Consider the following 144,179-nt stretch of genomic DNA (forward strand, 5'->3'; position numbering starts at 1 on the left):
TGGGCACCACGATAACGCAGGGATCAGAAGAGATCAGTGCTATGTGCAATTTGGGAACGCAACGTCACCAAGTGCATTGAGGGACACCTAATGTGGCTATTTCCAATCCCCTTTTCCAATGCTGACATGATCTAGTCGACACGTAATTTTCTCTCCAAATCTTTTCACATATGATCGCACGAAGTCGAACATTGATGTAGCAAATTGCCTTCTGTGTTAGTCTACACCAGTGCTCGAAAAAAACCTAGGTTTAGTGTAATCCCACCTACAAATTTTGAAATTTACCTCTAAATTTTATTTTTGAAGGTGAGAAAACCTACAAAATTTTGAAAACATTTATGTAATTTGGTGTAAAACTTTCAACTTTTGTCAATTTATCTATGTTGTTTCACATATGTGTTTGCCAAGTTTTTGGAAAAAGGTTTTTTTCGAGCACTGGTCTACACCTGCATGTCTTGCATGGTTTGCACCTCGCCCGTCTTGCATATCGAGTTCAACCTCGAGTCCAAGTCCGCAAATCGACAAGGTTGTGTGTGAGAGGGTTTGTTTTTTGAAATACCGTGCTGGAAAGGGCAAGGCTATACGTGTGTGGACAACAAACTAATGCAGAGCAAGGCAATGTATTGTTTTAGAAAGCCACTATGGTTCACATGCTGAAGGTTAGGGTGATGGTGCCATGAAGTCCATACACAAAGTATTGCGCAGAGAGAGAGAGAGAGAGAGAGAGAGAGCATTATTCATTTGCTTAACTTTTTTTTAATAAAGAAATCATCCTACCCGCATGACCCTATCCCTCCCTGGTCTTCTGTTGCAACCAGTCCGCGCCAGTGCGGAATCGTTGCAGTAGAAGACCAGGGAGGGGTAGGGTCATGCAAGTAGGCTGATTTTTTTAAATGAAACATATTACTTTGGTCTTCACGGCGGCAAAAATTTGTGCCTCAATTGTGCCCGTAGTGTGAGACCTTTAATACATACAACAAAAACCTCTACCTATCCTCCCCTAGTCCCTCCTCGTCGAGATCATTACCCTTGCAGGATGCGTGGACATGGAGGCTGGCACACCCTACGCTTGCCAATAGATGTCGTCGTGCATGAGCTCGCAAGGCAACCTCCCTTGAGAGTCGAGCGGCTTGAGCCCCTTCCCCTTACTTGGGCATGTGCCCTTGTGGACCTCAGGCTTCAACCCTTCACCTCGATAGTCGAACGTAGCATGTGTGCCCAATAAACCCCAAATAGTTAAAACTCCAACCAGCAACCGGCTTGGCAGAGACTTAACTTGCACTTCAACTCCCTACCCCTCCTTGGTTTGGTGCTAGAACCATTCCGCACCGGCGCGGACTGGTTACAACACCAAACCAGGGATTAAAAAAACAACTTTGTCGTCATCATCAAATTGGGGCTTGCTGCACGCGTGTGACAGAGAGAGCGTTGCTCTCGTTCTGCAGGTGGCCCTCATTGGCATATTCTCCACCTTGTGGCGGCACCTTGCGCGTGCAAACAGAGAGAGAGAGAGAGAGAGAGAGAGAGAGAGAGAGAGAGAGAGAGAGAGAGAGAGAGAGAGAGAGAGAGAGAGAGAGAGAGAGAGAGAGAGAGAGAGAGAAGTGGGACAGTCTGGGAGTTGAACACTGCCACCATGGTAGCGTTTACAGTGCCATCTCACTGAAGCGCCCGAGGCATGACTAGAGGCCCTTGATTGCATGATGTCCCTGACCATCTCTCCATGGCTAGCAATGATTGCAGGGTGTCCCTGAGCATCTCTTGGCATGATTTCACGGTGTCCCCGAGCATCTCTCCATGGCTAGCAATGAGCAAGAAAGGCTTTTGAGAGATGCCACTACTGTGAGCTTCAACCCTCCCATTCCCATCCTCCGTGTATCATTGCCTGCAAGCCAAGAGGACGACCCTTCCAAAGGACCATTTGAGCTTGCTTTTCAGGATGAACATTCTTGGCTCACTGCTTGGAACGAATGCGAGGTCAAAATAGCAGAACGATGCGTGGAATAAGGAGGAAAAGGAAGCATGTGAGGAATGGGAGATTCAGAATTTCCTGGCATTAGCCCATCAGTAAATGTGCCAGCTATGCAGAGGAAACATGCGAGGGAGGATTTTCAGATACAAGGATATTGAATTCTGAACCTCGATTGGAGTCACCAAAGTACAAAATTTTAAAGGGCTCCTTAAAAGAAGAGGTGTTAGAAAAAGTCCAATCAAGAAAAAACCATGTGATGAGCAAAGGTGACCTTCATAAGAATGTAAGATGGAAAATACATTCTCTTAAGGTTAATTTGAAATCTTGATTCATGAGAGGAGAGAGAGAGAGAGAGAGAGAGAGAGAGAGAGAGATGAACTTGTTGTATACTCTCACATTGCCCCTCCCCCTTACTGCCTTGTCCCAACCTCGCTTTACCCTGACCGTGCCTTGCGTTGCACATTTCAACATCCGTCCTCTCGTGTGATGCCATGCCTCGTGTCATTTCAACACCCTCCTTGCTCGGCATTGTGACGCCCCTCTTGTCACCCCATGCTCTGTCCCGTCACCCCCTTGATCTGTCCCACCTTGCCTGTGTCCTCCTTTGCATTACGATGCCCTCTTGGTTTGTCATGCCTCAATACTACCCTGCCCTCTTGGTCTGTCATGCCTCAATACTACCTTGCCTCCATCCTTTGCCTGCAACACGCCTTCACTGGCACATCTGATAGAGTTGGATTATTGTCGGAAATCACCCGTATTTTTTGTGAGATAGGCTTGTCTGTAACGCATACATGAGTGAGTACTCAAGACGACATATCATTCAGGAGGGTCGATGAATATGAGGATTATACAAGCAATAAGAAATGAGATTGACAAATAGATCTTGCCCGTCAAGGAGGTGCCCTAGTTGAGTGAAGGGTGCCCTAGTTGAGTGAGGGCTCCTACTCATCGGGCACTGATCTAAAGTTAGGATTTTTTCTTGCAGCCCTTCTTAGAGTGCAGTGGGATTGGCTCTCTTCGAACTGCAGCTTGGTAAACTAGAGTGTTATACTCTTTGTCATGGGAAGAGATGATGGAGTTCTTCTACTTGACTTTAGTGCTTACCTTTGTCGATGGCTCAACTATGTAGAGTAGGAGTTTTCTACATACACTCTAGCCGTCACCTTCCTATCCTATCACAAATAATAGCACAATGAATGTTGTGCAAGAACGTGTCAGGATGCAATAAACGATGGCATTAAGAGAGAGAGAGAGAGAGAGAGAGAGAGAGAGAGAGAGAGAGGTAGGCAACAAGCCGTCAATCCACAACGTATGCGCAAGAGGGAAGATGGGGGGCTCAACGAGAGAGAGAGAGAGAGAGAGAGAGAGAGAGAGAGAGAGAGAGATGGACCGTCCTAGTTTCAACAAAAGCATCCCAATTAAAGCAATGCACCTGTCAAGCACGTCATGTGTTACAACCAGGGGTCCACACCCTAAACATGGACATAGGGGAGAATATCTTGTATAAAACTAGTGCTTTGTTGTGGGTTTTTCTCGGTTTTGCCATTCGCTCGGTAAAGTTCGCTCGGTGTATAGTAAGACTCTTTTTATGCACATTTTTTATAAGTGCTTTCACTTATCTTGATATCTTATCTTCCTTATCTTGATAATTTATCTTTCTTTGAAATAGCTTATCTTACTTATCAAAACTTTCTCAATAAGCTACTTAGTCAGCTCAACCTTATCCTTATCTTCTCTTTCTTTTTCCTTTTCTTTTTCTTTCTTATCATTTTCTTTTCCTTTTTCCTTGTCTTATCTTTTCCCTTTTCCTTATCTTCTTCTTTATGCTACCTTTCTTAAATGAAAAGCTAATTTTTTCATGCATTGGTTATGTTCCTATTCCCACGGCCTAAGCCAGAAGTGTCTCTTGAGTATACTTTGGTGCTTAAATTGAACCAAATTTTTCTCGAACATTTTTTTCTATTATTTTCTTTTTCTTTTTCATCTTTTTAAGTTCGTGGCTTAGATATGTTGGCCTTGCGTAAGGGCTAGGAGAAGGCCCTTACAGTGCCACTCCTATTTTTTGCCTTGTTTGCATCTTTGGTACATCAGATTCTTTAGTCTTATTTCCCTTTGATGTTGCCTTTACAATCTTTAGAATTTGATGCGATGGAGTCTTGATCCTCTCTAGTAGGTGCATGAGAGCTAGATCCTCTTGTAATTTTCTTTGATAGTGTGGCTTCAAAAGCTTTTCGGGAATTAGCATGGTGTTTGGTCCTTTGAATTAGCTCCAACTTTGATAAGGTTGGTGGTAGCTGATCAATCATGCCTAGAGCTTGATAGGCAATCCTAGTGAGCATGGGTCTAGCATTCATGTATGCTAAGTATCTATCTCCACACTTTAGGTTTCCCTCTACTAGCTTCTCAACCAATAGATAGCATGGGAAGTTGCAATTGATGGTTCTATTTTTTGATAGCCTCAATTCCATGACCACTACAATGTGATTAAGCGATTTTGTGTAACTAGCAGCTTTGACACTTGAAAGCGTTGAGAGATTAGTATGAGATCCAAGATCTCTGAAGGTGAAGTCTTACCCATTTTTCTCGACAAAGGCTCCATCATTGTCCATAGGGGAAGTCCTCCTGAGAAAATTTTGATTCCTTGCAGGTATTGCGAGAGCTTCCATGATGATATTCATTGTTATTTTGACTTTGAATGAAGCTCCATCTTTGTTGGTTAGAGTAGTTTTCTGTTGTACCATATGGTGCTCATGAGCTTGTGCGCTCTTTGGTAGTTTGTACCCCATGGTGGTAGCTTGAAGTACTTGTCTAATTGCACTCTCCAGATAGCTTCCAAGACTTTTGAATGTCAGTGTAGAGTCCATAGTTCCAGTGGAATATGGTTGCCCTAACCATATTGAAGTCTTTGCCTTTGGATTTCCCAACAAAGATGTGTGCGATCTCAGGAGATCAAATTTGCAATTTCATATGGTCTTTCTTCCCACTCCGTTTGAGGTCTTTTCTTTTTTCATTGAGGCATCTTGTAAGGTACATTTTTTAGTAATTCGATATCACAAAACTTGTCACAAACCAAGTGATTGATATCCACTTTTTCACTTTGATGACCATAACTTGACCATAAAACAAAATGGAACATAACTTGAGCAAGTTCAATCCCAATTTGACCAAACTTCACCAGTTGACTTAGACTAGCCCTAGGGATAAGTGTACACTTTGGTGGGTGAAAACTTGATTGGGGGTGATGAATCGTGATCCATCATTTTTTACCAAATCAATCATTGAAAGTTGGGTTTGGATCATGGCCACTTGGCTATGATCTTTTTGAATTTGGATCATTGGTTTAGACTTTGGGTCAAATTTTGTAAACTTCACGGCTTCAAATTTAGGAATTTTGGTTTCCAAATGTGAAAAGATGATTGGATTGGTTTGCACAAAGGTGAGATGATGGATCCCAATCCATCACTAGTTAGAGTTTGGATTGAGGTTCATACACATGATTCTAGCATCTGTTTTGATCACAATGGTGAATTTCAATGCAAACTTAGATCAAAATTACACAAATTAGTTCTAGTTTTTGCTTTATGACCATATCTTTGTGTTTTTTATCCTATCTCCTATTTTCTAGCACTTTTTGCAAGTAAATATGGTAATCTCTAATTCTCGATCTTTTTGGCACATAGTCTACTTGGGTAGATGACTTTGTGATGGAGCTTGTAGCTAGTCCAATTTTGCTACAATTTGACTCCATTTGCTACTAGTGATTTAAGATCTCTGACATGAAAGACACGTTTTACCTTGTTAAGAATTGAATTCACAAAAGTTGAGTATTGATCCCACAAAACTTCCCCTGTTCAATTATAGTCAAAGAAGATTTTTCTTTTGCATGAAACTTGCAAAAAAGGTGAAGCAAAAACATAAGTAGCTAACATGGATTGTTGCATGTATCTTATTCATTTTTTTGCTATGGTTGAGTGACACGTTTTAGAGAATTATTTGTTGTTGTTTTGCACAGATGGCATTCATGAGTGTAATTCCACAAGATTTCGTGTTTAAAAAAAACCAACTCTTAAGCTACTTATTAGTTCAACATTAGTGTTTTGATGATCTTTCAAGTTTTGGTTAATTCCTTCTTTGCTTGTTTTGGGAGTGACTCCCATGTTTTTCCATGTGTGATGGATCACAATCCATCATCTCTAATATTTTGCTTACGATTTTCTACCATATATTTACCATCCTATGTTGGGCACTTTGACGCTAAACTTCCACAAGTTGTGGAGTTAGGCCATTTGCTCATCTAGATTTTTGTCGGTTACTATCCAAATCTTTGGTTCTTACCTTGATCATAAAATTTTCCAGCAAAACCCCTATGGACTTGCATTGAGGTTCTCTTGGAGCATCTATTGATATTTTTTCCATCTAGCATTGTGTAGAGGTGTGGATCGTGATCCATGTACTAACAGATTTTCAAGTGTTGATCATGCAGCTTGCCAAGCGACTTTGATATGAGCATCTTTTGTCAATTGTTTTTGGATAGCCTCTATAGGCCTCCATGAAATTTATGCAAACGGGTAATTTTGCGATCTAAGATGGATTGTGTGTGCACTCTACTACCTTTGGATGTCAAATTTGACCATATACAAAGCTACTATAGTGTATGAGAATCTTACCTATGAAATTTGGTGGAGAATGGAGCCCCTACTTGTCCGTATGGAGTAGAAATGAATTCAAATCACTCATGGCCAAAACTCTCTCTCTCTCTCTCTCTCTCTCTCTCTCTCTCTCTCTCTCTAAGAGTGTAAGTGATAAATGAGCTAGTTTTTGCTTATTGACTTCACTCTCTTATTGACTTCATTTCCTAGTTCATATTACCTGCTATTGAAGTGACTTCTGAATTTTGATTTTCAAGGATTGTGTACTGTAATTCTGACATTTCATGCCAAATTAGACCAGCATGCCCGAAATTTGATTTCTTACAAAATTTTGCATATTTAACATGCTTGAAGCTCTGCTTTGAAGATTTGGCATTTACTTTAAAAAAGTTTCAACCTTCCATGTGATTTTTATTAAGTTTTGAATGGTTCTTATTATTATTAGCAAAAAATTAGAAAATTAAGGTCAAAATTATTCCCTAAGACACTAAACAATCAAATTCCCTTTTGATCCTTCATTGACTAAGATCTAGCTTGATTGGCTTATTATTTAGAAAAATCAAAAGAAAAATTGCAAAAAACTCATTAAAAAACATGACTTTTATAATATATATTTTGATCACTCATGTAAATTTTTGAAGGATTTGGATATATACTTTCCCTTAGTATCACCAATATGTAATTTGTTGCAGCCAATGGTACTTCTTTTGGTAGACCTGTGTGAACAAATTATAAAATATTCTTTGACCAGTTTGGTGTTGCTTGGGATGTACGCATCCAAGATACTCCTTAAATGATTGGTTGAAAGATGTCATGGTTAGCCATGATGAAAAATTGATGTGGAGAAATATGACCCTCAATATTAGTGTTGGCATCCACACATCCTATGATTCTGCTATTGGCTAGTTTTAGCTTCAATTGCTGATAATTAAGATGTTTAATAGTCATTCAACAATAATTGGAATAGATCATGACATTTGATATGGTTCTAGTATCTACCAATGTACTTTTAAAGGATTTGTCAGGTACTTGTATATTGATTTTCACATCCATTCCTCCTAGTAGCCAGTCATTTGTTACTTGAACTACATTAATTGGTGCTGCAATGACAAGGTCTTATGTTGACACCTCTTGTTGTGGTGGTTAGAAATGAGATTTGCAGTTAAGGATGAGGAACTTTTCCTCGTGTTGAGCTTCACAATGTTTTTTCTTGATATTCGGTTTTATGTTCTTTTGTAGCATATGCTTTTTAAGCATCTTGGATGTAAGTAGAAAGCGGTACTTCTCAAGCCTATAACCACTAATGTAATTAGGAATCTCTTCTCCCTCTAAGGTACCAAGTTTAATGGCACCACTTGGTGATATAAATTGAATAAAAAGGCTCCATTGCCTTGCATTTTCAATTTTTAGCATGTTTTTTAAAGGTATATGCTAGGACATAATCACCTATTGAAAACCCTCTTTTTTTCACATGTTGATCATGGAATTTTTTTAATGCAAAGTTTCTAAGTATATATTCCTACAATAGCTCAAAGTTGTGTTTCATCAAGCTATTCACATTGATTAAGTATTTCTCTGATAGTTCATGTCTCATCCATTCTAATTTAGTGGCTATACGTAGAGTAGGACGTAAGGATTCTAAGGGCAATATAGTTTAAGGCCAAAAACCCTTGATGATCTACAAAAAATGTGAATTGATTAGCCAATAAATAGTGTCAAAGCTTTTTTACTACATAGATTATACCCAATCCTTCTCTTTTAGTAGTGGTGCCATTCTTTTTAGCACTATTCAATTATCAACTAGTGTAACAGATAGAAAAATCCATATTATCATCACCTAGTTAAGCTAGTATGCATCCAATATCATAAGTTGACCCATCGGTGTGGACATGAAAAATATTAGTCGGGATCAAGACCTTTCAAGATTGGAGCAAAGATCAAGAATTTTTCAAGCTATTGAAAAGCTTTTTCATGTTGTTTTGTCCAATCACAATTATTAATCAATTGACAAATAGGTTTTATAAATACTGCATACATGTATATGAATTGTCAATAATATCCCCAATGGCCCATAAACGCTTTTACCTCTTTCACTATCATGGGTATAGGTAATTTTGCAATCACCTTGAATTTCTCCAAATGCATTGAAATGCCATTCTTAGACACTATACGACCAAGAGTCTTTCCTTGTCTTACCATGAAGACACACTGTTTCAAGGTTTAGGAAAAGTCTATAAGTTTTATATGGTCTTCTATCAACAAAGAATGAATGTATAGGTCATCCACATAAAAATCTAAGAATATATGAAGATATTTTTAATTGCGTGGCTCATGAGTCTTTGAAAGGTAGCTAGTGTATTAGTCAAGCCAAATAGCATAACTCTATGTGCATATATACCCCATTCAATGGAAAATTCTATTTTATGTTGATTCTTAGGTTTGATTGCCAACAACTCATTGTATCGACAGAAGCCAACTAAGAAGTTGTAAAATGATTTCCCAACTAGTCTTATCAAAATATGTCCGTTGTCAGAGGGTTGCGACATTCATTTTCTTGAGGTTGATACACACTCTCAATTTTTAGAACCACAAGTGGCAAGAACCAACTCATGTGTTGTATTTCATAGATAAACTCTACTTCCTTCAATTTGTCTATGTTCTCCTTGATTATTCTAGCAAACATCTCATTATCAGTCTAGGTGTGTTGCTTACTTCATCTAGCATCACTCTTAACGAAATTCTATGCTGACAAGTGTGAGGATCCACTCCCTTAAGATCTTTGTATGACCAAGAAAAAACATCTTTGTAATCCTTGAGTGTTGCTATCAAATTTTTTTCCTTTTCATGGATCAAATCGTTACTAATATAAGAGGGTCTTGGTTTTTCTCTAGGTTTTTCTAGGTCAATCTTTTTTGCTTTCTTGGGTCCATCATAAGATGTTCTCAATCCTTTAAGCTCTCTCATTGGTTGTTATATCACAATTCTTTGATCTTGAATCGTGTATTCTTGTAATGCGATGAAACTCTAATCTAATCAAAATTAAAGTCTTCCTCACTTTCCATCTTTGTCGTCCAAACCTCTTTCAAAGTTTTTTCCAATTCTTTTTGTTTCTTTTTTATTTTGACTTTTGTCATCTTTGGTTCACTGTCTTTTGTTTTTTCTCTTTGGGTTTGGTTTCTACTGGGTTTTGTTTCCTTTACCTCATCGTCGAGAAAATATCTTGACAATTTTTTCTTTCACAAAATTGTAGCTTCCACAAGCATCAAATAGTGTGTCTTACTTTTACTTTTGTTACCCAATTTTTTAATGTGTTTGGCTTTGTATCTTGCGTATCGCTTCACTTTTTGATTATATGAAAATCATAAACTTAACCTCTTTTCCCATATGTTTTGTTTTCTTCTTTTGAAGCACTAGAATTCTCCTCATTTGCATCCTCATGTAATGGCATGTCTTGATTGGAGTCATAAAAGACTTTCTCTAGTTTAGAGATGTCGCTTATGGAGATCTCATCCATCATTCATATACATCGAATATCCTCTTACGAAGACCTTGCCCATTATTCAAAAACATGGCATCTCATCTGTTTTTCTCTCTATTTCTTTGCTATAGTGTGTCCCACATATCACTCCGATAATTCAAAAGGGAATAATTTCATAACCCTCTTCATTGCAAAACTTGGGGGTGACTTCATTCACAACACATCCATGACGGCCAGTATTTGAGTCCATTCTAAAAGTTCAAAGAGATCCCTCTGAAAAGGTTCAAGTATGTAAGCATCATCCTTCAATCATCTTTCTAGCTTATAGTCTTCTTTGAGGCGACTGCAACAATTTGAAGCTCCACACATCCAAATATGAGCTTTGAATTACATCCATGCAAGAAATTTTGAATCAAACTCTTCAACATGTGTTTGGTTAACATCTTTATAGCTATGATCTTTCCTACTAACTCTCATAGTTGTTTCCTTCACATACGTAAATATGGTCATAACCTCAATCTTGAACCATTTAAAGTTGTTTCATGAATGGATGGCCAAAATAACATCAAAATTGATGTTTTTCCCAGAATCTACTATCACAAGCGTATGTTCATACTCAATTGAAGAGGATGTGACCAATACCTATTCCAACACTCCCATAGCTTTTCCATGGAACCATCTGCTAGCTACAATTTCATGCATGCCTTGTCAAGTCAAGGACAACCAAGGTTTTGAAACCTTTGCATACCATAGTCAAGGTTGTGTTTCCTTCCTTGCCCTGACAATAATCACCCATGTTATTAATAGTAGATACCGACTCTTTGTTTCTCCTAGTGTTTTCTTTTTTGTCTCTGACTCCATGCCTCTAAATGGAAATTTGATACCAAATTTTCTCAAACTTTTGCCCACTTCAATCTCGGGGGGGGGGGGGGGGGGGGGGGGGGGGGGGGGGGGGGGGGGTCACCTATTGTGTATGTTTCAAGGGCATTGAAAAAACAACCTTTGTTTACATGCCCTAAGGTAATAAAACAACCTATTTTTTATAGAAACTTACGGGCTTTTTCCAAAAAGCGACTCCCTCCCTAAGACTTCAATCCACATGTGGCTTGATTTTTAGTAACTCTACTGAAGTTATCGTACATTGAATTGGAGTAGACAATAATTCTTGTCAACTTTTTTCATCTATAAATTTGTAGCACCATCATCCACTATGAAGGTACAACTCTCACTTTTGATTTAGCTTTGTTCTCTCCCATATGTGAAGGTAGAATCTTCAATGTGTGCGGTTTTCTTTCTATGGGAACCATGGATCAAAACTCACCAATAAAAGGATTAGAACTCTAGATTTTGGTGCTCATGCTCTAGGTCTCTCTCTATAGTAAGAGTAGATTTGCACATTGTTCTTTGTAAGGGTTTTGGGCTTTAGTCTATGATTGTGTGTAACACCTCTTGTTTATTGGGATGTGTAGGTGGCATAAAACCATGTGATAGTACGTGGAAAATGCACCTTAGGAGTGTGGGTACCCATGAGGGTTGTTGCTAAAGGGTATGGACTCATCTAGAAATAGTCGGGATGGAAAAGTCACCCATGAGTTTGCAACTTGGTTGGGCTGATTTTGGGGACTCTATGTGATGTCATACATTTTGTCGGATAAGATGCCTACACTAGCTCTATATAATGAGCCTTTTGTACACAACCCATCTGCTTTCTAGCCCTGGACCTTGAATTTAAGATGCAAGTGTATATGATTGCATTTGAAGAGACATCCTCACTTTGCATTCACCGAAAAAAACCCAAAGCTTCTTGGCCCTACCCAAGCTGGCGCATATCTCGCAATCAGTGCATTCCAATGTATGTGATTGCATTTGGAGAGATGCCCTATCTCTGCATCTGCTCAAAATAGCCTAGGGCTTCTTGACCCTGATCGTATTGGACATATCCTAAAATCAATGCATTCCGGAAGCTCTTCGCGGATCACAACGCACTTGACATACATACTGACTAATGAGCTTTATGACATGCACCACATTTGGCATAGTTGTCGACCAAGGCAATGCCAAGCATGAAGTTTTCTTTCAACAACCCATGATTAACAATATTATCATGAATTCTTTTGCCCATATTAGCATCTTTTGTAATTCCACATGCCTTCAAGGTGCAAGTGTACGTGATTGCATTTGGAGATATGCCCTCTCTCTCCATCTCTTGAAAATAGCCCATCTGCTTTGTGACCTCAGTTGACCCTTGCCTTCAAGATGCAAGCATATGTTATTGCTTCAGGAGGGACACCCTCGCTTCACATCCACCAAAATTAGCCTAGAGCTTCTTGGCCTGCCCAAGCTGGGAATATCCCTCAATCAATGCATTCCAAGAGATGACAACCCAGATGGGATGCTCCTGAAGTGCACCACATTTGGCATGCATGTTGACCAAGGCGCAAGCATGACGTTTTCCTTCAACAAACTCTAAATAAAAATATCATTGTGAATTCTTTTTTCCATATCATCATCTTGTGTAATGACACATGCCTTCAAGGTGCAAGTGTACGAGATTCCATTTGGAGAGATGCCCGCTTTTTGCATCTATCCAAAACACCCTAGACTTCCTGATCCTGACCCCGTTGGACATATCTTGCAATCAATGCACTCCATGAGGCAACATTGCAAAAGGGAAGCTTGTCAAGGACCACACCGCACTTGACATACATACTAACTAACATGATTTATGAAGTGCACCACCTTTGGCATACATGTCGTTAAAGGTAGTGCCAAGCACGATGTTTTCTTTAACCAATCATTGGCTAGCAATATTATCATGAATTCTTTTGCGCATATGAGCATCTTGTGTAATGCTATGTGCCTTTGAGGTGCAAATGTACATGATTGCATTTGGAGAGATGCCCTCTCTCTCCATCTGCTTCCTAACCTCAACTAACCCTTGCCTTCAAGATGCAAGCGTGTGTGATTGCATATGGAGAAACACCCTCGCTTTGCATCCATCAAAAACAACCTAGAGATTCTTAGTCTTGCCCAAGTTCGGTGTTGGGATGCATCCCCTCCTCTATCCAAGACCAAAAAATATTCTCAGCCAATTAGATGGACATGAGATTGTGAGATGGGAGCAGAAGTTTGAAGTGGATGTGGAGGTTGAGATGAGGGCGTTGACTTGGAATTCCAATAATGACGATGAGGATAATGGCAGTAATTTGTAGGAGGAAGGCCAAGGTGCATCCAAAATAGAGTACTCCTTAGTGGTTCTATTAGATGCCTTAGTTAAAATCAGATTGCAGTAGGGTGAACTGGCTGACCTTGTGGCTACAAGCGCTGAGGAGGGGCTGCAATATTTTTATGCGACTACCTGGGTTTACCCTACCTCAAAATTTTTCCTGCCAACCTTGACCATCAATCCCCTCACTGCCCCTCATTTAATGGCCAGTGCTACTTGGTGTTGTGGTATGTCAACCAAAGGACTTCCAAGCATAGGGTGTTTTTTCATCAACATTCAACAATTGCATTAGACAATTGGTCGCCAACATCAACATCTTGCATATTGCTACCACATGCCCTTAAAATGCAAGCATGAGCATGGGGAATGTTTACCTCTCTCTCTCTCTCTCTCTCTCTCTCTCTCTCTCTCTCTCTCTCTCTCTCTCTCTCTCTCTCTCTCTCTCTCTCTCTCTACACAAAGGAGAAAATGAGCTCTTACAACTAAGACCTTTCATTGTGTGGCATTGTGTACCTGCAAGTTCTCATTCATGACTAACACAAAATTCAAATAGCCTCACAATCACACGTGGATAAATGGGAAATTGAGACACCAACTTCTCCTGAGTCCTCAGCTCTCCCAAGTTTGCAGCCACTATGGTACTTTATAAGCATGATAATGCTGTGAAGATAGAGACTCTAGGTGCACTTCCAAAGTAGTTCATTCCAATATTCATTGCCATCATCTCTACTTATGTTGTCTCATAAAGTAGTGTAGGTCTTGAAATATAATTATACTCTATATGCCTACAACTCAAATTGCTAGCCACTTCATGCGGTTGGCCTATAAAGAGTGAAGTTGATGAATACAAAGAGTGAAGTTGATGAATATAGGCTTGTGTGTGAAAGTAGTTTTTCCTTAAAGCATATGCTCAATGGAATGAAGGTTTTCATTCACCACAAAAAATGTAGCAGCCTTGAGTACAACAACCAAATAGTGAAGCTTTGACTTGACACTATGCGTATTATAACATGAGCAAGCTAGTGTGGCTACAGAATGCGCCCACTGTGCAAAAAAACATGCACGGCAATTTTTCTCTGATGTCCATGTGTGCATGAAGGCAACACACATGCAAGGTGAGATCAGTGGATGCAGTGATTGGATACTCCTAGTAGGCAACATCAAAGGAGTAGGTACATGCCTTTTGAGATTGCAGATCATGTGCTTGGATTACATGACACAGATTGAAACCTACCATGCTGCGAATGGATAGAATTCCCTACGTAGAATTTGTGGTAGCTTTAGTAGCTAATGAGGGCAGCTAATGATGGGAATTAGGTGAAAATGTCTAGAAACCCTCTTTACATGATTGCATTTGGAGAGATCCCTCTTTCTGCATCTGCTCAAAACAGCCTAAAGCTTCCTGACCCTGACCCCGTTGGACATATCTTGTAATCAATGCACTCCATGAGGCAACATTGCGAAAGGGAAGCTCGTTGAGGACCGCACTGCACCTGATTTAATACTGACTAACATGATTTATGAAGTGCATCACCTTTGGCATACATGTCATCCAAGGTAGTGCCAAGCACGATGTTTCCTTTCAACTACCCATGACTAACAATATTATTGTGAACTATTGTGCATATCAACATCTTGTGTAATGCCACATGCCTTCAAGGTGCAAGTCTACGTGATTTGTTTTGGAGACATGGCCTCTATCTCCATCTGCTGAAAACATCCCATCTGCTTCCTGACCTCAACTAACCCTTGCCTTCAAGATGCAAGCGTATATGATTGCATATGGAGAAACACCCTCACTAAACAACCCATAGCTTCTTAGTCCTGCTCAAGTTGGGTGCCGGGATACAACCCCTCCTATGTTCAAGCCCAAAAAATATTATCAGCCAATTAGATGGACATGAGATAGTGAGAAGGCCATCACCCCTTCTGATCTAAGTGTTGTTCCATAATTTTTTTGAAGTGTGAAGTAGCCAAAACAGGACGTATCTTAAAGAACCACTTCAAGGGGGTGAAAAATTTTACCCTTTTGAAGCAGGTATTTTGCATAACTATTCAACAAAAATTTTGTACATGCAACATGAGCACGTCTCATAGCCAGCCAACTGCTTATTAAGTTAATCATAGACATGTCGGACTAGTATCCAAGTTTTTTTTAAAAAAACTCATCAAAATACCACTAATAAGTAAACCATCTAGTATCTCAAACAGATGCTGACAAGTTCAAGGGAATCTTTAGCTAAAAAGTGCACCCACAAATTAAGAAATCCGGAAGCACATCCAATCTAGCTTTGTTTATACCAATTTGACTAAGGTTAGAGATTTGTTGTTAAAAACTTAGCACTACCCATGGTCTTCCAAATCCAACTCTAAAGTAGATTGTAGCCCTAGAACTACAACATATTAGTTAAAAAGGTTTTTCAGTTATCAGGCCATCACGCCAAGTAATATTTCCCATTGGAGTACGTGTTAAAAAGCCAGAACCTAAATAATCTAAATGTCAAAACATTGAAAAGAAGGCATTGTAAAAATGGCAGAATGTCTAGTTTTATGTCAAGACCAGACATATCAAAGCAAAAAGCTATATTCATCCACGTGCCAGTAGAGAATTTAGGGAAAACGAAGGTGGTATCCCCTGGAATTTAAGATAATATTCATCAAGCTTAAACCATTAAGAACCATATTGCATAAAGAACGAAGATGATCACTGCCATATAGAGCATTAATATTTTTCTTGAATGGGCATATGAGAAGGAGCATATCGCTCAATTAGTCTCAAGGTGCATAAGACCCGCATCAGGCCGTACCATTTAGTCCAAAATAACAATAGAAATACATTAGAAAAAATATGGACTTTGCATGGGCCTTGTAAGAAATCCTAATTTTTAGGGATTAAGGCTAATGTTATGTAAGGTTAAGGGGACAAAGGCATTAAAGAAGCTAGTTTTGAATAGGCTTTTCTAGCCTTTTTTTAAGGCACATGTAGGATGCAGACCTAGCAGGTCACTTTCTCTCTCTAGCTTTTTGAAAGTGAAGGAAGTAAAGAGGTGTGGCCATATCAGCCAAAACGGGGATCACTAAGGACCAAAATTGACTTTTTTTCAATAAAATTCATTTTGACTTATTTTTTACTTAAAACTCCTCCCCAACATATATAAATATCAAAAAGTTAATTTTTCGACCTCTTTTTAAACCTATAAGCACTCAAAATTAATTTTTTGACCTCTTTTTAAACCTACAAGCACTCTAAGTTCACTTTTTCAAAATTTTTCTTCCCACCCAAAAAAAAACCTTTTGTTCTCTCCTCCTCCTCCCTCCTCCCTGCCTCTCCTCTCCCTCCCTACCCCCTTCTCTTCTCCTCCTTCCTTCTCTCTCCCTCTCCCCCCCTACCCCCTTCTCTCCTCCCATGTCCCTCCCTCTCCCTCCCCCCCTCTCTCTTTTCATCCTTTGATTCCTCACGCAACAGCTACCATGGTGCTCACGGATATCAAAAATCATGTGCCTCCACCACCATATACTCCACACACCAAAAGCATACATATTTGCTTGCCTACGATTTTGCACCAAAGGCCACATGTGAGGGTGAGCAGAGGTCATCACGAGAATGTTGTGCCACCAATGAGACAAATGTTGACATTTGGGTGGATGGCCATTTAGACAAATCAAGGAAAGATTGCTCAAGGACTTCCAAGACAACTATGCAATGGTACATCCAAAATGGCAAGACATTTGGTTTGATCGACACCCTAGGTATCTCATCATGTACACAAATGCATTGTCAATTATCAAGCAAGATCTTGTGTAGTGTCCAGTACTAGGAGTCCAAAGTTGGAAACAACACTTTATCATCCAGCAAAAGCGGTCAACCTGGCTGAATTAGCCCAAGTTTCCACCACCACTAGCTAGTACACCCAGTGAATACTATATGGTGGAAAACCTTTCCTCGACTATCCATCTATTTCATGGGATACCAACTTTGGACTGCATCATGTTGGTTAAGATCTCCAAAATGCTTCTTACTTGCTTACAAACCTTCCACTGCACGGAGCAAACAGATGCAGCATGGATGTCCTTCCTCAAAGGTAACAAACGATTATGCTATGATCTATGAGGCCAACCTTTGGAGGAAGTGCTCCACAACGTTTATGCCCGGGTGATATTCTTGCCATCCTACAATATGCAAAATTTTGAGAGACATTCTATATGGGCGGTTTTACTTACAAATCCAAGATTTTTGGCCCCGTTAACACAAATCTCCGAGCGAGGTTTGTAAGCTACTCAACAGTCGCGCAGAAGAACAAAATCACCATGCAATTCATGTCCACTAAAGGTAAAGAGCTTCGCCTAAAGTATCAACAATGCCTAGAATAATATGCAAAGTGGATTGGATCTAGAAAGACCGGCCACTACTTAGCACCCTAAGTAGTTGTGTCACAGATGCCACAGTCAAGGAGGGGAGGAATATTAGCTGCTCAGCTAACAAAAGGACATCATTCTTATTTTTATTCTCATTAACTATATCACAACTTCATATAATAATGAGAAATCTTCTAAAATTCTGAAGCCGTTGTATTATCATTACACACTACTAGAGTGCTCAGATTTTGGTCACATCCGAACTTGCTTCCCTTGCATTTTTAGCCATGACTTAGATCTATACACTTTCCTCTCCCAGACACAGTGTGGGCTCTCCATTGTGAATCTCATCACCACAATTTTGGACCATCAAGAGTCACTCATTAGCCACACACATACTACACCACATGTAACTTTGGTTCCAAAGGTCATGACCTCCAAGGACAATAATCAAATCTATCTATCTATCTCAGAGAGAGAGAGAGAGAGAGAGAGAGGGGGGGGGGGGGGGGGGGGGGGGGGGGGAGAGAGATAGACTTACTTTGATAGAAATTTTTTTTATAGTCTTCCAATCTCTTTCTCTCCCCCCCCCCCCCCCCCCCCCCCCCCCCCCCCCCCCCCCCCCCCCCCCCCCCCCCCTCTCTCTCTCTCTCTCTCTCTCTCTCTCTCTCTCTCTCTCTCTCTCTCTCTTTGTGCGTTTGTGCGTGTGTGTGTGTGAGAGAGAGAGAGAGAGAGAGATATATTTTATTATCGTCCTCAGAAATCAAATATGACCTATGGGACCAAAGTTACATGTGATGTAGCATGTGTATGGCTGATGAGTGACTCTCGATGCTCCAAAATTGTGGTGATGAGAGTCGCAATGGAGAGCCCACACTATGGCCGGGAGAGGAAAGTGTGTAGGTCTATGTCATGGCTAAAAATGTGAGAGAAGCAAGATCGGATGTGACCAAAAGCTGAGCATTCTAGTAGTTTGTGGTACTCGGACTCTCGAACTTACACTGAGCATAATGTGCACAGTCGATTAGACTCTTCTTCATTGCCCCAACGCCCTATCTCTCATTGAAGGGAATGGGAGCTAAGCCAAATGGCTGCAATAGTGCATATCGCCGACAAGGATAGGCTCAAGCATGTAAGTGTGACTATGGTTTCCTCTTTCAGCAAAGAACATGGTTTTGTAGTTGGGGGCAATATGGGTGGTGTAATGCGAGAAACGTGACCCACCAGATTGCTCCCCAACCGTAATAAATTGGCGTTGTAGAAAAGCTTCACTTGGGAGTCAATTGAAGCATCATGTAGCAAATGTAATGCATCCCATCTCCCAAACCACTTCTTTATGTCTTGCATCCATCTCATGCTCAAGATCTTGCTTTTATGCGTCTTTTGAACTTTTTTGTTTGCTTCCCATGCAATTGTAGGAAGTCGATGTGAGGGGTTTTGACGCATCTTTATCATGTCCTCCACAACCCTTTCCATGCCCATAACCTCAATTGGAAGAGATCCCGACTCAAGAAGTAGGAACATATATAGTGTTTGTGTCTTAACTTGGAGAAAGTTTGTAAGAAAACGCTTTTGGACATTCTCAAACTCTTTCCAAGTAGACTTTGAGATGCTCTCGCCCCACACTTCAACTCCATAAAGAAGAACCAGTGTCACCAATGCATTTCTTCAAAACCCAACACTTGATGTTTCCCCATTACACATGTTCTCAAATGCATAGTATGCTCTCTTTCCCGCTTCCAAAAGATGCATAGAACATTCATGCCACTTGTGATTGGATGGAACCTCAAGGCCAAGGTACTTAAAGCTCTCAACAACCTCAAGTGTCTCATTGTTGTACACAATGCATGGCTTTTCCTTATGGTTGGTTTTCACAAGCATAGCCTTTGTTTTGGATTCATTCACAATCAGCCCAGTGTGCAAGCAAAAGTGAGAGCGAGAGAGAGAGGGGGGGGGGGGGGGGGGGGGGGGGGGTGGGGGGGGTGAGCTTTTGAAACTTTGTCTATAAAAAAGGGGAGAAGGAGGTTGGATTATTCATTGGGAGTGAGAGGTAAGGATGGAAGAGAGAGAGAGAGAGAGAGAGAGAGAGGGAGGGAGGGAGGGAGGGAGGGAGTGAAAATCACTAATTTTTATGTTTCTTTAGAGCTATTTTTGAAAAGGATTGAAATGGCCCTTGCAAAAAAATATGATGTTGGAGCTTTTGTAGAGTTCATTTACAATGGCAAAGCAGTTGGACAGGGACAAATTGAGAAGGCGTTGAACTTGGCCCATCTTCATGAAAGGAAATTGCCATTTGGTTTTTATTTTGTTGTTGTCATTGAAGTATACAATGGAAAAGATGCTCCTTTTCCACATGTCTCGCCGATGGACATGGAAATCAACACTTAAAAAAAGGGGGAGAAAACCCTCATGGCATGACCAAAAGACAATTTTGTAAGAGTTTTCGATCTCTCTTAGAAATATTTTAATTTCAATTGGCACAAAATTGTTTAAGAATATTCGATCAAATGATTTGCAATGAATTACAAAGACGGCAAGGAGAGAAGAAAAACACTTAGATGTATCAACATCTAGTGTTTCAGTTCCTTAGAACATGTGTGTTAGTAATGTGTTGTCTCCATCCATTGCACTTAAGTTTGCACTCAAAAAAGCTGGAAAAGGAAAGGCAGAAGTGCATGAGGGTACCTCCTCTAAAGTTGTCGTAGACATGGAAGATCCTAAAGAGAAAATCAATGATAGAGAGATGGAAGCATACATATTGGCTAGTAGTTTTGGCTGGAACTACTGATGGTGGTGACTTTCCAATAAATAAGGATGTTATGCTACATTAGGATAGGTTTCTAAACATCTAAAACATGAAAAGGTTTTTATTTTTTAGATTTTATTGAAGCAATATTTGTAGTAGATTATGATTTGTGATATTATTCAAAACATTTAGAAGGAGGGCGAAACTCCATTGTCATGGATTCCACAATGACGACTAACAAAGCTAGAGCCAAGCGAGGCAAGTGAATTGGGACCCAAAACGATTGAAACCCTTTGTCGACACTTTCTTACTCGAAGGGTATTATGAGCCAAAGGGATGTTTTCTTTGTTCATTGGATGCACCGAGATACCCATTTATAGACGTCGACGACATCATACAAAAATGGTATCCTTTGTGGCAAGAATTGAATGACGAGTTCGAAGCAGAGATTAAGGATACTTATTGGGATGACTTGTCCGAGAGAATGCTATACATGTAGAATGGAAACCACGTATTGGCCTCATGGATGGAGGTCTTGAAAGTAAGTAGGCCTTTTTATATTGTAAGTTATTGTGAGTAGAAAGATAGGCAGATGCATTCCTCTTATAGTTAGTGTATTTTTTTTTTTTCAGATGTCGCTTACGAGAGAGGCATTAATCTACACCTCAGACTTCGTCGTCTAGTGACTGCGGACTCCTTGAACAAGACAAATATGCTAAGCATAGTGATTTGTATAACAAGTATGTTACTCTTTGATAAGAAAGTAATATATAGCTTTGCTTTTGATTTCCACATTATTGCAGATTGAATGACACGGGTTTTGTGGCCACATCTTACACAAACATGTTGTGGATGGTGTGCGCAATGGGACAAGCTTCTAAAGAAGCTGTCATGCGTTGTCTATAGTTGGGTGCAAGAAAATATAGACAAAAGAGTTAGAAAAAAAAGGTGGTACAATGTTCCCGTGGTTGTAATGTCACAGCTACTATATCAGATAAGTGATATCATTCTTTGTTTGTAAATGACCTCAAAAAATATATGAAATATCCAGTGGTGATTAAAAGAAACATTGGTGTTTATTGTCTGTAGGACAAGTATGTTCTATCCCTAAAGAATATTATGGTTGAAAAGGAGTCAATGCTCCCTCATAGTTCCAGGCTCAATACAAAAAAGCGTACTTTGAAACGGATGGTCCCTCTCAAACAATGACAAAATATTCTTTGGCCATTGTGAGCCCTAGGCGACAATTGGTGGAGCATATACTATCATGGAACTGAGGTCTGTGAATGGAAAAATATGGATGTATATCGATTTGAAGGACTAGCTCGGCTCGCGCACGCAACGGCCGATTACGCACTAGTGGTTGTGTGTCAAACTGATGATCATGCCATAGTTTGAGACATCTTAGGTGCTGCTAATTGCAAGAGGACCACACAAACGTAGTGGTCTGCAAGAGACCAATTTGCAAGAAGCATAATAAAATTGTGCTCATCTCTATAATGAAGAAAGGACAACCATCGCTAGCAAAATCCATTGGTTTACCACTAGAAGACACCTAATTCGATCCACTATATGAGGGTGGTTGGACAAAACAAGAAGATGGCATACCATTGTGAGGTACAATGTGACATTTAGATGTGTAATTTCACAATTTTATCCCCGCATATTTGATTTTGTAAGAGCTATGGAACACACGGGCATGGCCTTGTTTTTCAATTTCCTACTCATGACGTTGTGGTGCAATATGAAGGACACTCTCGGACACTAGCATTATTAGGGAGCAAAATGGGTCAAATGGTTACAATTTTTGAAGACAATGAAGAGTATTCCAACAAACTTCATCCCATCTTGGATCAGCAAGCCATTCTTCTTAGAGAGATGCAAGAGCGTGAGAAGAAGCAAGCAATTGAGCTGGATCATGCGGTATGTGAATGATTTCTGGTGAGCCTCAAGCCGAGTATTGCAGAGTTAGAACCGCCAACCCATGGCGTAGAGTAGGAATGTCTACTTGAGCCCACCCATATAGAATCTATAAACTTTATGAAAGTCGATGTGGGTGGGCGCATCCTTGTTGTAATTGAATGGAAATATATTCTTGCAAGATTCTCAATGCTTAAAATTATTGAAATTTGTCCCCAAAGAGTTGGTCTAACGGTAAGGCTTTGGCCTCTCAACCTAAAGGTTGTGGGTTCAATCCCTTGTTGGGTCACCTCAAGAGGAACACCTTATGCTCACTTGGTGTTCACGTTGCTAGGGCTCTTGCCCTTGGACACTCGAGTGCATCCTCCTCCTAGGGTGAGTCACCCGAGGAGGAGGTTCCTCTAGTTGCTACAAATTCTCTTCGTCGTTCCCAGCACGTGGTACATCAATTAGGTGTCCATGGTGATGCATACGCGTGGATCTTGCCCGACCATGTTTCATGGCTAATATTTGGAAGGGATAAGCACCTCCCCCTGTGGGCCCACTGGTGTGTCAAAAAGATGAATTGTTTGCAAAGTGTGTGTGTGTGTGTGTGTGTGTGTGTGTGTGTGTGTGTGTGTGTGTGTGTGTGTGAGAGAGAGAGAGAGAGAGAGAGAGATGTAAAGCCTTAATTTCATGAGAATGTGTGCGATAGGGATAGAGAGAGAGAGAGAGAGAGAGAGAGAGAGAGAGAGTTCCACTAGAGTAATAAGTTGTTATGAGCTGGTAAAGACTTCTAGAGATAGATATGTTCATGCACATACTTAGAGTTAGAAGATAGGAGAAAGAGAGTAGGAAAAAGAGAGAAGTGTAAGGAGAGATAGAGAAAAATAGTTAGAGGGAAGGAGACAAGACTATGGAGCGAGCTATTCAAGAGAGTGTTTTTTGCTCGGGGCGAGCTTTTTGAATCGAGTTTTTTTCACTAGGATTGGTAAATCTAGCAATACCCAAAAAAAACTCTCTAAAGTTAGCTCCAAACCTCAACTCTATATGTCCCTAGCACTTATGCTGTAAAGACATGGGAGGCTGCTAAATGATCCCAACAATGTAATCAACAACACTAGCTATAGAAAGAGAATATGAAGTGCTTTGCTTCTTAAGGTTTAGCTAACACAAGGTTTCCCTAAGTGACCTTCCAATATTCATTATCAAAAGATACATGTGATAACCAAGAGAGTTGATCACCCAAGCTGATCAAGCTCTAAGCAAGAGCTAGCACGTGATGAACACACTGCAAGAAAATAGTAGTAGCATTTGGTGTAACATGAAAAGAGGTACCACTGTCCATTAGGAAAAATATGAACCCTCTAGGGGCCCTTTGGGATTAAGGTTAATTAGAGGCCAACCAATGAGAAGAGGGTGGTGGACACACTCTATGCCCTCAAAAATGTAGGAAGACAAAGTAGTCTTACACTTTTTAAATGGGCTCTTACCTAGTGAGAAGGTGGGGTGGGGGGGGGGAGGGGGGGGTGGGTGGGCCATATGGAACCTCCAACTTCCCTCGTTTTTGATCCGGTTTTGAAAAAATCCCAAAAATTTGAAATTTTTCAAAAATTTCAAAACTCAAATTTCATCTTCTGAAAACCCCCCTAAAACTATTTTTTGATCAAAAAAGCATTTTTTGATCTCAAAAAGTCAAAACGTGCATCTAAAAACCCTAAAATTCAAAATTTTTAAAAATCTTTTAAAAAATCTTTTTTTGCTATCCAAAGCCCCCCCAAAATTAGTTATTAGGCAAAAAGGGATTTTCTCTCTCTAGAACCCCTTTTCCAACCCCTCCTTGGTTGCAACCATCACACTCATCCTCTACTCCAACACTCTCTCTCTTTACACCATCTCCATTGCTGCAGCAAGGAAGCTCCTCTCTCCTCCCCTACCACCTTCCATTGCCACACCAAGCAAGGCTTATCCACCTTCTCCTCCCAGTGCCACACCAAGCAAGGGTTGTCCACCTTCTCCTCCCATTGCCACAAGGGTTGACCATTTCCTCATATCACTTTATCACACCTACATTGTAGCAACAAGCAAGGTTCTTCTCCTCCTCCTAGTTTGCTTTGCTCAACCATGGCCAACTCTACTTCGCAAAGGCGACCAAAGGATGAGGTCACAGCACTTGCATGCCACAACACTAGAGGTGTAGATGATGAGTGGCCCACAAGAGTTCACCAAAGGTGCTTGGGTATACATGCAACCATCTGCTGTTGGCCCTCATCGTGTGCAGAATCGTGCAAACTTGGATCTTCATTGGAAAGGAAAGCTCCTTGGCTTCAAGAACCGCAAAGACAAGGAGACCATAGCCATTGTGCAACATGTTTTCTCAATGTCAACCATGCACTTGCAACAACCACCTCGATTTCCAACACATTGTAAGTACATGTTTTGAGAATACAAAGCTAGGTGTGAAATCACAGTGTAATGTTATTATGGATTCATACTTAACATTTGTCATGCATTTATAGTCATATTTCCATCCACATTGGTGGAGGAGCAGCCACTACATAGTCTCTCCGACACATTGAATGCTATACATGCGAATATTGGAGCAATAATGTTCCCGCATCTTTGCCCAACCAAACTGGTTCAAAGAAGGATTTTCTTCTATTCTCACTCCTATATTGTCCCTACTTCTACACAAACATTTGGAACGCTTGAACCCATCAAAGTAACTGCCTTATTAAGTATGGAGTGGCCGGTCCCAGATTTGTGGTCGTTAGCATCTTTCAAGCAAAAGATGATAATGGATGTCCAAAACTCTTTGAAATACTATAAAGCTTCTAGGTCTGTGGGCTTGAGCTGGTGTTTGCCTATTCATTGTTTTGTGCACATTTTTAAAGAGTTTGGATTTGTGGAGACTACCACAATGCTTGTATGTAAAGATGCGCATTACGAGGAATTAGGAAGGCTTTTAGAAGAGGACTGGGGTTTTGTGGAGGGCATGCACAACGGGGACCGGTACCGTTGTAAGGTTGGAGCTTCAGGTATTGGAATGCGCTATTTGAAATCCTGCACCTCCTTGTACATATGATTTCACTATGAACGTTGGATGTGCAAGCTTGGAGTGTGGACTCTCTTACAGAGTGTAGACGGCGCTATTGCAAGCTTTGACATTGCAGTGAAGATGCCCAATGATGCTTTGGAGGCAGTCCAAGTGAACAAGCATTGGACTCTCAGTAATGTTCGAGAATATTTGGTTATTATGGGTTTTGAGGCCCTTCAACAAGCACAATTTCGTTTACAAGGTCACAAGGTGAGAATCCTTCCACCACATTTTCAATACATCATGGTTTGTCGATCATTAGATGCTTATTGTAATGAATGTCTGCAGATTGGAAAGAGAATGGAAGACAAATTGAAGGTCGAGGAGGACTGGGGGATAGATGGAACTATGCTATCGATCTTATAACTTTGTAACTCTTGCAATTTTCATATTGATCCCCGCTGTAATCAACATGATTTGCTTCGGCAAATCATGCCTTTGAATATAATTTTTTGCATTGGGATGAGAAATCATTTTTTGGTGAAAGTGCCTTTTTTTTTAATGTCTTAAAAAAAGGGTACATTATAAAAGGGGGGCCACCTAACTCATTCACTATTTTCACTTTTGCAACTCCTGAGCTCCTCCACTCTCTATCCACACCCCAGGCTAAACATGGATGCTGCCACAGCCTCTGCATCTGTACCCACATCCACCCCTTTGTCACGCTTCATCCTCTTCCTCGAGGACACCAAATACAAAGGGAAGTTGGACCTCCACACCTTTTTTACTCGTCTCCCTGACCTTGACGCCACAGTTGCCCTTCACATGGATACATTTGAGGAGATTTCTGCGTTCATGGAGGAGCACATCATAAAATATTCTGTATCTATCCCCCCACATGCAGGCATCTGGGTGCCTTGCGATCTTTTGCGCTATATACATAAAGGTGATCGCCCATTCGCCAAGCGGTTGCAACGATTCCAAGAAATTGCAACCAATGCAGGCCATTACTTGGACGAGCAAGCCCCTGGGGTGTCAACACTCAAGAAGCGCAAGTTGGGGGTGGAGTACCTTTCTCGGCTCGCAACATTTATATTCTTGGTGAGCGAGGAACCTGATTTGGAGGAGCTCCGCTTACCACACCTTCAAGTTGGGTCCTTTATCAAGGACACCAAGGAGCAGCAGGTTATCCCCATGAACCCTGCAGCGAAAGGAAAAGCACACCAGCTCGAGTACCCTAGGGGTCTTGAGGAAGTGGTTGAGAAATCCATAGTTGCGGCTGGCCCTAGTGACACTCCAGTGCCACTACCACTGACGGATGTGGCTATCCCAGAGGTAGAAATTAGCCGCTTCTCCTCAATGTTAGTGGATGGGGAGGAGTTTGTGTTCCTACATGATTTGGAAAAAGCATTTGGCCTGCGTACGGATGAATGCTTGAGCGTGCTATGCAACAGCAGCAAATGTCCCTTAGACAATACGCCAGATGCCCTAGAAAGCAAGCTCTTGCCAGATGGGGACTCTGTTGTTGACACTATTGCAGTTGTATGTGCGGAGGTCCTGGCAGCAGAGCAGTTGCACGTGGCTGATGAAGATTTCCAGGCCACGCAAGCCAAGGTTGAGGCTGCTAGGATGCCTATGCCATTATGCAACCTCCCATCTGATGATCCAAAGCTTGTATCTGTGGTTCATGGGACCATTGACTTGGATGCAAAGGGCAACAGGGAGGAGGATGACAAGAAGCAGGAGGTAAACTGTATCCTAATTTTCACGTTACTATTTTATCCTTCGTTGTCTTTTTTCTCAACCTTCATCGGTTTATGACAGGATATTGTGGAGGTTGATGATTTTGTTGCAAGGACTGGTGGCAAGCGGACGGGCTTTGGACCTCAAGCTTCCCTTGCGCATTACCTCGGACAACTCCCCCCTGGCGATGTGGCCATTATCCATAATGAATTTACTCCCCAAGCCCATTTTATGACTTGGTCGTTAAAAGCTTTGAGCAAGTTTTTGTGTTTGAGTACCATTGCTCAAACTGCGCATCAAGTGTTCCTAGTGCGTAGATCCCTTGTATGCACAGCGTTTGGCACTGGCTTTCGTGGTAAAGTGCTTGCCCAGATAGGGATACATGCTTCCATTGGCTCAACTGACCCAAATGCCATAGCTCAGTCCCTCTTGTTTAGGGAGTTGCCTTACGCGCAAAATAAGCGCCAAGAAATGGTCAAAAAAATTCTGAACTCCACAGATACATGATGTAAAATCACCGTGCTAGAAGGAATAAAAAATATTTGAAATTGTCTCTCTATATTGCAAATTCTTTTCAATCTGATTTGTCAATCTTGAAAATTGTTTCAATTGGTGATATGAATTGTTTTTTGACTTTGTTATTTCAAGGTATGTAATTGCAGTCAATTTGAGTATACTTGTGATTTTTAAGTACCCTAGGGGGTTAGATTAGCCTATAAGGGGCACCTGGCCACAAGGGCGCGCAAATGGCCCATCCATCAGTTTTGGATGGGCCATTTGCGCGCCCTTGTGGCCAGGCATTTTTTTGCCCCTTATAGGCCAATCTACCCCCTAGCGTACTTAAAAACCACAAATTTATTCCAATGGATTGGTTTTGCATCATTCATTTAATTGCAACCTTTTTATGGCAATTCTAGTATATGTTCACACTCAAGGATACTAGAAAAGCTCAAATCAATTATGAAATGAAGTTTCCAGCAAACTATCACTTGCTTTAGCTCTACCTACTACACCCTTGCACCAAAAAGTCAAATTACATTGGACACTTGGTTTCACAATATGTTATTTGTTTTGATATCCTATAAGGAATTCAAAGCTTGAAATGACCAAAAAAAGGTGTCCATAAGGATCCATATAAAATATTGATGCAAAACCAATAGGTTTTAGTAAATTTGGTTATTTTAAGTACCCTTGGGAGTAGATAAGCCTACAAGGGGCAGAAAAAGGCCTGGCCACAAGGGCGTGCAAATGGCCCATCCATCAGTTTTGGATGGGCCATTTTCGCGCCCTTGTGGCCAGGCCTTTTTCTGCTCCTTGTAGGCTTATCTACCCCTAAGGGTACTTAAAATGCACAAATTTACTGAAATTGACTACAATTACATACAGAACTTGAAATTACAAAGATAATAGACAGAGTAGACACAACTGTTGATCATATTGTCATTGGAAAGTCAAATCATTACAAAGATAAGGGTGTGCAATACAAAAAGAGGGGTAACTTCGGCTAATGCTCGAAGTCTCGTCGCAATCGTCGTGCAAGCTGCATATCTTTTGGCTGTATTGTCACTCGCTTTGCATGAATGGCACATAGGTTGGTATCTTCCAACACTGAAATGATGTGGGCCTCTGCAGCTTCTTGAATAGCCTCTAGCGCTATTGCTTGCATTCTATACTGATTTCCATAGCTTTGAAGCACTTCCTTCACAGTGCGAGCAAAGGGGACGCGTCGAATCAAGAGCTACGTCGTCTTCTGGTAGTGACGGATTTCTGCAAATGCCCTTGCTATTTTTCGGCGCCGCTGCGGTTGTCTTGGGGGCACTTGCACATTTGCTGGCGGGCGGCGTGAAGGCTTCTTGAAAAACTTAGACTTGCGTCTGTTTACATGCTTAGGGGCTGGTTCTGCAGCCTGTTCTGATTCTTCCTCTTCCCTTGGTTGTCGATCTTGTCGTGTGGGGAGAGCTCCCTTGCCTTGAGGCAATGTCTTCCCCCCAACGGCCACCCAGTGTGTGCGCGGTATTTTTTTCTCGCAGCCATGGTGGCTCACTCTCTGATTCGGTGTCTGTATTGACCACCCGAGTCCTGGATGGTCCTGCTTGTGATTGGGGGCGCGACGGCTGCTCCCTATCGGACTCTGATGTTTGCTGGCCCTCTGCTTCTCTCCAGCGCTGGGCACGTTGCTTCATTCTCTTTCTAGGTGTTATATCTTGAGGAGGTGGAGATTCAACAGTCCTTGATGACTCTCGTGCCCTACCACCATGCCCACTACTAGAAGAGTTTCTGAAACGGCCAGGTGTTCGTGGCCGTTTTCTTGTGCCTTTAAGCCATGACGGCTTCTCACATCCTTGGAGGGTGTTTTTGTTGACAGGCGGATGCTCTTTCGCGGTTTGTTTGGTGCGCGCCATTTCGTTGGTAAGAGCTCACCTGTTCTTAAGAAATGAGTGATTTATGAGAGCATGCAATATTTATAAAGGCCCATTTAAAAAGGGCCCTGCTCACACTAATTTTTTTAAAAGAAGTATTATTTTTTAAATAAACATGTCGCTAAGAGTTGGACCCTGCGTTCGCGCAGTATCCACTTTGATCCTTGTCGCACTCTGCATCGCCGCCATGCAGCATGCTTGGTGGGACCTTGCGACATTTGCCACTTGTTGCTATGCTCTTGACGACTCCATTTACGCACTTCAATAGCAATCTTGGATTGTCGCGCACGCTCCATTGTGAGCTTACGAGCAAATGTTGTGCGAAAAAACCAGTTGAACATCTCCTCCAAATAATTGGATTGCACCATTCCACCACCATGTCGAGTATTTTTGAAGTACACTCCCCTTGCTCGATAATGGGACTTCTCCATGCCTTGAGTGCTAAAAATTTCAAGCGATCCATACTTGTGCATTAAAAATGCACCATGCGCAAACAAGATATGTTGTTCACATGAGCAAACGATCCACATTAGTAAATAAAAACAATCCCTTGTAATGAATACACCATGAATGACTTACCATGTAATGTGTGATGTTATTTTCACCCCAAGAAAGGGTGAAGACCTTGGTAAAATCCGCCAAAGCTTCTTGAAATGATTGCCGTTGTTCTTCTGTTGTGCTGTTAAGGCTCATAAGCTTGACCATTTTATCAAAATGGGCCCAAACTTGCTTGCGCTTGTTTGCAAGCTCGCCATTTGAATCATTGTCAGTAGTAGCTTTGCATAACTCCTTCCAAAGCTCCCAAAGGTTACCTGCCTGCTGGTTGGAGCTGCTTTGAGCATCATATCGACTTGGCTTTCCTTGGGAAACTTTCTTCAAAAAGTGTCTAGCTTTTTGTCCACTCATTGACACTTGTTGAGCAATTTCATGGGCCTCCCCTGTGTTCTTTGCAACAACTATAGACACATTTCCACCGTGACAGCCAATGGAATTCAAGAGTACCTCCACTCTTTCGATCGCTTACTGGGACTTTTCCAACGGTTTCATTGTGAAAGCATAGTCAATGTGGAGCTTCAATAGCCTATCAAAAATACGCATGAATGCGTGTAATGTACAAAAATGTACATTCGATAGAGGAAATCGAAAGATTGGATTCTAAGTGTGGTCCTTTTGATCACGGTCTGGGGCATTGAGCATGGGACATCTCAGAATAGACGCTTCCCATTCTCTACCTTCATCTCCGACATCATGACAATCTAACCCTTGTTCTCCATGCCCTTGCCATGGAAGCATGTAACTGGCCTTTACAGTGCTCTTATGTGATTTTTGTCCATTAGGTTTGTATCCTCGAGTGCAAAATGGACAAGGCATGAGAGAAGAAGCCCCTTGTTTGCAGCCAAGGAAACACTTTATGGTCTTCAAATCCCCACCTAAGTGCCACTCCACATCATAACTACCAAAGCCCTTAATCTCCAACTTCTGACCTGCAATTTGGGAGTGTATTACTTCTGTGATCCATGGAGTTCTCTCAAAAATCCACGAAAGTACTCCATTGGTCTCTTTGGGCACCTCAATAGCACCCAACCACCAAATGTCTTTCTTTGATTGCACGTTAAAAGATAGGGTGGGATATGGCTCGACTGAATCCCTTTGCTTGGTTTGCAGAAGGGCCTCGTTCATTAGAGTGACACTTAGCCTCTCTAACTTTCGGCCTTTCACTATTTGACACTCATCGAGTTTCAGCACAAAAGCGACTTTTGTGCCAAGCACTACAAAATAAATAGTGCTATGACCTTAAACTTCAGCTTCTATGAAAAGAATAATACCAAAGAAAAAAGTAAAGTGTGTCACCTTCTTCAGGTAACTCGTAAAATCTAAACATGGCTTCTTGAAGCCTTCTAAGATCCACGAAAATATTATTCCACATTGTGTAAGGAAAGCCCTTATTCGAAGGTCTTATGGATTGTTTCTTACCTTTTCCCCTTGTCTTTGTTGCGCACGAAGCATAAAGGGAAGTTGGCATTGTGTCCTCAATGTGTAGGTATGTCCCAATGCGGGAGAACACATCTTCGTTTGTGACCTTCTTTGCGAGCTTGACCTTGTGAGGAACGGGAAATAAGTTTTCCACAATGCCATGTTCTTTGAGGGCATCCTGTAGGAGTTGAAAAATAGCCTGATAGGCTTTGGTGCTGATTCCAGCTTCATCACAAGCTTGTTGAACGTCATCATCATTAACCACATTTCTTAATTTACGCATAAGGTCCTTGGTGACTGCATCCTTAATGTGCTTACCTCCAGGTGATTGTAAGATAGAAATAACGTCCTCGGTATTAAGACAACTAGTGAGAAGGTTGATTCGATTATCTTGGCTTGTTCCACCGCATGCCTCTTGGATGAAGTTTCTAGAAACAAATAAACATAAATGTTAAAAAATAGTGTGAAGTAAGAATGCAGTATGCAAGTAAAGACCAAATCACCTTATGGCTGTAACTCGTCGTTTGCGTGTTCCTCCGGAATGTACAAGAGTTTCAATGGATGAATACGGACGTTTGCGTTCCCTTGCACCAAGGGATGTTTCTTTCAAGTATGTGATGGTGTTGGTAAGCTTCTGGATGTGGGACTCCTTTTCTTGCATTTGTTGTTCAAGACTTTTAACTATCCTCTCCGAAGAGGCAACACTCTTGTAATGCCGTCGTCTTGAGGTGAAGAGCTTGACATTCGTGCATCCACATATGCAAAGAAGCACCTGCACCCATACACAGCCGCCTGCAATAGCTTAACAAGCTTGCTTCTCCCCTCCCAAGAAATTGAAAAAATGTGAAAAGGCTATTAAACGGTGGATGGAAGCGGCTTATAGGATCGTAAGGGTACAAATGGCCATCCACCCAAATGTCAACATTGGTCTCACAAGCGGTGCGACGTTCCTGTGATGACCTTTGATCACCTTCACTAGTGGTCTTCGGTGCAAATGCCGTGGGTAAGCGAATATGTATGCTTTTGGTGTGCGGAGTACGTGGTGGTGGAAGCAAACCATTTGTGATGTCCGTGAGTACCATGGAAGCTGTTGCGTGAGGAAGCAAATGATGAAAAGATAGAGGGGGAAGGGTAGAGAGGCCGAGCAGGTCGAGAGGAGAGAAGGAGGGAGGGAAGGAGGGGAGGGAGAGATTGGGGAGGAGGAGGAAGGTAGGGGCAGAGAGGGAGAGGAGAGGGAGAGGGAGAGAGGAGGGAGGAGGGAGGAGGGAGGAGGATGAGAGAACAAAATGTTTATTACTTTTTGGGAGAAAAGATTTTTGAAAAAATGAACTTTTTATGCTTGTGGATTAAAAAATGGGTCAAAAAATGATTTTTGGATATGTATATATGTTGGGAGGGAGTTTTAAGTAAAAAAACAAATAAAAATGAAAATTTTTAAAAAAAATCAAATTTTGACTCTTTTTGACCAACGGAATTGCTGATGTGGACACACCCCTATGCTTCCTTCACTTTAAAAAAAGCTAGAGAGAGAAAACAACCCTTTAGGTCCACATCCTACATTTGTCTTAAAAAAAATGCTAGAAAAGCCTACTCAAAACTACCTTCTTCAATGCCCTTGCCCCCTAAACCCCACACAACATTAGCCTTAATCCCTAAAAATTAGGATTCCTTACAAGGCCCATGCAAAGTTCATATTTCTCCTAATGCAATGATCCAATCCATAGTCATACTAGTCTCATAAGAGAGAAGAAAAACATCATCAAAAGAAGTAGGCAACACACCCCAATATCTATAACAAGAGCATCATTTGTAAATTTCTCTCACCATCCATTGCATTTATCTCTTCTTTCTTCACATTTGACTTTGCTTTGTCTTTTGCATCATCCTTTTCTTTCTTTTTAACATCCCTATGTTCATGTTTCCACTTGCAGCAATCCTTCTAAAAGTGGCTCCTTTGGCCGCAATAAAAATCATGCCATGTCTCTTTGACTAATACTTGCATGGGACTTGCTTTTAGATTTACTCCTATTGTTGGTCTTTGTCTATTCTAATGCCTACCTCTAACAATCATAGCACTAGAAGACTTACTACTTCCTACATTTTTTTTCTAGTTAACCTCCTCTGTAGGCAGACTAGATTCAACATTACACTACTAGTCAATTCACATGCAAGAATGGAGTTACTTATGATTTTCCTAAATGTGTCCCATGACTCAGGCAAGGTGACAAGCAACAAACATAGCTTTCACACTATCAACCAAAACAATGTGTTTAGCTACAAGGAGGTTGAAAATAGTGTTGAACTCATTCAAGTGAAGGTTCATAAAGGTAGCTTTCTCCATCCTCAAATCAATAAGGGTCTTAATCCAAGAAACCTGTGGGATAGCCAAATGTTTTCCAGAATTATCAAAAATTCGTTTCCATATATAATAGCTTCACCTTTTGCATCCTTCACATTATAGTAAATAAATTTTTACAAGGATGTTAGGGTAAGCCAAATTTGTGGGCCCATATGGGAAATCCCTCTAGCCACCTAGGAAAGGACAAATTGAAAACAAGGATGTTAGGGTAAACCAAAGTGGCACCGTATGAAAAAGCCCTTAGGAAAGGACAGATGATGACATAATCCAATAGCAAGAGGATGGAACCTCCCTGGTCAATGATTGTAAAGCACTAAGCCTATTTGAGAGGCTATTCTCTAATCAATGTCTATACTCTCTCTCTCTCTCTCTCTCTCTCTCTCTCTCTCTCTGTGTGTGTGTGTGTGCTCTTGCCCTGTGCTCTTGCCCTTGACGTAACCCTAACACTAATCTCCATGTCTCTAACCATAACCCTAACACCATGGTTAATCTAAGGCTCCATCCTCCATAGCCTAATGCAAAACCATTGGTAATTAGAGAACAAATATCAGAGCTTTGGCATGATTAGTGTTCTCTAATCTACTTCTTAATCGACCTATGATTGTGGGATATGTTCATGGTGTTAGCCCATTGAGCCACTACCCTCATCAAACATTTGATTAAGCAAGTGATTAGGTGCATTTACTTTCTAATAAGCTCTTTAATTGAGCACCATTAATGAGAATTAATCGCATTTGCATTTTAGTGTTGGTTTTTGGTGTGTTTAGCTTCTTTAATTACTTCTTTGCCAGACATCCCTCGCTTGCACCAATCATGTGTGTAATAAGTCTCCCCGAGCTCTCTCCAATAAGTTATTAAGCTCTCACATCCGACATATATTGCTCATCCAATTTATTTTCCCGAAATAGATGTATGTACTTATTTGTGTGTGCGCCTCTACTAATTAAGTATAATAACACTATGTTCGGGTTGCATTACACAATAAACACATGAGGGCTTGTGGTTAAAACACTAAAAATAGAGTACTCGCATTGGGGAGGTTGAAGGCTCAAGCTTAAGATTTTAAATTGGGTGACTTGGGCGGACCTAAAGCGAGCACCAAAATTCACCTGCAAACCTCTGTTTGGTCCGTAAGGGTCTATTTACACGGTGTTGTCTGCGCACGAGCAACCTTTTCGAGCCCAACAGGACGCAAGAAGCTTTATCAAATCGACTTGAGAAAAAAAAAATGGGCTCCACAAGCTGCCTTTCTTGCAACCTGCTGCTCCAAACGATTTTACCAACCCCAAATTCCCCAAAGGGCCAACTCCTACGTCTTAAGTGTTCCTGAGGCGGCCAAAACCCCTTACCAAGGGGCTTTTCCGATAGCCATTGTCAGCAAAGCTCATAGGCCTTGTCCACCAACATCTAAGGCCACAAAAGAAGCATTTTTTTAACAAAAAGCAAAGAAGTTCCAAACCCTTCAAAAACTTTGAGGCTTCAACTGATGTAAAGAGGTATTTCACACAAGGCAAAAGGAGATTTCACAAAATCTTTTTGCAAAAGGACCAATTTTTAGATATATGTGATATATGTGTATGAAGGCACAACGCGCGCGCGCACACACACACACACACACACACACACACACACACACACACACACACAAAAATTATATGCACCACTATTGCAATGCATGTCTATACATTTATCGATTAGGATACAATCATGCCAATATGTATAAGAGGACTACCATTTTAATTGGTATTACCTTCCTCAAGAGGCAAATGGAAGCAAACTCACATAAGAGCACACTCCATGATATGTATAGATACTTTCACCTAAGGGCAAGCACACACATGAGCACACAACATATCGAAACAAAGACACCAATGAAGATCAAGACATAATAAAGATACGTGACAAAGATCAACATGACAACATGACGACAATATATGAAGCCAACAAAATGAAGATGAAGAAGACGACGACAACAACAATGAATGAAGACGACGACAAAATGAAGACAATTTTGAAAAAGACACACATAACAACCTCTTCACACATGACTGAATAAATGAATAATTTTGTACTACCTAGGACTACTAGTGAACCTCCTAAGTCTGACTTATGAAACATAGCAATGAATCTGATAGAGAACCACTATGATGTATCATGGAACATTGAACCATGGTGATGAGTCAAATTGAATTTCCATGATGGATCAAGTAAATGAATCATGTTAGCTTAGGAGTATGCCATGACATGAATACACAAACCAAAACACATGAAAAAACCTCAAGTTTGGCTTTAGGGTGCGTTTGCTAGGGTAAGCCCAACTCGCGGCTCCATATGGGTAGCCACCTAGGAAAGGATAGATGACGACATGGTCCAATAGCAAGAGGATGCAACCTCTCGCCAATGATGTAAAGCAATAAGCCTATTTAAGAAGCTATTCTCTAATCAATTAATTGCACTTTGAGCTATTATCATTGTGTCTATACTCTCTCTCTCTCTCTATGCTCTTGACCTTGGCATAACTCTAACCCTAACCTCCATCTTTCTAACCCTAACCCTAATACCATGGTTAAGGTAAGGCTCTATCCTCCATAGCCTATTGCCAGACCATTTGATTAGCAAACACGCTTCCCAACAAAGGAGAGTCTGATGGTAGACATCCACATCTCCCCTAACTCTTTCCGATCATCATTCTCCATGCCTTCGAGCATTACACCCTTGACTTTGATAGGCCACATCTGCTTCTTCTACATTGAGACAGCCCAAATTTGGTCTTTTTGATTCAAAGTTAGTACCACTCAACTTGTTTATGTCAAAACTCTATCCTCTTTGGTGCCCATGACAACAAGAATGCAATTAAGAGGCTATAGCCAACTAAAACACCGACAAAAGCTCATGCTCAATCAATGAGCACATACACAACACATAGTGAACAACTCACAATCTGGTCAATGAATGTAGGAAACTACGTTAAGTACTAATGCATTAACCCGTGACAATTGTAAATGTCTAGACAAACTGTCACTATTGTGTCACTATTGCATCACAATGGGCTAATGTAGAGGCAATACAAATTCCAAACTCCATGTCTGCCATAACCACATTAGAAAAAATATCATGCTGACCAAGCATACATAAAGTGTGTCAGCATGAGGACCCAAGACCTACATACAACGACACAATAGCTCAACAATAACCGCTCTCTAGTATCCATGCATATATTTCCTATTTCATTACAAAAACGAAGAGAAAAGCTAGTCTACATATGCAAAACAATACCAAAAGGCCCCTAAAAGATCATACAACGTAAAAAGAACCTGTGATCAATCTACCAATACTATACTAAATTACATGTCATAAACGCGAAACCTGTAGCCAGAATGGTGTTCACCAAAAGTGAATGCAAAATATTAGTTGCCGCACTCAAACTCAACCAATATATGGCTACCCCACAGTCACGTACACATGCTCTTGCTACCTGAGGAACCTTGTATGTCACTTAACAATCCTATATAAAATTGTGTCCTACAAGTACCTATACCTACACTTGTACATATACGTGGAATTGGAGAGAAACAATGTGGACATCTGTTAGGAATGCTCCCAAAATGACAATTGTGTTGTGGCAGCAACTGAGACCAAAATCAACAACGAAAGTGTGCAAAGACTGATAAGAACACACCAATACAGAATCACAACCCGAGCTCTGATACCAGTTTAAAGGAGGAAATGGAAGCAATGGCAAGCATGTAGGTACACACAGAGAGCACGAGAAGAGAGAAGACGCAAAGTACAGGTGAAGCGGCACTCACTCAAGTAATGTACTAGTGTGTGAGTACAGTCATTCATATGGATAAAAGAATGGCTATACACATGGGTGGCCGGACATACTGGACTTTAACCCAACACATAATAAGAATAAGAAAGTAACCTAAACCTTATCAATAAATACCAGAAGCATCAGAGTGTCATGACTTCGCCCAAAAGCATCGCCAATAGATAAGATGTGTCAGATGTAACAGTACCTAAATGAACCAAAAACTTAGGACTAAGGCCCAATCAGCAAAAAGCAAATCAAAGCTCATAGTTAGTTATCTATTAGAGCTTACAAGTGTCTAGAAGCAACCATAAACCATACCCTTATCTCGGCTCAACAAAAGCACTGCACTTCCAAATCGTGGAAACTTAAGAGAAAGGAAGAGAATGCACACCTATTTAATCGTGAGAGAAATTCTCAACGAGGGCAGTAAAGCATTAAAGGACATGCACATCTAACCTTCAAGAAGAGAGACCATCGACGGGTGATGCAAGTAGCCCACCATAGGAGGGGAATGAGCATTAATCCTACGATGTACCCGTAGTGCAGAAGAACAAGGAGGTTGCAGTCCATCACAAGGAGGGAGGGACGCTTTAACACATGTAGCAGAGTCAGGAGGTTGCAGTCCATCACAAGGAGGGAGGGACGCTTTAACACATGTAGCAGAGTCAGAATGAAAGCCCGATTCTCGCCAGGAGGGAAGCAAAATGGAGCCTCCCATAAATTTAGTAAAAGTTTCATTAAAGAGATTATCCCATTGGGCATGCAACCCTTAGGTATTAAAGTACAAAGCACCCTAGACGTGGGTTTAGAGAGAAGACCAGCTCTAAGGGGAGAGGGCACATCAAGTAAACAGAGTGGCGACACCCAACATCCTCAGCAAATCCATTGCAACCAAAGTCATTCTATTCACAAAGGAGTGCCTCATGCTAGGTCATATTAGAAATAGAAGTACCTTAAAGCAGGCAAAGGCAAAGGAAGCAAACCTTTTTAATTGAAGGTGCAGTCAGAATTTAAGGGTAGTAGAGCCTTAGCAAGCGGGCCTTTCTAGTAGTAGAGCCCTAGGATGAGGACACTTTAGGAATCCCACCATGCAAGGTCATCCTGCAAAGGGCGATAAAAAAAAGTAAAGGCTAAATTTGATAGAAATCCCACGTTTGTAAGGTTTCCTCACGACAGAAAGCACAGACAAGCCTTCTTCTCACGCATTATGGGCAACCATGTGCAAGCAAGCCTTAAGTTACGCCAGGTGAAGTGTTTGGCTTTAGCAGAGCCCTAGGATGAGGGCACTTTAGGAATCCCACCATGCAAGGCTATCCTGCAAGGGGCAATAAAAAAGTGTAGGCTAAATTTGATAGAAATCCCACATCTGTAAGGGTTCCTCACGCGAGAAAGCACAAATAAACCTTCTTCTCAAGCATTATGGGCAACCATGTGCAGGTACGCCTTAAGTCATGTCGGTAAAGTGTTTTGCTTTAGCCAACAAGTGAGTCATAGTTTAACAAAGGTAAACCAATATGAGGGGTGTGTGCATGCGTGCGTGTGTGTGTGTGTGTGTGTGTGTGTGGTTGTTTTATTTTAGATAATAAGACATAATTGAACTTTTACATTCAAAAGACAACTTGCTTCAGAAAAACGAAAAGATAAGTACAAAAACAACTCAGTATTAGAATTATTTTTGTACAATGTTTGTAAGAATGAGGTCCCATTTCAGTATACAAATAGTAGATGAACTTCCTGAATAATAAGTGAGTGTGCAATCCAGTGTAGGTCAGCTTGCCAAAGTCAAAAAACCTTCCAAGATAAGATAGAGTCCTTACCTGCATCCATCTAAACAAGACAACAAATATGTTAGCCTTGGATGTGTTTTACAGGTATCAATGGACTATACCAGTTGTTATCCATGTCCATCTTACAAACTTTTTCTCTTCCACAAGCTAAGTTCATGATAAAAAAACAGTTACTAATTTAGAAGAATTATACATCATTCTGATTAGAAGGCCATGACCCCTTCTTATCCAAGTGTCAGAATCCCTCCACTTTTATCATAGTTACTTTTCCTAGATTAATGTAAGCACTATATGTGAAGTTTTTATACAATAGGTTTTCTTTAGCAAAGAATTCTTTTAATAGTTCCAGTCCAGCCATCGGCTGGTTCAATGTTAGTTTTTAGTAGGGTAAAATTTAGGCAAACCATGTTATCCGAACTAATCAATTAGTAAGTCATCCACTTTGATACATTAAGTTATGGCCAACCCAGGTGGCAAGATTCTTTTGCTAAATTGAGTTAAGAGCATGTGTCTACAAAAGTTTATGCTAAACAGTAACCAATTCTTGGAAAGAAAAAGGAGACCCTTGTTTTTCTTTTATCATGATGGTTCTAGCTATTTAACCAGTTACCCAAAATAAGTAGGGTAAAAAAGAACCATCTAACACCGGTATGCAGTAAGGTGAAGTTCTTCCTTTTTTTTATTAATTACAAAACAAGATGCCAATGCAAATATTGAAAAAGCAATATATCAAACAGAGTGAGGGAACTGTTACAAAAGTCGTATCAGAATGCATTCCTTGCAGCTTTCCTTACCATAGTGATGCCAGTCCATATTGTAAACTAATACAACCCCTTTCTGTTCGAAAAAAACCAGTCCTAAACAGCAGCCATCAGTAACCATAATAAGCCGTTAACGGGAACACCAATTGCTAGTGGGAAGGCTAAAAAACTTAAAGTATAGCCTTTTACCCAGATAATGAAGGTTCGTTCAGAAACAGCAGTAACGCACAACCTGGCATAATGAATATGAACACACAATCGGTGTGCAGAGGGTGGAATACACACCCCCCTCTTTTCCAAGTTCACCATCAAAACCCAACTATGGTTCAATCAGTCAAAAAGCAACATCCCATGTAATCAAGGCACCATTTAGCCGGCCAGTCCTGCAAACATATTAGTGTGCAAAAAAGCATGTATGTACCCGTTACTAGGGCAAAAGGCCATCGCCAAACAAGTGGTCCAGCCACCGAAATAGTAGTTAATAGGACGGTTTGTACCATGATAACGAACCAAAGTTTTTAACAGTAACAATAGATAGTCAGGTGAATCAAAAAGAACCACTAATATGTCATCTTTAACAGAAAACCGCAACACAGATCAGAACCAAAGATTTTGGGATTAAATTCCTACGAAAAAAACATTGTATCCTACTATACCGAGAAAAAAATTCCCCATAGTGTACCATGCTCGTAGCCTAAACATATTGCAAAAAAAGCAGGTGTAGAAAAATGTCGATCTATGTTACTTGAGTCGAGAGCTCCATGCTTTGATGCAGTAGCAATATAGTCACGCAATTTCCTTTTTTTTTAAAACAGAGCACAACCAAAGCTAAGTGAGGGGTAGAGATGCACCCTCACCTTTTAAATAGAGGAAGGAGGGCGATTGCCATATCGTGCGCATATTTCATGAGTGGAACGGATCCCAACAGAGATGGCGAGGCCACCTACAAGATGTAATGAAGAGGCCACCTACATGTATTCACGGTCAGGTAAGCCCGAGGAAAAGATACGATGCAACACTCAAGTCCTTTACAAGGGCCATGCCATATGGTGGAGGTATTAGGCAGGAAAAATCTAGTAGAATCCCAAGAGAGTAAACTCGAGTTTGTTTAATAGGTCGGTGTTTAAAGTGTGTGTGTGTGTGTGTGTGTGTGTGTGTGTGTGATAATCATCCTGGGCAAAAAACAACCCAACCCCACTGGGTCCATTAAGATGGGTCACGTCCCATGGTGTGGACTTTTTTGCGGTGAGGTAAAAAAATAAGCTAGAAGTACCACTGTGTGTGTGTGTGTGTGTGTGTGTGTGTGTGTGTGTGTGTGTGTGTGTGTGTGCGGTCCCAGGGACCAAACACAATGAGTCGCTAGTAGGCCCATTGTGAATGGGCCTACTACCTTATAATATAAATGAGATTATCTTTTTTAAAATGTAACCCAGGCAAATCATGTTGAGTGAGAGTTTGAAAGATTCAGCAGACTATTTGTTTCCTATCAAAGCCATTGTGGCAATATTTTGTAATTAGCAGTTTTATATCTGCTCAGACCAGGTTAGAGGAAGAGGAGTAGATGATTAAACATAGTAGGCTGATACAAGTACTGATAGCCGCTTTGTGAGACCTGTTACTTTTCCTCTTGATGAATTCCAAAGGTGGTAGTTTCAGAAGATTTCTTTTCCACATATATCTAAGGTCTATCCTCCAACAAAAGGAATATGAAGAGAGATAGACAGGTTAAGGAACTATACAGAGGGAAAAAAGCCCCCATTGGGTGATATGAAATTGTGTAAAGAAGTAGGGTCAATCTTTAGGCAGTGAAGGTAAATCGGGCCAATTTCATTGATTAATGATTTACTTATTGTTGATGCTTAGCAAGTCATCCATGTATCTGTAAGTATGTGTAAACAGTGAGTTTATCCTTTCTATACTCCATGATTTGAAGAAACCATTTGTATTCGAAGAAAGTTAGGTAAATATTACACATGAGTGAAGAGCAAGAGAATCCCATGAGGATGCTTATGCATTGATTAAAGTAGAGACCGCGAGAAACTATAGTACAGTTATTAAGCAGCCATGAGATGTAGAGACAAAGCTTCTCTTCGTTGAAGTGTAAGGAGTGTACGGAGTGAGTCTTTTTAATCCCCCTAGGTTTTTTGGAAAGAGAAATGTAAAAAAGTTTCTTCTTTCTAGCATTGGAGAAAGTCATTTTAATCACCTTGGCAAGAACAGTCTTAAGGCCAAGATCCCCATCAAGGGAAATGTTTTCATAGCATTGAGTAATATCTACAATGAAAATGTGGAAGATTTGTTGCGGTAGGTTAAGTGAGACTTCCGTAGAGTTTTTTGTTAGCCAAAAGGGGTTGTACTGTATTTGAAGGAAGTCCTGGACGATTTTCTGTTTGTGACACAAATAAGCTCAAACTCAGCTAGCAAGGCAAAGCCTGATATCCTTAGTGATATCAGTAAAGATACCATTGGAAGCATCAGGTATCCATCTGAACTTATGCTTATGAATTTTATAAGTGGGAACCAATACTGGTAGCTTAGTGTTCTGTATAAAGTAGCATAGATTCCCTAAGTGTTTTGAGATGTTATTGGTAATAACTGTTTGTAGTGAAGAGTTAATTCTACAGAATTCCTTTCCAAATACCCGATCGCGGGTAGCATTCCAAGCAAGGTTTTTGCAAATAAGAGTGGGACAGTTATAGCTCTTGTCAACCCCGACTATAAACCATTTATTAAAGATAGTTTGAAAATCAAGAGCCAGCTGTGATGTAAGCCAGGATTCATCAGAGGATAACCATTTTCTAGGAATTTGTGATATTTTTTAAAGGAAGCATTCCTTCACAACTTTAGTTAAGTCCAGTAGAACTGTCATCTCCAGGTGGAGAGCACTGACAAAGTCAATGAGGCAACTTAGTACACTTGATAGAGCAAAGTAAGGGTTTTTGGGAAAGTTAGGTATATGATTGAGCCCATCGGCCAAGATTCTACGTACTTTAATATTTTCAATAATGCTAAGATCACAAGTACAAACATGTCTACCATATGCCTCAAAGTTCCAGCAAAAAGTGGTAAATTGATAACATGTACATTCAAGAACAGATTCTCGTCGAAGAAAATCATTACTATAAACCAAATTTATTACGGGTTGTTGATACTTCCATCCAATGAGTATATTATCGAGTAATTTGTAATTGCCAAAAAGAAGATCCAAGCACTCACAAAAAAGGTTTTTATGTTGTATCCAATCGAGAAGTACATTGTGAAAGAGACAGTGTATGTAGATATAACATTTGTTCGGATCCACTTTGTTGAGAGTTCTTCTACCACAAGGGCTTGTAGTAACCTGCAATATCACCAAGGATTACAATTCAAGGAAATTCCTGATGGAGGAGTTCATGCCTCTTCCCTTAGTATAGCTACGAGCTTTTCCCCGGTTAGAGGACGAGCCAGGAGTTAAAAAGAAAGTAAAGGAGTTGGGGGTAGTAAGAGAGTTGGGTCTTTTCAAAGCAGGGGAATCATCCTCATCAATACATAGTTTAAGTAAACCAGTGATGATCTCGACGCCTTTGTAGTTAGCATTAGTAAGGTAGATCCCAGGTTCGTCAGATTTAATTCCTTCAAGATATCCAACATTAATCCACGGAAGATATTAAAAGACAATCTATGCAATTACTATTTGCTTAGCTTGGCCACCCAACCGAGAACAAAAAAGAGAGAGGTGAAAATCCACTGGTTTTTTTGGAAGAATAGGTCAAGATGGTTGAGAATAAACCAAATGGTATGATCGAACCACATGATGCTGGATTCACAAGAGGCTTTAAGCTCAAGAAATCTGCAAGCACATTTTACATAAGACCGAAAAACATTCCATATGAATTCAGTGTAGAAATCCGGGTTACTTTTAGCAAATTCCATGTTTCCTTTAGTACAGATGTAGAGGCCAATATTAGAAGGGTATTTAGGAGGGTCAATGAGATTGAGGTTGAAGGATGCTTGATGAACTCCTCTTTGTCAAGAAATTGTCCACCATTTAAGATCTTGAGTCAGCACTCTTCCACAATAGAGGCAGGGAGGTTGACAAGGTACACCCATGTTTCACTCAGAATGGGTGCTAAGAACGCCATGTTGGGCAAGACCCAAAGCTGATGGTCAACCCCAAGGGATTCAATTTCAATCTGTCTAACATGTAAGACAGAAAAAACTTCAAGATTTTAACACCATCTCCAAGAGGTTAGAGTCATTGAGGGAACAAAGATTACTCCGAAATTCTTTTACTGCTTCAAGAGCCGCACTATCTCTACAAAAGATACCACCAGTTTGCGAGATAGTCGAAGTAACCGATGTACAGACAAAAGAAGGATTGAGACCGCACAGCTTACTTAGAAAGTTATACAGATCATCACCTGAGGAAGAGAATAGGGCAAGCTCTTGTTGGTATTGTGAAGAAAGTATGGAAAGTTGGGCTATGTATTGGATAATCAAATTTACCCCTTCCTTGGAGTCCTTGTCCAGGGTAGCCAAAATTTTAACCCAATCATTAAAAAATAGCATATATAAGATAAACAATTTATTATCAGAGGTAAGAGCCGAGCCATATATTAATTGAGAAGCATCCAAGCTTCTAATACAACTGAGTACAAGAGACGTGGCCACTGAAAGGGGCTCGGAGGTCAATTCCAATCCTTGTGAGAGAACAAGAGTCTGTAATATTTCAAAAAAGTGTAGTGAGGTTATTTTTTCTTACCATAGTAAGTAATACAATCTTTGGCTTTCCTAATAAGAAAGCATTTAGTTCTAACTGCCAAAGTATTCTTTGGTTTATGATCTTTAAGGTACAATTTAATCTGTTCGAGAATCTTTGCAAGATTCTCAGGGTTGTGTTTAGTACTCATACGGGCTGTCTTTCTAAAGGGTAAACGGTCCTGAAAAAGAAGCACTTTAAACATGAATAAAAACAGTAACTGTAGTTTGGACTGCAAACCTTAAACCGACAAAGTCAAAGACTATAATAGCCGTGAGCAAGAGACCAGAAATAGAGTCTATGAAGGATCACCTAACACCAATCAACCAGTTGAGGGACTATAAACTGTGGGTCCATCCTAAAGTTACATTTCGGAATTAATTTCCAAAGCCCACATCCCGATTTTTCTAGAAAGAAAAACCTTATGTATAGGATGTGTGTGTAGCTATTTTGTCTTAAATAATAAGACATAATTGAACTTTTACATTCAAAAGACAACTGGCTTTAAAAAAACGAAAAGACAAGTACAAAAACAACTCAATATTAAATTTATTTTTGTACAATGTTTGTAAGAATGAAATCCCTTTCCAGTATACAGATAGTAGATGAACTTCTTGAATAATAAATGAGTGTGCAATCCAATGTAGGTCAGCTTGCCAAAGTCAAAAAACCTTCCAAGATAAGATCATGCATCCATCCAAACAAAACAACAGATATGTTAGCCTTGGATGTGTTTTACAAGTATCAATTTATCAGTTATTATCCATGTCCATCTCACAAACTTTTTCTCTTCCGCAAGCTAAGTTCATGGTAAAAAATAGTTACTAATTTAAAAGAATTATACATCATTCTGATTAGAAGGCCATCACCCCTTCTAATCCAAGTGTGAGAATCCCTCCACTTTTATCATAGTTACTTTTCCTAGATTAATGAAAGCACTATATGTGAAGTTTTTATACAATAGGTTTTCTTTAGCAAAGAATTCTTTTAATAGTTCCAATCCAGCCATCGAGCCGATGACTGGTTCAAAGTTAGTTTTTGGTAGGGTAAAATTTGAGCAAACCATGTTATCCAATATCCAAACTAATGAATTAGTGAGTCATCCACTTTGATACATTAAATTATGGCCAAACCAGGTGGCAAGATTCTTTTGCTAAATTGAGTTAAGAGCATGCGTCTACAAAAGTTTATGTGCTAAACAGTAACCAATCCTTTAAAAGAAAAAAGGAGATCCTTGTTTTTCTTTTATCATGATGGTTTAGCCATTCAACCAGTTACCCAAAAGAAGTAGGGTAAAAAAGAACCATCTAACACCTGTATGCAATAGGGTGAAGTTCTTCCTTTTTCTTATTGATTAGAAAACAAGATGTAAATATCAAAAAAGTAATATATCAGCCAGAGTTAAGGAACCGTTACAAAAGTCGTATCAGAATGCATTCCTGGCAGCTTTCCTTACCATAGCGATGCCAGTCCATATTGTAAAATAATACAACCCCTTTCTATTCGAAAAAAACCAGTCCTAAACAACAGCCAACAATAACCATAATAACAAGTCCTCAACGGGAACACCAACTGCTAGTGGACAAGCTAAAAAACTTAAGGTATAGCCTTTTACCCAGATAATGAAGGTTCATTCAGAAACAGCAGTAATGCACAACCTCGCATAATGAATATGAATACACAATCGGTGTGCAGAGGGTGGAATATCACACTCCCCTCTTTTCCAAGTTCACCATCAAAACCCAACTATGGTTCAATCAGTCAAAAAGCAACATCCCATGTAATCAAGGCACTATTTAGCCGGCTAGTCCTACAAACATGTTAGTGCGCAAAAAAGCATGTCTGTACCCGTTACTAGGACAAAAGGCCATCGCCAAACAAGTGGTCCAACCACCGAAATAGTAGTTAATAGGACGGTTTGTACCATGATAGCGAACCAAAGTTTTTAACAGTAACAGTAGACAGTCAGCTGAATCAAAAAGAACCACTAATATGTCATCTTCAACAGAAAAACGCAACACATCAGAACCAAAGATTTTGGGATTAAATTCCTGTGGAAAAAACAATCCATTGTATCCTACTATACCGAGAAAAAATTCCCCACAGTGTACCATGCCCGTAGCATAAACATATTGCAAAAAAAGCACGTGTAGAAAAATGCCGACCTGTGTTACTTGAGTCGATAGCTCCATGCTTTGATGGAGTAGCTATAAAGTCACGCGGTTTCCTTTTTTTTTTTAAACAGAGCACAACCAAAGCTAAGTGAGAGGCAGAGATGCGCCCTCACCTTTTAAATAGAGGAAGGAGGGCGGTTGCCATATCGTGCGCAAATTTCACGAGTGGCACGATCCAAGCAGAGATGGCGAGGCCGCCTACAAGATGTAATGAAGAGGCCACCTAAATGTATTCACAGTCAGGTAAGCCCGAGGAAAAGATATGATGCAGCACTCAAGTCCTTTACAAGGGCCTTGCCATATGGTGGAGGTATTAGGCGGTAAAAATCCAATAGAATCCCAAGAGAGTAAACTCGGGTTTGTTTAATAGGTCGGTGTTGAAAGTGTGTGGGTGTGATAATCATCCTGGGCAAAAAACAACCCAACTCCGCCAAGTCTCTTAAGATGGGTCACGTCCCATGGTGTGGACTTTTTTGCGGTGAGGTAAAAAAATAAGCTAGAAGTACCATAGAGTGAGTGTGTGTGTGTGTGTGTGTGTGTGTGTGTGTGTGAGAGAGAGAGGGGAGGGGGGGGGGGGGGGGGGGGGGGGGGGGGGGCGGGGATGAGTACATATATATAATACATACACATGTGTATAATGCATGCACATCACCAGCGTATATATGTATCCACATATAGAGGCAACCTTCTGTAAACAAACACGAACAAGACATCCATATTCAAGCAAAGTCAGACTAGCCAAAGAAGAGTGGCGAGGGCAACATTGAAAATTCCTCTACGTAATTTAGCGTGTTCAACTGGAATCATGTCATACACCACTATCGTTCAATATACAGTTACCCGCCTTTGATACAATATCATATCAATGCCACTATCAGGTATATGAGCTTGAGGTCTTCAAAGCTTTCTGAAATCATAGCAAGGGGATGATCCTCCACTGAACATGACTATCAACCTTATTCTATTTTTCAGTTCAAGCATGATAAACTATTGGATGTCACCACTCTGAAGATACTCCTCCCTGAAGTCAACTCGTGATATACGAAAGGGCCAATCCACCAAGCGTTACATATGAAGTGCTCCAGGAATGCAGAGTAAATAAGGGTTTTTCAAACCTCAATTTAAAGCACTTACTTGCAGCTGATATCATCTGTAAGCACATAGAAGAAAGAGGATGCTCACTTTAATCATTTCACCATGCCTAACGGATTGGAAGCTAGTTTTGAGCACGTGATTGAGCAGCTCGGAGGACGCTTGAAATCTAAAAACACAATCAAAGCTAGTCAATCAAGGTCACCTGATAAAGAAACAAAGACCAAGAAACATGGAGCAAGAGAAGCTTGACTACACCTTGACCCCAGATGCTGTGATGCAGTTTCGATCTATAAAACCGAGTACAATTTTCGCAAGCTCATCAGGAACATCTTCCTGCAAATGTACAGCATCAGAAAAGGACATCGGACAAAGCTTTTTTCATTCACTAATTGTGTGCACGAATTGCTTGATTATGAACACATTTAGGGGCAATTGATGGATGTTTTGAACTACAGGCAAATCCAACATATCATGCACCTGAATAGCATGCCCCGTATTTCTTAGAACAACCATCTGGAACTTGCCCTGCATTTGTCCAATGGTCAATGACCTAAAAGGCCCGCAATCCTTACCAGTTAAGACAAAAACCTCCTCCAAAACTTTCATTCAAGGTGAAACAGATCTTACCGATCAAGCCTCTCAGTTCCAGCTAGCACTAAAATCTTTGGCACCGGGGATGATAAGAACAGGTCAGACAAACCTTTATACCTGCATAAATTGCCAATTTTCAAGTCTTTCTTGCTTGAAACTACAATTCAAGTCAAGCAAAGCGGTGCAAATCTTAAATTCGTCAAGGTTTGAGCCTTTTCACAGCCCAACATCCACCCTTACAAAAAAACATTACTCGTCCATTAAACATGTGATTTAGCAAGACAACTCCAAGAAATTGACATACCATCCTTGCCAATGTGCTTCGGTGTCTTCCAACGGTGTCAGCCATGTATAGCTGCAATCACATAGAATTGAAAAAACGATTTAGAAGCTGATATTTAAAGAGACGAGCTTAATGCCAAATCCATATTCAATCTACGAATTCACTATTCAAATTGTGCTGTACAGTCAGCTTCAAATGTTAACGTTGCCTGGCCTTACCATTGCTTCTCCTCGTTGTACTTCAGAGTTGAGCCAACAGATAAACGAGCAGAATCTACATTTCTCAGAGCGCCTCCCCTCACACTCCATTCAATCTGGAAAAATCCCTCTCCAAAGTCAAGTTTAACTTCTGAAGATAAGGCCATCATAATTCGTGCCAATCATAAACATACCAGAATAGATGTAGCAAGAGCATATTCACCAAAAGCCTCTCAAAAAAACATTGGGAATTTCAATAGTGACCATCATTGTGGGAGCTATTTAATAATCTAGCACCCATCCATGAATGCAGTGCATGCACAAAAAGCTCCGTATTAAACTTAGCAAGTTCACCGTTCAAAATCGTGAGATGCTCCCTGAACTTGAAGTGCATAAGATTAAACACACACAAGCAAGAGAATGATCACAGATTAGAGACCACACACCGCCTTCTCCACTGACGGAAAGTGAAGAGGACGACTTGAAAGGTAGCTCTGCATAAAAGCCAAGGATGCCACTGCTGTGCCCTGACATGTAAATAAGAAGCTATTAAGACATCCTAAGAGAGAAAAAGATGTCACTGTCGTGAGCAAGCCATTAATCACCTCAACCACATCTAGCACAACAAGTGCAGCCAAAGTGTGAAGTCTCTTCTTTGCTGCACAGTGCACTGCTACAGCACCTCCCATGCTGTCAAATGTGACATCAAACCAGTTTAATATCAGAAACTGACCATTCTATTGTAGTCTTACCCATCGTAGCTGTTGCATTATCAAGTAAGTGGCAACAGACCTATGACCAACAAAAATAAGGGCAGGAGCTGAGTTTCCATAGAGCTCATCAATGACATCAAAGACATCGCTGCACAGGGTCTACTTCCCAAAACAACCAGGTAAATCATTCTAACAACTCTACAACAAAGTTAAACTGCACGATGAATCCAATGACTTCCTTACTTGCCTCGATAGAAAGATCAGTGTCATTGTTTGTCTCTGACCTACCATGACCTCGTAAATCCATAGCTACAACTCTTACTTTATGCTTCATCAGCCCAGCTGCCAAGGCAAAGGAAAGCCTGCAAGAGAGAATACAACATTACAAATAATATACAACATCTTCATCTAAGCTGAACTGTCCCAAACTTTACGTTTTTGTCCTTCAAAAGATTTTCCACCCGAAAAGGGATAATTTACTTGTCTTACATTACTAGAACATACAGAAAGGTGGTTCAAACAGAAAAAGTTCTCCTTTTACTTCTTCCCAAACACAATTTTTTATTGAAAATACTTGTAATCTTGATGTAACTTGATGCCAAAGGTGTCCATGCTGATCTCTGTCCTCTTACTTTAATGGTCGTCTATGCACACACGCCATAGTCACAGGGGACGCCCATTTTTGGGCTTCCCATCCCCACTTGCCGTCCCGCCCTTTTTTTTACACTTAAAATCCATGTGAGCCCCGTCCCCACTCCTTGGGACGCATCCCTTGTGACTATGACAAACAGCCCCAGCCCCCCCCCCCCCCCCCCCCCGGGGGCCGGGGCCTCCCTCCCATGGGGCAGGAAAAAACAAACACGAAAGAACACTTATCTATTGCAAAAACTTGTACATCTTGATTTAATGGATCTAGTACAAAAGGATGTCACAGATTCCATGCCGATCTCTGCCGTCCTAGTTTGTTGGTCATCTATGTGTATGCTCCCCCCTTTCCCCTAGGCAGGAAAACCCAAACACAAAAAGAAAGAACACCTCTGTCTGTTTGCCCACAATCCCTTTTGTCGCCACCTGCGATCTTTTTTCTGTTTACTTAGGGTCTTTTGGTTGTGAATTTATTGTTTTTACTTTACTTTTGCTGTGTGCTGTTTTTACCTGTGTTTTCTCCTGCTTGTGAGATCTTTTTTGCTTGTCCTCGTTTTTAAACATTTCTGTTTATTTATTTTTGGTGAGCAGTGATTTGGTCGGATGGTGGTCGAACCATCATCTCTCCTCTCTCCCCTTTCCTAGTCCTTAGGTATGCCTATTCTTTTGCCAGGTGAATGGTCATCCTCAGTTTCATCATGCTGCCCAATTATCTACATGCAGATTTTAACTTTCCAGATTTGTCCTGCTTCTGCCTTATCTTCATGCAAAGCTATGAATTCATCATCGCTACAGCCCTATTGATTGCTTCCCAGCGTGACACTGGTGCATGGTTGGCTGATGTGGCTCTGATCATACAATGCCAGCACTAGTCGTGTCTCTGGGCCACTAAAGTGGCTCATGCCAGATTTGCGTAATTTGACCCATATAAGATAAAAACTTCATGAAACATCTTGAGTAAAGTTTTAAGATGTATAAAAGACTTTGGGAATCATCTTTGACTTCACTAGTCCAAAAACAAAAACTTTTCTTAAAATAGCAAAATTCACATAGAATTGCATTTTATTGCTCACCTTCGATGAGTATTGATTGCCGTTAGTCTTTATGTAGGTATCATGAAAGTTTGACAACTCTATTGCATACAAATGGAACGATTTTTCAAAAAAGTTTCTACGTGCTAAGAATTATTTGACCAAATTTTGAGAGAATTTACTGAAATTTTATCCTTTTGACAAATTAGTCCTTAAAGATAAGCCATGGAAACATGCCTTTGGTCCTTGGTTTATTTTCCTGCTAATTTTTGTCAACTCCTATTGTGTCTTGATCATATTTCTCTGAAAGGTTTTCCTTTATGACCTCTTATGGATTTTTCCACTAGTTCTTTAAAGCCACGAAAGTGGCTTTCTCTCTACAAGAATAGAGCTAGGATTGCTAAATTAGCTATAGCTAAGGATTTATTGAAATATCAGATTAGATGGATCCCTAAGTAAGAGGGAATATGTCAGATACATCATCAGAGGAATGACAAGAGCATCATAGACGAAAGTCCCTCAGACCATCCTAGAACAATACTTTCGGTGTGTCATTTTAGAGGAATGCGTAGAGCACTGTGAAAGGGAATTTATGCTATGCCACCTGGAGATATACTCCTGCTGCATCATTGCGGTTGGTGACTTACGGCATCTAGAAGGGGTATCCGAACATTGGAAACAGACATTTCTAAAGCATCATGGGATGGGTAGCTTAGAGCATTCCTAATGATTTGTTCCATAAGTTTCGTTAGTAAGATACTTAAGTTATCGGCACGCTTGGTGCATCAGAAGGTGGGTAACAAGAGCACTGGATGGGAACGTCCTTATGGTTTGAGTAGATTCCAAACTTAGATAGAGTTGCACACTAAGAATCATGCGCATGAATAAAGTTGGGTTTTCAGAAAGTGAAACCAGCCCGTAGGGCGGTAGACTTTGGCTTTCACCCGAAACTTTACTTTAGACTTTAGGACAGAGAAACTTTGCAAATAAAAACCTGTAACGGGAATTGACAAATCAAACACACACGGCTCGGAAGCTAGAGCACTCCGTGTCACAAGACAGGCACCACGTGCCAATAGAAAAGAACAGACTAAACAGACTTTTAGCACTTCAATAACAACTGTTCAATAACAACTGAACTAAGAGAGAGAGAGACGACACGCGACACGCAGTGGCGGAATTCCACCCCAGAGAGTATTGGCCCCAAACCTTGGCGCCCCTTTCGGTATTTCTTTATATTATTGCTGATTCGCAAGGTACAACAGTCGAGGAGCACCTCCTCTGCAATCTGCGTGTTGAAGAGTGCCAGAGAGGGCCCCCAAGGCTCATATTTAAAGGAGCACCTCCTCTGCAATCTGCGTGTTGAAGAGTGCCACAGAGGGCCCCCAAGGCCTTATCTTCATGCAAAGCTATGAATTCATCATCGCTACAGCCCTATTGATTGCTTCCCAGCGTGACACTGGTGCATGGTTGGCTGATGTGGCTCTGATCATACAATGCCAGCACTAGTCGTGTCTCTGGGCCACTAAAGTGGCTCATGCCAGATTTGCGTAATTTGACCCATATAAGATAAAAACTTCATGAAACATCTTGAGTAAAGTTTTAAGATGTATAAAAGACTTTGGGAATCATCTTTGACTTCACTAGTCCAAAAACAAAAACTTTTCTTAAAATAGCAAAATTCACATAGAATTGCATTTTATTGCTCACCTTCGATGAGTATTGATTGCCGTTAGTCTTTATGTAGGTATCATGAACGTTTGACAACTCTATTGCATACAAATGGAACGATTTTTCAAAAAAGTTTCTACGTGCTAAGAATTATTTGACCAAATTTTGAGAGAATTTACTGAAATTTTATCCTTTTGACAAATTAGTCCTTAAAGATAAGCTATGGAAACATGCCTTTGGTCCTTGGTTTATTTTCCTGCTAATTTTTGTCAACTCCTATCGTGTCTTGATCATATTTCTCTGAAAGGTTTTCCTTTATGACCTCTTATGGATTTTTCCACTAGTTCTTTAAAGCCACGAAAGTGGCTTTCTCTCTACAAGAATAGAGCTAGGATTGCTAAATTAGCTATAGCTAAGGATTTATTGAAATATCAGATTAGATGGATCCCTAAGTAAGAGGGAATATGTCAGATACATCATCAGAGGAATGACAAGAGCATCATAGACGAAAGTCCCTCAGACCATCCTAGAACAATACTTTCGGTGTGTCATTTTAGAGGAATCCGTAGAGCACTGTGAAAGGGAATTTATGCTATGCCACCTGGAGATATACTCCTGCTGCATCATTGCGGTTGGTGACTTACGGCATCTAGAAGGGGTATCCGAACATTGGAAACAGACATTTCTAAAGCATCATGGGATGGGTAGCTTAGAGCATCCCTAATGATTTGTTCCATAAGTTTCGTTAGTAAGATACTTAAGTTATCGGCACGCTTGGTGCATCAGAAGGTGGGTAACAAGAGCACTGGATGGGAACGTCCTTATGGTTTGAGTAGATTCCAAACTTAGATAGAGTTGCACACTAAGAATCATGCGCATGAATAAAGTTGGGTTTTCAGAAAGTGAAACCAGCCCGTAGGGCGGTAGACTTTGGCTTTCACCCGAAACTTTACTTTAGACTTTAGGACAGAGAAACTTTGCAAATAAAAACCTGTAACGGGAATTGACAAGTCAAACACACACGGCTCGGAAGCTAGAGCACTCCGTGTCACAAGACAGGCACCACGTGCCAATAGAAAAGAACAGACTAAACAGACTTTTAGCACTTCAATAACAACTGTTCAATAACAACTGAACTAAGAGAGAGAGAGACGACACGCGACACGCAGTGGCGGAATTCCACCCCAGAGAGTATTGGCCCCAAACCTTGGCGCCCCTTTCGGTATTTCTTTATATTATTGCTGATTCGCAAGGTACAACAGTCGAGGAGCACCTCCTCTGCAATCTGCGTGTTGAAGAGTGCCAGAGAGGGCCCCCAAGGCTCATATTTAAAGGCCCAAAGCCTAAAAGCATCAAATATGAAAAGCTGACCCCAAAAAATCACTTTTCTAAAATTTCGGGATTTCCCTAAAAATCCGTCGCGAATTTCGGAACGTCCGTACAGGTGTCGCATCATCATATTTTGATGTGCAAAGTCTTTTGAGTGTGTTCTGCTTTATTTTAATGCCTTTATGTCACTTGGGCCCCATCAGACGGGGTCCCGTAAGTTGGTGGGAACTCTTCTTTAAAAATAGACCACTCATCAAGACTTTGTAAGTCTGTAAAACTTCTTCTTCTTCTTCTACAGCTTCTTCATAGGGTTTTGGCTTCTCAACCGAGATCTGCAGGTTGGCGCCGTTCTTTAGTGGCTTTGACACGTCAGCAATTTGTTGCATCTCCCCTTCTTGAAAGAGAGTAATCGTCCGCGATTACAGCATATCTACAAAACAACTCAAGTTAGCTAGAAAAAAAAAATCCGAGGGTCATTCCGAGAGACATTCAATTTGCTCTTTTTGTTAAGGAGTTGGCTTCTCCTTTCGGCTCTTTTAACCAAGGAGTTAGCTTCTCCTTTCGACTGTTTTGATCAAGGAGTTAGCTTCTCCTTTCGTCCAGATCGGAACTCTTGATATTCCGGCGTAGTAAAATTAGCCATTACACCCAAACCGTACTAATCTCCCACGGGTGTCTTGATGCACTAAAATTACATACCCAGGCAATCTCATCCAATCAGGAATATTCAATGTTGGCACATCACAATGCAACACAAATGCTCACATATGCATGTTACAGGACATAGAAACGTAAAGTCGCCGATGAACACTCCTCCTGCATAACCTAACAAGGTCCGGGCCGGGAGATATTCAACGACTCCCTCGTCACTCCTCCCGCATAACCTAAAAAGGGCTGGGCCGGGAGATATAGAGACCTTTTACAACCAAACGCCCCCCAGACCGCAGCCTGTGTCGTTTGGAGGTGCTGAGAGTAACCACTGCTCAGACTTCTTAATACTCCTCCCGCATAACCATCCAGGTCTGGGCCGGGAGTCACAACAACAATACCCCCCCTGTAAATAACCACAAGGGTCCGGGCCATGAGTAAAAAAACAGCACTTTTCAATCATTCAATACTCCCCCCGCAAATAACCACAAGGGTCCGGGCCATGAGTATGAGCAAGCATTCTCAAACATCAATTCTCACTACTCCACCCGGGAGTAAAATCACCAATCATTGAAACCAGTATTAAAACCAGAGTCAAACAATTCAAATCGGCACCAAAAGATAGGCTCAAAACAGATACCATCCATTTCAAACAAATTCCAAACAAGATCACCAAACAAGTTCTCAAACAGATTTCAAACTTAAAAAGCAATCTTGACATCAGTCAAGCTCGAAAAGTCGACCGACTTTCCATCCTGGAACCTGCACCAAAAATTAGGGTTAGGTTCATTCCGTAAGGTTGTAGCCAAGCACAGCATGGTCCATCAGCTCTTGGACAAACAGTGTTTTCGTTTGCGGTGATGGTAGTCCCAAGATAGCAATCGCATTGGATCTCCAAGGTCATCTACTCGTGAAGAGACATCTACTTAGTACTGAGAGATGTCGAGAAACTTTTAAGTTATAATCTGCTAGGGTTTCCATGGCAAGCATTTCAGGATACCCCACTCTGCCAGAAGTTGCACTCCGAAGGAAGATGTCAGAAACCATATGACTTCGGGTAAAAATTTCTTGAAAGCTTCCCAAGTACTTGGAGTATGCTGCTTGGTAGCTATCAACATTTGTATGGCACTGCCTCTGAGAAAAACAGCAGCTCGAAACAAATCTTGGATCCTTCTCTTGCAAGTGATCTTAATGGCTTATGCCCTGTACGACATGAGCGGTGAAGACGGGAGTGCGCCCGATGAGCGATGAAGTAAGGGTGGGAGTGGCTAATAAGTCCGTGTTGGAGGGCGAAGATACCTCAAATAAAATTCCAATATAGCTCTATCTGCTCCTTTGTAGGACCGGTATGCTTTCAGAAAAGCACACGCCTTAAGCTCTGATACTACTGTCACAAGACGGGCACCACGTGCCAATAGAAAAGAACAGACTGAACAGCCTTTTAGCACTTCAATAACAATTGTTCAATAACAACTGAATTAAGAGAGAGAGAGAGAGAGACGACACGCGACACGGAGTGGCGGAATTCCGCCCCAAAGAGTATTGGCCCCAAACCTTGGCGCCCTTTCGGTATTTCTTTATATTATTGCTGATTCGCAAGGTACAACAGCCGAGGAGCACCTCCTCTACAATCTGCGCGTTGAAGAGTGCCAGAGAGGGCCCCCAAGGCTCATATTTAAAGGCCCAAAGCCTAAAAGCATCAAATATGAAAAGCTGACCCCAAAAAATCACTTTCCTAAAATTTTGGGATTTCCCTGAAAATCCGTCGCGAATTCCGAAACGTCCGTACAGGTGCCACATCATCATATTTTGATGTGCAAAGTCTTTTGAGTGTGTTCTGCTTTATTTTCAATGCCTTTATGTCACTTGGGCCCCATCGGACGGAGTCCCGTAAGTTGGTGGGAGCTCTTCTTTAAAAATAGGCCACTCGTCAAGACTTTGTAAGTCTGTAAAACTTCTTCTTCTTCTTCTACTGCTTCTTCATAGGGTTTTAGCTTCTCAACCGGGATCTGCAGGTTGGCTCCGTTCTTCAATGGCTTTGACACGTCAGCAATTTGTTACACTCCGAGCAGACAACAACACCCTGTATGCCCCAAAGACTTGCGCCCCTTTCGGTATTTCTTTATTGTTATTGCGAATAGATGACCCAAACACTTTCACCTATCTCTCACAAGCTGTCCAGACTCCAAACCTGTCCATGGCTGTAATTGCAGCATCCCGAGGCTCCCCCGACGTTGTCCTACAATTTAGGTGCGAAACCCTAAACCTTGCAGAAAAACACAGCAGGCTGTAATTCTCTGGTTTGGATCGTTATGGACGGAGCGAGCACACCTACGCGTGTCTCAGGTGCTCCTGCACGCAATGGAACAGTTCCCCTTTGAAAGGGACAAGTTTCCACACAAGAAAACTCTCCGTTTTTGCAATCCTTCGCAATGGAACTATGCGTACCTGTGGGGGATTAGCAATTAGCTAATCCGGTTCCTCTTCAGAAGGCTCTTGCCTTGGCAAACGCGCATAAACCCTCAGAACTGTACATCGGTCAACTGAGTAGCCCATCTAGTGGGGCATTACCATATGTGCCAAAGGGGGGAGAGAGATGCGCGAGAGAAAATCGTCGCACTACATAGAGCAACGGAGAAGGCAAGCTTTCCATTAAAGCTGTGATTGTCACAAACAGCTGACGTGTCAAAGCCCTGAAGAATGGAGCCAACTTGCAGATGCTGGCCGAGGGACCTAAACCCTAAGAAGAATAAGAAACAGAAGAAGTCCTACCAACTTATGGGGACCCCGTCCGATGGGGCCCCAACGGACATAAAGGATTAAAATAAAGCAGGACCCACAAAGAAAGACTTGCGACAAAAAAACTAATGATGTGGCACATTTTTCGAAAATTACGCTGACAATATTGACGTGGCAGGCTGTACGGATTTCCGTGTTTTGCGTTGACTGCTGACGTGGCAGTTGTACGGAATTCCGTGATTTACGCTGGCAGCTTTTTGGCATTGATTTTGGACCAGAAGCTTTTGAGTTTGAAGGCTTTTCATGTAAACTGCTTTTCATAGGCCAAGGGCCTTTAATATGTGGCAAGGGCTCATTCTCTAGCATGCTTCCTGGAGAAGATGTCACAAACTGCTGACGTGTCGAAGCCCTGAAGAATGGAGGCAACTTACAGATGCCGGCCGAGGGGCCTAAACCCTAAGAAGAACAAGTAGCAGAAGAAGAAGTCCTACCAACTTATGGGGACCCCGTCCGATGGGGCCCCAAGTTACATAAAGGATTAAAATAAAGCAAGACCCACACACACAAAGAAAGAAGCATAGGAATTGATGACGTGGCAAATTTCCGAAAATTCCGTTGACTGCTGACGTGGCAGAACTGTACAGATTTTCGCTTTTCACGCTGGCAGTGCTGACGTGGCAGGACTATACGGATTTCCGTAAATTACGCTGGCAGCTTTTTGGCATTGCTTTTGGACCAGAAGCTTTTGAGTTTGAAGGCTTTTCATGTAAATTGCTTTTGGGGCCTAGGGCCTTTATATATGAGGCCATGGGCTCATTCTCGGGCATGCTTCCTGGAGAAGGTGCAAAGTTTGGAGTATCGGCTAGTACTGTGTTGATGCAATATAAAGAAATATTGAAAGGGGAACCAAGGCTTGGGGCCAATACTCTCTCGGGTAGAATTCCGCCACTCCATGTCGCGTGTTGTCTCTCTCTTTCAGTTCAGTTGTTATTGAAGTGCTAAAAGTCTGTTCAGTCTGTTCTTTTCTATTGGCACGTGGTGCCCGTCTTGTGACAGAAGGTGCAGAGTCTGGAGTACCGGCTTGTACTGAATTGATACAATATAAAGAAATACCGAAAGGGGCGCCAAGGTTTGGGGCCAATACTCTTTGGGGTGGAATTCCGCTACTCCGTGTCGTGTCGTCTCTCTCTCTCTCAATTCAGTTCTTATTGAAGTGCTAAAAGTCTATTTAGTCTGTTCTTTTCTATTGGCACGTGGTGCCCTCCTTGTGACAGTGATCACCTGCACCACTACCCACACACACTTTGTAGTCACTTATGAGTTGAAAACCGCCTCCTCTCTTGAAATGGACGCCCCCTCCAGCTGATGGATCTGGCAATTTGCTGCAGAGCCGCCATGTGTCCAGTCTGCCTATTTAGAGTTAATTCCTAGTACCCACTGACTTTAAGTGTAGCGAGGGGGTTTAAATGACTTTGAGGTAAGCCTAGACACCCTTTTACTGCTCGGATTCCAGTGCCGACTGGCCCGACCATCTCGTAGCGACCTGCCCTTCCCAACTGCGGGTGAAACTCTCGGCCGTCGACCGTTTCACACTGGCCACACAATGTCCGGCCATTTGCAACTTCAAAAAGAGGGTCCCAAAAAAGAAATAAAAATGATTGGAAAAAAACCAACAACTAAGGTTAGCAGTTTCCACGTCCTCGTGACAGTAATTAGCAATTGCCACATCCTCGTGACTTCCCCCCCTCTTGAAATCGCAAACATCCTCGATTGCATGCCATATATACATGCCATTGACGGTCTTGTGTTGTTAGCACGCTTTTATCATCGCACGTACCCACAAGAAAGGTCATAACACATAGATACAAATGACTTAATGAGACCTTCATACTTTTGTCATTTCCATCTATGATAGAAATGAGCATAATACCTTTAACACTTGAAGAGCGATGCACACTTCTATTACACTGAATCCATATGTACAGTGATGTGCTAGCTCTATCATTACTCCTCCTTTGAACACGTTGAGTTGGGGCATACGTAGGCTGTTTCATGCTCTTCCATCCACTTTGCATCCATAGGTAAATAGTTCTTGAACTTTACCAAATAGCGTCTTGCAACTTGTCCCTTAACTTTTCTTTCCTTATGTACCAAAATCTGCTCAAGTACCAAGATCTCACCAAGTTCCTCAACTTCTGGTTAATCCTCTTGTGGCATATCTTCTGGCACATCACCCACAAAGGGTCTTAGAAGACTCACGTGAAACGCATTATGAATCTTCCAAGTGTCAGGCAATTTCAACCTATAAGCAACATCGTTGATCTTATCAAGCACTTGAAAAGGCCCATAGTAACGCGTGCTGATTCGGTAACAACCTTTCCTTGCCCTTCATCTTCTTTAACCTTGCCTTTTCAAACCGTAAAAGTACCCAATCACCAAGTGAAAACCGTAATTCACGACGGTGACGATCAGCAACCCTTTTCTGCTTTGCCTGAGTCTTCTCCAACGCAAGCTTAATCTTCTTATACATTTCATCCATGTTCTCAACATATCGATTTGCCTCGAAGATCTTGTCCTTTGTATGCAAAATATGAGGAACCTTTTTGCCACCTTCAACAATCTCAAAAGGTGCCTTGCATGTGGACGAATGTGCAGTATTGTTGTACGTTGTCGTGCAGCTCCGCTCCCATGCTAAGAAAGATACCAAAAAAATGCACGTCGAGCTTATTTGAAGCTTACCTAATTAATGGTCAGTGTTCAGTGCTTGCTAACAAGCTAGTTTATGATTAATGTATGCCAGATGCGGCTTTAAAGGGCCAACAGGTGCCTTAATGATGCTAAAAAAGAGTATGCTTGAAGGGAGCACAGATGGGAGTTTATAATCTAGAGCTGTAGTGCTTGAAGTGCTCTACCGGCCTGTCTTTACGGCTCGTTGATTGGAGCTACGGTGCAAAAGTTATGGCAGTTTGAGGTTTATGTTGATGCAGATCCGTACTAATTGGGCAACTGCAGCTGTGGGGTTTGAGATGAAGTGAATACATGGGCTTGAAGTGCTCACTTTGTGGAGCGTGTCGGTCTTTTCAGATCAGCGATCGGAGTTCTGGTTACCAAGATATTAGCAGTTTAAGTCTCACCGGGGGCCGGTTCCGTATCGGTTTGCTCGCCTCCGTGAGTGTGCGATCTGGTGATTTTGAACTTCGACCAAGTTTTGGAATGCGATAAAGTAGCATTTTGCCCGAAATGTCATCTCCTACAGTGCTGTGATAACGGGGTTCCAGAGTTGTGCTCAGCACTACCGTGGACGGTATGTATGCGAAATATGGTAATTTAACAATGCTTGGCCGGGATGTACCCTAAAGGTTATTCTCGGCAATGCCTAGTGGTTGAAGAGCTTCGTGACTGGAATGTCGTCTCTTGGAATGAAATGATTGCGGAATGCCCAACACGGCTACGGTAAGGAGCTCTAGGCTATTTTCACCGGGTGCGAAGGGGATGCCTTCCGCCAAATGCAATCACCTATACTTACATCTTGAGGGCATGTGGCACTATTCAAGACCTTGTTACAGGCAGTAGAATTACGATGATATTGTCAGTCACTGGTTGCCTTGGTTGATATGTATGCCAAATGTGATGTCCCTTGATGGGAACAACCCGCCGAATGTGAAACTAAGGCCGCCCAAAGCATGAGCCAATGGAGCTTAGGCCGCCCAAGGGGGTAGGGCCAGTGGCCGCCCGCCCATAACCTCAAAATGGGATGGGCGTCCACTCAATTAAAAGGGGCGTTAAGTGGGAAAGAGAAAAAAAAACAAGAAACAGGAGATGGCGCAAGCAGAAACAGCGAGAAGCCCAAGGGAGATGGAGAAGCTTACGTAGGCCACGGGAAGCGTCGGATGACGCCGAGCAAGAAGCGAAAAGTGCTCATCACGCTAGGGCGCTCAGATTCGGAGCCGCTTCTGCAGGTTTTCGCGCACCAGACTCCCGCCACCTGCCACGTCATCAAAGGGGCGTTTTTAACGCTCCCTAGCAACGACGGCGCCGTCGTTGCTAAGGGAGGGGGAAAGCTTTAAATAGGGGGAGTTTTTAGGTGAAGCAAGGGGGAGAAAGGGCATATTGAGGAGTTGCATGGCAAGCGTGGAGAAGAGGAGGAAGAGACGGGGGGGGGGGGAGCTTGAAAGCAAGGAGTGAGAAAAGCTCGCTCTCGTCCTTGGCTACCAAAGCAAGGAGTGAGGAAAGCAAGGGCTCTCTCGCTCGCTCTTTCTCGCCCTCAGTGAGCAAGTAAGCAAGGGAGGAGGACTCGAGTGATGTAACAAGGCAAGGCAAGGCAAGGAGGGTTGCATATGCGAAGGAAGATCTCTCTCTTTCAAATTGAAGAAGAAATCAAAGGCTCTCTCGCTCGCTCTTTCTCATCCTCGGTGAGTAAGGGTAGACAAAGAGGGAGAAAAACGAGAGGTGAAGCAAAGCAAAGGGCTCTCTCTCGCTCTCGAGCATAAGCAAGGGTTAGGAGAGGGGCAAGAAGCCGCTCTTTTTCTCGCTCTCATGCATAAGCAAGGAGCCTGAGAGGAGGGAAAGCAACTCGGAGGCTTGCAAGGTACGAGGAAAGAAGAAGATTGAAGCGGAGCACCAAAGGCAATCGGAGCAAGTGGATTAGAGGAGACGGCGAAATTTGTGAGCGGCAATTAAGCTGATGCAAAGCACACAGAGCAGGAAGCTGCAGGACAGTTGGCAATAATTGAAGCATGATGATCGACACAATGAACTTACATTAATTTTGCAGAATCTTGAATGTAGATAAAGCAGGTAAAGCGGCACGTGAAAGTTTCCATCACCATCATCAGTCTGAAGATTAATTAATCATCGTCTTAAGCCCCGGTGTCGTTAACGGCCCGGTTAATCTATAAAGGGAGCTAACTCCTATTTACCAATTGATCCAAGTGTTGGTGTTGCTAACAACCCGCCTTGGCTATCGATTACATTGTACTCAGAGTTCGAATTGATTAAACTCCTAGTTAGCAGATGATCCACGTGACGGTGTTGCTAACAGTCCACCTTGGCTAAGGATTAAGTTGTACTCAAAGCATTATTCAATTAATTGATGATTACGGTGTTTGCCAGATCTTTCAGTGTCTCTTGTTCTCTCTCTTGACACCTCTCACAGCCAAAGGCCCGGCGCCTTCCCGGCTCACGTTTCGAACACATATCCCCCGACATCTTTGGTGAACCCGACGCGAAACGAGCCGGGGTGGGAGGTAAAGATGGAGAATTTAGAGCAGATGATGAAGATGATTGCAGAGTGAAGTGCAAATGGTTTTGATGATAAGTCAACAGTTCCAGATTTTTCGAAGATGCTTCAATTGGTTCAAGGATCTCTACTTGAAATGGAGACCATAAAGAAGAAAAATCAAATGGATGAAGCTTTGGATGCGGTATACGACAAGAGGCAAGTTTTTGATGGATACGATCCAAAAGGTTACCTTGAGTGCTATGAGCTAGAAACGAAGTGAAGAGGCATACCTAAAGAGTTAATGGTCAGATCTTTTGAGCAGTTAGTGAGTTCAGATTTGAAGGAGCAAATTCAAGAGGTTACCAAAGCCTGCAACACGACTGGGAATACTTCAAAGAAGCTATTATGCAAATAAGTTATGAGCACTATGCAAGCTATCAAGAACAGAGTCCAAGTATACAAAACTACGCAGATATTCGAGGACAAGTTAAAAGCTGTGATTGATAAGTGTATTGTACAAGATGCTACCTTTCTTACAGGCTAATGATGAAGATATAGTTAAAGCTGTGTATAAAAAGTTGGGTTTTGCAGATGCCGTGCATGAAGTAGAAGCCTTTGAGGGTGAGGCTTTACAGCTTCAGGATACACAGAATGACTTTTGCAGAGAACCTATGCATGCAGTACAGGAGGAAAAGAAATCATGGGATCAAAACAACGAAGTGGCTAGAGCTCAGGAAGAAATTGTGCAGGTGAATGAGTGCAGCCATATTCAAGAAGACATGCATGAAGATTCGGTTACAACTGATACTTTTGCTACTGACTCAGAATTAGAGCAAAATTTGTCTAGTACAGATTCTACCATAGAGTTGATTGATGATACTGGTACAGATTCTACCATAGAGTTGAATGATGATACAGATGTTATAGGTCAAAGCAAGGCTGCTGCTGTTGAGAGCAGCAGGACCATGGATTTTGATATACCACATTTTTCAAATTTGAATATGCCAGATTTTGAGGACTTGGTTAAGCAAGAGTATGTGCTTGAAGGTCTGCAAAATGTTGATTCAGAGGGGGTGCAAACTCCTTCATTGACAAGTTGTTGTGAAGCCAAGCTACCGAAGTGGAAAATTGGTCTTCAACATGATGATGATGAATCAAAGAGGTGCAGACTCCTTCTTTGTCAAGTTTCTATGACCTAGAGCTACCAATATGGCAGACTGATCCTGAATTTGGTGATGATTTAGAGGGGGATCAGTCTTCTTCTCTATCAAGATTTTGTGACACAAGGTTCACACTATGGCAGAATGATCATGAACTTGATGATGCTGATTCAAAGGGGGTGCATAGTGAAGTGCAATCTCTTGGTGTTGAATATGATTGGTTTCATTGTACCGATGATACAGACAAGACAGTAGATGAAATTTTCAGTGTGCATGCTGAACTTTGTGCTACTAAAGTGCAAAGATATTTGGATGAGGGTGAAAGACTTAAAGAGGAGTTTACAGCAGATGTATTTAGTATCCATGTCATATGTAGAAATCTTAGTTTACAGCAGCCTGAGATGTGCAAGATGGAGAATCTTCTTAAGCGGTGGACCTAGATCTTATGTGCTTATTGGACGAAGCTTTGAAGGGTTCTCAAATACAGATACTAAGGATACCAATCAATCCCGATTCATGCATGTGCAAGTTTGTTCAGATGCAGATGATGATGACCTTATGCAGTTGTTGGATGATGCTCTACTTGATTTTGAGCCTCTACAAGACAGAGAATTGTTTTCTGATGCATCTTGCGAGCCTAATGAAGAGAGTTTTGCCAAAGACTTGATATATTCAGATATTCATGATTGGGATTCTAGTACTAGTGAGAGTGAAGGCGTACTGCCAATGCTTTTTCCTGTGATTAATGATCGACAATTGGATGAGCCAGTTGCACAAGGGATATGGCAGTATCTAGTGCTACCTGGTGCTATATGGGATTTGATGTTACCCTATGATGTAGGAGATTTTGAGCTAGCGTTTGACCCAGGAGGTGATAGATATATGCATGGTCCGGGGCAATTAATTTATATGCCATGTGATCCAGGCGGTTTGCATGAAGATTTGTGGGTTAATTTATGTTTATGCTCTATTGATTGAAAATTCTTGTATTTTCCTTATGATCCTGGAGGATGGTGCAATTTTTTTTAAAGGAATGCTCACAGTGGGGCAAATGATTAGTTTCCCGTTTGATCCCGGGGGCTACTAAAGTGCCAGTTGCAGATTTGAAGAGTACCAGTTATCTGTTGTAACAGGTTGTATAGTACAAGTTTTGGTTTCTAGATTATGCTAAGTCAGAAGAGTTTTTGGTTATGCGTTCAATAAGATTACATGGCTGGCTTCCAATTGACTTCTTTGGACAATTGATGAGGTATCTTCACATCTTTTGAGTATCTTGAACATCTTTTGATGAAGTATCTTGAACATCCACGGGATTCCCAGAAGCGCATCACACCCTTCCAATGGCATGATATAGAACTCTTCTGTGTCCACATACGACTGAATATGCAGACGCAACTTTCCAATGATGGGAGTAACACACTCTGAGTGGCCAGGACATGCCAACCCTGCCTCTACCGTGTACCCCATCTCTTCAGCTCTGATGCCCAGCTTCATAGCTAACTCTCGTGAGATAAAGAAAGTTCGCTTTGGCACCTGAATCAAAGAAAACCAGTGTCCTCTGGTCTCTGACTTTACCCCATGCTCTGCATAACTCCTGGCATCCGTGCTTGGCCTGTCAACCACCATGTCTCGCACTGAACCTGCCGTGGGTTTGGGCTTCTTTCCTTTCTTGTCGTCTTTATCATTTGAGTCAACTGGTCTTTTCCTTTGTGGACAATATGCAGCAAAGTGACCAGGCTGCTCGCATATAAAGCATTTATTCTCAGCCATCAAGACCTTCTTTTCCTTGAGCGACGTATGCACAAAAGGCTTCCTTTTCTGTTTCTTTGCCTGTGCTCCAGAAGTCGCGGCTGAGTCCTTGTCCTTGTTGACCTTTTCTGACCCCTATGACGCTTCAAGAGCCGTTTTCACAAAGGGCTTCTTTGCTGAATTTTTCTTTTGCTGCCCCCCTTTCATGTTGCCCAAAAACCCATTGTCCTCTCCCTTCAACAAGGCAAGACCATTGTTGGCAACTTCCATAAGCTACGTGAGGGTAGCCACTTTGTTTGTACAGTAATCTCGAAGCCCTTTAGGCAGCCCACAACAATACTTCTCAATCTGCTCTGTCAGTGACACAAACCTATAGGAGGTTACTACGAGCAACGCTTTGCAAAACCTCCGATTGTACTCCTGTAGGCTCTTGCAAGTAGCCACAGTGAGTTGGTGCCAATCTGTCATGACATCGGCTTCAAATTCATTTGACAGCCATGCAGATGCTACTCATGTAGCGGATGCCTGTCCTTGCATCAACAATGTTTTCCACCATGTAAGCGCATTGTCTTTCAAGCAAGTGGCAGCTTTCCTAACCTTAGAGGCCTCTGTAAAATTCCCTCTTGCAGTGCTAAACTTTACAGCTGCACCACCTTCTTTGTAAGCTTTTGGCTTTTCCAGTGCCCCAAAATTGTCATAAGGAATTGTCTGCAACATGGGCACTGTAGTAGGGATCATCGGCATTCCTTGGCCATTGACATTTTGTGTCGTAAGTGCCATATCTTGCTGCTGTCCAGAAAAACCAGCCATGCCAAAATTGCCCTGTGGCACCTCAAATTGGCCCTAATTTCTCTGAAAGCCTTGCTACATGCCAATATTACCATACAGGGGGTTTGGCATCATGCCTTGCATACCCCCAAACACTGTTCCTGGCATATCCTGCTGGTTTCCAGGCACATAACCAGCCATACTTTGGAACACAGATCCACCCCCGAAATACCAAGGATGTACCGTGGGTGGTGGAAAACTTGATACATTGTCTAGAAACTAGTTTCCTCTCCATTTAATGCAACATGTGGACTCTGAAAGGTGGCGGGCTGAACTGGCAAAACCTGTGGAATTGGCGTCCTAACCACCTGTTCATGGACGAGAGGAACCTATCTTGGAGCCCTTGACTCCGCAACGTGCGAGTGCTCCCTATCCTGCTGAGACGCATGAAGTACCTAGGCTTGAGCCTCATCGGGCTCTACTGGCTGTGTGAGTTGCCTTTTGTCTGCTGTGGCACTGGTGGCCCTTGCAAAAACTCCATAAACCTTGGGTTCGGCACCATTCGGGAAAACACATTCACAGCAGCAACCAACTGAGTCCTGAACGCATCATCTTCAAGTTGCCCAATCACAAAACCCTGCACTGGTGGAGCATTCACATCAACAAGAGGTACAGACAGACGTGGCCGTGAACTCTTGCCAACCTCAAACACTGTAGGAATTGCTTGCATGTCCAGTGAAGAGGAACCCTCTTCCATAATGCCTTTCCCTTTGTCGGTCATAGTGTAATCCCGTGTTCCTGTACTCTGTGTCTTCGTCGCAAACCAACCAAGGCTCGCTTCTTGAGGAAAAAGTGATTCTATCCAGGCATGGAACCATGAAACCGGCCTGTAGGGCGGTAAGACTTTGGCTTTCACCCGAAACTTTACTTTAGACTTTAAGAGACAGAGAAACTTTGCAAATAAAAACCTATAACGAGAATTGACACGTCAAACACACGGCCCGGAAGCTAGAGCGCTCCAAGCAAACGCAGACACCCTATAGGCCCCATAGAATGACGCCCCTTTCGGTATTTTTTTATTGTTATTGCGAATAGACGACCCGAACACTTTCACCTATCTCTCACCAAGCTGTCCAAACCTGTCCATGGCCGTAATTGTAGGTTTTTGACCCAACCTCGCCAGCATAACAGCGCAAAACCCTTTGTAGGTCAAAATACACGTCAAGGACATTTTCCCTTGCGATTAGGAAGCTTTCCAAGAAGCTGCAGTTCAATTTCAGCGTGCTGTAAATCCCTGTTTTAACACTATCAAGTGCCCAAAGCCCGGTTTAAGCATCCCGAGGCTCCCCCGACGTTGTCCTGCAGTTTACGTGCAAAACCCTAAACCTGCATAAAAACACAGCAGACTGTAATTCTCTATTTTGAATCGTTTTGGACGGAGCGAGCACACCTACGCGTGTCTGAGGTGCTCCCGCACGCAATGGAACGGTTCCCCTTTGAAACGGACGAGTTTCCACACCAGAAAACTCCTCATTTTCACAATCCTTCACGATGGACTGTGCATACTTGTGGGGGATTAGCAATTAGCTAATCCGGTTCCTGTTCAAAAGGCTCTTGCCTTGGCAAACGCGCATAAACCCTCAGAACTGTACATGGTCAATTGAGTAGCCCATCCATATGTGCCTAAGGGGAGAGAGAGATGCGCGAGAGCAAATCGTCACGCTACATAGAGCAAGGGAGAAGGTAAGCTTTTCATTAAAGCTGTGATCACCTGCACCCACTACTCACACACACTCTGTAGTCACATATGAGTTCAAAAAAGTCTCCTCCCTTGAAATGGGCACCTTCTCATGCTGATGGATCTGGCAATTTGCTGCAGATCCGTCATGTGTCCAGTTTGCCTCTTTAGAGTTAATTCCTAGTACTCACCGACTTATAAGTGTAGCGAGGGGGCCTAAATGACTTTGAGCTGAGCCTAGCCACCCTTTTACTGCTCGGATTACAACTCCGATTGGCCCGGCCATCTCGTGGCGACCTGCCCTTCCCACCTGCGGGTGAAACTCTCGGTCGTCGACCATTTCACACTGGCCACACGATATCCGTCCATTTGCAACTTCAGAAAGAGGGAAACAAAAAATAAATAAAAATTATTGGAAAGAAACCAACAACTAAGGTTAGCAGTTGCCACATCCTCGTGACAGTAATCAGCAATTGCCAGATCCTTGTGATAGAAGCTTTCCTGAAAAGCAGTTACTTTCTCAAAAATTAAGTCGCTTTTTAGTTGCTTGTCGAGAATGTAAATGCTTTTCCGCGAAGGAGTACGTGTCAACTCTGTACCTGTGTATGAGATTGCATACGGGAACACCTGCGTAGTGTGTGCGCTAGCATAACTACATCTTACAGAACTTTTAATAAGTTTTGCAGGTTCGATTGACCCTGGCTCACTTCAAAAACCAATTGAGGACTTGAAAAGGTGTCCCAAACCTGGGGCACCCCCTAAAAGCATCACCTCCCTCTTCTTCCAGAGACCCCTCTCTCTCTCTCTCTCTCTCTCTCTCTCTCTCTCTCTCTCTCTCTCTCTCTCTCTCTCTCTCTCTCCTCATCAAATCGCCCCATTTGCTCCCTATTTTGGCCAGAAAACCTGCCCCCAATCGCTAGGGGTGTCCACATGTTGTTGCAGTTTTCAACCACAAAGATAATGACTGAGCCCTCTGTACACCTACCTGATTGTACCAAATGATGTTATGACTTGGTAAAAGAGGTCCATCGCGAAGAAGTGCCTTCAGAAGATTCATCCATAGAGACAAGTTTTTCTCTTGTTTCAACACATAAATGTCGTAGAGGGGGTTGAATTCAGCCAGGATCTTGAAAAAACACCCTCTTGTGTGTTGGGTCATTAGAGAAGAATCTTTCTACAATGTTGTCTCTCCGCAAGATGCTTTCTACATTCCGAGCTTCTACAATAGATTTTTTCCTTGTTATGAATTGATTTAGCATGATTGTTTGGTTGTAGGTGATCTTCTTTGCAGGAAGGAATAGGAGAAGGAGAAGGCTAAGTCCTCCGCTCAAGAAAGAGCATTGTATAATCAAAGCCACATCAGCCTGTATGATCAAAGCCAGATCAACCCAAAGGGTTGCCACACCCTTAGATTTTGTTTAGACTCTCATATCCGTGAGTTACATACTATCAAGTTTCAGATCAGGAAATAAGAATTCCTTAATGGAATTTCTACGTAAAGAGGATGTCACAAACTGGTGACGTGGCAACAGGCCCCCGGACACACTCACACAGGCTCACAACAAGGTATAGGCCCACAAAACACAGCGGCAGGCTAACGTGGCAGGTTGTACAGACTGCTCCATATTTTGCGGCGTGTAAAGAGTTGACAGTGCTGACGTGGCCTGCCGTACGGAAATCCTGCTTTTACGCTGGCTGAAGTTCACTAGCTGAATTGGCATCTTTTGGATAATTGCTTTATTTTAAAAGATGAATGCTTTTGGGGCTCTGCTTTTGGGCATCCCTTGTACCAATAAATAAGAGGGCAGGGCCTCACTTATCAGAGCATCTGGACACAAAGTCTGAGAGTGAGCACCTACCCACTCTCTTGTACTTTGAACATAGATTAATACAAAAAGAAATACCGAAAGGGGCGCCAGTATTTGGGGCCAATACCTCTTGGCACGGAATAACGCCAGGCCGTGTCAACTTAATTGCAAATTGTTTTGAAGTGAATCTCTGCTGTGTCGCGGTAGAATCTTGACTAGGGGTGTCCAAGTTTGTTACAGTGGTATCAGACCACAGAAAGATTCTTCTTCTACGGAGGATCCGATCATTTCTGCAGCGCACACAGCTTTTGGGACTTATAAGCCACTCCCATCCTTCATACATCACGCATCGGGCGCGCTCCCGTCTTCATCACTCTATCTTACAGGGCATAAAGCCATAAAGAATCCCAGATTACACATGGGTTCTCGTGAAGAATCTGACAGAGATGACATCTCTCAATGGGAAGGCAAAGAAAAGTTGGAAATCCAGTGCAGAACTAAAGAAAAGAATGAAGATTTGGGCAAATTGTTTTTCGAACAAGTTTGCCAAAAAAGGAGTACAAACGTCAAGTGCAGATTGGCATATGTGTGAACAGATTGATTAAGTACTCCAGGTACCCGAGATTGGCGAAACACCTGAAGGATTACCCGATTGATAAGATTTACTTGAGATGGCATGTGGCCATTGCTTCTCCTCTCAGGTAGAGAGGAAAGTCGAAAAGACAGACGAGTGCAAAAAAGCGGAACATGTACTCGCAGAAAGACATGGACGAGCACTCTTGAAAGAGTCACTTCTACAGGGCCAACCAATACGACTTCCTCGAAGACAAGAGCAAGAAAACAAAAGAATGTAAAGAAGGTGGATAATCGATTAAATTTGAATCCTTTTCTAGGTTCCGAGATGCTCCGACGGCTTTGGCCTTCATTCAGAAGTTTGACATAGCTTTCTCTGGAGGGCATCACTTAGAGCACTCCAAGATTAGGAGGGCTGCATCTTTCTTCAAGGGAAATGCTCGAATATGGTGGTCCACTCTTCTTCTGAGGAAGGAAGCTCCAGTTAAATGGTTGAAATTCAAAAGGCTCTTTATTTCTTCTCGGGAGTACGAACGAGATATATGACCGCTTGGAATCATCTAATGAGTGCGCAGCAATGTGTGCAAGTGATAGAGCACGAGGAGATGTGCAAGACTTGAGCCTTGGAGAGGAGGCGTTGGTGTGCAGAGATGGGGGCGTGAGAGGTCGAAGTAGGAGAGAGAGAGAGAGAGAGAGAGAGAGAGAGAGAGGCTGCATGATTCTTGTAAGGGGAATAAGTTGAGAGTAAATTGGGCTCTCATTTCCGTTATTAAAGTATAGGACCATTTTTAAGTTAGTGGCCAAGTTCACAAAGGTTAGTAACCTTTAAAAACTATACACAAAAGGGGTCATTTGGACTGGCCATTTGGGCCTTTAACCCAACAACCTCCCACTTAAAGGCATAAATGGCGCCTTTAAGCTACGTGACTCCCACCATCTGTATGCATAGCTGATGTTGTGCTTTGGGTAAGCACTTAGTGAGAGCATCTGCTGGATTTTGTGATGTATGGACCTTAACCAATGTAATAAGGCCATCCTCAAGCACTTCTCGAATGAAGTGATACCACACATCAATATGCTTTGTGCGTGCATGAAACATGGCATTCTTTGCCAGACATATGGCGCTCTGGCTATCACAACCAAGCATAGGTGCCTTGTTAGGCAAACCAAAATCACTGCCTAGACGTGCTAACCAAATGGCTTCTTTGGAAGCCTCAGTGGCTGAAATATATTCAGCCTCTGCAGTAGACAATGCAACTATCTTTTGCCATCTAGAACACCACGAAACAGCACCTCTTGCAAGAGTAAACACATAACCACTTGTGGATTTCCGTGTATCCACATCACCAGCCATGTCAGAGTCACAAAATCCCTTCAACTCCAATGGTCCTTTACCATAGCAGAGGCATTTGTTTTTAGTCCCTTTCAAGTACCTCATAATGGACTTCACTGCATCCCAATGCAACCTGCCTGGATTAGCCATAAACCGGCTCACAACTCCCACTGCATGGGCTATGTCAAGCCTAGTAGCAACCATAGCATACATAAGTGAACCACAAGCTGAAGCGTAAGGCACACTTTGCATGTCATTGGCTTCTTCCTTTGACTTGGAGCAATCATCCTCGGAGATTTTGACATATGGTTGTAATGGCACGCCAAAAGGCCTTGCTTCAGCCATGTTAAATCTGTCCAGCACCTTTTCAATGTACTTTTCTTGCGACAAATACAATATGCGCTGGTCCCTTTGCCTTCTAACCCTTACTCCAAGTATATGTTCAGCTGCCCCAAGGTCTTTCATTGAAAATGCAGATTTCAGTTGCTCTTTAAGAGCATCAACAGTGCTTCTTTTCTTTGCAGCTATCAACATATCATCCACATAGAGCACAAGAATGATAGGGCTGCCATCCTCATCACGTTTGGTATACAAACAATGGTCTACATGGCTTCTTTTGTAACCATGTTTGAGCATGAAGCGGTCAAACTTCTTATACCATTGTCTACATGATTGTTTCAGCCCATACAAGCTTCGATTGAGCATACATACCAAATGTTTCTTGCCAGGAATAACAAAACCTTCGGGTTGCTTCATGTAAAGCTCTTCCTCCACATCACCATGCAAGAAAGCGGTATGTACATCCATTTGGTCCAATTCCAAATCAAGGGCAGCTACTATGGCAAACAATACACGCAAAGTGGTCATCTTCACTACAAGAGAGAACACTTCCTGAAAGACTATGCCCTTGGTTTGAACATATCCCTTTGCAACCAGCCTTGCCTTATACTTCGGTTTTGCATCAACTGTCTTGATTTTATACACCCATTTGTTAGGAATAGCCTTCCTACCTTTGGGCAATTCCACCAAATCCCAAGTATGATTAGCATGCAAAGCTTTAATCTCTTCCTGCATAGCAAGCTCCCACTTGTCACTGTGCTCACATGTCTTTGCCTCTTTATACGTAAGAGACTCTCTCTCATCTGTCAACATAATGTAATGCAAAGAGGGATCATATCTACTCACAGTCCGTCTCGGACGAGTAGACCGCCTCACCCAATGATCCACATTATCCGGTAATGGGTCTCCATCAGGTGGCATGATAAAATCATCAACAATGGGCTGTTGTACATCATTTTCAGCACCATTTTCAGCATTGTTTTGTGGCTGCAAATGCCCTTCAGGAGCCTCAATTTGCTGCCCAACATCATCTGGCTCAAACACCACTGGATCATCTACATTTTCAGCCATATGTGGTGCATCCTGAGGGTCAAGAATAGGCCTAACAGGTGGCTGGTCATGCTGAAATTTGACGCTTTTATGGTCATGCTTTGAAGCACAATTGTTTTGAAGCAACTTTGCCTCATTAAAAACAACATCCCGGCTGCGTAGAACCCTTTTGAGCTGAGGTAACCAAATCCTGTAACCCATTTCGCCTTCTTCACCATATCCCATGAAGAGGCCTTTAATGGACTTGGCATCTGGTTTGCTTCTCAACTCAGGTCTAATATGCACAAAAGCTTCGCAACCAAAAATGTGTAAGTGATCATATGAAGCAGGCTTGCTAGACCAAACCTCTTCAGGGATGTCACCTTTCAAAGACACGTGAGGGGATCGATTGCATATATGCACTGCAGTTTTCAAAGCTTCTCCCCAAAATCCATGAGGGAGATTAGCTGTGAACAACATGCATCTCACCCTCTCACAAAGTGTCCTATTGAATCTTTCAGCCACACCATTAGAAGAGGGGCTGTATGGCATAGTAAGCTCCCTCTTAATGCCCAAATTTTCACAAAATTTGTTAAATTCAGCACTTGTGAACTCTCCCCCATTGTCCGTACGCAAGCATTTCAGCTTTCTACCTGTTTGGGTGGTCATAAATGCATGAAATTTCTTAAACGCAGCAAAGGCTTCATCGTTAGATTTAAGCAAATAAACCCAAATTTTCATAGAATGACCATCAACAAAGGAGACAAAATAGCATGCACCTCCCATAGAATAATGTCCCTTTGAGTTTCAGGGATACTGCTAAGCTGATAGTATTTTGCTGTATGGCTTTATGAACTGGAATTCCCGATAATGAAAATGATACTGATTGATTTGTACTTGACTTGTTTGAGTGTAAGGACTGATAGACGAAATGACTACAGCATTTCGGTCTCATAAATCTCTATAGACATGATTGCAATATGGATTAGTTAATCGAGCATATGTGAGGTCCCGACTGGATCTAGATGCGATTGCTAAATACGTTGCCGATTAATCATGGTCTAAGATTTGGAATGAATTTTGAATGCGATTTGTCATGTGATGTCCTGTGATGTCAAGTGATGTCCTGTGATGTGACTGTCGATTGGTACATGTGCTAAATGTGTTATTCCCAGTGCGTCGGTACTAACAGTCAGTGTCTGCTAAGACAATTTATGGCCTCTGTCTGTTTTGTAGACGTAATCGAGGGCGATTACAATACTTTCAAGAGGGGGATATCTCACAAACTGGTGACGTGGCAGCAGGTCCCCCGGACACACTCACAAAGGCTGGCAGCAGGGTACAGGCCCGCAAAACGCAATCGTAGGCTAACGTAGCAGGTTGTACGCACTGCTCCGGATTTTGCAACGTGAAAAGCGTTGACAGTGTTGACGTTGCCTACCGTATGGAAATCCTGCTTTTACGTTGGCTTAAGTGCACTGGCTGAATTGGCAGCTTTTGGATAATTGCTTTATTTTAAAAGCTTTTAAAAGATGAATGCTTTTGGGACTCTGCTTTTGGGCACCCCTTGTACCAATAAATAAGTGGGCAGGGCCTCACTTCTCAGAGCATCTGGACGCAAAGTCTGAGAGTGAGCACCTACTCACTCTCTTGTACTTTGAACACAGATTAATACAAAAACAAATACCGAAAGGGGCACCAGTCTTTGGGGCCAATACCTCTTGGCACGGAATTACGCCGGGCCTGTCGTCTTAATTATGAATTGTGAACTGTTTTGAAGTGAATCTCTGCTGTGTCGCGGTAGAATCTTGACTTGGGGTGTCCAAGTTTGTTACAGAGGATGGGTAGAGGCTATGGCCTCTGTCATGTATATATAAATTTGAAAAGACACACATATATGTGTGCGCGCGCATGTGCTTGCGCCTATTTCTTGCCTTTCAACCTCTCAATTCTGCTAGCATATAAACTCTATCAAATGCAAGAGCAAACTACGCCTCAAATTTTGTCATCAATCACAACCAAAGGAATGTCATTGTTATGTCCCGCTTACACGAGAAGGATCTAGTCTATGACACCGTCGGGATGGGCGTCCAGTGTCTAGGCGGAAGTAGTCTGAACCCGGCAGTGTGGCCGGTCATTTTTATAAAAGGAGGTCAAGGCCTCATTTGTATCTATCAACCCCCATTGGAAGAGTGCCAGTGGTTAGCCCGTGAGCTACGAGTGCGCGAGGTCACCTCGAGGAGGTGAGGCCGGGTGGTATGAGCCGCTCGGTCTTACACATGCATGCCTACATCCTCGAACGCTGGCTCCAGCACGAAGGAGTTGCCAGATGGTGGCTACGATAGGGTGGTTCATCTGACGTGTCTCCATAGGCGGTCCAAGTATCCGGGAGATCCCCTTCGCGTGTTTGTTTCAGTCATCTCTACAACTATTGCACAAAGGTACACTATCGAGAGGTAAGCAATCCAATATCGAAGAGGATAGTCTATTGCTGCTTTAATAGTTTTGGACACTCCAACATAGTTACCCGGAACGGGAACGGGGAACGGGAAAGGGAAAGGGAGGATCCGGAATGAGACGGGAATAGAGAGGAGGAGGGGGGGTCAAAACAGGAACAGGGCCAGAACAATCGACTAAAGTAAGGTTTGAATTACCTTCATTCAACTTAGTCCCGAATCAACTCCTAAACAACCCCAAAACTTCCCTCAAATTGCCCCAAATCTATCCTCCAAATGCCTATTTTTGCCAATTTCACCCCGTTCCCGAACACCGTTCCGGTTACACCCCATTTCGGAACAGCATTCCATCCCCGATTCCGTTTCGGAACGTTTGGGTTGCGTTCTGCCCGTTCCCTATTGCACTGCACTTCAAGCCGAATAACTACAACAACGCACGTGAAAGAACTACAAATAACTAAGCAGAACTTGAAAAGAGAGGGGGAGAGAAGAAAAGAGTCGATACGGCACAGCGTAGTTCCACGCCTAGACGCACTGGCCCCAAAGACTAGCACCCCTTCTCGGTATTTCTTTATATTATTTATCGTTCACAAAGTACAATGTCCAAGGGTCCTCTCTCTTGTGATGCTCCCAAGCTAATCTACCAAGAGAAGAGGCCCTAGAAATTATTTAAAGGCCCTTGGCCAAAAGCATACAATGAAAAGCTCTGCTCCAAAAGCTATGGCTCCCAAAAAGCTTCTCCTCCAAAAGTTGGGGCACCTAGAGAGCTGCCATGACTTGTTCGAGACTAAAGATCTCTTCCGTCTCTTCCACTTCGAGTTGCTCCATTGGCTCCCTGTAACGTGCAGCGGAATGAATGTTGTATTTTCTCAAGATTAGTGATCTTTATTTGCTCAAGGTTCCTTTTAGTTCTTAGGGAAGGAGAGAGCCTTCCGTCTTATGGAGAGTGCTATGATCACGAACAAAGTGAGTGGATATTGTGCATGCAAGTGTATGAGACTGAGAAAAGGAGAGAAAAGAGATACGACACCCGAGAGGTTGTAAAACCCTCCTCCGAAGGCCCCACTCTAGTCGGCGAGAGTGGTCTAACTTTGATTGCACAAAGGTGTACAATGATGATGCATGGACTGATGCAACGGGGACTATGTTGATGACGATGATGATGACTTTAGGGCTGTTTTTGGTTCTATTCTATCTGCTAATTTTCGGGATTGTTTCGGTGGCTGAAAATCTCTGTTTTGGGTGCGTTTTTATGGCTGAAAATGGAGGTTCTTCTACAACCACTTAGGCTGAATCTACTGCTGTCCAATAGGGCTGAAAACGCTAACCTTCTGACGCGACATTGGCTGAAAACCAAAAACGCTGGCTGATTGCTGAAGTTGCTGATGAGAATCAAAAACGCTAATGCATCTGCTACAGGTTGGCTGCAAATGAAAAACGCTACTGCCCTTTCCTAGCGTTAGTGAATTCCTGCTGGTCTGGAGTGCTGGCGATGATGCATAGATGAAAACGCTAGGGCTCTGTGTTGATGGCGATGAAGCAATGGCTGAAACGCCAAGTCTTGTGGAGGTACTGCTGGGGAAAACAAAAACGCTACCTGCTGCTGTGAGAGGAAACGCCAAGGTTGGGGGGGGTCCTGCGGGTTCTACTGAGAAGTTGCCTGTTGAGCGGGGAGCGCCTGCTGCCTCTTCTGCCAGAAAGTGCTAACTTGGGTTTGCTTATATATTAACTTAGTAAAATTGCCCTACCTACTTTTGTTGGAAAGTCACTTAAAAATAATAAGTGAAAATACCAAAAATAGGGAAAATAGGCTAAATGCATTGGAAAATTCCCCTGACTGAATCTGATGGATTCTGAAGGGAATACTGATGATCATGCTGTGTGCAACCGGAGGATATGCATCTATGCTAAGTGACTGGGCATGCACGGTCTATGAATAGACTCACAAAAAGTGCCTGATCACTTCTAATCTAGACTGACTGGACTGAAGGGAACCCTGCTATGGTGTAGCTTGTCCACGGACACATAGGGTTGGATGTGTCACGTGACACTCCCTGTCCGTTGGCACTTCACCTTTGAAAGGTCTCAATAGACTCACATGAAATGCATTGTAAATCTTCCAAGTATCTCGTAACCTCAGTTTGAAGGATACATCATTTATCTTTTCTAGTATTTGAGAAGGTCCATAGTACCGCATACATAGCTTTGGAAAAAGCCTCTCCTTACCATTTCGCTTTCGTAATCGTGCTTTCTTAAACCTGAGTAGCACCCAATCATCTTCCTTCAGTTGCAAGTCACGTCGATCCTTGTTGGCTACCTTCTTATGCCGTGCTTGAGACTTCTCCAAAGCCTCTCGTACCTTGGCAAAAGCAGTGTCCAGATCCTGTGAATACTGATCTGCTTCAAAAATCTTATCTTTGGTGCTCAGAATGGGTGGAACCTTTCTAACACCCCCGATAATCTCAAATAGTGCCTTCCTTGTAGACGTGTGAACTGTGTTGTTGTAAGCAAACTCCACCAAGGGCAAAAACTTCTCCCACTAAGTTTTTTGATCAGAGATGTATGACTTTAATAAGTCTAAAACGACTGAATTACCTATCTCCGACTACCCATCTACCTGTGGATAAAATGAGGACGAGAATTTAAGCCGTGTGCCTATAATCTCCCATATTGCTCTCCAAAACAAACTTGTGAAGCGGGGATCTCTATTTGAAACAATAGATTCACGCATACCATGTAATTTGAAAATCTGTGACACAAACAACTTAGCCAAATGGTCAGCTTTTAGTGTCTTCTTTACCGGAATAAAGTGAGCCTGTTTGCTGAACCGGTCGATAAATGTCCAAGCGCCATCATGCCCACTCTAAGTCTTTGGAAGATAAAAATAAAGTCCATTGCTATACACTCCCAAGGTCGGTTAGGAATGGGTTAAGGTTGTAGTAGAGCAGGTGCCTTGTGTGAGTCAAACTTGACCTTCTGAAACACTAAACAACTATGAGCAAACTCGTCCAAATCCTTTTTGAGCCTCGGCCAATAGAAATATTTTTTCACACCTTTCGAGGTGCTTTCCATGCCTCTATACCCAACAAAAGGTGAATTATGGCACTCTGTCAAGACCTTGTTCTCAACAACTGTGTAACATACAGCATTGTCTTCTGCATTAAATAAACTTCCTTCAGAGCATAGCCTACAACTGTCTCCCCACTCTCTAACCGGTCAAAGATGTTTGCAAAATCTGGATCTGTGGTGTACTAATCAATCGCATCCTCGAAATTTTGATGGTGTGTCGCCGAAATAGCCGATATCTGTGGCTTTCAAGACAACGCGTCGGCCACCGAGTTCTTTTTTCCCATAATGTGGACTATCTGAAAGCAAAACTGCGAGGATAACATGTTTGCCCATCTCATCTGCTTATCCAAAAGTTGTTTATGGGACAAGAAGTATCTCAAACTCTAGTGATCGATGAACACTGTAAAATCTGCTCCGAATGACCCATTGAGTAAGAGCATGTATGACTGCCAATAGATCCTTTTCGTAGATTTTGTGCAACCCGCTCTGGTCATGAAAACATTCTACTCTCATAAGCTACAACATGGCCCTCCCACATTAAGACCGCCCCCGACTACGTTCACAAGCATCACAGTAAACCTCAAATTGTTTCTGCAAATCTCGTAGAATCAACACAGGACCAGTTGTCAATTTTTCTTTAAGAGTCTTAAATGCAACAATTCCGATGGTCCCCAAGCAAAGGAAACTCCTTTCTAAGTCAAAGTGTGCAGGGGACAAGCAATCTCTGCAAACTTTTGAATGAACCACTTGTCTTTAGGTCACTTGGGCCCCATCAGACGGGATCCCATAAGTTGGTGGGAGCTTCTTCCGCTTCTTCTTCTGCTTCTTAGGGTTTAGGGCCTGTGGAGTACCTTTAGCCACATTGCTTCCAAGAAGAGGAATCGGCTTGGAGTGGAGAAGGCAAATGATCTTGTCTTTGTCAGCGCAAATTTGAAAATGCTATGCAAGAGTACAGGTAAACAGATAGATCCTTTTACAGAGTGGGAGATGGAGCAAGAGGCTCCTCAGGCAAGTGGAGATACAAAGGCACTGACACCAGGGCACCGACACCAGGTACTTCATCCATGGTTGGGGTCGAGCCGGGCCTAGAGCTCGATGATGAGAATGGGAGGAAGTGCATGACATATAGCCAGCTACTACGAATTGGGAGGCTTCTCAAGCTAGTGGCTCTTGAGTCTTGAGTCTTGAGTCTTGAAACTCGAGAGTTGAGACTTTAGGACTTCCATAATCCATTATCCTTACCTTTTTGTATTGCGGTTTGCCCTCTTTGTAGCTTCTTTATGCCATATGGTATATGTCACCTTTAATCTTTTTGTAGTGTGGTTTGAACTTTGCCCCGCTTATAGTCTCATTATGCCATATGGTAGATGTCACCTTTGGTTTTTTTGTAGCGCCTTGGCGGGTCTTGTTAGCCAAAATTAAGCGAAAAGTGTATTTTGCTCAATGTTATGGCTCAATTTTCAAGTCTTATCTCTGACTTCTACTCTTGCAATTATTTGAGAGCTCTAATCTATAATTGCATGTGTTATTGTGTATGGGCATTGTGTATGTACGATGACCGCGGCACCGCACATCACATTCAAGTCATAATAAGGTTGAATTGTCTTCAAATCGTGTTTTTTGTGGGTATTAGAGTCAAAGGACTCTAGTACTACTTTTCAAACACATAACGCTAAAAATTGCATTATTTGGGTGTTTTTTAAGCCTCCCGTTCCACGTCGTTCCCGTTCTGGGCATGTTCCCATTCCCCCGTTCCGTAGGGAGGCCCAACGTTGTTCCCGTTCCGCGTTCCAAGTAACTATGGTTTAGGCCTCTGAGCCAGGATCTACAGGTTGGCTCTGTTTCTTCAGTGGCTTGACATGTCCGCAATTTGTGACATGTAATGTGCAAGGTCCACTCTCAATGAGTGGAAAAGAGGAATGAGGGGAGGCTGGACAAGTCCTTTTTTGGGTTACCTGTCACTCTTCAAAAAAACAAATTAGAGAGATCGACCGCCCGAGTGGTGTTGGGTTACGTGCAATCTCAAACAAGCAAAAAAAAAAAGGTTCTTTGTGGCTTAATTGCCCTTAAGACAAAGCGATGAAGATGGGAGCGCGTCCGATGCGTGTTGGACTAAGGGTGGGAGTGACTAATAAGTCCGAGGCAGGGACACGAAGATTCTTTCAGATAAAAAATTTGAGAGAGATTCTTTAGGTTCTTTTCTTGAGTGATGATAGAACACTACCAAAGAGCTCTAATACCAAGGATGAGTGCTCAGTGCGTACGCAAGGTTCCTTTTACTGAATGAGATAGTTTACTTCATGAGAATTGTGCAATAGACTAGAGAGACAAGAGAATGACACTATGAGTGAAGGTTGAGAGAGAGAGAGAGAGAGAGAGAGAGAGAGAGAGAAGCCTTAACACCAGATGGGGTCCCAAACCCCCCTCCAAGGGCTCCCCTCTCTAAGCTAGAGAAGTATTTGCTTTAGATTGCACAAATGCTGCTACAAGGGTACTAGATGCTGAGATGCTAAAGGGAACTTGCGGTAGATGCTTTGAACTGATGGGATCTGCGAACGACGATGAGGCTATGGGCTGAACCGCTAATGTTAATGTCGGCGATGGGCTGAAACTGAAAAACGCTTAGGTGACCTGGGGCCAAATCTGAAATGCTGATCTGAGGCGGAATCTGAAAACGCTGATCTGATCTGAGGCCAAACTGAAAACGCTGATCTGATCTGAGACCGAAAAAACGCTGATCTGATCTGAGGCTGAACCTGAAAATGCTGGGCTGATCTGATACTTTGGCAAAAAAACTGAAAATGTTGGCTGATCTGGTGCGAATACGCCAGAGGTGCTGAGGTACTGTGAGTATTGGTACTTGTACTGTGGGTATTGAGTCATCATTGAGAAGTGACCCCTAGGGTCACATATATATGGGATAAAAGCTGGGTTGAGCAATGCAACTTAAAATCCCACGATCTCTAAAATGATGCAAAAATGTCATTTATTAATAAGTTGATGAACTATTAATAAGAGGTGATTCACATGCAGATAAATACCTAGGTTGGGTACTAATACAGCTATATGGGAACACTCCCCACTACCTACACATAGCAGACATTGGCTACGCTCATGTGCAATTAGAGGGTATGCAACTAATCTAAAGTGCCTAGACATGCACGTCTGGTGTACAAGCTCAAAGGGTGCCAGAACACTTCCTAGGCTGTCCTAAACCCTAGAAGTAGGAGTTAGCTTGTCCACGTGCATACACGGTTAAATGTGCACGTGACATCAAATGGTAGCGCTAGCCTTCTTATAGCCTTGCGTATGAATTTTTGGCCATCTGGCGTTGCATGAGGGACAGAGAGAGTGCTCGTATAACTCCACCGCTGGCTGTTTCTAAATTTCCACGCTAGAGCACAATTGTATTTAATACTTTTAAATTTAGCCTATTTCATACTAGCCCAGCCACTTGTTTTTAACGGCTTTAACCTTTAAGTTTGAAAACAAGTGCTAAACGGTGAGTTTCTGGACAATGTGGAGCATTATTAGCTCTACAATTTTCATGCCTCTCCCGACTCAATTAGTCTGCTCCCGCCAGGACGTATTTACATTGTGTCCGACAAGCCACTTCCTTGGGCGGCCACAATAAAAAATTTAAATTATAACTTTTTTGAGCAAACTGGGGACACCATCTTATTCATGTGCTTGTTCTGATCTGTTTCGCACTGCGTCCGGCTACTGTTCTACTTATCATACTATCTAGACACTGATAAATTTCCAGATGGCACATTGCATCGGAAAATTTACCCGTTCATTTAAATTATCAATTGGTACCAATAAATTGGTAAATCTATTCTGTGTGCACAAAAATCATTCTCATTCATCTATAGCCATAGCTAAAAATATTACATCCCTGCCTACCCTCTTTAAAGTCCTTAGTCTTCCCGCCCATCTTCGCAAGATGGTCAAACTGATTCAATCGATAACCTCATCTCCGCCTCTTTCCAAACATTGACTCGTCCGGATCAGAATTGTCCGAGAACGACGTATCCTCGTTAGAACTTTCAAATTGCTTTCTATGCTTCCAAGATCCTTTGCCAGATCTGCTCTTCTTGGTTGGTCGGTTCTTCTTGTTCTTTCGAATCTTTCTCCGCTTCCGATGCTTCCCGTCCTCCTCGTTGAAGTGGGAGGAAGAGGAACTCTCAGAGCTGTATGAAGACGAAGATGAACTGGGATCATCCTAACAGCGTACATGCTTCTTGAATCTGCTAGTTGCTTCGAATGTAGATTTCCGGCGTAGGTAGCCGGGGTAATCTACTGCACGACTTTCCTTTCGAGAGTTGTTCTAAGACTTCATGACTTTGTTGAGCTGTTGCTCTACCGCACTATCAAACTCATCTTGCGAGCACAGTTTTCGTTTATCTACACTCGGCTTGGATTTCTATTTCATTGCCGACTTGAGAGGTGAGTGAATGGCCGCCTACCCTCCCAAATAGATCTCATCAAGTCGGTGATTCTTCAAAAAATTTGCATACTGCAGATCCTTGTCGTATTGGAGCATCTAGTTGACACAGATGTCAACCTGAAGTTGTCGTTGGGCTTCCATCTTTTCGAGGTCACTCGGCGGAAGAGGGCCATACTCGGCTCCCGAGTCCTCAGAAGAGGTGCGACTCCCACTAGAACCTCTGATGGTCTCCTCTCTTGTGTGATAGCTAGAACCGTTTCCTCCCTACTAGATTCATTGCTGCAATCCATGTGCTCCTAAAAAGGGATCGGATCCTTCGTAGAAGAAGAATCGTCTAAGCTTTGATACCACTGTAATAGACTTGGACACTCCAAGAAGAAAATCTACAGCAACACACGTGAGAGAACTGGGAACAACTGAACGGAACTTAAAAAGAGAGGAAGAGAGAAGAGTCGACACGGCACGGTGTGGTTTCGCGCCCAGACACACTGGCCCCAAAGACTGTGCCCCTTCTTGGTATTTCTTTATTATTTATGTTTCGCAAAGTACAATGTCCAAGGGTCCTCTCTCTAGCAATGCTCCAAGCTAATCTACCAAGAGAAAGGCCCTGGCACTTATTTGAAGGCCCGTTGTCAAAAGGATACAGTGAAAAGCTTTGCTCAAAAAGCTATGGCTCCCAAAACGCTTCTTCTCAAAAAGTTGGCGCCCAGAGAAAGCCCCGTAAAACGGGAAATCCGTACGTTGTGCCATGGCATCAGCTACCGCAATTTTATGGCCAAGCCGTACAATCTGCCACGTCAGCATGCTCCACGCGATTTGGGTTTCTACTTTAGGGTTTAGGGCCCGTCGGCTAATGTCTGTAAGTTCGGAGAGGTTAAGTTAGGCCATGCCACGTATCAAAGTTATGACAGCTGCTAATGTAGAGAGACCGTCTAAAGAAGATGAACTTCCAGTTGTAGAGTCCCTTTATACATGTACTTACTTACCTACAAGATCTTTTGCGTCAATTGCCTACTCTCTAATCATGCACAGCACCAACCAATGGGTACATCAAGCAGCCACGTATCTTGCATTAGGGCCTCAACGGAGTCTTCATGGGCTCTTTTATATGGACGTTTAGTGAAATGCTTAACTCTTGATTTAAGTTTGACCAAGCCTAAAGAAATAGGCTTGAAAATACATAATTTTATTTTTACAAAATAGAGACTAGCCAAAAAATGAGGTAATGATTGCATTCAAGCTCATAAGGAAAAAATGTAGCCTTAACTACCTAGGAGATACTTGTATGCTATCATAGATCTCCCACATTACCCCAAATCACATATTTCTCATTATTCCCCTTCTACTCTTCAAATTTTCATCCATGTTTCCCTCCAACTTTTCAAGGAGCTACAAATCGACATTCTCTCTCTACCCTCTCTCTAAAACGCACTAGACTAGTTCTATATAGAAAAGTGCTTCATTTTCTCTCTCTACAAGCCATAGCTAGCAGATCTGCACCATCTTCATCTTCATCTTCATCTCCATCTCCATCTCCATCTCCATCTCCATCTCCATCTCCATTCTCACCCTCCAGCCTCTATCCACCACCATTCTCTCGCTCTACAAGCCATAGTTATGAGATCTACACAATATCTCCATTCCCACCCTCCAATCTCTCTCCACCACCAACCCTACCACCTTGCTTGCCCCCTATTTCCATCTCCATGTTCTAAGCTCAAGAAACCAAAGCATATTCTCATTCTCCCTAGTCTCATTCTCCACCTGCATACCCTTCCATCCGTAGAGCTTTTCTCTTGTCATTCCAACAAATGTCATTGCAAGATATCACCAACAAGCCATCCAAGTTTCATTTGCATAAAGATTTGGATGCAGAGTATGCTACTTTACGCAGCACGCATATTACCATTCCAGACCAACTTCGAATGGTAGGAGCCAAAGCCATTGACCTTTGGACACATGGGAATCTCTATCTGCCGTGTTGGGTTGTCACTGTACAATCGTACAATAACGTACGATACAATTTTGTACGAAAAAATACAGTGTACTTCGAAATAATTCATACGGATTGGATAAATACGGTGTGTTTTAAAAAAAAACTCTTCAAAACCGTAAAAAAAATCTCCAAATTACCTCATGACTATAGATCTATATCTAGGTCTAAGGTTAAAGGGCCTAACAAACTTATGAAAAATGACCTAGGGAGTGGGAAGAAAGACCAAAGACTCAAGGTACTCGTTACAATTTTTTTAAAGAAAGGTTGGACCATATTTGTATAAGCAGGCCGTACAAATGTATACCGTACGACTGTACGATATGGGCATTCATACAACGTACGAAAACTTCCATGCTACCTTGTGGTGTGTAGCGGAAGTGATTTATGGCTAGAAGAATCTTGTCTTGTTGCCTTGGACACTGGCTTGTCCGAAGGATATGTTAGAGTGCCGTCGTGCATTGCAAATCCTTCCTTGGCATGCCCCATAAGCCTTTGAATAGAATTGGATTTCTGTTTAACAAAAACAACAAAATATAAGGCAAGCAGAGACAAGCACTCGAGCAAGCACACATATACCCACCCGCCCATACAATCCACTCAAACAAAGACAAGAAAATGTTTTTTTTTTTTTTTTAAATAAAAACAGACAAGATCAAAATCGCAAGCAGAAAAACCAAAAACAGCCATAAAGAAAGGCAAACAAGGAAATCACTCTCCCCACAATACACAAAACACCAAGGAAAAGAAAGAAGAAAATTTGGGTAGCCACATAGCTGGGATGCCTGACAGGACACTCTGTGTGTGTGTGTGTGTGTGTGAGAGAGAGAGAGAGAGAGGTGAGTGTGTGTGTGTGTGTGTGTGTGAGAGAGAGAGAGAGAGGTGTGTGTGTGTGAGAGAGGTGTGGTGGAGAGAGGAAGCGAGCGTGTGGTCTGTGTAGCGAGGAGAGAAAGTCAAGCGCGAGAAGCTGTTCTCTGCGCCTGCGTGCTCTTCTCCAGCGAGCTCAGCCCCTCAGCGCGCGTGCACACGTGTGTGTGCGCGTCAGTGAGAATTGTGTGCTGTCCTGCTCACCCTTGAACCTGCGCGGATTTCAGCTCTGCACAGTTTTCAGCACCTGCGCGTCCATCAGCCTTGTGCAAACTGCCTGTTCAGACTGCTCTCCGCGTGATCTTCACACAATCAAGCAACCAGTGCCACAGCCTAGCTCGACAGAGTGCAGATTTCAGCCTGCGCAGAATTTTCTTCAGTAGGTTTGGTTAGCCCTCCTATAATTGCCTCTGCAGCGTTCTAGATTTCTATGCTGCTAGTCCTTCTGCTGCAACTGTGTTCAGAGTTCTGTAGAACATAGATAATTTCATGTACAGTTTTGTGCTTTGTACAGAGATACTTTGAAAAAACAAAAAAGTGAGTGACAGTCTAGTGTCTTTTAAGTACTGCTCTCTAATTAAAGATCATATTTGTCAGTAGAAAGTGTGGTTTCGGTTGGTCATGGCAGAAGAAGCCATATATAAGCGTAGGAAACAGGTAGATCTTTCCTTGATGGATGCTGCGAACATCATTAAAGAGTGTTTGTTGGAGGATTTTGCAGACGCTAGAAATGCTTGGGAAGGCCAGCATCCTGATACTGAAGTGATCATTCCGGTTCAGCAGTTGATGGATCCGGTTGCACAGTATGCGTTGAATGCACTTATTTTGTTTTTCCCCGGCAAAATACCCTTGGCACAAGATGTAGGTCAATGGGTTGATTTTCTGCTGAAAAGACAAGCAGTCCGAGGGGTATATTTTGGTGCCCGCGGGTTTTATGAGGTGCTAACTGGCACACATGGATGCCCGTTCGCGTTTGTTGCAAATGTCGCCTTTGTTTTTCAACATGCAATTGACACATGTACTGCCATGGGCGCTTACTAAAGACGATCAGAGTTTGATACGACACAGGTGCCCGATCTGGGTGGAAATAGTCGGATTTTCGCGGACTTGGAAGCATTTTTTGCCTCTTCTGGCTGCGCAGTTGGGTAAAGTGATTTGCCCCCCAAACTTGGATACTAATTCCAATAGAGTTTGTGTGTTGTAGGATACAGGCAAGCCGACCCCATCAGGGATTACGGTTGACTCTGGTGATCCAATGGTAGGCAAAAGGACTTTTAAACTTAGATGGGGGAAGTTTGCAGGTGCATGTTTTAGCTGTGACAAATTTGGCCATATGCAGTCTGAATGCCAAGAGTCTTTGTTTAAATTGCCACCACCTGTTGTTCCTACGGCTGGAATTCGTCTTGCTTCTCCCTCCTCTTCGTCCGTGAGGCCGAAGATGGGGGATTCTAATGGAAGCATGCAGGCCAAACAAGGTAAAGACTCGACTAAGAGCTTGGCTAATGCGCAACCTGCTGCAAAGGCTAATACCAAAGGTAAAGCCAAACTGGCAGATTCCACTGATGGTTGGCAAACGCCCAAGAAAACTACAAAACCTCGTGCTTCGCCTGTCTCGAGGAATTCCTCGTGCTTCGCCTGTCTCGAGGAATTATGTAGCTGCTTTGGATGGGAGAGGTGGTGGAACTTTTGCATCCGCATCCCATGATCATAAGTCGCTTGTTGAAGCGTGGGATAGAGTGGTTCATTCATACAAAGACGCTCTGCTTGGGTCGACATCTACGTCATTGCCGATGTATCAAAATCCCCAGCAAGGAACACATATGGAATCCGTTTTATTAAATGTTAGTATGGAGGCGGATGTGCCTATGGGCAATCCTACTTGATGATTGTGCCTTGTGATTCTCTTGTAAATATTGTACATATGCATTCTCCTCTTAGATGTTTTACGTATAATGTGCGTGGATTGTGCAACCATGACAAGTGGAAGCTAATCTGGCACTATGTACATACAAGTATGTACATATTTTGTGGTATTACAGGAGCATAATCAACACGATTTTGTTGGTCAATCATCGTATTATACGGGATTCTCGATTTCTTATGCTGGTACTGGCTCTTTTTCCGAAGTTTTGATGATGGTGAGTCATGAATTGCAGTCGGTTTTGGCCCATAATGATCCACCGGGGCGTTGGATGGTTGTTCAATGTCTAGTGCAAGGCAATATTCTGGAATTTGCTGGCATTTATGCTTATACTGCTTTGGCACAAAGATCTCGTCTCTGGCAAGATTTGGTCAAATATCCCAAGCGTTCACATGCTTTTTGGTGCGAGGATTTTAATAATGCACCAGCAAACTCGCACAATACAACTGGCCATTCGCATATGTTGAACTCAGAGCGTTCTACTTGGGATGCTATGCTCAGTGACAGGTGTTTTGGATCTGTGGGCCAATACTTGCTCCTCGGAGCGGGGCTACACTTTTGCTCATAATGCTCGCTCGGAATATAGAGCACGATTGGATAGGTGGTATGTATTGGGCTCTCCACAATATGATATGTTTGCATGTGACATGAGGATCGATCGCTCTTTTCCCCTATCGGATCATTTTCCTATTTGGCTCTTGATCCATATTGAGGCATTGGATGCAGATACCCCACTTCCCACTAAGCGATTGTTCCATATTAATAATGCGTATCTCTGGCACAAGGCATCCAAAACTTGATTGAAGCGGTGATTCCTCCACTTATCTCTCATATGTTTATCGATGTGGATGTGGCTTGGTATTGTTTTGTCATGCGGATCCAAGCTGTCATAAAGGATTATGGCTTGTGGTACATGCATTGGTTGAGAGATAAAGTACAGAAAGACAAGGTGACTGACTAGTCAAGCCTTAGAAAATCTTGCAGACACTAGACGGCTTACTCAGTCGGAACAAGACGAATTATGTGCCACAGAAGCCTCTTTGACGCATAATAACAGGAGGAAACTTGAAAAATGGAAAGTTAGATCAAGACAGTATGCCTTAATGGATAAAGGTTGTTCATCGAAACAGTTCTTTAAGCATTTGCATCATTCGAGGCAATCCGTATCTATCAAAAGGGTTAAGGTTGTTGGTGGGCAATGGACGGTTAATAAAAGTCAATTGGCAAATTCCATGGTGGATCATTTTCAACGGGTTTTTGCCAAGCCGCAAGCTCCCTCAAGTGAGGTTTTGCAAGCCAGACAGCTACTGTTGTCATATGTGCATCCTATACTAACAATGAATGATGGAGTTGCCCTTGAGGCTAGTTTTACTGAGGCTGAGCTGCATGACAGCTTGTTGCAATTTGGCCATTGGAAATCTCCTGGATGGGACGGTCTTACGGTTGAGTTTTCCTTCGTTTTTGGGAGTCCCTTAAACAGCCTCTACTTTTCATGATCAATCATGCATGGACTACACAATCATTGCCGCAATCGTGGAAAGAAGGATTAGTGAAATTGTTGCCCAAGCAACCATTATGTGAATACTTCTCACATTGGCGTCCGATCACGCTTATGCCGGTAGTTTACAAATTGTTGTCAAAAATGATAGCTTCCCGTATTAACGACCATCTGTTCTCAGGCATACATCCTGCTCAATATGGATTCATCCCTCGCAGGCAAATTATGGATAATATTGCTAATGCTTTCGTTGGAATTGAGTATGCAAAATATACTGGACAAGATGTACTTATCATGCAGGTCGATATAGAGAAAGCATTTGACACTATTCAGTGGGACTTCATTGCTCAGATCATGACGCCTTTGGGCTTTGGTTCCAGATTGTGTCGAGTGGTCTATTTTCTATATGAGAATAGTCAATCTGCTGGAATTCTTGATGGTGAGCTGACTCGTTTATGGGATCTTGGTAGATCGGTTCGGCAAGGTTGCCCTTTGAGTGCTATGTTGTATGCTATTGCTACGCACCCTCTATTGTTGTATTTGGACTCCTTAACTGCATCCGAGCATTTGCATGGATTGGAGCTGCCGTCTCGTGCTCATTTTGTGGTGCAAGCGTATGCAGGTGACTCCATGTTTTGGCCTAGAAATAGACCTGAGGATGTTCAATGCATTATGAAAGCACTACATCTTTATGGGTTGGCTACAGGTCTGCAAGTGAATTTCCTAAAATCTAAATTGTTACCGTTGCGTCAAATGGATTGGCACTCGATATTTTGGCCAGGTGAAATAGTGAAGCCTGATCAAATTGTGAGACATCTTGGATATCCATTCGCTTGGTCAGTTAACAATGCAAAATTATTGGATTGGATTGAGAACAAATTGAGGTCTAAATTGCACTATTGGAAATTATCCACTTGGCCGCTACATGTAAGCCTCATAATAGTACAATCCATATTGGTGGCATACATGCAATTTTCCTTACCTATAGGCTATGTTGCATTGGCCACCCCGTCGTCTTCGGACCTTGATGTCTCAAATACTGGAGCACTTCTGGTCTACTTCTTCTCAGAAAAAGGGTCTGCGCCTGCATGCGATAGATAAATTATGTACTCCAAAGCGTTGTGGTGGTCTGAATATTCTGCATTTGGGTTCTCATGTTATAGCAAGAAAGGCCACTTTGTTGTTGGTGTTGGTTGAGCAAAAGCAGCCTTGGACGCAAATGTTTGCGTTTCTGTGCTCTCATGCGGTTTCTACGCCAGCTTTTGGCCATTGGCAGCCGTCGTATGGGGATGTGGTTTTTGGTAAGTTTGAGGCCACAATACCTGGATGCCCCTTTGCTTCCAGTCTTGTAGCGGATTGGAAATTGGTCACACGGGAGTTATTGTTGCATGGTAGAGATGATGCCTGTGAAAACTCACTTCGATTAGAAAGTTTACATTGGAGTCGGGTTTTTGATCAAACTCTTGTTCAATGCTCTCCTATACAGGCTTATTTTCTCTCCCAGGAAGGTATTGACAGCATACCTGATGTGACGGACACTACTGGACAGGTGCTCTCATTTAGACAGGCTGCTCCTACTTTTGGACTTGGGATGCACTATAGGCGCATGTGGGACAATATTAAAACTCTGGTTGACTCCATATCCCCTGTTCCACCACTGGTTATGGAAAACCGAATTTGTGATTGGCACTACGCTAGTTCTTCGCTCTCTTCGATTTCTGCAAAGAAAGTGTACTATCATTTGCAGTCGTCCTCTGGATCCATGAACATTGTAATAAGGTATGGAATATGCACAAGAGCGTCACATGGTGGCAGAGTAAAGTCGTGAAAGTGTGGCATGCAAAATTGCCTCTGAAGGAGCAACTTATGTGGAGATACGTTGAGGTTCTCCCGATTGGCAAGTTTCTACGATCTCAAAGATTGGCCTCTTCGCGATGTGTCCGATGTGGTGCAGCAATTGAGAACATTCCACATTTATTGTGGTCTTGTTCTCGCACTCTACAGTTTGTGGATTGCATCTCCACGGCTCTTCGCACGCGTTTTCCTGCCATGCATTTCGGTAAATTTTTTTGGATATTTGGAGTACTTCCGCCACTGCTTCGGCCGTATGCCTGCTTTTTTGGCTGGGTCAGATTCTGGGCGCTTTGGACGGTGTGGAGAGTTCGTAATTCCCTCATGTTTCAGCACATTTGAGTGGATTATGTTTCCTTCTTCAAGACATCTCTTCTACAGTCTCTCCGAGCTGCCTATGACTTGGCCGAGCTTCCCGTTACCCATTACGAGTTCTACATTGACTGTTTCTGATTTCCTGTTTGTAACTTTCATGGGTTTTCCTCGTCTTGAGGTTTCCCATTGGTAATTCAATCTGATATTACAACAAAAATGTGTGTGTGTGTGTGTGTGTGTGTGTGAGAGAGAGAGAGAGAGAGAGAGAGAGAGAGAGAGAGAGAGAGATTGGACATGCTCGAGTGCGCCTAGAGAGGATGCATTGACCACAATTCCACTGAGGCTTGCATCAATTGGGATATACTCTACAATGAGTACTCGCTACGCTTTTTCCCAGGCTTGCATCAATTGGGATTTGTAAGGGTACTATTCATGCCCCTTAGCAACTGAACTATTGCTCCATGGTGCTCATTAAGGCAGCAAAAATACCTTCAAAGCGTGTGCCAAACTAAAAGAAATCCAGACAAGTAAAAGGGCATACCTGTTACAAAAACCATGATGGTCTTCCTTTTCATGACTGGATAAACCCAAATCAAGCTATATCCCAAATACATCTTCTTGATGACTAGATGAAACACAGGCAGATACATCATACAATTTCTAAGAGTCACTACAGTAAGTTTCAAAAGCAATATGCCCCAAAGTACTCAAGTGAATGGTACATACATACATATGCAGCGTAGACCCCCATTAACACACCCTCAACAACCACCTCCATGTTTCAAAAAACAGGTATGGTTTCAAAAGAAAACATACTCCAAAAGATACTATATACACATGCAGTGAAAACAACATACCCGGAATAACCGCCTCCATGTAGACAGAATACAACAGGACCTTCAGATCCAGCCAAGTAAAGATGAAACTTCTGTTCAAAAGAGAAAATGCTAATTTAGTATTGCTGAGTGTGTTATCTATAAATTTTGAAGCAATACAAGTAGCGAACATATTGCTGTTTCTCACTAACTTTTATTCTTTACATAGAAATGGGCAATCTTAACATATTGACAGTGCACCAATATAATAATCTCATATTTCATATCCAGCGATCAACTACTCCCTTGCCCAAAGAATCATAAAAATGCCTTCTCTTCAGATTGATAGCGCGTTTCAGAGACACCCTTCCCTTTACCTGCTCTTTTTTGTGCTCCAGCTTTGAATGATGTTCATTAATTCAGCTTTAACTCTCAATTTTCAATGACTGCCATTCTACAGATATGTGCATACTCACCAGTGCCCACTGTATGAGCTCTCTCAGACTGCAATAAACCCTAACTGATAAGAGAAGATAGCCAATATCATGCATAGTATTGACTAAATGTTTGTCCACACAAAGGGGATAAAACTCTTGAGCAACCTCCACCAAGAAGGCCAAAACCATAGTAGGACTTGTTCCGGACATCTACGCAATTTCTACATCCGATTCTACTAAAATATTATGTAGATGCCAGAGCTAATGAAAAGATTTGTGGCAATAATGCACTTATCTTCTTTGACCCAGTAACCCCTGAAAACTTCATCCCTCCAGAATTTTCGAAAACCATGGATTTTGAGTACAACCAGTTGTTGGGAGGCATTGAAGTTGAGCTAGCCACAGGAAATACTAGTACAATTGTTTCTCTTATTGGTGCTCCTTCACGTCATCATTAAGGGGTACCATGGCAAAGTTGACTTCCAGATCATGAAGTTGGGACCCTGTGACATCATACAAAGGATCCAAATCAGCTTATCCAACTTGCAAACTCGTGGGTGACCTTTCAAGGCACTTTGGGAGTCCATTAACTAACTCTAGGTGAGTCCACACCCTCTAGTAATGACCCACCCCATGGGTACCCACACCGTTAGGTATCTTTTCCACATACTACCACATGGTTATGTGCCACCTATTCATCCTAGTAGGATAGGAGAGATACACACCAACATAGGACAAAGCCCACAATTCCCAACAACCCTCCCCTTGAGGTTTGGACTATGACAATAGAAATAGCTACGCCAATTCCAGGCTAACCATAATCTCCAATCAAGGAGACAACTGATGATAATCACTCCAATCCAGGGGCATAATTCCAATCCACGAATCCACTATACAACTCTAGTCCAAGAGTCTGCAAAAGAAATTTCATTGCCACAGCTTCATTGTTTGTCATCCTCCGCTTCTACTTCGTCGTCTCCGATTTTGCTACCCGCACCATCTTGGTGCTGCTGTTGCCACGGTCACTGCCATAGCCTTCTCATGAGCTTTCTTGAATGGAAATGCAATGCTAAATAACACTAATGCAAAACAGAAAACTGATGCTAATGCTCCTCCGCTTGAAGTGAGTTTCTAATCTCCCAATCCCTCCTAGTGCAATGGAGTGGTCTTAGACCAAGGCTAGTGTCTAGCTCCTTACAAGCGTACATGACAATATCCTCAATGATGGATGTATACACATACATTGCCTTATGTAATGCTGGGTTACAAAAAAAAAGATGTAGATTTAATTCTTTTGGATAAAAGAAAGGGAGAGAGAATTTTCCCTTTAATCTCTTACGTGGAGTACCTCTTCACTCGAAAGTGAAGTCACCCTCCACTAGGTAGAAAAGATGAGAATGCTGCCTTTTCCTTCGCTTGAATTTTTGAAGCTTGAGTTCCTTTAAAAAACTTTGATTCCCTCTGTGTGTGTGTGTGTGTGTGTGTGTGTGTGTGTGTGTGTGTGTGTGTGAGAGAGAGAGAGAGAGAGAGAGAGAGAGAGAGAGAGAGAGAGAGAGTAGCCCTTAGGGGGGGGGGAAAACTTATGCTTAGATCTGCCTTGATGGCTTTGAAGTTCAAATGAAGACACCGTTGAAGGCATTTGGAAGAATTGGTTGTTCTTCGGCTTTTCAGCTCGCGAGAAAAAGTCCCTTAGATTGCTTGAGGCCCAAGGGAAATGTGCCTGCTCTGCCTGCTCTACTGGCCGTGGGAAAAGGCACTTGAATTGCCTAAGCTTTTGGGGAGCTTGGGCTCTTGAAGAGAGGCTGATGGCCGTGGGAAGGGGGGCCACCTAGTTTGACAGACCCGAAAAAGGGTGATGAGTCGCTATTACAGTCTGCAAGCCAAGAGCTTTGCATATACTTGGTCACAACAATTACAGGGGGTTGTGATGCCCATTCTCAAAGGTTCATAGCTCAAAAGAAAGGCTTTGTTGCAGAGGCTTTCTACATAAGGTGGGCTTTCAAATGTATGCTTGAGGGCGGAGCAATTAGGGCTTAAAGGTGAGCAAAAAGGGAGTGAAAAATTAATAGAAAAAGCACTAATTGCAATGCAAATGAGAGGCTGTAAACGATCGGTAATCGAGCATTAGTATTTCTACTAGCCAAGAGAGTAGTGGCCGAAGGGGAAGAACCCAACAACGTGCTCACATTAGCAAGAGGAAAAACTAATCTTTATTGATGCATCCTAGGCTAATGATCTAGTGAGAGATTAGGAGATGTTGATTAAGTAATGACCTAGGAGTAACCACAGGCTTTGATACCACTTGTAGAGTTCAGGGAGGATGGATAAGAGAACCATTCATGATGTTGACATGATAATGACTGTCACAAACTGATGACGTGGCAGCATATATTGATGACCTAACAGAGCAATACGGAGTGTTGGAATTAGGGTTGCAGGAAAAAACACACAGCTTGGAGAAGAAGAAGGAAGCTCAAGGCACACAACAAAGAAAATATTACTTAGTATGCAATGGAAAGATAGATAGCCCTAGAATGATGGGCGTATATACAATGCACGGAGAAAAAAAACTCCTAGTGAGGAAAAAAATGCCCAGACGGTCCTAAGTGTGTTCACACGCATCACTACCACATGTATATGGTAACAAATCCCCCTGGAGTGATGCGGTGAACGAGAACTGGCACATAGAGTAAAGGGAAGTGCCATGCCCTGAGGACATGATCAGTCGATAAAGGGGAGTAAGCCAAAAGCTTTCCGGAAAGCTTCAAACTTCTCACGAGACAATGCCTTTGTGAAAAGATCTGCAAGGTTGTCCTGTGTTGGCACATCTCTCCTGCTGAGAGCCTCTCCCTGACATAGCGGTAGTGCACCTCAATGTGCTTTGTGCGAGCATGAAAAACTAGGTTCCTCGCAACTGCCAATGCGCTCTGACTGTCAGTATAGATAGTGTTGGCAGTGTCATGTCCAACACCCAAATCAGCCATAAGGCGTTTGAGCCATACACACTCAACCATAGCTGTGAAGACTGCCCTGTACTCAGCCTCACAACTAGAAGTGGCCACAGTAGGTTGCTTCTTGCTCAACCATGATATACATGAACTGCCAAGCATGAAACAAAAACCACTTGTGGAGACTCGCGTGTCAAAACAGCCAACCCAGTCTGAGTCTGAAAAAGCATGTAAGTCTGGCGGCAATGATCTCCTCTTGGGATAAAACAAGCCAAGATGTAAAGTGCAACTCAAGTAGCGGAAAATCCTCTTGACAACCTGCCAATGCTTAGACCCTGGGCTATGCATAAATCTGCTAACCTATAAGATTGCAAACTAAATATCCGGCCTCGTGTTGCATACATAAATGAGGCATCCAACAACATTTTAGTAAAGAGTGACATCTACAGGATCACCAGTATCATGAAGACTCAATTTCAAACCTGTTTCCATGGGAGTGGCAATAGGTTTGCAATCCTCAAGTCCAAACTTACATAGCAATGTCTCTATGTAACTTTTTTGACACAAGGCAATATCACCATCACACTGCTTAAACTGTATACCCAAGTAATGATGCAACAACCCCCAATCTTTCATCTTGAAAGTAGCCTTAAATTCACATAAAGAACCACAATGAGAAGTACATCATTCTCACGCTTTACATACAATGTGCTTTCTATTGGATTGTTACGAAAGCCTCGTTTGACCAAATGAGTGTCAGCCTTCTCATATCAAGCACGAGGAGATTGATTCAACACATACAAAGCTTTCTTACATCTGCACACTTTATCCTCTTGTCCTTTCTTGACAAAACCACGAAGCTGCGTTACATAAACTTCCTCAAATACGTCACCATTCAAGAAAGCAATAACAATGTCAGATTGATGTACATCCCAACCAAAATGAGCTACCAATGCACATAGAAAACGCACAGTAGTCCTACAACGAGTGGGAGCAAAAAAGTCTTTATAATCTATGTCTTTTTGCTGTGCATAACCTTTTGCAACACGTCGAGCCTTATGGCGACAATCTCACCATCCGGCTTGCGTTTCAACTTGTAAACCCACTTTGTACAAGTCATTTTCTATAAGTGTATCATATTCTGATTGCATGGCAGCCATCCAATTTTCTGAATTCTAAGCTTCATCAAAAGACAGAGGTTCCTCAACATCATGTAAGCTAGACACACCCAAAGCATAACAATCTGATGCATAAGATGCATGGCAAGAACCTGAACGAGTACGACTAGACAAAGGTAAATTCAATTTACTGTCACGCAAAGTATGCACCAGCAATTTAGGCATACCTCTAGCCTGCTCATTCTCAGCCCTTTCCTCATCAACTACATCATGTACATCTGCATCAATATAGGCTCATCTGTAACATTTTTAGAAACCCTCATAGGCTGTACACATTTGCCTCATTGGAATCTACATTCGAACTTCCACCATTGAAAAGAGACAACATAGTGTCATAAATGTCTGTGAGCTTACATTATTGTCTCTAGTAAATGACAGCAAGGGCTGAACAGAATCTTCCACAAACACAACATCCCGTGAGACCAAGATACACTTTGTTTGCGGATGATACAACCTGTGACCTTTGCTTTCAGCACTATAACCAACAAAAATACATTTGACAATCTTATCATTCAATTTCCTGCGCTACGTTTGTGGCACCAAAGCATATGCCAAACAGCCAAAAACACGCATGTGCTCAATAGAAGGCTTTCTATCATGCCATGCTTCTATGGAGTCATAGATTGTAAAGCTTTCGTAGGACACCTGTTTAGTACATAAGTGGACACATGATTGCCTCAAGCCAAAACGAATGCGGCAAAGCTTTACTTTTGACCATATATCGTGCGTTTCTGTAAGTGACATGTTTTTCCTCTCAGCAACACCATTTTACTGAGGCGTATAAGGCACTGTACATTGGTGTTTTATCCCACGACTAGCCAGAAATGCAGAGACATATACTCCCCCCCTCGATCAGAACGGAGGTGTCCATAGTACATTTCGAAACATTTTCAGCCATAGCCAGAAATTGTTTGAAGCACATAAACACTTCGTACTTCGCTTTAAACGGATATACCCATGCATGCCTGGAGTAATCATCAATGAAAGTCGCGAAGTAAAGCTAATTGTCCAAGGACGGAGTTTGCATGGGCCCACAAACATCACTATGCACAAGCTGCAACCTGCATGTGGCCCTAACTGAACCATCCTTTGGAAACTTAGAACGTTGCATCTTACCCAAATACAGCCTTCACAAACATGTTTGACAGGTGCTTCAAGAGGCGGCAAAGAAGCAACCATATCAGATTTCTGCAAGCACAACAAATTAGCAAAATTCAGATGTCCAAAACGTAATTCAGATGTCCAAAACGTGCATGCCAAAGTTTCGCATCTAAAATAGCCTTAGAATCCACAACTGCATTTGCAAAATTCTGCCCACACTTGTCATACAAAGTAAGCTTATACAACCCACGACATAAAATGCCAGATGCACCAATTTCATCACCAAAACTGAGATCATGTATTGTACATCTGTCATTCACAAATTTGACTACAAGACCAAGTCTAGCAAGTGCACATACAGACACAAGATTCTTCTTGATCCCAGGTACATAAAGTGCATCAACAAGTGTGAAAGAACTGCCATTTGCAACAGTAAGCACAATCTTCCCAACTCCTTGAACCGGATAAGAGGCATTGTTGGCACAAGTAACTAAATTTCCATGAGAGACAGACTCAAGAGAGGTGAACAAATCACGATGTGAAGTAATGTGCTTTGTAGCACCACTGTCAAAATACCACACATGTGAATCTGCAGCAACTAACATGCATGCATCATGGACAATAGGATTATAAGTGCACTCTGCACTAAAAGCCCATTCTGCATCAACATCAACATCACAGTCTCCTTTCACAGAAGACTCAATAATAGCTGCATTTGTAGTGGAACCAGCATTTGCAGTGGAACCACCCTCTTTCTTCTTAGCCTCTTTGGCCTTCAACTTAGGACATTGCTTGATCAAGTGATCATTAGCTTTACAATAATGGCAATGCATCTTCTTTCTACCCTTATCACCAGAATTCCCAAACGAAATACTACCAGCAAAAACATTAGAAACGGGTGATTTTCCACTCGCAGAAGAACCATGAGAAGTGGCTGCATTGCTGTTACCACCTTTTCTTTGAGCAGCATTAAAAGCTTGTTCAACTGCACGCTGTCTAGTCCTGTTTTTCCTGGAAAGTGACTCTTGCAGCAGCAATGTGCACAATGCATCAAACTTGACAACTTCAGGATTTCTTTGGATCATAAGTCTCCAAGTACTAGCAAAAGTTTGGTAAGAATCTGACAAGGCATCAAGAACAGTCTGCACAAGGGAATTGTTTGAATCAGAGATACACTTTTTGGGACACATCATCTCAGCAGCAGGAGTGCAGATGGACCCGGCCAAGATTGAGACTATACGTGATTTGCCCAATTTGAAGAATGTCCATGAAGTTAGAAGCTTCTTGGGCTTATGTTCTTACTACTGGCGGTTCATTAGAAAGTTTGCAGAGGTTGCTTCCCCTTTGCATATCTTGACACAGAAAGGAGGGTCTCTCGTGCGGACCCACAGAGGTGACTGCTTTTCAGACATTGAAAGAGAAATTGACTACAGGACCAGTTTTGACTCTGCCGGATTTGCAAAAGTCATTCGAAGTATATTGTGATGCTTGTGGTCGTAGTCTCGGTGCGGTCTTATGCAAGAAGGCCATGTCATTGCCTATGAGAGCCAATTGTTTTCAAGGCCAGAATTGACAGTACATATATATGAGAAAGAGCTTTTGGAAGTTATCCATGCTCTTACTCAGTGGCAACATTACCTACTCGGAACCGATTTACGGTCTTCACAAATCACCAGAGTTTACGGCATACGCTACTTCTTGTCACAGAAGCAGCTATCGGCAAAGCAGATACGGTGGGCGAACATCTTGTCACAGTTTCACTTCCAAATTGTCCATGTGCAGGGACAGAAGAACTTGGTGGCAGATGCTTTGTCCCGGAAGACGTAGGTCTTGGCTATTTCCGTGACACGTCATAGAAGCTTTGAGGACATGGTCGATCAGTACGCCACAGATCCAGATTTTGCAGATGTATTCAGTCGAATACAAAATGGGGAGGTAGTAGCGAGATATTCCATTCGGAATTGCTACTTGATGAAGAAAACGATGTTGTGCGTTACACAGCCGTTGAGGGAAAAGGTTCTAACCGAATGCCACTGTCCACCATTTACGGGCCACCGCGGCATTGATACCACCTTGAAAGGTGTGGAGCGATACTTCTATTGGCCAAGACTCAAGGAGGACGTGGACGATTTTGTACGCAGTTGCTTGGTATGCCAGAAGGTCAAAGTTTGACAGGCATAAAGCACAGGGATTGTTACATCCTTTACCCATTCCCATTCGCCCCTGGGAAAGTATTGCTATGGATTTCATTTTTGGTCTCCCAAAGACACAGAGTGGGCATGATGGTATCTGGACTGTTATTGATAGATTTAGCAGGCAAGCTCATTTCATTCCAGTGAAGAAACAGTCAAGCCGGAGACAATTGTCTCCGATAGAGATCCCCGATTCACGAGTTTGTTTTGGAAGGCTATTTGGGAGAACATTGGGACACGGTTGTAGTTCTCGTCATCTTTCCACCCGCAGACAGATGGGCAATCTGAGATTGCAAATTCTGTAACAAACTTGGACACTCCAAGTCAAGAATCTACTACGACACGACAGGAATTCACTTCAAAACAATTCACAATTTGATTCGACACCGGCCCCCGATGGAGTTCCGTGCAAGAGGTATTGGCCCCAAAGAATGGCATCCCTTTTGGTATTTCTTTTTGTATTAAATCTGTACTCAAAGTACAAGGGAGTGGGAGGGTCTCACTCTTAGACTCTGCGTCCAGATGCTCTGCAGAGTGGGACCCCTGCCCACACTTATAAAGGTTTACAAGGGATGCTAAAAGCAGAGCCCCAATTGCTGCCCATTAAAAGCATTCACAAATAAAGCAATTTTTATCAAAAGAGCTCTCTCTCTCTCATGCTTTGCGTAGCCAAAAAATCAGCATAGCCAATTTCCGTAAGCCAGCCACGTCATCAAGTTTCGCTTTTTGCGTCGTAAATCGCGGGGGTCCGTACGGTAGTGCCACGTCAGCATTCAGCATAAAATCCGGAAGCCTTGCACGTCACTGCCACGCATTTGTGTGTGCCGGGTCTGTCACCACATGCCCACCATGCCACGTCACCTAGTTTGTGACATACCCCCCCTCTTGAAAGCATTGTAATGGCCCTCGATTACGCCTACAAAACAGACAGAGGCCATAAACTGTCTTAGCAGACACTGATTGTTAGTACCGACGCACTAGGAACACACATCTAGCACATGTACCAATCGACAGTCACATCACAGGACATCACTTGACATATCAGGACATCACATGACAAATCACATTCAAAAATTCATTCGGATCTCAAACAGTGAATAATCGGCAACGTATTTAGCAATCGCACCTAGATCTACTCGGAACCTCATAGATGCCTGATTAGCTAATCCTTATTGCAACCATGTCTATCGAGATCTTTCAGACCGAAATGCTGCAGTCATTTCGTCTATTAGTTTCTATACTCAAACAAGTCAAGAACAAATTAATATCATATTATCGGGAATTCCGATTCATAAAGTCATACAGTAGAATACTGTCAGCTCACAGTATCCCTGAAATTCAAAAGAGACATCAGTGACTTTAGTATCAAAAATCGAGGCAATTTGTTGACAAAGGAGCGGAGCGACTCCCCTCTTGTGCATACCCGCTGCACCAGATTCTGTCACAAAGTGATGACGTGGTTGCTCGCTCTGCAAGAAACCCTAACCCTAACTGTTGAAAATCAAAAACCCTAATCTACAGGAAACCCTAACCCTAACTGCAAAAAATCAAAAACCCTAATTTGTTGGGAAACCCTAACCCTGATTTGCTGACATGGCAGGATGACATGTGGCAGTTGTACGCATTCCACGTTTTACAGCGTGAATTGCGCCAACTTTTGATCATTGCTTTTTCTAAGCAATGTAGCCACAGAGAGAGAAAGCCTCTTGCTTTATTTTCAATAAAGCATAAAGAGAGAGAGAAAGAACCTTTTGCTTTATTTTCAAGTGCTTTTCATTTGAAGCTTTTGGAACAGCTTTTGGGCTCTGCTTTTGGCAACCCTTGTACCTTTAAATATGTGAGCAGGCCTCTCACAACTCAGAGCATCTAGACGCAAGGTCTAAGTGTGAGCGCCTGCCCGCACTCTTGTACTTTGAACACGGATTAATACAAAAAGAAAATACCGAAAGGGGCCCCAGTCTTTGGGGCCAATATCTCTAGGCACGGAACTCCGCCGGGCTAGTGTCGAATAAATTGTGAACTGTGAACTGTGTTGAAGTGGTTATTTGGTGCTGTCGCAATAGATTCTTGACTTGGAGTGTCCAAGTCTGTTACAGATTCCGCCCAAGCTGAGTTCGAGGTTCCATTTAGAATAGACTAAGCTAATCCAAATGCTTCAAGGTAAAGATTCACAATATGAGGAGTATCTGCTAGGTCCTCCTCCTCCATCCACTTCGTATCCAATGCGGGATAGTTCTTGAATTTACCCAAAAACCTTCTTATCGCTTTACCCTTTATCTTTTTGTCTTTATGTGCCAATATCTGTTCTGGAACAAGGATCTCCTCGTTTTCTTCCACTTTGGGTTGCTCATCAGGCTCCCCATCATCGGACACATCGCCTCTAAACGCTTCAAGAGACTGACATGAAAAGCATTATGAATTCTCCAAGTATCGGGCAGCTTCAGTCTAAAGGAGACACCACTTATCTTTTCGGAAATCTGGAAAGGTCCATAGTAATCTGAGCTTTGGAAAAAGCCTCTCCTTTCCCTTTTTCTTTCTCAGGCGTGCCTTCTCAAAACGTAAGAGCATCCAATTGTTCTCCTTCAATTTCAAATCGCGACGATGGCGATCTGCTGCCTTTTTCTGTCTTTCTTGAGATTTCTGCAAAGCCTCCCGGACCACAACTACGCTACTCGTATCGCAGATACCATTTTGACAAGAATGCATAAAAAACTCATAGACCTATTGGCTGAAATTTCATAATTGTAGCCGTGAATGGCTAATTCTGCTTCGTACTGAGATTTCCTACGTTGGAAATGCTTCCGTTATTATCTGCTAGAGTAGGGAATACCCACACGAGTTCTTATTGGCTGAATTCTGCTTCTGGATGCAGTTGGAGTGCTACAATTTGTGTGGAGAGCCGGTTCTACGCTTCTCTGAGTGCGTCTATTCCCCATAGGGATGCACACAAGCTTTGTGGCCGCCCTACACCGTTCCTACGCGTTTCGTGGCCTCTACACACTCTTCTTGGAACCAGAGCAGCAAATCGCCTGGGGGGGGGGGGGGGGGCTGAATTGATCACTGAGACTGAGAGAGAGAGAGAGAGAGCTCTCTGTGTCTAGAAACTTCTGCACAGCACCCCCATGAGGAAGCGCTAGCATTTCTTGTTAGTCTTGCGGCAAAAATTGCCAGGAGGCGTTGCATAAGAGTGAAGAGAGAGAGATAGAAATCTTTCTATGCTGGTCTTCAGTTTTTTTTTACGCTACCAGCTGAGTTTTTTAATGTTTAAGAGTTTTGGCCACGTTCAAACTGGCCGATCACTTATTTTAAAAGGTTTTTAACCTTTCGCTTAAAAATAGGCATGAAAACCTGATTTTCGGACAGAACTGGAGCATAATTAGCTCGACCGTCTTCATGCCTCTATCGACTCAGCCTGCCTGCTCCGGCCAGAACGTATTTACACTGTATCCGGCCGGCCACTTGCGTGGGCGGTCACAGTGTGTGTTTAATAATGGATTTCCGACCACTTGCGTGGGCGGCCATAGTGAAAATATTTGATAATGGATTTTCTGAGCCCACTAGGGACACCATCTTATTCATGCCTTTGTTCTAATTTGTTCTGCACTGCATTCGACTTCTGCTCTACTTGTCATTCTATCCGGACACGGATAAATTTCCAAATTGCACTAGAAAAATTTATCAATTCTATTTTAAATAATTATTTGGTACCAATAAATTCATAAGTTCATCAATTCAAAGTGTGCAAAAAAATCATTTTCATATTGTCTGTAGCCGTAGCTAAAATATTACAATAATAAAGAGATACCGAAAGGGGTCCCAGTCTTTGGGGCCAATGCGTCTTGCTTCCAAACTTCGTCGCGCCGTCTCTCTCTCTCTCTCTCTCTCTCTCTCTCTCTCTCTCTCTCTCTCTCTCTCTCTCTCTCTCTCTCTCTCTCTCTCTCTCTCTCTCTCTCTCTCAGTGATTTTGCAGTTTCTGTTCGTGTGTTGCTATTGATTGCTCGCTTAGAGAGTCCCAAGCTGTAACAGTGGTATCCGCGCTTGGAACAATTCTTCTTCTACGGAGGCAATTCTTCTTCTCGTCGCGCCGTCTCTCTCTCTCTCTCTCTCTCTCTCTCTCTCTCTCTCTCTCTCTCTCTCTCTCTCTCTCTCTCAGTGATTTTGCAGTTTCTGTTCGTGTGTTGCTATTGATTGCTCGCTTAGAGTGTCCCAAGCTGTAACAGTGGTATCCGCGCTTGGAACAATTCTTCTTCTACGGAGGCAAAACAACAAGCAACGCAAAACGCGGAAATCAATACAGTCTGCCAAGTCAGCACTAGCAACGCAATTCACAAAAATCCGTACAACCCGTCATGTCAGCATGTGAGCGTGATTTATGGGATTCTCAGCCAGAGATCAAGCTTTTAATTTTTAGGATTTTAGGCCCCTCGGCCAGTGCTCCATAAGTACTTTAAGTTGGTGGGTTAGATTTTGAAAATCCTAAAACCCCTTTTTTAGGCCTCTCGCCTAAATCTGCAAGTTGGTAAAACTTCTTTTGAGTTCAATTTCTCGTCCTCTCGGCCATCCCTTTCCAGTTGGACACACCACATCATCACTTTGTGACATTTCCCCCTCTTGAAAAATAGTAATCGCCCTCGATTACGCCTAAAAAACAGCCATAGGATAGAAACTTTCTTGAATAGACACTCAATCTATGTATCCATGCACCAGACTCCATTAATCCCGCACTTCTACAAAGACATGAGTCACTGATCGATCACATTTCTGTCGAGGGTCTCGGATACAAATCATGATCATTGTAACCTCTTTAGCAATCACATCCAGACCGCGCTAATCTTTCCATGGATGTCTTGATCTACTAAATCTTGTTACTATAACATTCATATCCTTTCTTTTCACATTTCAATCAAGAAAATCATGCCCATGACCATCCCCACAAGACAGTACATCCACAAAGCATACAATTCATAGTTCACACACTTGTGTTCCAATCATTCAATCTAGCCATCCCATTCCATCTAGAACTCTTGATACACCTCGATCATTGTGCAGCCATCTCATCCTTCCGGAACTCTTGATGCACTCACAAGAGTATCCAGCCATCTCACCCAGATAGACATCTTGATACACTAGAATCTCATTCAATTCTCATTCACTTAGCCATCACATCCAAATCTCGCACAGATGTCTGGATGCACTAAGTTCAACTCATTCATCAGAAAAAATGTTGCACACATTCATCTTTCTCTACATGTCTGTAACAGTACACACATGAAAGAGGACATGTCTTAAGTTCAATCAAGGAAATTTCCAATTCAATGTACATATATTCATAAAGTCATTACACAAAATTTTGTCAGTCTGTCAATATCCCTAAAATCTTAAAAGAGAAATTAGTGGCTTTATTCAATCTAGGCAGTCTGTGACAAAGAGTGGAGTGGCTCCCCTCTTATGCAATCTGCATCGCACCAGATTGAACCTGCTGATCGATTTTGGCACAAACACTCCTAATAGTCCAAAGGCTTCAGGTACAACGCTATAGAGAATTTGTGATGTTCTCCTTCCACATCCACTTTGCATCGAGGGCAAATTATCCAGCTTTCTTGTGCCCTGTGACCTGTTGGTAGCCTTGTTGGCCTCCCTTGTCCTTTGGCACCTCATTCTGAATCATCTGAATAGGAGACATCAACTAATTCCCCTACTTCGTCGAAACCCCCAGATGCACTATCATCTGATTCCTTGTCTTCTCCGAGATCCTCTCATAAACGTGCATTTGGTTCCCTTGGTTCATCGAAACCCTTGGATGAACTATCATGTGATTCCCTCACTTCTTAAAAATCCTTTGATGAACTTTCATGTGGTTCCCCTAGTTCATTCTCTTCATTGGAAGACTCTTTCCCTGTTGAGGTGGACACTAGCCCGTCCGTAGGATAAGTCAAAGAGCCGGCATGCATTCCAAAACCTTGCTTGGCATGTCCCATAAGTCTCTGAATAGAGTCAGACTTCTCTTGCAGACAATACCGTCAGATCTCTTTTGGCAAACCACAACAACAAAACCGCTTAATCTTGTTTGGCAGCTTTTCTTTTACGTATGGCAGTTTTTGAGTGCCAATTTTTAGAGTGTGAGGTGTTATTTTTTTGGTTGCTACAAAATCATGCACATGGGCACAATCTTAGACACATAGAGAACATAGGATAGAAGCACACACGCACACACGCATGGTGCATGAGGATTGCAACTTAAAGAAGAAGACGACTTGTAGATTCTTGTCATCTATTGTACACACACATCAAATGAATATGAAAATTTCCAATGGGGGGTGTTGATAGTGGCGGTTTAGGACCGCCGACTTGTCTAAAGGGGCATCCCGCTTTGAAATCTTGTCCATCTCCCTTCGCTCTCTTTTTTTGCTCTGTTATTCAGTTGTTTGTGAAGCAATTTAAGTGGGTCAAGTCTTGCAGATTGACTCTTTTCATTTGGGCCACTTGCCAAAATTGGTTACAATAACTCTTAGGAGTCCTAAGAGCCATTCAAAAAACATTGTTATGTTCTTTTTGCTTTTATGCCTCTATTGCATAGATACCTAGAGTGGATTGTAACAAAGATGTAACAGATATGTCCTTCAGGTCAAGTTTGGCGTTCAAAGGACGGTAATGTAATCTTTCTTTTTTCCTCTCTCTCTCTCTCTAATAGTGGGGTTTGTGACTCTGTGCATTACATAAAATCAACCAAATGGCCATATACAAGAAATATGGGAAAAATCCTGAAAGAGAAACAATTTTATCATGGGGAAAAACACTAATACAACCACAAGATGCATCAAAAAATATGCACTCAATCATGAAGTGGTGCTGAGCTCTATTTGATGGAAGCCTACACGAATCTGCCAAAATCTCTATGGCAGCCCACAGAAGCCAAAGGACTAAAAAATCCTTGTGCTGTGCCTCCAAAATCATCCGCATCCATTCCATCATCTCTGAATGTGGCACTCCTAAATACGATGCAGATCTTGAGCCACAACCAAACCGTAAGAAAGGAACCCACTTGTCCTTCATCACAAAAGCCAAAGGAAGGTACCAAGATGAGCAATTCTCTTACCAAATTAGCTTCCCAAGGCATCATTAATCTGTCGCTCATACAAATTTGCAAACTGTCTAATATCAATGTAATAACCGGCCTCAACCCTCGTTTGCTCTTGTAAAATATCATAGACAATCTCCCTCGTCCAAGAGTTATCATGTGAGGAGACAACACTCACGAGGCTATGGATTTGGAATGGCCTTCCCTGGGTAGAGTTAGTATGGATCTTGGTGGGTGGCAATGGCCTTCTGTGTAGATTGATAGGGAGCCAGTTTCTTCCTTTGAGTACATTATCACCATTGGGAGGCAGATCCTTTTGAGGGTGCATTACTCTCCACATCGTCCTTGTTAGTTAGAGATTTTGGTTTGAGCAAGGCATCTCTCTTGCTTTTTGGCTATAGTTTCGGTCATGCATTTGGCACCTCAGTGTCAGCCCTCGCATTTGTTATTTCATGTGGATGATTGCACATGTAGGATATCGTTACAAGCTTGGACACTCCAAGCGAGAAATCAAAAGCAACACACGAACAAAAACTGCAAAATCACTGAAGAGAGATAGAGAGAGGAGAATCGACACAGTGCGGCGGATTCTGAGCCAAGACACACTGGCCCCAAAGACTGGCGCCTCTTTTGGTATTTCTATATTATTATGCTTGCAAAGTACAACTCCCGAGGGTTCAACTCTCTCTGAGACTCTACGTCCAGATGCTCTGCGGAAGAGTGATCCCAAGGGCACTTATAAACAGTACAAGGGATGCCCAAAAGCAGAGCCCCAAAAGCACTTAATCCAAAAGCAATTGCACTCAAAAGCTTACATGATCCGATCGCTTCTCCAACACACAAAGACGACACCCCTCTGTGGGGAGATGAAGAAAAGTGGAAACCCAATGCGAGAACTGAAGAAACCAACGGACATTTAGGCAAATTTTCGGTGAGGAATTTTGCCAGAGCGGAGTACACACGTCAATTGCAGGTCGACACATATGCGAAAAGATTAATAAAGTACTCCACAAACCCGAAATATGTGAAACATCTGAAGGATTACCTGATTGATGAGATTCACTCGAGATGGCCAGAGGCCGTCCATTCTCCTCTCAAAGTGGGAAGGAAGCTGGAAAAGTGCCGAGTGCCGAGTGTAGAAAAGTGGAAACTGTACTTGCATAAGGAGTTTGACAAAGCTCTTGAAAAGAAGATGAACCGGTTAAGAAAAGGCTTCAAGCACTCTCGAAAGAAGAGGAAATCAACGGATTTCCCTGATTATTTGGGCCGGGAAGTTGACTTTTGAGGTGGTAAGCAGATCCAAGAAGCGTGTTCGTTTTGAGGATGACCCAGATTTTTCTTCGTCTTCAGAGAGTTCCAACAGTTTGTCGTCCTCTAGTTCCAATGAGGATGATGTCACGTGCACGTGGCTCTATGTGCCACGTGGACATGCTTCATCGACTTCTAGAGCCAATTTTGTAACTATCCCTCGATAAGAGTGTCTAGAATCCTAGGAGGATTAGTACTGCCAATTTTGTGAGCCTGTTTGTAGGACCTACCTATCCGGACGAGTCCATTATATTAGGTTTTTCAATTTTGAAACCCTCTTGTATAAATGGTTTGTACACACATTTTGATAGATGTTGTTACACTACGGTGGGCATATGGCATGACGTGTATGTAGAGTTAGGATAGAGGAATTTAACGAGCCATTTCCCGCGTCAATCGGATTCCCGAGTCAACAGATGTAGGATAGTTTCACCCCAAAACTTCGTCTTGGTCAAGTTTATTAATAAGTTACTTTTATGATTTATTTTTATAAACTTTGACAGAGGTTTTGCCCCATCTAAGTCCTAAAAAGTTCATGACCAGTATCTTACCCTATAAAGGGAGTAGTAGAGCCAGCGTTTTGGGACACATGAGCCAGTGAAAGCACTTCAGCCCAACCAACATTTTGCAATTGCAGTTTTTGGTGTTTTGGCTCACCCTCGCGAGCGCATTCGTGTCGGTTCAGCTATTCAGCCCAGCGTTTTCAGTTTTCAGCCCATCTCCTCGTCAGGACCATGGTGGATGTGCTGACGCTATTTTCCCTGTTGCAACCGGTACTTTGGCAACCCATTGAGCCTCTTCTCCACCATTCCCTCGCTATAACAAACTTGGACACCCCAAGTCTAGATTCTACCGCGACACGGCAAAAACCCAAAAGCAGAGCCCCAAAATCTCAAACGCAAGAGCTTTTTAAACTCAAAAGCAAATGTAATCCAAAAGCTTTGCTCAAAATCTGCCAGCCAAAAACAGCCCATTGGCTCCATCATCATCTGCGTTTAACTTTTCAGCCCCGTTTTATGCGACGAATCGGCTACGTTTTTGCAGCCAGCTTTCAGCCCTTGATCCCTCTCACATTGGGAGTGCAAATCAGCCCCAGATCTACCCCTTGGTTGCCAACCCCTTATCGAGACGAATCCAAAGGTGCATCAAATCAGCCCTGGAGGTTCATTTTGAAGAGTTACCACGGTGACATTCCTCATTCGAGTCAGTAGAGTCGGTATTGAGGTATTGCACGTGTGTACATTCCATTTCTGCAATCAAAAGCAAATACCACATCAACAACGGTGTGGGGGCCCTTGAGAGGGTATGAGAAAAAGCGGAGAAAAAGCAAGAAAGCAGATTTTTGAAAAGTCTAGAAGGCATGGGAGGCCATGAGAGGGAGAGAGCTTGTCCTCTTCAGGCAGGGAACAGATGGACAACAAGACCAAGGAGTTCAAGAATGGGGGTCAAGCAATCATGTTTGATATGTTCTCAGGCTACCTGGACACCCATCGAGCCCTTGAGTTTATACAGCAGTTTGACGTCGCCTTCTTGGGAGGTCGGTTCTTGGAACACTCCAAGGTGCGGAGGGCAGCATCGTACTTGAAAGGAAATGCAGAGACACGATGGTCTATTCTATTGTTACGCAGAGAAGCACATTCAAGAGAATTTTCAATTCAACTTGGATATCAGAAGAATATGAAGAAGATGTCATTACGGCTCGGCATCATTTGAGAATGACTAAGAAAGACAAGCTGGATGACTATTGCCAGAGGTTTTGGGATACCTTTTTGCCAGTGTCCTCGTTTCGGAGGGTCACTGTAAGCTAGAAGAAAAAGCAAAAATTTTCCAAAGTTTTTTTGCATTAAATTTACAGCAAACTTGATGTCCAATTTGGAGAGAGAAACAACGTAGAATCTACAGAGAGAAAATCCACAGATTCTAGAGAGTGTAAAGAAAACAGTCAAATCTGGTTCCTCCTCAATGAGAAAAGAGCTGAAATCATCAAAACCCAGCTTTTTCTTCATGATCTACAAATGTAATGTCCTTGCAGCCATCTCGTTTTCCTCAGGCAGCTTCATAAGTACGAAAAACAGCTAGCTCAGTACCATATGTGAGACCATTGCCTGTGTACCTTGTTTATATATGATGGAGATCTCCCCCGACCACCCTCTTCCGCCAAAGAGGCTATACTATAGGGAGCATTTCAGGATCATTTCAAAAGCATCTCGGAGAATTGATTAATACAAAGCACTGTATGCCATACTACATCCTCATTATGACAATGGATGGAGCTAGTTGAATTATGCATATCATACTTGTATACCTGATGCATAAAGTCTGCATTTTTGAGCCACTAGTCATAGAGCTCCATCCCTCCTCTACCTTACACTATCATGCTATCGCCCCCAGCCATTGTACACTCCCGTCAGTCATCTCTTCTCATTCCAGTGACAGTACTAGCCTTAGTTCTAGTTTTTGTCATTGCATTTGCCAGAGGAGATACCACAGTTGTACATTGATTTGTCTCGTAGATCATGCTCGGCCTCTAGAGGAGCTCTCTCTCTCTCTCTCTCTCTCTCTCTCTCTCTCTCTCTCTCTCTCTCTCTCTCTCTCTCTCTCACACACACACACACAAAGAAGAGGAGCAAGTACAATCACAAACAACCGTGAAAACCTTTATATACCCACATCTCCAGAGCTTTGTATCACAACATCTCTTTCTTCATCAAAGTGGCCATTCCATGGCAAAGGCCCATATCTTCCGGAAGCAAGCCTAAGCAATAGAAGCTGCAATGAGCGTCTGCAGAAACAATTCTACAACTATCCGAACTGATGAAAAAAAGAAGTAGTGCTTTTCTACAATTTCAGAAAGATGCAGAAGAAACGTGTGCACATGAAGGAAAAAATATTCTCTTTGCATCCTGATTCATCCAAACTTGTGGCATGTGTGTGTGTGTGTGTGTGTGTGTGTGTGTGTGTGAGAGAGAGAGAGAGAGAGAGAGAGAGAGAGAGAGAGAGAGAGAGAGACTTACTGTGAGGGAGGAGCAGGAGCCAAGGTAGAGCTCTCCATGTCTTACTAGTAAAGCCTCGTTTTTTTTAGCTATGAAGAATACTCTCATTTGCTGCCTTCTGGGTCCTGACTATTATGAAATGCTTACAGGTTTTTACGAATGCAAGGTTTCGGATCGATACGCAATTTGTTGATACTTTTCAAGTAGTATAGGGTAAAGGAGCCAGTTTAGAGACACTCAAGAAAAAAAGTGTAATTTTGGGTCCTACTCGCTCCTTTACCCTATACTACTAATTATGGGTCCTACTGAAGGGATCCTACTGGCTCACGTAAATAAAAAGAATAAAAAGCGTTACTTTCTTTTCGAAATTCTCTCCTCCCTTAAGTCTCGCTAAGGCCCTTACCTGAAGGTGAGGATAAGTGGCATTGTCTGGCGCAGGTGAGGATGACGAAGGGAGCCGCACAAGGTGGACTGCAGATGCGCAGTATCCTCAGCCGCTGAGGCGAGGATAAGAAGCCGCAGGTGAAGAAGCCGAAGATGAGGATAAGTGGCATTGTTTGCCGCAGGTGAGGATGACGAAGCCCCTCCGCTGAAGAACATATGATGAGGATGACGAAGCGTGTGGAGGCAGTATGCCGGTGAAGTAGAAGAAGCCGCAGGTGAGGATGACGAAGCCCCTCCGCTGAAGAACAGGTGATGAGGATGACGAAGCGTGTGGAGGCAGTATGCCAGCGCAGTAGCAGAAGCTGCTGAGAAACCTTCCAACGCAGGTTCGGAGCGAGGATGACGAAGCCGTTGGGTTGTGAGGAGCGTGTGGAGACAGTAGCAGAAGCCGCAGGTTCGGAGCTGCAGGTCTCTCTCTCTCTCTCTCTCTCTCTCTCTCTCTCTCTCTCTCTCTCTCTCTCTCTCTCTAGGACTGCGGCGATGAGGACCTCTCTCTCTCTCTCTTGAGGACTGCAGCGATGAGGATGACAAAGCTGCAGGACCTCCCCCCCCCCCCCCTCTCTCTCTCTCTCTCTCTCTCTCTCTCTCTCTCTCTCTCTCTCTCTCTCTCTCTCCCTTGCCCCGCTTTCATCACGTCCTCGCCAAGCGTGCCTACTCAAGAGGCGGCTGGCGGTGTTTTTATTTAAATATTTTTTTGAACCTTCTTGCTGAGCCCGCCGCCCGAGGTTTTTCTCAAGCCTGCCTAAGGCCTCAAGGTTTGACACGTGGTGGGGGGGGAACCGGAATCCCCTCCCCCATTATCTATTAGTATAGATGTAGTAGATAACATGATGCTGCAACTTACTATTTCAACACACGCTTTGCTGCAGACCAATGCTTAAGAGAAGGACGTGCAAGATGTTGTCAAAGATAATTAGCAACAAACAGAATATCAGGACGAGTGTTCATGCCAACAAACTGAAGACATCCAATCAAGTTAGCATAAGGCTGATTTGTGACAAGTTGACCGCCATTGTCAGAAGTGTTCTTCGTAGAGCTCGCAAGACAAAGTGTGTTGGCTGAATGTGCAGATTCCATACCAAACTTTTGAATAGTATCTGCAATAAACTTTGACTGTTGAAGGAATACAATACCTTTTGTACGATTCCATTGGATTTGAATGCCAAGACACGAGTGTATCTCTCCAAGATCCACCATATCAAATGCAGAAGACAATAACTTTGTCACTTGCTGAAGAAATCCTAAATCATTGGAAACAAGGATGGTATCATCGACATAAAGAGCAAGAATCACAAAATTGTTACCTTGACGTTTTATGTATAGGTTGGGGTCTGAAGAGCAAGAGATGAATCCTTTAGAGATGAGAAAAAGATCAAAATTTGTATACCAGGCTCGCGAAGCTTGTTTGAGACCATATAGTGCCTTATGGAGTTGAGCAACAAGGTCATCTTTACTTGGAATAGCAAACCCTTCTGGTTGTTCCATATGTTAAGAAAAGCAGTTCGCACATCCATTTGATGAGCTTCTAAATCAAATTGAACAGCAAATGCCAATAAAACTTGAACACTTGTAATGCGAACAACTGGTGAAAAGGTCTCTTGATAATCAACACCAATTACTTAGGAGTAACCTTTTGCAACTAAACGTGCCTTGAACTTGTCAAAAGATCCATCTGTTTTTACTTTTGTCTTATACACCCACTTACACTTAATAGCTGTACGAGCAGGAGGTAATTCAATTAGTATCCATGTACCTTTAGGGATAAGAGAATCGTACTCTGCTTCCATAGCCTCTTTCCATTGATCCTTTTGTGGTGAAGAGATAGCTTCATCATAAGTAACGGGATCTTCAGAAGTAGAAAAAACATTATCAACAATATCATCATCATAAACATGACATGAGCCATGTTCAAAATCAATAGGCAGATCAACAAAAATATCAATATTGTCATTGGCAACATTCGGAATGGATGGTTGTGAAGAGGAAAGTTTCTCTATAGGAAGAGTTTCATCATCTGAAAGAAATGGAAAAGCCTGAAGCAATGATTTAGTATAATCCATGGACCATGAGCCTCCCATAAGCTATTCGTTAAAAGTAGCATCACGATTCACAATTACTTTCTTAGAGGAAGGGTCATAGAATTTGTAGCCTTTGGAAGTGTCAGAATATCCAATAAAAATAACCTTAAGACCAGGAGCATCAAGCTTTGTTAATGTTTCTTTGGGAACATGAATATAAGCAATACATCCAAAGGTTCTGAAATGAGATACATGTCCACCTGTCCACGTTGTGATGGGTATCTTACCAGAGGGTGCAGTAGTAGGAAGATGATTCTGAATAAATACTGCTGTCAAAGTAGCTTCAGCCCAGAAAACACGAGATAAACCAGAATGAATCAGCATACATCTTACAACATTGAGAATAGTACGATTCTTTCGTTCAGCAACACCGTTCTGTTGAGGTGAATATGGAATAGTGTGTTCATGACCATTGTCAACACACTAATTCACAAACTCTCGAGAAACATATTCGCCTCCATTATCACTACGAAGCTTCTTAAGGCAACGACCAGTTTGAAGTTCCGCAGCTTTGTGGAATTGTTTGAAAACAGATAAGGCCTCAGATTTTTGTCTAAGTAAAAATACAGCCGTATACAGTGAGAAATCATCAATGAAAGTAATGAAGTAGCGATATTGAGATCTCCAAGAAGGTAGAGGTTCACATATATCTGTATGAACAAGATCCAATATGTCATGAGAATGAGTTGTATTTGAAAGAGGAAAGGGTTTACGATTATGTTTCCCAAGAGCACAAAACTCACAAATTCCCATATGGGGATGAGCTTTAAGATCCATGCCATGAACAAGATCACGATGTTGAAGATCAAGGAGTTTTGAGAAATCAGCATGAACAAAATGGTGATGCCATACTTTGCAATCATGATCACCTGGAGCAGTAACAACATATGCTATAGCATCATTGAGAGAGAGTTCAAACAAATTACCGTTTTGAGGAGCAGTGGCTATAGTGTGTCCATCTTTCTCAATTCGGCATTTGGTATGATCAAATCCAACAAAAAGACCAAGATCAACAAGTCTAGCAAATGAAAGAAGATTACGTTGAAGATCTGGTACATGTAATACTCCTCACAAAATTCGAGTGGAAGAAGATAAGGTACCAAGATATAAATCTCCAATACCCTTTACTTGACAAGTCGTATCATCAGCAAGATAAACAACACGTTGAACTGTTAGTGGATGATAGTTATGGAGCCACTGAGACTGATATGTCATATTTCCTGTAGCACCAGAATCAACAATAAAAAGTGAACCATCACGTACATGAAGTATTCTGTCTAGAGCAATTGAACATAGGACGCAGCTTGTTTCTGGTACAATGTTGTTTCGATGTTCAGTAGCATATGCTCTATTACGATCTGTGTCGAATTGACGCTTTTACCAGCTGATAGAAAACCAAAAAATTGTGACAATAGTTCTAAATGGAAAAGAAGAACTCGAAGGAAATGGAAAGAAGAGGGGGGTATACCATGCGAAAACACCTCTCTCTCTTTCCCTTTTCATCTCTCTCTCTCTCTCTCTCTCTCTCTCTCTCTCTCTCTCTCTCTCTCTCTCTCTCTCTCTCTCAGGCTCACCTCTCTCTCTAAAGGTTGCCTACGCCCTTGTCATCCATCCTCTCACGGTTCCTCCCCTTCTGCATCGAACCCCCAGACTACCAATTTGCAGTGCTTCTCACATAAAGAGGAGGGTGACTCCTACAGCTTGCCCAACTGGACTATAGCTATTGCACGAGTCACATGTGTGTGTGTGTGTGTGTGTGTGTGTGTGAGAGAGAGAGAGAGAGAGAGAGAGAAGCCTGCACATGCGCTCGTTGTATTTCTCTTTCTCCCTCTGTTACGCATCGTCCTTGCACATTTGGGCCAGGGAGAATCTTCGCCATTGAAAAGCATCATTCTACTTATTGTTAGGTAAAGGCGGTGTGCCTCACTGTGCTTTACTGTGTTTGCCGGTCAGTGTCTAGCCTCCCACATTTATCTCCTTATTCTTTATACATACAAAGAATAAGGAGCTCTCACTCATTCTCACGTGGTGTCCGGTCGCCCACATTTATCTCCTTATTCTTTATACATACAAAGAATGAGGAGCTCTCACTCATTCTCACATGGTGCTCACACTGAGATTTGGGAGCTCCACCCACATCCTGTGTCGTGCTCTCTCTCTCTCTCTCTCTCCCTCTCTCCCGTTCGCACTCTCTACGCGTGCACCGCATCGCACACTCACAATTGGTATCAGAGCTGCGGGGCGGTGGAGTATGACAGTGCCTTGAGCTCGGAGCTCGGCTATGGCAGAGAGAGCTTGTGATGCAACATAACTGAGCTCATGGAAGCTTGAGGGACATTCCCAAGCTTGAGGGGGAGAGTGTATTGCATGTGTGTATGGTTATTTGCAGCCACACTTGCAGGAGGTTTGCAGAAATTGATTTCCGCAAGTGTGTTTTTTGCTCGAAAAACACATTTTTGGGCATAACTCTTTCACACGAACTTAGAACTGCGCAACCCAAGACTCTTGTAACATTTAATGGCCTAAAATCTTATGTGTAGCGGAAATTAGCATGAATATAGTGGGCATTTCATTAGAATAGATTCCTAATGAGAATTACAAGAGTGCTTGGGTGGAGAGAGCAACAAAAAGCATAACACCTAGTTAGATAGCATCGACAATACTTTCAAAAGAGAGAGCAATTAAGCTATTGACAACAGTTGAGGACCGGATTTGCATGGAGCCGGTCCCCCCTCCAAAAGGCTTTGTATTATGGTTTCTCCCATCAAGAGAGACATTGTACAATACAATTCTTTGTGTTCCTTCAAGACTAGCTAGTGCAATGAAGATGGAAGCTTCATACACCAAGCAAAACACTTAATCAAACACAACTTGAATTATCCCCGTTCTCAGACCCAAGACCTCACACACCTTCGAAGATGGTGAGAGCTAGCAGGGTATGAGAGTAGATTGAGAAGAAAAAGAAGTATCTTACGAGAAAGATGTACATCTCCTCACATAATCACTCATATTAGCATAGCTTAGCTTAGTAATTAGCTTGGTAGAGAAGATGAGCATGCATTGAAGCTTGGCTCTTGGTTGGATTTGCATCCATATGCCAAGAGAGTGTTGATGTAGGCTTCTATCTCACAAGCTTGGATTAGGTGATGAGCTCTCCATTAAAGCTTGGGAGGAGATAGAGTATTCTTCCTTCACACATGGTCAAGTGTGAGTGTGTGTGTGTGTCAATGCCAAGCAAAAATCAGCCCCCCCTCTCTCTTGGGCGAGCCCTAGCTGCTAAATAGGTCTGGCTTTTGCCTCATTGGACCTCCCCAGGTCAAGCCAATAGGAATTAAGCAGCATAAGTGATAGCCTTCTGACATGTGTCCCCCTTTCCCCTTTTGTGAGAGCTTTAGGTAATTAAATAATTAAACTAAACTCTCATTGGACCCCTTTGCCTCCTGGCCAATAGGAATCAGGCAAGCCATGGGGCTCCTGAATGCTCATTGGACCCCTTGGGAGACTGCCCAATAGTCTTCTAGGAGACTTAATTCTCATTGGTTTCTTTTATTAAATGTTTTTAAATTATTTAAACTAGATTTACTCTAGCTTAATTCTCATTGGTCCACTTCAAGGGTCTTCCAATAGGAATTGGGCACACCTTGTGGGCATCTGGCCTAGGGAGCTGACATGTGTCCCTCATTCCCTTTGTGTAAAGGGAGCCTGTGTGTGTGTGTGTGGCTTTCTCTCTCATCCCCTAGCTTTGGGGCTCGCCCCCTCCCATGTAGGGATGTGCAAAGACTTTTTAGGGCACACACTAAGCATCCAATTTTCCCTAGGGTTGACCTTTGGACACAACCTTTGAATTTTGGAACCTTAGCATTTTGGAAGTCTTAATGGGCTGAACCTTAGGGTCTTTTTGGCCCATTGTTTCACATGGCTCTTTTGCAGATGGCCCCCCCTTTGGATCCCTATTTTCCCTCCTTTGGATCCCTACTGTGGCCTGGTCTGCTAGCTTAACCAATATTCTAGCTTTTTCTCCTTGGCACTTCCCCACATTAAATGATCAGTTTAATATGAGAAAATCATTTAGGAGAATTAGATATTGATTATTATGACATTACCTCTCTCTTGAAATCATAGTCGTCCTCGACTATGGTGTAGAGAAGATAAAGCATATGTATGAGTCCTTTTCTTAGCGGGTAGAGGATCCCTATGTTACCCTACGACATCATTCCATAATGGATGACTAGTCCATTTGGCGCTTGAGAGCCTGAGGCTGCCGCAAGCATGTCTGCACATTAGTCCTATCAGTCTTCCATAGTAGAGTGACAAGCTCTACTTGGTGTTTGGGAGACGTCGTCTCCGCAAACTTGATCTAAGCATGCATACTACTTCATTTTTGTGCACAAATAAAAAAAAAGAGAGTCTTATAAGACAAAAATTTTTGTTCATTTTTAACATTTTGTACATTTGCTTACTCTTGGGAGGCATTGTAAGCATTGACAAGGTTTAGGTTATCCTTTAATTGTATGCCTTGCATCCATCTAGCATCTTCAAAAGGATAATTCTTAAACTTAATAAGATATCGTCGGATAGTCTTACCGCCTCTTAATACCTTGTCTTCATGTCGGAGAATGGACTCGGGCTGCAGCACCTCCTCGTGGTCCTCGATCTCCGGTGGATCTTCAATAGTTGGTTCTTGAGGTGGCTCTCCTTTGTAAGGCTTTAATAGGCTCACATGAAAATTATTGTGTATGAGCCAATGATTGGGCAACTTAAGTTGATAGGCCATCTCATTGATTGGCCTAAGAATCTGGAAGGGACCATAATACCTTTTTGCTAGTTTAGCATAGTACTTTTGGTGGCCCGTAGGATTCTTGCCCGTCGTGTGCCTTAATCGAGCCTTGGGAAACTTTAACAAGACCCAATCGTTTTCTTTAAAGGCTTGGGCTCTTCTGTGCTTGTCAGCAGCAGCCTTTTGCCTTTGCTGTGAGATAGAGATAGCATCCTTAATCTTTTGGAAAGATTCTTGTAGGTCTCGGCTATACTCATCTGCAGCGAAGATCTTCCCATGTACCTTAAGTAGCAAGGGACTTTTTGATCTTCCCTCAATTACCTCGAAAGGTGCTTTTCCTGTGGAAGTATGTACAATGTTATTGTAAGCATACTCTACTAAAGGTAAGTACTTCTCCCATTGGGATCTTTGATCTACTTCCGTTACATAGGCTTTTAGTAGATCAAGAATGGTTAGGTTAGCTATTTCACTTTGGCCATCAGTTTGTGGATGATAGGCCGAAGAGAAGTTTAGCCTTGTTCCTAAATTCTCAAAGAGACCCTTCCAGAAATTACTGGTCATTCTAGGATCTCTATCCGACACTATGGACATTGGCAAGCCATGGTACTTGAAAATTTGTGAAATGAAGAGGGTTTCCATTTGATGGGCTTTGATAGTCTTTTTGACAGGTATAAAATGAGCTTGTTTACTGAACCTGTCTACTATTGTCCATATTCCCGTATTCCCATGGATAGACTTAGGCAACCCAAAGATAAAATCCATGGATATGCTCTCCCAAGGTGAATTAGGGATTGGCAAGGGTTGAAGCAATCCAAGTTGCTTCCCTCTATCAAATTTTGTCTTTTGACATACCACACATTTGGAAACATACTCGTGTATGTTCACTCTCATGGTAGGCCAATAGAAATATGTTTCAATTCCCTTTAGGGTAGACTGAATCCCTCTATGCCCCGCATATGGGGGAGCATGAGATTCATACATTACTTTCTCACGTAGTGAGTTAGTAACGCATAGTCTATTGCCATAGAGAAGATAACCATCTTGTAAAGTAAATGGTTCTTCTTTCTTCCCTAATGCAAGGGCTGAAATCACATCTCTAAAATCGGGATCAATAGCATACTCATCTATCATTGAAGATAGATCATTGTGAGTTGCTATGGAAACCGCATTCACTCTCGGTCGTCTTGAGAGTGCATCGGCTACTTGATTATGCTTGCCAGCAATGTGAGCAATATGAAAATGAAATTGCGAAAGGAAATTTGCCCACCTCATTTGTTTGTCGAAGAGCTTGGTCTGCGTCATGAAGTACTTAAGACTTTGGTGATCCATTCGCAGAATGAAAGGAGTCCCCAATAAATAGTGCTTCCATGAGTCTAAGGCATGTAGAACTGCAAGGAGTTCTTTTTCGTATATGCCTAGAGCTTGCTCAACAGGGTCGAGCCTTCGACTCTCATAGCCTATGGCGTGCCCTTCTTGGAGCAGAACAGCCCCAAGGCAATCACCACAAGCATCACATTGGACCTCAAATGGTTTTGAGAGATCCGGTAGTATAAGCACAGGTTGAGAGATAAGCTTTTCTTTAAGCTTTTCGAAAGCATTGTTCTCTTTAGCAGACCACGTATACCTAACATTTTTCTTTGTTAGGTCATGTAATGGTCTCGCAATTTGTGAGAACTTTTCTATGAAGCGTCTATAGTATGCACACATACCTATAAAGCTTCTTAGTTCATGAAGATTCCTTGGTTTAGGCCATCCTTTTATTACCTCTAACTTGGATGGATCCATTTGGATTCCATCTTGAGAGATAATGTGACCTAAATATTGAATCTCTTGCAAGAAAAATTCACTTTTCTTTCGATTAACATAAAGTTTATTCTCTCTTAAAACTTGAAATATTACCTGGAGGTGTTGCTTGTGTTCCTCCAATGAATTAGAGTAGATGATAATATCATCAAAGAACACTCCAGTGAAGGTTCGATGAGGCCTGAACAGCTTCTCCATCAAGCGGTTAAATGTGGCTGGTGCATTAGTCAAGCCAAAAGGCATGACAATGTATTCGTAAAGACCAAATGTAGTACGAAATGCGGTCTTTACAATGTCTTGATCAACTATCCTTATTTGATGATAGCCACTTTTTAGGTCAATCCTACTGAAGTAGGTCGATCCTTGTAGCTTATCAAATAGGTCTTCTACCCGTGGAACGGGAAACCTATTCTTGATAGTGATCCTATTTAGTGCTCTATAGTCGACACACATACGATATGTGCCGTCTTTCTTTTGCACTAATAGCACAGGTGAGCAAAATGGAGATGAGCTAGGCCTAACCATGCCCTTCTCAACTAACTCATGCACTTGCCGCATAATCTCCTCTTGTTGAGCTTGAGAAACTCTATAAGGAGGTTTGTTAGGCGGTGAACTTCTTGGAAGAAGTTCAATTGCATGGTCGTCATTACCTCGTTTAGGAGGTAGCTCACAAGGGATGTCGTCAATAAAGACATCTTGAAACCCCTTGAGAAAATTGGATAACTCTAATTCCTTTTGGTTGCTTTTATTTTCTTTTGCTAAAGCATTAGGTTCATTTTGAGAATCTTTAACAAAAATCATGTACACGGAAATAGAGCTCTTTATTGACTTGTTGAAAGCTGGTGTATGTACAATGGGGATGGTGTTACCCATCTCCTTAGCATCTATATACATGTCCTTTTCCCTGAACTTAAAGGAGATTCTCCTTTCAGGAAATTTAACATGGGCAGCCAGGCGGTCAAACCATGGTGCCCCTAGGATTACATCCTCATGCTTGAGAGGAGAGATAAAGAAGTCCTCTTTGTCCACATAGCCTTGGACATGAAGCCTCAATTTCCCGATTAAGGGAGTGACTGAAGCATCTTGCCCCATGAAGGCACTGTCTGCGGATAGGATATCTCCCATCTCGTAGGATTGTATGCCTAGCTTGGTGGCTAACTCCATAGATATGAAATTGTGAGTAGAACCAGGGTCAAAGAGAATAAAAGCATCATGTTCTCTTACCTTTCCCCAAGCATGGCATAGAGGAGATCCTTTGTGGTGAGTTTGATGAATCTCCTCCTCTTGGATTTCAACCAAAGAAGCTCTAGGAGGATCTTGGCGGTTGTTCTTTTGGGGACAAGCGCGGTACGCATGCCCTTGTTCGCCGCACTTGAAACACCGGTTATCTTTACGATAACGCTCAAGCTCTTCAGGAGAGAGTTTATTCTTTCCTTTGTAAACTCCCTTCTCTTTAGCTTTGTTGGAAGTGCCCTTAGGAGACTTTTGGACATTGTCCTTCCCCTTAGGCTCATTGGAACCCTTGTTTTCCGGGGGCTTATTATTTCTTTTACCCCCCGTTTGGAAATTGATTCGCGAGGCCACCATAGTATGGTGTATTACCGCCGATATGGTACGTGGCCTTTGGGAGTTGACATACTCCGCCATTTCTTCGGTTAAGCCCGCACAAAATTGTTGCTTTTGCTCTCCAAAATCCAACTTTTTGAAGACAGTGGCTTTGAGTTGTAGGTCCCAAAACTTGTCTACATATTTGTGGATGGATTCATTGGGAGAGAGCTTTAAGCTTCGCCATTCGGTGAGTACTTTATCTTTGGCATCGGTGGCCAAAAACTGCTTCATAATGGAAGCTCTTAAAGCCTTCCATGTTCGTGGAGCTTCACCGTTGGCTCGTAGGCTAGACCACCATTGTCTGGCGGACTTTTGAAAGTGCATAGCTACATGGCGTAGCTTAGAGGACTCCGTGAAGCCCTCATCTCCAAACGCCGCATCGAATTGTTGGATAAAGGCCAAAACTTTGTCTGTAGCACCGAAGGTGCCATCATAGGTAAGGAAAGAAATGCTCTTCCCTCCCTCTTTGAATTTCTTCAGCTTGGACGACCTCTTCCATGCGGCATAGGATTTCCTATGGCCTCTTCTTTTTGATGGTTCAAAAGTTGCACCATCACTTTCTTCAGAAGATGAAGAATTTGAAGAAGGTGGAGAAGAGGGTGACCTCTTTCTCGCCTTTTTCTTGTCTTGATCTTTGTCATCTCCACGATAGCTTTCATAAGAGGAAGAGGATGAAGAAGATGGAGAAGAGGGTGTCCTCTTTCTCGCCTTTTTCTTCTCTTGCTTTTTATCATCCCTCTTTGAATTATGGCGTGGAGAAGAGTGTGATGGTCTTCTCCGCTTTGGTGGTGATGGAGAGCGTTTAGCCCGCCGTCTTCGTGGAGCCATCTCCGCCGAGGTGGCGGGAGACTCGCTTCTTTCTCGTTCCTTCGGTTGAGGCTCTTGAGTTCTCCTTTGGGAAGGAGATGCATCATCAAGAAGTAAGTTCTTGAGCCCTTCATATGGATTCTCTTCTTCTTCCCGAATCGGAGAGAGACCTCTTTTGGTAGTCTCACAAGGAGGCTTTCTAGGTGTTCTCTCGTCATGGTGATGAGCTTGGAGAATCCCGTGAGCACGGAGCTGCCGTTGCACTTCACTTTGGAGAGATGGATTGCCCATGGCTTGTTGAAGCCTAGAAACAAGATAGTTAACAAGCATTGAAGCATCATTAGTAGCTTGCTCATGAGCAAAATCAAAGTTATCAACATTAATTTCACTCTCTTTACTATTGTCAGCCATTCTAACAACTTTTAGGTGTAAACTTTTTAGGTGTACTTTGGCACTTCAAGCCCTAGTTGCTACTCCTCTTTACCCCTTTAGAAAAAGCACTCAAGCTACTGTACCCGCGGCTCGAATACCATTAATTGCAAGGAATAGAAGAGAGGGTCTTTCGACACCAAAACAGCACCGGCTCCTGTCAAGCTTCTAATAGCTCAATAGTGGTTAAGCCGTAGGCAAGCCCCGTAGGACTCCACTATTAAGACCATAGCTCTCGACGGTGATGCCCCGTTAACTGCACAAAGGCAGGCGCACTGCAAGGCTGAAAAATCCCTATTCTACTTACTCACAGGCAATTAATAATACCAACCATTTGTAGCTAGCTTGAGGACCTCCCTTCTTGAGCAAGAAAAGAGAAACCTTGAGCTCTGATACCAATGTAACATTTAATGGCCTAAAATCTTATGTGTAGCGGAAATTAGCATGAATATAGTGGGCATTTCATTAGAATAGATTCCTAATGAGAATTACAAGAGTGCTTGGGTGGAGAGAGCAACAAAAAGCATAACACCTAGTTAGATAGCATCGACAATACTTTCAAAAGAGAGAGCAATTAAGCTATTGACAACAGTTGAGGACCGGATTTGCATGGAGCCGGTCCCCCCTCCAAAAGGCTTTGTATTATGGTTTCTCCCATCAAGAGAGACATTGTACAATACAATTCTTTGTGTTCCTTCAAGACTAGCTAGTGCAATGAAGATGGAAGCTTCATACACCAAGCAAAACACTTAATCAAACACAACTTGAATTATCCCCGTTCTCAGACCCAAGACCTCACACACCTTCGAAGATGGTGAGAGCTAGCAGGGTATGAGAGTAGATTGAGAAGAAAAAGAAGTATCTTACGAGAAAGATGTACATCTCCTCACATAATCACTCATATTAGCATAGCTTAGCTTAGTAATTAGCTTGGTAGAGAAGATGAGCATGCATTGAAGCTTGGCTCTTGGTTGGATTTGCATCCATATGCCAAGAGAGTGTTGATGTAGGCTTCTATCTCACAAGCTTGGATTAGGTGATGAGCTCTCCATTAAAGCTTGGGAGGAGATAGAGTATTCTTCCTTCACACATGGTCAAGTGTGAGTGTGTGTGTGTGTCAATGCCAAGCAAAAATCAGCCCCCCCTCTCTCTTGGGCGAGCCCTAGCTGCTAAATAGGTCTGGCTTTTGCCTCATTGGACCTCCCCAGGTCAAGCCAATAGGAATTAAGCAGCATAAGTGATAGCCTTCTGACATGTGTCCCCCTTTCCCCTTTTGTGAGAGCTTTAGGTAATTAAATAATTAAACTAAACTCTCATTGGACCCCTTTGCCTCCTGGCCAATAGGAATCAGGCAAGCCATGGGGCTCCTGAATGCTCATTGGACCCCTTGGGAGACTGCCCAATAGTCTTCTAGGAGACTTAATTCTCATTGGTTTCTTTTATTAAATGTTTTTAAATTATTTAAACTAGATTTACTCTAGCTTAATTCTCATTGGTCCACTTCAAGGGTCTTCCAATAGGAATTGGGCACACCTTGTGGGCATCTGGCCTAGGGAGCTGACATGTGTCCCTCATTCCCTTTGTGTAAAGGGAGCCTGTGTGTGTGTGTGTGTGGCTTTCTCTCTCATCCCCTAGCTTTGGGGCTCGCCCCCTCCCATGTAGGGATGTGCAAAGACTTTTTAGGGCACACACTAAGCATCCAATTTTCCCTAGGGTTGACCTTTGGACACAACCTTTGAATTTTGGAACCTTAGCATTTTGGAAGTCTTAATGGGCTGAACCTTAGGGTCTTTTTGGCCCATTGTTTCACATGGCTCTTTTGCAGATGGCCCCCCCTTTGGATCCCTATTTTCCCTCCTTTGGATCCCTACTGTGGCCTGGTCTGCTAGCTTAACCAATATTCTAGCTTTTTCTCCTTGGCACTTCCCCACATTAAATGATCAGTTTAATATGAGAAAATCATTTAGGAGAATTAGATATTGATTATTATGACATTACCTCTCTCTTGAAATCATAGTCGTCCTCGACTATGGTGTAGAGAAGATAAAGCATATGTATGAGTCCTTTTCTTAGCGGGTAGAGGATCCCTATGTTACCCTACGACATCATTCCATAATGGATGACTAGTCCATTTGGCGCTTGAGAGCCTGAGGCTGCCGCAAGCATGTCTGCACATTAGTCCTATCAGTCTTCCATAGTAGAGTGACAAGCTCTACTTGGTGTTTGGGAGACGTCGTCTCCGCAAACTTGATCTAAGCATGCATACTACTTCATTTTTGTGCACAAATAAAAAAAAAGAGAGTCTTATAAGACAAAAATTTTTGTTCATTTTTAACATTTTGTACATTTGCTTACTCTTGGGAGGCATTGTAAGCATTGACAAGGTTTAGGTTATCCTTTAATTGTATGCCTTGCATCCATCTAGCATCTTCAAAAGGATAATTCTTAAACTTAATAAGATATCGTCGGATAGTCTTACCGCCTCTTAATACCTTGTCTTCATGTCGGAGAATGGACTCGGGCTGCAGCACCTCCTCGTGGTCCTCGATCTCCGGTGGATCTTCAATAGTTGGTTCTTGAGGTGGCTCTCCTTTGTAAGGCTTTAATAGGCTCACATGAAAATTATTGTGTATGAGCCAATGATTGGGCAACTTAAGTTGATAGGCCATCTCATTGATTGGCCTAAGAATCTGGAAGGGACCATAATACCTTTTTGCTAGTTTAGCATAGTACTTTTGGTGGCCCGTAGGATTCTTGCCCGTCGTGTGCCTTAATCGAGCCTTGGGAAACTTTAACAAGACCCAATCGTTTTCTTTAAAGGCTTGGGCTCTTCTGTGCTTGTCAGCAGCAGCCTTTTGCCTTTGCTGTGAGATAGAGATAGCATCCTTAATCTTTTGGAAAGATTCTTGTAGGTCTCGGCTATACTCATCTGCAGCGAAGATCTTCCCATGTACCTTAAGTAGCAAGGGACTTTTTGATCTTCCCTCAATTACCTCGAAAGGTGCTTTTCCTGTGGAAGTATGTACAATGTTATTGTAAGCATACTCTACTAAAGGTAAGTACTTCTCCCATTGGGATCTTTGATCTACTTCCGTTACATAGGCTTTTAGTAGATCAAGAATGGTTAGGTTAGCTATTTCACTTTGGCCATCAGTTTGTGGATGATAGGCCGAAGAGAAGTTTAGCCTTGTTCCTAAATTCTCAAAGAGACCCTTCCAGAAATTACTGGTCATTCTAGGATCTCTATCCGACACTATGGACATTGGCAAGCCATGGTACTTGAAAATTTGTGAAATGAAGAGGGTTTCCATTTGATGGGCTTTGATAGTCTTTTTGACAGGTATAAAATGAGCTTGTTTACTGAACCTGTCTACTATTGTCCATATTCCCGTATTCCCATGGATAGACTTAGGCAACCCAAAGATAAAATCCATGGATATGCTCTCCCAAGGTGAATTAGGGATTGGCAAGGGTTGAAGCAATCCAAGTTGCTTCCCTCTATCAAATTTTGTCTTTTGACATACCACACATTTGGAAACATACTCGTGTATGTTCACTCTCATGGTAGGCCAATAGAAATATGTTTCAATTCCCTTTAGGGTAGACTGAATCCCTCTATGCCCCGCATATGGGGGAGCATGAGATTCATACATTACTTTCTCACGTAGTGAGTTAGTAACGCATAGTCTATTGCCATAGAGAAGATAACCATCTTGTAAAGTAAATGGTTCTTCTTTCTTCCCTAATGCAAGGGCTGAAATCACATCTCTAAAATCGGGATCAATAGCATACTCATCTATCATTGAAGATAGATCATTGTGAGTTGCTATGGAAACCGCATTCACTCTCGGTCGTCTTGAGAGTGCATCGGCTACTTGATTATGCTTGCCAGCAATGTGAGCAATATGAAAATGAAATTGCGAAAGGGAATTTGCCCACCTCATTTGTTTGTCGAAGAGCTTGGTCTGCTTCATGAAGGACTTAAGACTTGGTTGATCCATTCGCAGAATGAAAGGAGTCCCCAATAAATAGTGCTTCCATGAGTCTAAGGCATGTAGAACTGCAAGGAGTTCTTTTTCGTATATGCCTAGAGCTTGCTCAACAGGGTCGAGCCTTCGACTCTCATAGCCTATGGCGTGCCCTTCTTGGAGCAGAACAGCCCCAAGGCAATCACCACAAGCATCACATTGGACCTCAAATGGTTTTGAGAGATCCGGTAGTATAAGCACAGGTTGAGAGATAAGCTTTTCTTTAAGCTTTTCGAAAGCATTGTTCTCTTTAGCAGACCACGTATACCTAACATTTTTCTTTGTTAGGTCATGTAATGGTCTCGCAATTTGTGAGAACTTTTCTATGAAGCGTCTATAGTATGCACACATACCTATAAAGCTTCTTAGTTCATGAAGATTCCTTGGTTTAGGCCATCCTTTTATTACCTCTAACTTGGATGGATCCATTTGGATTCCATCTTGAGAGATAATGTGACCTAAATATTGAATCTCTTGCAAGAAAAATTCACTTTTCTTTCGATTAACATAAAGTTTATTCTCTCTTAAAACTTGAAATATTACCTGGAGGTGTTGCTTGTGTTCCTCCAATGAATTAGAGTAGATGATAATATCATCAAAGAACACTCCAGTGAAGGTTCGATGAGGCCTGAACAGCTTCTCCATCAAGCGGTTAAATGTGGCTGGTGCATTAGTCAAGCCAAAAGGCATGACAATGTATTCGTAAAGACCAAATGTAGTACGAAATGCGGTCTTTACAATGTCTTGATCAACTATCCTTATTTGATGATAGCCACTTTTTAGGTCAATCCTACTGAAGTAGGTCGATCCTTGTAGCTTATCAAATAGGTCTTCTACCCGTGGAACGGGAAACCTATTCTTGATAGTGATCCTATTTAGTGCTCTATAGTCGACACACATACGATATGTGCCGTCTTTCTTTTGCACTAATAGCACAGGTGAGCAAAATGGAGATGAGCTAGGCCTAACCATGCCCTTCTCAACTAACTCATGCACTTGCCGCATAATCTCCTCTTGTTGAGCTTGAGAAACTCTATAAGGAGGTTTGTTATGCGGGTTTTGGAAGATATTGTGAGCGTGTTATGCTCAGTGGTTGGTTGTGTAGTGTTGCATACGAGACAGGTGTACTTTGTTGCCATCAGAGAGCTTTGTGTACACAACGTTGTGGCAGTTGAAAGGCATTTTGGCATGTATACGAGCTGATTTTGCAGCCATTGTGGATGCTTATTTGATGCATGGCTAGTGCATAGGCTGGTGCTCTATTGTATTGCCATGTGGTTGCGCTTGTAGTGCGCTTTCCGAACATAGTGGTCCTTGATTTATCGAGGCAATAAGAGCTATTTTGAGCATCGTTTGTGCCTTGATTTGGCAATGATTATGCATCCAGATATCTTACCATTTGATATGCCTATTTTCACAGTGCATGCGTGAGACGATTTTGCATATCAGGAGTGATTTGGCATGTATGGTCTCATGAGTTGATATGCACAGTTTGTGTTGAGATTTTGGGATAGCTCATATGTATTGAGTGTAGATTGACTGCGCATTGGCTCTTGTTGAGCATGTTCTTTTGGCTTATGGTTATTTTGGGTTAGATAGCCATTTTATGCCGGAACTCTGACAAATTTTTCCCAGGAGTTCTTGTTCTTATGCGCATGGTACCCACCATATTTGGCTTGAGTTATTGCACTCAGTTTTGGCTTGGATTACTCGCCATAGTTTGTGATCTTGAGCATTGTTTGCTTTGTTTGCCATAGTGCTAGCAGGCTTTGGATTGCGACGAGTTTTCGCATCCAGGTTTGTGGCAGTGTTGGTCATAGATTTGCCATTTGTTTGGCACTTTGGATTGCGACGTGTATTCCGCATCCATCTCTTTTGCCCACAGATTGTGGTTCTAGTGGAGACCTTGTGCGTATTTTGTGCGTCGAGCTATTTCGCACTTGCTTTTTTGGTTCTATCTCAGTTGTGTGGTTGTCGACACTTTTTTGGACTGGTTTTACTGCTCTTTGGTTGTACAGGTTGCCAGACATGGCAGTACGCACGTCAGAGTTTGAGCTCTTTGTTACGAGATTTGATGGGTCATAGCACGGTCGACGATTATGTTGAGCCTAGTAGAGTCAGTCTATTGCATAGTTATGCAAGCACGTACAACTAGAGATTTATGGCAGCTGTTGTGTCAGAGACATGGCACACCAGAGTTTAAAGATGCTCCTAGAGCGAGATGCGGGTCTCAGAGACAGAGACTGCACACTTGTTGGCATTGTGGACACACAGGACACTATCAGAGGCGTTGTTTTTGCAGGATGCGACATCGTAAACGTCAGTACAAGTTGGATGCTTCAGCTTTGACTACATCGGAGGTAGATGTTGTGTATGAGGCTACACACGACGATGAGGTCGTTCTTGCTTCCATGTTTACTCTTGAGGTTCTCATGTCATGCGATGGCACATTACCTTCGTAGTGGATGCTAGATACTGATGCTTCATTTCACGTCTCGCCGAGATGCGAGTACTTTTGCTCATATGCTAGCGGTTTGCTTGGACGTGTGCGCTTGACTGATGGTTCAATCCATGACATTGTTGGTGCGGAGATGTTCAGATGTCATTGCCGAGTGGAGCAATGCTAGTGCTGAGGCATGTTCGCCATGTGCCAAGTTTGACTCGGAGTTTGGTCTCCGTGAGTCAGTTGAGAGACAGTGGGTGCCATGTTGTGCTAGATGAGCACGGTTTTAGTTTGCATCATGGACAACTTGTTTTAGCGAGAAGTGCTAGTGTTGATAGCACATATCTGATGCATGTTAGTCACGTGAGAGATGACACTATCTCTGTAACATTGCTGCAGCCATGTAGATAGCAGAGACGGATTTCCTTTGCTAGTGGGTTGCATGATGCTTTGCCTTTGTATCAGCAGAGCACTGAGACAGTTGTGTGCGTGCCTACTGAGGTTAGGCAGCTAGAGCAGGCATGCTCTTGTGAGACACAACTGGTTGTGCATTTGGCTTGTCAAGACAGTGGTATCTCTGGGGATGCACAGCTTTGTCAGTCATCAGTTGAGGTGGCATCAATTGATCCAGAGATCGATGCATTGTTCTATGATGCATCTGATACATTTGAGGGCGATAGTGTCCTTCAGAAAGATGTGTGTGATTGCAGTGGTGCCGATTTTTCGGTTTTGCAGTCATTCTCACCATATATGCCTTTGCCAGACGATGCTGACATGGTGATGCATAGTCAGGTGGTTCCTGATGAGGATGCATATGGCACTGAGGTTGCTGACAGGGATAGGTTGGCACACATAGTGCATGTTTCGTCGGCTTTTGGGTCTCTCATGTCTGACCTTTTGGTCTCGAGACCTGATCTTGCTTATGCGGTTGGTGCATTTGCAGCGGGAGTTGTCAGTCCTGCGATGACTGACATTGGCATTGTGCATTGTGGAGCCATGCAGGTCGTCACTCGATACCTGCATGAGGAGTCTCATCGTAGATCTAGCCCTCGTGGTATGCATGTTGCATCTACACTAGAGCATGTTGGAGTGAGCCAGTGGGCATAGGTTGAGAGCCGTCTTTTCTCACCTCTTGTAAATACTAGTTGTAGGCTAGTCTTTGCGCCACTTATCGACACACAGCCTTTAGTGGGAGAGTGTTAGGTAAAGGCGGTGTGCCTCACCGTGCTTTGCCGTGTTTGCCGGCCAGTGTCCGACTGCCCACATTTATCTCCTTATTCTTTATACATACAAAGAATAAGGAGCTCTCACTCATTCTCACATGGTGCTCACACAGTGAGATTTGGGAGCTCCACCCACATCTTGTGTCGTGCTTTCTCTCTCTCCCTCTCTCTCCTTCGCACTCTCTGCACGTGCACCGCATCCGCGCACTCACCTCTTGTTTATACTAGTTGTAGGCTAGTCTTCTTGCCACTTATCGGCACACAGCCCTTAGTGGGAGAATGTTAGGTAAAGGCGGTGTGCCTCACCGTGCTTTGCTGTGTTCGTCGGCCAGTGTCCGGCCGCCCACATTTATCTCCTTATTCTTTATACATACAAAGATAAGGAGCTCTCACTCATTCTCACATGGTGCTCACACAGTGAGATTTGGGAGCTCCACCCACATCCTATGTCGTGCTCTCTCTCTCTCTCTTTCCCTCTCTTCCCTTCGCACTCTCTGCACGTGCACCGCATCCACGCACTCACCTCTTGTATATACTAGCTGTAGGCTAGTCTTCTTGCCACTTATTGGAACACAGCCCTTAGTGGGAGAATGTTAGGTAAAGGCGGTGTGCCTCACCGTGCTTTGCTGTGTTCGTCGGCCAGTGTCCGGCCGTCCACATTTATCTCCTTATTCTTTATACATACAAAGATAAGGAGCTCTCACTCATTCTCACATGGTGCTCACACAGTGAGATTTGGGAGCTCCACCCACATCCTATGTCGTGCTCTCTCTCTCTCTCTCTCTCTCTCTCTCTCTCTCTCTCTCTCTCTCTCTTCCCTTCGCACTCTCTACACGTGCACCGCATCCGCGCACTCACACTAATGAATTTATTTCAAAGCTCCCAATAGTAGAAGTCACGATTTAGATGAAAGCTTAGTATGTCTGGTCGTTTTTTCTAAAGCGCAAATGGAGAGAATCGATTTAAAATGCTTAGGTTTCCTAGGACGTCAAAATACTCCTCTTCTTCTTCGTTTTCTCTCTGTGCGACACGTCTCTCTCTCTAAGCCTGTCGAAGCCTTTGAAGGGTGGTGGGCGACAACTTTTTGAGGCTCTCAAGCCACGAACGAGCACTTGTCTGCAGAGAAGGGGCACGAGTAGCTCGCCCTCTCTTTGTGTGTGTGTGTGTGTGTGTGTGTGTGTGTGTGTGGTATGCGGACAAGAAGTACGTGTAGGGTCAGCTTAGGCGGGCCTCTCTCTCTCTCTCTCTCTCTCTCTCTCTCTCTCTCTCTCTCTCTCTCTCTCTCTCTCTGTGTGTGTGGATTGGGGAGGGCTCGGAGGCTAGAACCTAACGTGGAAAGGGGGGAGGCAAGCACGACGAGGATGGTCCAGGAGGTACAGGGCAAGGGAGCTGCGCGGACATAAAGGAGCAAACACGTGGACACTAAGTGTGGCAAACATTGTTTTTGGGTTTAAAGGGAATATCGAAAGATCCACTGGGCTAAGAGAAAGGGCAAAGGAAAGGAAAAATTTTCCTTTATTGATTTCATAAGTTTTGTTTTTTTTTTTTTTTTTTGAAAAGGGGGGGGGGGGGGGGGGGAATTTTATGCATGCAACCACAAGGCAAGCCAACGAGATTTGGAGATTTGGGCTATGCACTGAATCTTGGAGATTTGATTCAAGAGATTTGGTTTCCCCCTCGCAACCTTTCTATTGACTTGCCAATAGTGGCTCGATATTTGTCTGCAAAGGTCGAAAATCGTAGGCAGCTCCGTGCTAGGCGTGCAAAGACCACGATATTTTTTAAAAAAGGAAAAATTACCAAAATACCCCTCTCATTTGTGGAAATTCCCAATGTGCCCCTCAAATTTCAAAAATTCCCAAAATGCCCTTGTATCTATTTTGGTTGGATTCTTCAAGATTTTCTAATTTCAATGTCTGCTTCACGAGAACGCAGTAGATGCAAGTTGGGGGAAGAACCATTCTAAGACAAGTAGGGGCAGGCCATAGTTGTGGATGCTACTCTGCACGAGCCCTTGGATTTGCTCTTCGATGCCTGCCTTCAATTTTGTCCGCTATTGGAATATTTTGTGTGCAGACTCTGTGTGTGTTGCGAGTAGATCTAAGCTTTGGGAGTTGGTCTATGTAGCAAGGGAAGGGGGAGTGGACAACACAAAAGGAGTTTTGGCCAAGAGGGTTTGGGAAGTGGTCCATGCACGGAGGCAATGGGAAGGGCAAAGATGTGCACTGAAGTAAATTAGGATTACTTTTGCTTTAAGATTTTCAAATTCGGTGGATTCCTTTGGAGTATGAGTGTGAAATTAATTGGTTTTCGAATAAGTGGCCAAAAAGTTTTTTCATTAGGTAGTATCTTGGGACATCCAAAGGGAAAATGGAAGTTGAGGTTTGCATAGACGCCCATTTAAAGGGAAAAGAAAAGCAAGTTTGGGTTGAATAGAAAAAGGAAAGGAAAAAGAAAAGCGGTGCCTTGATCGGTGCATAGAGGCTCTAGGTCTCTCTCTCTCTCTCTCTCTCTCTCTCTCTCTCTCTCTCTCTCTCTCTCTCTCTCTCTCTCCCCCCCCCCCCCAAAACACACACACACACACACAAATATATATCAAGTAAATTCGGGTTTTGTCACAGATGGGAGGGATCTCTCATGTGCAGCTTGACGAGCAAGAGTAGCGAGGGCGTGAGGCCTGTATGCCTCTTTGTCACATGTGGATGTAGCCGACAGCTGCCAGTGGAGATGGGATGCTTATTTTCCCCCTGCGGTCTGTGAAGCAAGGGCAACCAGGTGCAAGGCGCATCATGCCATGGTTGAATCGTGGGGGTAGGGCGAGAAGGTGCGACATGCAAACTCGCAGAGGCCACATAGGCAAAGGAAGGGAGGGCATGTCTCTGTCTAAGAAGGAAATTGGGCATTGAAGGGAGGATAGGTGATCAAAGTAAGGAAGGACACAACCTCGAACCCGTTCTCTTCTCTCTATGAGCATGATGAGGGGGGTGGGAGCACTGTGCAGACGAACGCGGGCTCGGGATGCATTGAGAGGACGTAAACATCATTTAAGTGAACACGTTGGGATTTTAGAAATAGAAGAGGAGGGAATATGAATAGATTCCTATTAATGAAATGGGAATATGTTAAAAAAAAAGGGGGGGGGGATTGGGAGTGAAAGAAAGGAAAATGAGAGACGTGCAATAGAGCAAGCACACGAAATTGTATATATTTTCTTTAATGCATCGCCTAAGAGACAGTCACACTGTTGCTGCATGTTGGTTAGCTACGATGGCTAGTTTGGCTCTGCAAGGTCGTGAGCTTGAGATCCATGAACTTCTGCTTTGCATCTTTGGCTAATGAGAGGAGGGGGCGGATCTTATGAGATTTTATAAGAGTAGACTGAGAAGTTTGGTACGATAAGTGAGAAAGGGGGAAAGGACGGGTCATTTTTTTTTCTATTTGATGAATAAGGTCACTATACACACCATCATAGGCTTGTAGCCTAGTGGTTTAACTTAACACTTTGATATTAAATGTGATGGGTTCAAATGTGAGTAATGAAAAGTGATATAGCAAGGTGAAGAATCACGATGGCCTGCTAAGGAAATGTAATGCAAAAGTAGATGAGAGTTGTGTTTGTAGGATTTATTTTTTCACGACAAATATTTTGAAAGGTTGTAGAGAGAGTATATTACAAAAGGAGTAATAGATATATGGCAAAAGCTGACTAGTAGGTGTAGGACAAGTTGTTTCAATGGTAAACATGGAGAAGTTACTTGTTGACCAAACTTTGTCGAACTTATAAGTTTAGCTTGTTTTTTTTTGAGATAAATGTTGTAGTCAACTATGTAAAGAAACCAATGTGATTATTTCAATATAGGTTGGGATTTTAGAGTTAATATTGACATTTAAATGGCTTTTATTAAGTTAAATTATAAAAAACAATTCAATCAATTGACATATTAAATATTTTAATGAAATGAAGCCCATGCTCTTAAATGAAATGACTTTTTTACAAACTGAAATAACAAAAAACAAGTAAAAGAGTCACGGTGGCTTTCTAAAACAATAAGAAAGGGATAAAATCATTAGGTTGAGTTCAACTAGAAATTTAGTGTTCGAGAAAGAATTGGCTTAGCATAGCCTTGAGCCAGTTGAAGATGGAGACTAGCTGGTTGCAAACCATGGTAAAGGGAAGAAAAAACAGTGAAATATTTGAGAAAATAATTTGATAATTATGTAAATTTCGCATTGTTGCTAATATTTCCGGTTTACTTCTTATGAGGAGTAAACTCGGCCAACGGCCGCTTAATAAAAGGGACTTTCCCAAATATTGACTAGAATTAAGTTATAGAATGCATGAAAAATTCAAGCCATGTGAAGGTGTGAAATTAACAAGTGAAAGGATCACGATGGCTTTCTAAAACAATAAGAAAGTAATAAAATCTTTAGGTTGAGTTTAAGTAGAATTATATAAGGTGAAGCACTATTCAAGAATGTCTCTTTTATTAAGCGATCGAGTGTCCTCCTCGCAAAGAAGCAAACCAAATATACTAGTAATTTTTTTGAAATTTGTAGGATTTTTGACCTAAGTTTTGACATCATCGCACCGGTTTTTCTTCTCTTTACCATGGTTTGCTCATTAATATATATATATAAAACTAATTAATATATATATGTGTGTATATGTGTATGTATGTAGTATAGAACTTACTAGAATTAAGATGAAATAAAAATATCCATTTAATACTTTAAAATGTTATTTACCAAAATAACATTTAAGGTAAATAAGTCTCAATCATCATTGAAAACATTAAAAGTATCCTAACCCAACACATCTCTAAGGCTTCGTTTAGAAAGCCAAAAATGATAGTTTATTGCCATGTATCACTAATCAACAAGCCTTTTAATCAATGGTCCACAATTGCACCCAAAATGTAACCCTTTAACAATAGCTTTATGAAGTCCCAAAAAAATAACGTGAAAGTTCATTATGGTTTACATAAGGCTATGTGAGAGAAAACAAATAAAATTTAAATAACATTTAAGGTAAGTCTCAATCATGCCATTTTTTTATGTTCTTTTAGTCGGTACTCGCTACTTACAAATGGCTTATATATTACGAAAGAGCCCCAATAATAAGGTAAATGGTGCACATTGCACATTAAGACAAAATAAAACAAAAAGGAAGTAAAATATAAAAACACATTAAAAATCAAAACAAAAGAACATTTTAATGCTTTCAAATAAGCATAAAAAATAATTAAACAATTTAGTGAAGTGATTTTATTTGAAATCCTCAAATAAGAGAATCATTTATCAATAATTTGAGCAAGACGTGTCTGAGTTTAAGCTTAAGCCGATTGAAAATTGAGATTAGCCGGTTGCAAAGAATGGCAAAGGAGAAAAAAACGATAAAATATACTAGAAAATACTTCGAATATTTTGCAAATTAAAATTTTTTTACTAGTATTTCCATTTTGTATTTATATAAAGAGGAAACTTGCCGCTTAGACAAAAAGGACTTTCTTGAAGACTGCATCATAAGATCAAACTCCTATGAATATTTTGTTTAATGTTTTGATCTCTAAAGTCATTTTCAAGCATGCAGAGAAAGTAAATGTTGCCTTGGAGAATAGCTTTCTATTCCAAAGTTTTAGCTTTCTATTCAGAAGACTTTTGAATCCCTTAGGGACACTTGTCTTTCAAAGAAGGTGATGTAAGAGAACAAAAAGGACAACAAAGTTATTTTACAAAAACCCTTGCCATGTGTCGCTCATCCAGCCAAAGAATCCAATGGCCTGAGTCTTGCAACAACCTTGTACGATGAACCCTATGGTCTTCCACAAGCCAAAAAACATATATATATGTGTGTGTGTGTGTAAAATTTATTAAAATTATGTAAGTTGAAACTTCACTTTAGCATTCTAAAACAATAGAATGCAAGAAAAGTAAAGACATGATGTGAAATGAAAGGTAAGTCTCCATCATGCACTGAAAACTATGAAAGTCCCCCTAACCCAACCCAACACTAAGGGTTTCTTTTAGAAATCCAAAAAGAACTCGTCAATATATATATATATATATGTGTGTGTGTGTGTGTGTGTGTATGTGTGAATATAAATATGTGTGTGTGTATATATCTAAAGAATTTACTAAAATTATACAAGGTGAAGCTTCACTTTAACATTTTAAAACAATTAAAACGTAAGAAAAGTCAATACGTGTTATATGTGAAATGAAAGGTGAAGTAGAAAGATTCATTTACTATTTTAAAATTGATATAACATTTAAGGTAAGTCTCAATCATCACTGAAAACATTGAAAGTACCCTCTTTTAGAAAGCCAAAAAGGTGGAAGAGAGCGAAAAAGATTGTGTGTGACCAAAATCAATGGTCCTCTTTAAAGAAAGAGGTATACGAGGGTGTGTGAGTTGGGGTGAGGAGGGACAGTTGTCGCACAAGCCAAGAGGTAGCATCGACTTTTTGTTTAAAGCTACCCATTCGTGGTTGTGGGGCTATGCACCGAATCTTTGGAGATTCAATTCAAGAGATTCGGTTTTCCCCTCGCAACCTATCTATTGACTTGCCAATAGTGACTCAATATTTATTTACAGAGGTCAAAATTGCAAGCAACTTCGTGTTATGCGTGCAGAGGCCACGATATTAAAAAAAAGGAAAAATTACCAAAATAGCCCTCTGATTTGTGAAAATTCCCAATGTGCCTCTCAAATTTCTAAAATTTCCAAAATGTCTTTTGTATCTATTTTGGTTGGATTTTTCAAGATTTTGTAATCTTTATTCTTATTCTTTTTCTTTGTTTGACAATTTTTTTTAGTGCTTAGCATGAATTTGCCACAAATTACCTCGCAAAGAAAGTTCGGTCTGTTCAATTTTTGGAAACCGCTTGAATGAGAAACGGGGAGATTGGACATGGAGGAGAGGCGCAGAGGGAGACGCCGGGGGGTAAAGATAGTGCTTCCATGTGTCAACAGGAGCACAGAGATTTTTTTCCCTGTGCGCGCAATGGGTCTATGTTCTCTCTCTCTCTCTCTCTCTCTCTCTCTCGGTTGAGGGCACGTAGGCAGCGGGCAAATTGCACGCATCAAGGATTGGGTTGGCGGTGCCTAGGTGGGATTGTGCAAGCAGCGGTAGATGGGTATATAGGAGGTTTGTCTTGCTTGCTGCAGCACAAGGTAGATGTGCGCAAGCTGGGAAGTCTCTCTTGATTGCAAGTTTTTGTGCATCTTGAGGACTGCAGGAATCATTGCAGACCAGGGCGGTGGCTTGAGCCATGGCCCTCGTTGTGGATGCTACTTTGCACGAGCCCTTGGATGCCTGCCTTCAATTCTGTCTGCTATTGGAATATTTTGTGCTCTCTCTCTCTCTCTCTCCCTCTCTCTCCTTCCTGCGACTAGATCTAGGCTTTGGGAGTAGGTCTACGCAGGAACGGAAGGGGGAGTGGATAGCGCAGAAGGAGCTATGGCCAAGAGGGTTTGGGAGGTGGTCCATGCAGGGAGGCAATGGGAAGGGCGAAGACGTGCACTGCAGTAAATTAGGATTACTTTTTATTTAAGATTTTCAGATTCGGTGGATTCCTTTTGAAATCTGAATGTCAAATTAATTGGGTTTTGAAATCGTAGACCGAGTTCGAAAAACGTGGCCAAAACGTTTTCTTCTTTTTGTTTTGATGGGAATCACGGGAGATGCTCATGCTTGGTTTAAGTGAAACTTAGAGGAAGTTGAGAAGTTGAGGTCAACTTTTCCTTGGACTTTTCCATAAAGTTGGGAATCTAATACAAATGAATGGAAATGGAAAAGGAAGGGTGATAAAAATGAATTGAAATGGAAAAGCGGACATTCACCATATGTCAGTGTGACATCTTTTGCATACGGGTAGACAGAGACAAAGGGCGATGCGGGAGTAGCAATGGTGGATTTTTTTTATAGTCAAAAGTAACGAAATAGTTGTCTAATTTGTGGAAATTCCCAAAACACCCCTCAAATTTCAAAAATTCCCAAAATACGCATGTATGTATTTTGGTTGGATTGTTCAAGATTTTCTAATCTTTATTCCTTTTTGACAATTGAAATTCATTTCTGAGTGCTTAGCATGTAATTTGTCATAAATTATCTCACAAAAAACGGCAATTACGTCTAAAAATAATGAAGCTATTGATTCAACACAACCAAATCTCACAACTAGGGATATTTTGAGAATTTATGGCAAAATATTTTTGACTCTCTCTCTCTCTCTCTCTCTCTCTGACACGTGTGCAGACAAACAATGCTTCTCTGGTTTGTTGTTCTAAGAGTATGTATGTGCAATAAAAGGGGTGATCGGCATTGTCGCTATGAAGAGCTTTTTCAGGGGCGAAAAGAAGTTGTGTCATAAAATCTAATATCTAACTATTTCAAATGATTTTCTCATATTGAACTGATCATTTAATGTGGGAAAATAAATGGGAACAAGAGTTAGAATATAGATATGTGCTTTTATACCTATATCAACATGGGACCAAAGGGAGAGAAGGCTATATCTCATGAAGGGTCCAAAATGGAGATGGTCTTCCAAAGAGCAATGAGTATGTAATGGAGCTTAAAAGATCTTAGGGTTAGCTTCATTAAAGACCTCCACACGTTAGTGTTAAAAGTCTTAGACCTAGGACCTTTAGGTACTTTAGACCTTAGGCAAGCTAGACATGTGCTTTAGGTGCTTGAGATGCTTGTCATGCTTGAGCTGACTAAGGTGCTTGTCGTGCTTCATGACTAAGGTGCTTAAGGTGCTTGAGCTAACTAAAGTGCTTGTCATGCTTCATGGCTAAGGTGCTTAAGGTGCTTGAGGTGCTTCATGACTAAGATACTTGAGAAGCTTGAAGTTAAAAAGGTGCCTACAAAAGAGGGGGCGAGCCCAAGAAGTAGGGGAGGAGAGAGAACACACATGCACCCTCTCAAAGGTCACCCCTTCCACAAGAGGCATATATATACATGTCAAGCCCCTAGCAAGGTTTCCCTCATAATGTGCTTAAAGCCTATTGGATGACCTTTAGAGAGATCCTATGAGAATTTAGATTAATTAAATCATTATCCAAGCATTATTCAAGCCCTCTCTCTCAAAGGGGAAAGTAGGACACTTGTCCAAATGCTACCTCTATTGCTAGTTTTGACCAAGGCCCTTGATTGGCTAAGCATAGCATGAGCCAATGAGAGGCAGGCAAGAGTAGGGAGTGAGAGGGGTTGACCAAGGCTAGGAGAGGACTTGCTTTTTGCTCATTCACACACACACATACTCTCACACATTCTCTCATTGTGTGGAGCAAGAACTCCGTCTCCTTCTCCAAGCTTGAGAATTAGAGAGCCTACACCAACACCTCTTGGCTATGCAATGCAAATCCAACCAAGAGCAAAGCTTCAATGGCATGCTCATCTTCTCTACCATATATATTAATATGCTAAGCTAAGCTCCAAGAGTAATCTATGGTGAGGAAATTACTTCTTTCTCGTATGCTACTACTTCTTCTTCTTCTTCCCTTCCCTCACTCTCTGCTAGCTCTCTCCAGCTTTGAAGGTGTTTGAGGTCTTGGAATTGAGGCTGGGGACAAGTTAATGTTTTTTCAAGATAGTAACGGACATAAATTTGGTGCATGACCATCTTCATTGCATCAAGAAAGTCTCAAGGAGCACAAAGCATGTATTGTACCAAGCCTCTCTTCATAGGAGAATCTATAATACAAAATCCTTTTGGAGGAGGGACCAACTCCAAGTAAATCCGGTCCTCAACTCCGAGTAAATTCGGTCCTCAATTGTTGTCAATTTCTCTAATTCTCTCTCTCTCTCTCTCTCTCTCTCTCTCTCTCTCTCTCTATTACAAGTATTGTTCATGCCAAGCTAACTAGGTATAATGTTCATTTTGCTATCTTTAATCAAGTGCTCTCCTTACGCTCTTTAAGAATTCTCTTAAGGAAATGCTCACTAGTGTTACCTTGATTTTGCTACAATCAATGTTACACCCATATTCCGTTACATTGGTATTAGAGCGATAGGTGTAACATTTAATGGTCTAGTAACTTGTGTGTAGCAGAAAATAGCATGAACATAGTGAGCATTTCATTAGAATAGCTTCCTAATGAGAATAACAAGAGTGCTTGGGTGGAGAGAGCAACAAAAAGCATAACACCTAGTTAGATAGCATGAACAATACTTCAAAAGAGAGAGCAATTAAGAAATTGACAACAATTGAGGACCGGATTTGCATGGAGCCAGTCCCCCTTCCAAAAGGCTTTGTATTATGGTTTCTCCCATCAAGAGAGACATTTTACAATACAATCCTTTGTGTTCCTTCAATACTAGCTAGTGCAGTGAAGATGGAAACTTCATGCACTAAGCAAAACACTTATCAAACACAACATCAATTCCCTCACGGTCTCAGACCCAAGACCTCACACACCTTCGAAGATGGTGAGAGCTAGCGGGGTATGAGAGTAGATTGAGAGGAAGAAGGAGTATTCTTACGAGAAAGATGTACATCTCCTCACATAATCGCTCATATTAGCATAGCTTAGCTTAGCAATTGACATGGTAGAGGAGATGAGCATGCATTGAAGCTTGGCTCTTGGTTGGATTTGCATCACAAAGCCAAGAGTTGTTGGTGTAGGCCTTCCTTCTCACAAGCTTGGAGTAGGTGATAAGCTTTCCATTAAAGCTTGAGAAGGAGAGAGAGTCTTCTTTGCTTTACACATGAGATTGTGTGAGTGTGTGTGCGTGATAATGCCTTGCAAAAATCAGCCCCCTCTCTCTCTTGGTTGACCCCCCTTGCTAATTACTCATGCTACAGTCCTATTGGACTCCCCAGCCTCAGCCAATGGAAATTAAGCAGCATAAGTGATAGTCGTTTGACATGTGTCCCCCTTTCCCCTTTTGTGAGAGCTTTAGGTAATTAATAAATGCAACCAAAGTCTCATTGGACCCCTTTCCCTCCCGGCCAATAGGAATCAGGCAAGCCATTGGGCTGCTGAATGCTCATTGGTCCCCTTGGGAGACTGTCCAATAGTCTTCTAGAGAGCTTAATTCTTATTGGTTCTTTTATTAAGTGTTTTTAAATTAATTAAACTAGATTTACTCTAGCTTAATTCTCATTGGTCCACCTCCAAGGTCATCCAATAGGAATTGGGTACACCTTGTGGGCATCTGGGCTAGGGAGCTGACATGTGTCCATCATTCCCTTTGTGTAAAGGGAGCTTGTGTGTGTGTGAGAGAGAGAGAGTTTCTCTCTCATCCCCTACTTGCAAGGCTCGCCCCCTCCTATGTAGGGATTGATAAAGACTTTTTTGTGACACACACTAAGCATCCAATTTCCCTAGTGTTTGGCCTTTGGACACAACCTTTGAATTTTGGAATCTTAGCATTTTGGAAGTCTTAATGGGCTGAACCTTAGGGTCTTTTAAGCCCATTGTTGCACATTGCTCTTTTGCAGATGCCCCCCCCTTTGGATCCCTATTTTCCCTCCTTTGGATCCCTACTGTGGCCGGTCTGCTAGCTTAACCAATATTCTAGCTTTTTCTCCCCTGGCACTTCCCCATATTAAATGATCAGTTTAACATGAGAAAATCATTTAGGAGAATTAGATATTGATTATTATGACAATAGGTTTCTCTTTTCTTGCTTAAGAAGAGAGGTCCTTAAGTTGTCCATGAAAGGTTGGACCTATTCATTGCAAGAGGGTAAGTGGGACATGGATTTATTATCCTGATTAAAAAGAACTTAGTTCGAGGTACATCATTGGGAACTATAGACTTAATCATGGAGTCTTTCGAGGCTTGCCTTTGGCTTAACCATTATTGAGCTCCTAGCAAGCTCAACAGGAACCATAATCAACCGAGCAATGTTAGACCCTCTCCACTACTCTTTGCAATCAACAATCTCTAAACCATGGGCGTGGCTACTTGAGAGCTAATTTTCAAAAGTAAAGAAGAGTAGAAATTAAAGTTTTGAGTTGCCAAAACACAAAGTAGCATATACATAAGTTTAGTTAGCATGGCTGACAATAATAAAGAGAGTAGAATGAATATTGATGACTTTGATTTTTCACATGAAGGTGCTACTAATGATGCCCCCATGTTTGTGACTCTTTTGTCACTAGGTTGAAACAAGCTATAAGCAACCCCGCTTTATAGCCAAAGTTGCCCAACAACTTTGTACCCATGGGATTCTTCAAACTCCCCAAGACGAGAGAGAGCTTAGGAAGCCTCGTAATGAGACTCCCAAAGAATACTCTCTCCGGTGAGAGAAGAAGAAG

General features: G+C 42.3%; 2 protein-coding genes across 6 annotated transcripts; both read right to left on the bottom strand.

Annotated features, from left to right (window-relative positions):
• Positions 1 to 36,058: 36,058 nt before the first annotated feature.
• Positions 36,059 to 38,539, bottom strand: LOC147423690 (uncharacterized). 3 transcript variants are annotated; one of them, XR_015186626.1, is made up of 3 exons: positions 38,133 to 38,270; positions 37,966 to 38,018; positions 36,059 to 37,881 (listed from the first exon to the last, which is right to left on the bottom strand). XR_015186626.1 is itself a non-coding variant. In XM_086501813.1 (2 exons), exons 1-2 carry the CDS (start codon positions 38,392 to 38,394, stop codon positions 37,817 to 37,819), a joined length of 327 nt encoding a protein of 108 aa, XP_086357939.1. In that variant the 5' UTR covers positions 38,395 to 38,539; the 3' UTR covers positions 36,059 to 37,816. The 3 variants fall into 3 exon arrangements, 1 of the variants encoding a protein (XP_086357939.1); XR_015186625.1 differs by having other exon boundaries at positions 37,966 to 38,271; XM_086501813.1 differs by lacking the exon at positions 37,966 to 38,018 and having other exon boundaries at positions 38,133 to 38,539.
• A 9,341-nt stretch (positions 38,540 to 47,880) lies between these two features.
• On the bottom strand, positions 47,881 to 112,444 carry LOC147423691 (esterase/lipase/thioesterase family protein). 3 transcript variants are annotated; one of them, XM_086501996.1, is made up of 14 exons: positions 112,288 to 112,444; positions 111,944 to 112,028; positions 93,074 to 93,144; positions 50,263 to 50,377; positions 50,095 to 50,174; positions 49,908 to 49,992; positions 49,749 to 49,829; positions 49,324 to 49,418; positions 49,127 to 49,177; positions 48,859 to 48,939; positions 48,709 to 48,781; positions 48,485 to 48,564; positions 48,271 to 48,397; positions 47,881 to 48,157 (listed from the first exon to the last, which is right to left on the bottom strand). In XM_086501996.1, exons 1-13 carry the CDS (start codon positions 112,323 to 112,325, stop codon positions 48,283 to 48,285), a joined length of 1,050 nt encoding a protein of 349 aa, XP_086358122.1. In that variant the 5' UTR covers positions 112,326 to 112,444; the 3' UTR covers positions 47,881 to 48,157; positions 48,271 to 48,282. The 3 variants fall into 3 exon arrangements, 2 of the variants coding, with proteins under 2 accessions (XP_086358122.1, XP_086358123.1); XM_086501997.1 differs by having other exon boundaries at positions 47,881 to 48,397; positions 48,487 to 48,564; XR_015186650.1 differs by lacking the exon at positions 47,881 to 48,157 and having other exon boundaries at positions 48,340 to 48,397; positions 48,487 to 48,564; positions 48,709 to 48,756.
• Positions 112,445 to 144,179: the final 31,735 nt, after the last annotated feature.

Source organism: Adiantum capillus-veneris, chromosome 26, assembly GCF_014529385.1.
Source record: "Adiantum capillus-veneris isolate H3 chromosome 26, ASM1452938v2, whole genome shotgun sequence".
NCBI lineage: Eukaryota > Viridiplantae > Streptophyta > Polypodiopsida > Polypodiales > Pteridaceae > Adiantum > Adiantum capillus-veneris.

Bases quoted from the DNA above. Each gene is read 5' to 3' on its own strand.
- LOC147423690 (XM_086501813.1), bottom strand. From the start codon at position 38,394: ATGGGAGGCTCCATTTTGCTTCCCTCCTGGCGAGAATCGGGCTTTCAT. The intron at 37,882-38,132 runs GTTAGATGTGCA...TGGTTCATTTAG, and splicing joins GATGGTCTCTCTTCTTGAAG to GTACTGTTACATCTGACACA.
- LOC147423691 (XM_086501996.1), bottom strand. From the start codon at position 112,325: ATGGAGAGCTCTACCTTGGCTCCTGCTCCTCCCTCACA. The intron at 112,029-112,287 runs GTAAGTCTCTCT...TCTATTGCTTAG, and splicing joins GCTCCTGCTCCTCCCTCACA to GCTTGCTTCCGGAAGATATG. The intron at 48,565-48,708 runs GTGCATGATATG...GTACATTTGCAG, and splicing joins ATACGGGGCATGCTATTCAG to GAAGATGTTCCTGATGAGCT.